This window comes from Carassius gibelio, chromosome B5 (genome assembly GCF_023724105.1).
Source record: "Carassius gibelio isolate Cgi1373 ecotype wild population from Czech Republic chromosome B5, carGib1.2-hapl.c, whole genome shotgun sequence".
In the NCBI taxonomy this organism is placed as follows: Eukaryota; Metazoa; Chordata; class Actinopteri; order Cypriniformes; family Cyprinidae; genus Carassius; species Carassius gibelio.
The window spans coordinates 39210669-39324081 of NC_068400.1; the positions used below are offsets into that span (position 1 = coordinate 39210669).

At 37.7% G+C, this 113413-nt stretch overlaps 9 protein-coding genes and 1 long non-coding RNA gene across 16 annotated transcripts; 6 read left to right on the forward strand and 4 right to left on the reverse strand.

Annotated features, from left to right (window-relative positions):
* The first annotated feature begins 7655 nt into the window (after positions 1 to 7655).
* On the forward strand, positions 7656 to 9774 carry LOC127957585 (uncharacterized). The gene is made up of 2 exons (XR_008153817.1): positions 7656 to 8022; positions 8350 to 9774. It is a non-coding gene; the product is annotated as an uncharacterized LOC127957585 (long non-coding RNA).
* Positions 9775 to 13469: 3695 nt separating this feature from the next.
* fdx1b (ferredoxin 1b) lies at positions 13470 to 20449 on the reverse strand. Its single transcript, XM_052556198.1, has 4 exons — positions 20282 to 20449; positions 17394 to 17521; positions 14734 to 14863; positions 13470 to 13748 (listed from the first exon to the last, which is right to left on the reverse strand). Exons 1-4 carry the CDS (start codon positions 20422 to 20424, stop codon positions 13634 to 13636), a joined length of 516 nt encoding a protein of 171 aa, XP_052412158.1. The 5' UTR covers positions 20425 to 20449; the 3' UTR covers positions 13470 to 13633.
* An 8757-nt stretch (positions 20450 to 29206) lies between these two features.
* LOC127957587 (moesin-like) lies at positions 29207 to 50261 on the reverse strand. 2 transcript variants are annotated; one of them, XM_052556199.1, is made up of 14 exons: positions 49936 to 50261; positions 39550 to 39633; positions 37181 to 37276; positions 36464 to 36586; positions 36058 to 36209; positions 35308 to 35391; positions 35069 to 35215; positions 34376 to 34472; positions 33814 to 33977; positions 33018 to 33148; positions 32771 to 32931; positions 32436 to 32528; positions 31594 to 31821; positions 29207 to 30624 (listed from the first exon to the last, which is right to left on the reverse strand). In XM_052556199.1, the coding sequence occupies exons 1-14, from the start codon at positions 49945 to 49947 to the stop codon at positions 30460 to 30462; spliced, it is 1737 nt and encodes a 578-aa protein (XP_052412159.1). In that variant the 5' UTR covers positions 49948 to 50261; the 3' UTR covers positions 29207 to 30459. The 2 variants fall into 2 exon arrangements, with proteins under 2 accessions (XP_052412159.1, XP_052412160.1); XM_052556200.1 differs by lacking the exons at positions 36058 to 36209; positions 36464 to 36586; positions 37181 to 37276; positions 49936 to 50261 and having other exon boundaries at positions 39550 to 39608.
* A 1080-nt stretch (positions 50262 to 51341) lies between these two features.
* Positions 51342 to 58059, forward strand: las1l (LAS1 like ribosome biogenesis factor). Its single transcript, XM_052556203.1, has 13 exons — positions 51342 to 51686; positions 52398 to 52523; positions 52614 to 52683; positions 52765 to 52846; positions 52941 to 53108; positions 54156 to 54202; positions 54922 to 55031; positions 55113 to 55198; positions 55286 to 55489; positions 56137 to 56272; positions 56347 to 56666; positions 57346 to 57496; positions 57580 to 58059. Exons 1-13 carry the CDS (start codon positions 51541 to 51543, stop codon positions 57671 to 57673), a joined length of 1740 nt encoding a protein of 579 aa, XP_052412163.1. The 5' UTR covers positions 51342 to 51540; the 3' UTR covers positions 57674 to 58059.
* Positions 58060 to 58580: 521 nt separating this feature from the next.
* zc3h12b (zinc finger CCCH-type containing 12B) lies at positions 58581 to 75524 on the reverse strand. 2 transcript variants are annotated; one of them, XM_052556202.1, is made up of 6 exons: positions 74655 to 75524; positions 68050 to 68909; positions 66994 to 67133; positions 66093 to 66327; positions 65332 to 65438; positions 58581 to 64349 (listed from the first exon to the last, which is right to left on the reverse strand). In XM_052556202.1, exons 1-6 carry the CDS (start codon positions 74844 to 74846, stop codon positions 62872 to 62874), a joined length of 3012 nt encoding a protein of 1003 aa, XP_052412162.1. In that variant the 5' UTR covers positions 74847 to 75524; the 3' UTR covers positions 58581 to 62871. The 2 variants fall into 2 exon arrangements, with proteins under 2 accessions (XP_052412162.1, XP_052412161.1); XM_052556201.1 differs by having other exon boundaries at positions 65317 to 65438; positions 74655 to 75268.
* An 826-nt stretch (positions 75525 to 76350) lies between these two features.
* On the forward strand, positions 76351 to 80466 carry zc4h2 (zinc finger, C4H2 domain containing). Its single transcript, XM_052556204.1, has 5 exons — positions 76351 to 76510; positions 77083 to 77254; positions 77934 to 78106; positions 78315 to 78477; positions 79413 to 80466. The coding sequence occupies exons 1-5, from the start codon at positions 76392 to 76394 to the stop codon at positions 79524 to 79526; spliced, it is 741 nt and encodes a 246-aa protein (XP_052412164.1). The 5' UTR covers positions 76351 to 76391; the 3' UTR covers positions 79527 to 80466.
* Positions 80467 to 81835: 1369 nt separating this feature from the next.
* Positions 81836 to 85099, reverse strand: shisa2a (shisa family member 2a). The gene is made up of 2 exons (XM_052556205.1): positions 84689 to 85099; positions 81836 to 83428 (listed from the first exon to the last, which is right to left on the reverse strand). The coding sequence occupies exons 1-2, from the start codon at positions 84975 to 84977 to the stop codon at positions 82929 to 82931; spliced, it is 789 nt and encodes a 262-aa protein (XP_052412165.1). The 5' UTR covers positions 84978 to 85099; the 3' UTR covers positions 81836 to 82928.
* A 4129-nt stretch (positions 85100 to 89228) lies between these two features.
* mtmr8 (myotubularin related protein 8) lies at positions 89229 to 99556 on the forward strand. Of its 3 annotated transcripts, XM_052556208.1 has the most exons (15): positions 89239 to 89395; positions 90070 to 90459; positions 90966 to 91088; positions 91385 to 91547; positions 94142 to 94299; positions 94877 to 95005; positions 95389 to 95523; positions 95951 to 96083; positions 96234 to 96343; positions 96435 to 96560; positions 97092 to 97141; positions 97482 to 97682; positions 97859 to 97987; positions 98166 to 98292; positions 98373 to 99556. In XM_052556208.1, the coding sequence occupies exons 4-15, from the start codon at positions 91403 to 91405 to the stop codon at positions 98574 to 98576; spliced, it is 1647 nt and encodes a 548-aa protein (XP_052412168.1). In that variant the 5' UTR covers positions 89239 to 89395; positions 90070 to 90459; positions 90966 to 91088; positions 91385 to 91402; the 3' UTR covers positions 98577 to 99556. The 3 variants fall into 3 exon arrangements, with proteins under 3 accessions (XP_052412166.1, XP_052412167.1, XP_052412168.1); XM_052556206.1 differs by lacking the exon at positions 90070 to 90459 and having other exon boundaries at positions 89229 to 89395; XM_052556207.1 differs by lacking the exon at positions 90070 to 90459 and having other exon boundaries at positions 89229 to 89395; positions 98376 to 99556.
* Positions 99557 to 99825: 269 nt separating this feature from the next.
* Positions 99826 to 103754, forward strand: asb12a (ankyrin repeat and SOCS box-containing 12a). The gene is made up of 4 exons (XM_052556209.1): positions 99826 to 99927; positions 100560 to 100758; positions 101388 to 101960; positions 102793 to 103754. The coding sequence occupies exons 2-4, from the start codon at positions 100569 to 100571 to the stop codon at positions 102945 to 102947; spliced, it is 918 nt and encodes a 305-aa protein (XP_052412169.1). The 5' UTR covers positions 99826 to 99927; positions 100560 to 100568; the 3' UTR covers positions 102948 to 103754.
* A 3435-nt stretch (positions 103755 to 107189) lies between these two features.
* amer1 (APC membrane recruitment protein 1) lies at positions 107190 to 112600 on the forward strand. 3 transcript variants are annotated; one of them, XM_052556211.1, is made up of 2 exons: positions 107190 to 107390; positions 108319 to 112600. In XM_052556211.1, exon 2 carries the CDS (start codon positions 108424 to 108426, stop codon positions 111235 to 111237), a length of 2814 nt encoding a protein of 937 aa, XP_052412171.1. In that variant the 5' UTR covers positions 107190 to 107390; positions 108319 to 108423; the 3' UTR covers positions 111238 to 112600. The 3 variants fall into 3 exon arrangements, with proteins under 3 accessions (XP_052412171.1, XP_052412170.1, XP_052412172.1); XM_052556210.1 differs by having other exon boundaries at positions 107353 to 107495; XM_052556212.1 differs by lacking the exon at positions 107190 to 107390 and adding an exon at positions 107455 to 107559.
* The last annotated feature ends 813 nt before the right edge of the window (positions 112601 to 113413 follow it).

The window sequence follows — 113413 nt, forward strand, 5'->3', positions numbered from 1 at the left end:
GTCAATAAATGAAATAAAAATAAACATCAAACATCAAAACCAGACTTTGAACAGAGTTTACATACAGCACAAAAGTTAGAGTATAGGGGAAACCCCACATTCCAATTAAGAGTTTAAAGAACACTGTGTAAGACTCCTTTTCTCTGTTTTGTTCTCAGTGTGTGTTTGTGTTGGTTTCAAGGAATGAAGTCTTTGTAAGAGTACAAGGGCCTGGTACACAGCTGGAAGTATTCCCAGAGCTAAAGGTGGCGCATCAAGAGATTAGAAATCACCAGAACTCATGCAGGGTCGAACTTATTCATTCACGTATTCTTCCATATAAAAAGTGCAGCTTGACACTAAGAAAGTCTTGCAGGAGAGGTTGATGAAAACACTTGCTTAAGACTCGTCATGAAGTAACAAACCCAACTTCTCCTTTAAAACAAACTGAATATTAGAACTTCCCCTTTAAGACATAGGCCACAACATTAGCTGGTGGAGTGTTGAAATGATGATTGCACACACATCTGATTACTAACAAAGATATGGAAAGCTCACTCACACCTCACACATGGCCACACACACACTCATACACAAAAATGCACAACACACAACCATACAATGATAAAAGAGAACCTTGTAATTGTGTTAATTGTATACTTACAATTGGAGATTAACAAGCAAGAAGAACGTCTACTCTAGTGAAAAGTGTTTAAATATCATTTAAATACATACCCAACCATACACACACACACACTTAAAGACATTAAGCATTCATGCAGAAATATAACCAGACACTGTAATAAGCAAACAGATTATTATTATGAGACATTAAAATAAACTAACCAAAAATGATTTTTATTTTACATTTGATGCTTTGATAAAAGCAGATAAAAGCATCTATGTATTCGTGTGAGAGTGTGATACGAGTGAATGTGAGTCATCATGACTAGTGTGGTTGTATGCTTTGCTGATCTATATCTCCATTTAGTCACACTGAAAAGCTGCAGTCAAGATCTAATCCAAACCAGAAAAAAAACCAGCACAAGCAAGACCCAGATCTCTCTGAACCAAGCTTCTGTTTAAATAAAGCTATACCTTAAAACAACTCCCTTTCTCTCTCTCTCTGTTTTTTTTTTTTTTTTTTTCTTTTGTTTGTGTGCTATTTTGGCTACTGGAGATAAGTGCATGACAAGCACAAAAAAACAGAGAAGAGGTGTCTCTTCGAAGGAAGTGTCTTTTTCTTTAGAAGGTGTAACTGAAATTTCTCTCTTTCGCTCTCTCTCTCACTCTCTTTCTTTCAAACCCACTCTGTGAGAATCAGGCCTGAAACACGGCAGTTGTGACACGCTCTCAGCCGCAGTGTGGAGGGTGGAGGTTGCTGCCGAACGGTCGTAGTTGTGAATCATGATCACTGAAAGCTTTACTGAGTGAATTCAGAAAAAAGTAAACCATATCCAATTTCATACAGATTCTGATCCGGTTTCATAGATTTAAAATTGGAGGGTATGATTCATGCCAGATACAAGTCTGTACAGTCGTTTCTCCATCTGCTGTGTTTTAGCATCTGTTTTTTTGTGCTGTAAATCTTACAATATGAATGTAACTGCACATTAACATTACTGTCAATCTTATTAGCATGCATGCTTTCAATAACATGCACTACACCCCCTGCATCCCTTTCCAGAACTGCATTATCATAATTACTATCCTTTGCACTCTCATTATGCTCTTCTTCTCTTTCCTTGTCTTCGAATTAAAATTTTATGAACAACGTAAAAAAAAATAAAAGTAATAATAATCAGTGAACGGCAGAGGAACCAGTAAGATCTTCATGTCCACAGCAGCCAGAGCGATCATTTAATAATTTCATGAAACCTGGAAAGGAAGTCTGATGAGTTGGCTCTTCCGCACAGGACCTTACAGGAACCTCCTCATCAACACAGACTTATCTTTTACAGCAGTGGTCGCCAACATTTTTAAACCCATGATTCCTGACCTCAACCTTTATGAAAAACAAGATCTACATATTGAAAAATGTATATCAAAATACATCCCAGTTTGTACTTCCAATTTGAGGCCTTTATTTAGTATTTTAATTAGTGATGCATCGATCATGACTGATTCAGAATCAGATTTTTCTTCATTTTTATGTATGTTTTTTTTATTAAGAAATTCATTGATTCTGATAATGGTTGCTATTTTCGTTTTGTCTTGTTTTTTGTGAGTGTGTGGTGTTTTTTGTTTGTTTGTTTTTTAAGCAAACTTATTTATTGGTTATTTGCTTTATAACAACCAAACTGGCCTTCAACAAAAATATCTGTAGCCATTTGTAATTAGAGGCTACCACTGCATCTTAATCACGATCCAAACAAAGATGCTACACACGTTACCTGAGCAGATGTTTTGAATTTGAATTAAAGGATTTCAGGATTTAAAGCAAAAACAGACTTGTCAGACTTCAGCCTTTTTTTTCTTCTGGCTGCATAAAACATGAAACAAAAACAGCAGGTCTGAATGAGATGCAAATTCCCTCTGACAGCATGGTGGCACTTATGAACCAGCTGCAATATCGCTCTTGCTCTCAGCAAAGCTGTGATTTATATGGAGATAAGAGAAGAAAATACCGTTATTGCCATCAAAACTTTTCTCAAGTCTATTCCTACCAGTGAAACATTATTAAAAGCTAACCCCACATTTTCTTCCTATATTTTGAACATTGTGAACAGTGAGCTTGTTCTCTGCCTGTTCTCCTCTTTGCGCTCATCTTCAGTGTCTCTTAACTTGCGGTGCGATTTATTTTTCTTTATCATTGTCCTAATATCCAGGCCCGTAGCCAGCCATGAGGTGACCAAGGTCCGGGCCTTGGTAAATTGTTCATGTTCAAAAATAAAATTTGTTCTCTGAATGATTAATTTGCTGTTAAAGGGATAGTTCACCCAAAAATCTAAATTCTGTCATTAATAACCCTCATGTCGTTCCAAACCAGTGAGACCTCTGTTTATCTTCGGAACACAGTTTAAGATATTTTAGATTTAGTCTGAGAGCTCTCAGTCCCTCCATTGAAGCTGTGTGTACGGTATACTGTCCATGTCCAGAAAGGTAAGAAAAACTTCATCAAAGTAGTCCATGTGACATCAGATGATCAGTTAGAATTTTTTGAAGCATCAAAAATATATTTTGGTCCAAAAATAGCAAAAACTACAACTTTATACAGCATTGTCTTCTCTTCCGTGTCTGTTGTGAGAAAGTTCAAAGCAAAGTTTGTGCCAGTTCACCAAATCGAACTGAATCGTTTTAAACGGTTCGCATCTCTAATACGCATTAATCCACAAATGACTTAAGATGTTAACTTTTTTATGGTGGCTGACACTCCCTCTGAGTTAAAACAAACCAATATCCAATAGGGGTCAGTGATATCTTTATCTTATATAATTAGCTAAATAGTTGAAATAATTTCCATTTATTTGTTTTATTTAAAGGTCTTTGTTTATTTTTATAGCAATATCTGGCAACATGGCTTGCCGGCACTTAAACCGGCAGTAATCAAAAAAGTTCAAGGATAGGTTATTGTTGACAAGATATGACATTCTTTAAGGGAAACACAAAAAAACGTTATCAATGCTGTCAGAAACAGTAGCATTAAACTCTAGCGCAGAGATCTGTAGAACTAGTAACAGAACGAAATGAAATACGGCATGGTTGCGTGGTTGCGTGAATAATAGGGTATGATTTAAAAATGATCATCCGTCCAAAACAGAGAAAACATCTTTCAATACAAACATCTACATTTCAGTCTATTTTAAAGTGTTAATAGCGTAATAGTGTATTTAATTCCTTGTATTTATAGGGGTTATTATAGCACAATTCTTTTATAAGGGGGTTATTCTAGAAACCCCCTGGACCTCAAAATATTTAAAAGCCTGGCTACGGCTTTGAATAATGCAATTTTGTACTTTATTTTATTGTTATTTTTTAAATCTACTGGAACAGTGATAAAGATTATTAAAAGGCGACCACTACTCTCCAGCAACAGCATGAAGAAATTGAGGAAAGTTTCAGCATGTCTCTATGTCGTTATCTTTATTTGTCACATATAACAAATATAATTGGAATTATGCAAATGTAAACTTAAAGAGTTTCGTCAACCCCTGAGACCCATGAAATCTGTAAAATGAAATTAATGGCTTCACTGTTCCCTGAACTGCTTTTGTCATTTAAGGCAGCATGAGTCTGGCAATGGAAATATGAGCGCTTTTGTTACAAAGCCTGTATAGTCTCGTGAGACAGACTCACAAGCTGGACGATGGACCACTGATGCTGCATGCTGTGCCATGACTCATGTAACATGAGGAAAACATTGAGGAATACAAAATATTTGTTTAATCATAGACAAAATGTGCATAATTTTTTGTCCATAATTCATGTGAATCTGCAAACCCACTTCATTGAGAGTTGGATACTTTAGATTGGTCTTTGGCTCTGTCTCTCACCTGGTCATATTGCCCTGCAACATTGCTCAAAAAGTTTCCCCATGTATTGTCACCTTGACAGGACATAACCATAATGCTGCAATTGACTAGTAAGTTGACAGAGTTTTTTTGCTGCATTCGGCAAGTTGGTGGGTGTTAATTTCAGTTCTTAGACACAACACTTGGCTCACAGGGGTAGACATTATGACTTCTTTTTACTTTTTATGAGACAAAAAGCTATTTAGCACTATCTTGAACTTTGTTTAGATTTTTAACCAACCAAAGTAATGGGAATGTGCAAGTCTGTGCTTCTCTTCAATGCATGTACACTGAACAATTACATTTTCATAAAAGCACATTGCAGTGTGCTAAAATGACAGTAAGTAGCAGAAAGGCACAGTGGGTGTAAATGCTCAGGACAGCCAAACACTTAAGCTTGATTAGACTGAACTAGCACACAGCCGGCGACCTGTTCGCATTAACTTGACTATCCCTTCACCTCTCTAATGATTCAATCATTCTTAATGGGGCAAAAGACTCATCAAAACCCTACTAAATTAGCTGTTTCTTATCCTTGCATGTATCACAAACAAGCCAGCGCTATTAACAATAGAGTGTATTATAAAAATAGAGTATTTATTTCCCTCAGCACTTAGACAGGCTTGTATAACCACACTACTCAAGAAACCCACTCTTAATCCATCTCTTTTAGAGAACTACAGTCTGGTTTCCCTTCTTCCTTTCATTGTAAACATTTCATTGCAAAAACGCTTGAACGACCTTGGTTCAACCTAGTCTCTGCCTTTCTCACACACAACCTTCTAGACAGCAACCAGTCTGGTTTCATAAGGGGACATTCAACTAAGACTGCCTTGCTCTCAGTTGTTGAAGTCCTAATACTGGCAAGAGTGTATTCCAAATCTTCAATACCGCTGCTTTTGACAAGGTTAACCACCAGAATCCTCCTGTCAACCCTATTTGCAAAGAGCATCTCAGGAACCGCACTTCAGTGGTTTGAGTCTTACCTCTCAGATAGGTCATTCAAAGTATCTTGGAGAGGTGAGGTTCCCAAGTCGCAACATATAACTACTGGGGTGCCTCAAGGCTCACTTTTTGGACCACTTCTCTGGACTCAACTCTACCTCTCATTCCATCCTGATGATCCGACAGTAGCTACTCGCATCTCAGCTTGTCTAACAGACATTTATTGCTGGAAGATGGACCGTCACCTTCAACTCACCCTCACCAAGACAGAATTGCTTGTGGTTCCAGCAAACCCATTGCTTCATAATGATCTCCCAATCTGATCAGGCTCATCAACCATAACTCCTTAAAAAACAGCCTGAAACATCGGAGCTATGATTGATGATCAGCTGAATTACTCAGACCACATTGCTAAAACTGCCCAGTCTTGCAGATACAGTCTGGCAGGTCGTCCAGACAGTTTTATCAAACCTTTACAACTAATCCAGAACACAGCAGCAAGATTACTTTTGAGTGAGCCAAAAAGAGTGCATGTCACACCTCTGTTAATCAATTTGCACTGGATACCAATAGCTGTTCGTATAAAATTCAAGGAATTAATGTTTGCCTACAAAACTACCACTGGCTCTGCACCCATTTAAAGTGAAAGTGAAGTGACATTCAGCCAAGTATGGTGACCCATACTCAGAATTTGTGCTCTGCATTTAACCCATCCGAAATGCACACACACAGAGCAGTGAACACACACACACACTGTGAGCACACACCCGGAGCAGTGGGCAGCCATTTATGCTGCGGCGCCCGGGGAGCAGTTGGGGGTTCGATGCCTTGCTCAAGGGCACTTAAGTCGTGGTATTGAAGGTGGAGAGAGAGCTGTTTATGCAATTCCGTCCGGCCCGAGACTAGAACTCACAACCCTTTGATTGGGAGTCCAACCCTCTAACCATTAGGCCACAACTTCAGAGCTGTGTGCCTTCTAGAAGCTTGCGTTCTGCAAGTGAATATCACTTTATTTTGCCATCCTAGAGAGGCACAAAATCACTTTCACAGATTTTTAAATTAAATGTTCCCTCCTGGTGGAATGACCTGCCTAACTCAATCCAACTCAATCTTCAAGAATCGACTAAAAACACATCTCTTCCATCTTTTTTTGACCCTCTAACTCTAGCACTCTCTATTCAAATTATAGTATGAAAAAAACATGCCCCTTTTAGACTTGCACTCTATTAATTTACTGCTTGTTTTCTTTTTTTCTTTTTTTAAAAACAATAGCTTTTTAAAAACAAAAATTATTCTATTGGTTTTCTTTTTATTATACAATTAACAAAAGCAAAAAAGACCTCTAACACCAGCCTGCTCGATTTTTTTTCTGTTCTACCTGTTTTAATATATCTATAATATAAAATATATTACTACGTATACTGCATTAAGCTAACTGAAACTTGTTAAAGCATTTGCATATCATTTCTATTTTGTGGATTCTAATTGCTTCCATTGTCCTCATTTGTAAGTTACTTAAAAGCATCTGCCAAATGACTAAATGTAAAAGTAAATGTACATTTATTTACTATTAAATAATAGTACTTCTGGTGTAATCTAAAAATTATTTTATAGGCAACTGAATCATTTAATTGTGTGAACTGATCAGGGCTGGATTTCTTCCGAAGCATCATAAGCATAAGTCGAATGCAGAACCAATAAATGCCAATGGTTTCAACACAGCCCAATGTTGGTTAAAAAAAATAATTTTGAATTATTTAGTGACTTATCTAAAATTCAGCTTATAAAGTACAAAGGCAGTCAGAGTACAACCCAACTTGAAGATCCAGTGATACCGATCAGCTTGATGCCTGACCAGGCCATCTGCCCAATGGAAAGGTCTATGGTTGAAACTGTGCTCAGTTGTCAGCAGTGTTGAGGCCTGAAGAGAAAAAGTGTGAAAACTCTCACAACACCAGACCTCAGAGTATCCAACATCACCAGAAATTCACACAATACCACATGACAGCTGAGCACAAAAACACCAATCAACTTCAAGAGCAGTCCTTGAAGAATTTGCCCATTGAAACTAGACTCTAAAAACACTACGCAGTGTCCTCAAATTAAACTTTTCACTGGGCTCTCAAATCTATCTATCTATCTATCTATCTATCTATCTATCTATCTATCTATCTATCTATCTATCTATCTATCTATCTATCTATCTTTTATTAATTTTTTTAAAGGAAGGCCAACCCAGTACAGCACACAGTGCTTCAGTTTGTGGATTAATTTGGCGGGAAAGTTTGTGGCTGTTATTGCAAACTCAGATCTTTTTTTTCTTTAACATTTCACAACTACTTTAACACATATAGTGTTGTCTCTTAACCTCCAGATATTTCCTGCTCTAAAGCCTGCGTGTTATCTTCCCCCTTTTACTTCCTCCTTATGCTGGCAGCTTATTAGTGATCACACACATGCTGTCCGCTTCACACAAACACTCTTCAGTGCCTGATCATACATGCCCCGAAGAGCACACGTCCCCGTGGACGGGCCACCCCGAGCAGCCCTGTGGATCGCACCAATTGTGTTGCAAGGAACGCAAAAGGTATGAACATCTTCTCAGCTAGTCTACAAAAAACCATACAAGAAACTATTGTTCAAATAGGAAGAGAAGTGAAGAGAAACAGAGTTGCATGGTGGGTGAACCGAAAGCTCCATGAAATAATCTAAAATTATAATTTGTATGAGATCTTTTTTTCATATTTTACTCAATAATGAACTGATATTCTTTAGTCTGAAAGATGAAGAATTAATTATCATTCAGCTTGTTTGAGTACATCTGACGAACAGGAGGAAGAGGGAGGAGTGAGAGGGACCGATCTTCCTGAACTAAATGTGTTTTAATATCGTTTTTCCCCCCTCATCTCTCTAGGTCTATCCATGCATCTACTGGTCTCTCTCTGATCTAGACTCTTCTCTTAGAGTATTTGACAGACTGTGGTTGACACTCAATTTAAGGGGGTGTCAGTTTGTCAAATACCCCAAGAGAGGGGGCACGAGTCTCCAAAGTTCTCCATCACCTGGTTTGATACAAGCAAACCCCGTTATACCTCATGTTCAACCGCATGCAGCAGCGCATGTGTAAGTTTAGCTACTTTTGCTCAGTGCTGTGTAGATTGCTTACAAATTGTAGTCTTTTACATGATGAAAATTGTAGTCAGAAATGTAATCCATTTTAAGTAATTCTTTCAGACTACTTTTTGGTTACTTTAAAATTACTTTTGACCTAACTTTATAGATTTTTGTTTATAGATTTAAATGGGATTCTTGTTAGAAAAAGCAAAGATAAATAAAGTATATTCCATTCTGTTATCTACATCATGAAACACATTAAATGTTACATTACTCCAGGGTTTCACAAACTATAGGGTAAATGAAAAAAGTGCAGATGATTTCTAAGTTTATTTAAAAAATATTTTTTTAAATAAATCATTTAAATAAAATGTTTATGTTTACCTGCATGTCAGTGTGACATTAGATAACTGTGAACATGAGAATGTGTTGTTAAATTATTATATATAAAAGTTAACATGGTATAATTGTCTGAGAGTTGCTTTCATCATCAGAAGCACGGATTGCATATTAATTTACATTTATGTGGCCATTCTATATTGTGCATTTTCAAAGATAAATGATATGTCACTAGAATTTTTAGCAAATAACTGTAATATGATTATGAGCAATATAAAATGTAACTTACCAGTAACCTATATAAAATAAGAAGAAGCATATGGTGTTTTCCATGTAATCTTTTCATTTATAGTGTGTGTGTGTTTGTATTTATTTGCTATGTTGCTGCAATCTTATTGGATGGAAAAACAGGTAGTTTGGATAAATAAATAAAAAAAGAAACTAATGCACTATTAAAGTACTATTAATGCAGTGCTATCTGTATCACAGATCATTACGTTATAATACAGTTGTCTTACACTCTCAACATGATTTAGACAACCAGTGTTTAGCATGCTGACAGCTGCTGATGAAAGTTTGCATGAACAAGTTCCTCGCTACAGACAACTGGAGTTTTACAATTTAGAGTGTGTGTGTGAGTTGACCTCACACACACACTCTGGGAGTGTGCTATCTTTTATCTGTTAATTAAATCTATTTTTTTTGTTTATATTTAGCATGTAAATTCTGTTAAAAATGGCTGTTTATTAGAACATTAAACAATAATTACAAATTGAAATTTCTCTTTCAGAAATGAATTAAAAAAGAAAGGTTCATTTGCATTGTTAAAAAAAGAAATGCTAGTGCTTGCAAGTCTGCAAAATAAAGGTTTGAGTTGTTGTCATAACATCCAGCAGTCGTCTTGTTTTCTGTCAAGTGTGCATTACACCTATCAGAACTGAACTGAGAACTGAACTTTCACTTCAATTTCTGAATTTAAATTTAATTAGAATTTAGGCAGCAAACTAATTTGAATTTAAGGATGTTTCACAAAACACAAGTTTAAAGAGTAACTAAACCCTAAACCAAATTTTTTTAGTTAATGATCTGTAAGAATGGGGCTTTATTAATGCTGTTCATTGATTTGAGTAACTTTTTTGACATGTGAGTGTTTGAATTCTACAATATGGTGTAAAAACGTCTGAGTGCTGCCCTCTTCAGGTTGAACGGTGGCTACTGCAGTTGATTTTTCCTATTGGATATTTGAGGTGGCAGGCCACACCCCTTGGTACGAGCTACCACGCCCTTGGCAGTATAAAACCATCTTGTTCCGTCAAAATTACTGTCAGGAAGAGCTGGAATTGCGAGTATTGAAAATGACCAGGATAGACTTTTATAGCATCTATTTAGCATAGTATTTATACAGTTATTTAGATTAGGGCTGTGCAAAAAAAATCGAACGCGATTTTCATGCACATCTCATCAGTAAAGACGCTCCTGTAATTAGAAGTATATATCTCCAGCACGTGTGTTCAGATTATGGTTTCCAGGTTTTCACAACAAATCCTGCCCAGTTGCTTCTCGAAACTAGTCCAAAATCGAGTTTCCAGGAGGTTCCCCGATAAAAATTGCTTTCCGGGGTTAAAATGTACGTTTTATGGCATGGTTGCCTTGGTAAAATTCGCATTTTAGGGTCTAAATATCACGTTATTGGTATTGTCGCTTGGACCTGCGGACATGAAAAACAACCACAGACTTGGCAACATTGGTTGGCATTTACTACACAGAGCCGTAGTTCACTGACAATCTACACAAAATCGATTTTAAAATCGGTGGCGATTCTTTGTCGATTTTGAAAGCGATTTTGTAGTTGTCAGTAGACTGTGACTCTTGTGTAGTAACTGCCGCTCCACCTGAACCATTGCTGCCAAGTCTGCGGTAGTTGTTCATGTCCGCGGTTCGAAGCAACCCCAATACCAATAACGTGATATTTAGCCCCTAAAATGCGATTTTTTTACAAGACAACCATGCCGTACATGCCGTATATTTTATGGGAACCTCCTGGAATCGCGATTAGTTTTGGACTAGATTTGAGAAGCAATATGGCAGGATTTATTGTGAAAACCTGGCAACCCTGATCTGAACACACGTTCTGGAGATAATACTTCTAATTACAGGAGCGTCTTTACTGATGAGATGTGCATGAAAATCAAGTTCGATTTTTTGCACAGCCCTAATTTAGATTATTTTGTGTAGCCTATGTAGTTAATTAGCATAGTTGTTAATGTAAAGTTAGTATTGTTAGAAGCATAGTTAGTTAGTAACATACTGTAGTTTTGCATCAGTTAGGATAGCTTCAAGTAGTACAGTGGTCAGGATGGTACGTAAGTGTAGTGTTGCTAATTGCAACAGCACTGTTGGACTGCATAGTTTTCCAGCAGACTTTAAAATTAGGCAACAGTGGTTGCATGCATTTGGCCTGGAAGACCGCGAGTTCCCGCCTAGAGCTAGAGTGTGCAAACTGCATTTTTCCCGGGATTGCTTCTCCAATGCAATGGAGGTAGAAATGGGCTAATCCACACAGCTCACGCTGAAAAGCAAGTTAAGACCGTAGTTTGAGCCAGCGGCTCTAATTGATATGGCTCAGGCCACAGACACCTCGACATCCTCCACTTCAGGTGAAGGTGGGGGAGAAAAGTCCTCTACTTCAGATGAACACTCTGTTGCAAAGCTACTTGCGTCACTACCAGGGGGGCAGGGTTTCATATCTTTTTGAAGAACCCCTGAGCGCCGTCATTGGCTAGTGGACCCCCACCTGCTGTTAGCATTCTATTGACTCCCATTCATTTTGGCGTCACTTTGACAACGAATAACTTTACATCTGAGGGGTTTAAAGACTCAATTTGTACATTCATTATTTCTAAAGAAACACGAAAATGAATAAAAGGCCCCATTACCTTGTATCTTACGCTGTGGCCCGTTAGAAGCAGTTTTTGTAAAAATAGGCCAACGATTGCATCTTAACCTGCGACCCTCTGTCGCACAGTAGAGAAATTACCATATGGACAGGAGGAGAAGCTCGCAGGAAATCTTTTACTGTCTATGAGGCTATCGGGGGGACGTTGAGGCATGAAGTCAAGGGAGAAGCCCATAGAGTGTCCATAAAATCAATGGGACAAAATTATTCAACAACGTCTGCAAGATTCGGTGGGTGATTCAGATTTCTCTTGGCACAGCGGTTAGAAGATTTACAGGTTACTCACGTGACATCTACGTCATCAAGCTCAGTTTGAGTCTGCGCAGTACGCTCGACCCCCAGGAAGTGCATGCTTCTAATTGACTTTACTCGTCTCCGTTGAATCCAATGGGGTCGTTGTGTCCATTTCTTTTACTGTCTATGGTCACTACAGTCACCATTTTAGCGACTCTGACAGCAGCTGTCAATTAATCCGTCAATGCAGGTTTCAGGTTCCCAGCCCACCCGCTCAGCCCTGCCCTCGGTTCGTCCCCTCTATCTCTGCTGTGCTCTGCCCACTTTTCAGCATTCTTCAAATATTGCCAGTGGGTGGAGTACAGGGGTTTAGTTACCCTTTAATGTACTGTTATACATTGTATGAAGTGTGGCCAATTGGGGGGGGGGGGGGGGGTAAATATATATATATTTTTTTTTAGTTGGTCAGAACAAAACTGGCAGACATGTTACTTAATCAGATGACATACTTCCAAGACGTAGTATCTGTAATTCCAAAGTACAGTGAATGTCCACACACACACACCTCAAAACATTCGATTCATCTGTGCTGAGGAGCTGTGTGGATGCATAAACCACTTAAAGAAGATAATTCTGCAAATAACTGCAGTTGCAGGTTTCAAACAGAGACGGCGACAAAGAGACAACACTTCTGTAATGGAGATTTAAAGGGGTCATGACATCAATTATTTATAATATTAACATGTTCCTTAAGGTTTACTTATAATTTTAATAAAGTTTTCAAATAAATAAATATGTGTAACAAAAAAAAAAAAGATTATTTTCAACCCTCATTCTGACCCTCTGTATAAAATGACCTGTTTTAAGGGGCGTGTCCTTTAAGACTTGTCAGAAATCAGCCACTGTTATGATTGGCTAATGTTATTGCATATGAAACAGTATCGACACCAAATACAAATCCTGCCACACCACAGAGTGCCACACACATAGTTTCCCATAAAATCACGTTATATTTGTCCCAAATTGTTGTAAATGTATATGACTTCATCCTAGGGTTAAAGATTGTGTGCTGTGCATTTTTAAGCACAACATTTTTCTTTCTGACAGTATGCTTCATGTAGAGAGCCAATAATAGCCATAGATCGCGCTTTTTTTCTTTTTGTTTGCTCTGTTTTGTCAAACACCATACTTAGACTAATTTATATTATATTATACTTATATAAATATTTGATATGTTCCCTTTTTTTTGCCTGTCAAAAGCCTAACTGTGGAAAAAGATCAAGGAAAATTTGAATTCTCATGTCATGACCCCTTTAAGGAAATAAATATTCACCCTATTCTGTGGCTGTGTTAAAATTAAAAAATGTTGGATGATATATACAGAGGCATACTAGTGGATCACATTCATTTTTATTGTTTTGTGTAATTTCAAAGTACCATGTTCATATGCTTCAAAGCAGAACAAAACAAAAACAGCTGTGGTAAAGAAAAACGTCTCTTACTGTGTATTAAGTGTTAAATTAACATGGAAATTGTACATGTGACTGCTTGTGTATCATTTGTTGCTCACTGCCTCTTGCTTTCCTCGCTGATCTTTGATTCCTTGCGGGACGTGAACTGTCATTCCATCCATCCAGCGCTCCACAGTCACCTGACACCCCAAACGAGATCTGAGCCAATGACAGAACAGCAGCAAAATTAACAAAAAATAATAATAGTATAGTTTAACTAAAGCACTGTTTAGTTTGTATGTTATTATTTTCTATTTTACAAACCATTAATGATACTATATAACTTCTAGCACATTATGTCAAAAGTATATACGTTCTGAATGGCATCTAACTTCCTTGAAGTCCTCCTGTGTATTTGCTTCAATGTCTGTTCAAACAAAAGTTGCTTTTTTATGTTTTATGTTGAGGATTTAGAGAGGATGTAGCTGATAGGAATCATGTATGATGCATTTGATTGAGATAATTAACCTGCCAGCAATGCACTTCAGTTTACTTGTGCTCAGCTCAGTTCTATTTCATTTGCACATTGTTGATGTCTTAAAGTACTCTTTTTTCCTGTCATAATTAACCAACAATTTAAAATCATTTCTTTATTGTCTAAGATGCACTCATGTGATTACAGACATCCCTCCAAGCAAAAACACATTTTACCCCACACCCCAACCTTTGAATAATACATGATTAAAACTCTTCAATTAAAGTAACATTAGTACCAAGATCACGGCTGTCCCTTATCCTTTTCTTTTGCTTTCACGCTCAAACTTAATCAGCATACTCAGGGTGATTCATTCAACAGCATTTGTGCACATTGTGATGCAGAATGTGATGCTTATTGGATACACCTTCAAGATGTATGTCTACAAGGTGGAAATTGTAACAGCATGCTCGCTAACAATATTTGTTAATAGAACACTGAAATTGCATATTAATACCCTGGAAACAGGGCTTCTATCTCTCTCTCTCTCGATTTCCAGCAGTCTAGGAGTTTCCAATTTGCAAGAGTCATAAGCTGTTATCAATATGCAGAAGACTCACAGACCTTCTGGGAGAGGTGGGATGTCTGTGATTAGCACTGGATGAATCCTTCTATAGCACGTAAAGCTCTACTGACTTTACAATTATATTTTAGATCCAGGTGTCTTACGTCTTGGTGAGTCCGTAAGCCAAATCCAGCATGTCAACCTCTTCATCCACCACTGGCTCCAGTTTGTCATACACACTCTCCTCAAATATCAGGTGACAGGTGGAACAGGCCAGAGTGCCCTCACATGCTCCTAAGACACAAACACACACATGTTGGGTTTCCATATTTTATGAGGACATTCCATAGACGTATATGTGATGGTTTTTATATCGTATGAACTGTATTTTATCCCCTTACTCTAACCCTACTCCTAAACCTTCCAGGATTAGAACAGAACCACATTTTTATTCTTTATTTTTTGTCAAGAATGGCAAAAACATTTGTAATAATTTTCATTCAAGAATGCAAAGCATCTAAATAAATAGGTAAATACAATTGATGTACATAGTACCTTTCATATACAGGTACATCTCGGTAAATTAGAATGTCTGGAAAAATTCATTTATTTCAGTAATTCAAAACTTGTGTATTAAATAAATTCAGTGCACACAGACTGAAGTCTTTGGTTCTTTTAATTGCTATGATTTTGGCTCACATTTAACAAAAACCCACCAATCTCAACAAATTAGAATATGGTGACAAACTAGAATATGGTGAGATGCCAATCAGCTAATCAACTCAAAACACCTGCAAAGGTGATCTGATAGTCCAAAAGATAATCATTGACACGGAGGGTAAGCCACAATCATTCATTGCCAAAGAAGCTGGCTGTTCACAGAGTGCTGTATCCAAGCATGTTAACAGAAAGTTGAGTGATAGGAAAAACTGGAAGAAAAAGATGAACAACCAACCGAGAGAACCGCAGCCTTATGAGGATTGTCAAGCAGAATCATTGAATTTGAGTGAACTTCACAAGGAATAGATTGAAGCTGGGGTCAAGGCATCAAGAGCCACCACACACAGACGTGTCAAGGAATTTGCTGACCCAGTGGTCCAAAGTCCTCTTTTCAGATGAGAGCAAGTTTTGTATTTCATTTAGAAACCAAGGTACTAGAGTCTGGAGGAAAGGTGGAGAAGCTCATAGCCCAAGTTGTTTAAGTCCAGTGTTAAATTTCCACAGTCTGTGATGATAAATAAATAAATAAATTTATGCATTTAGCAGACACTTTTATCCAAGGCGACTTACATTGCTTTCAGGCTGTCAATTTTTACCTATCATGCGTTCCCGGGGAATCGAACCCCCAACATTGGGGGGTTTGGGGAACCCCCAACGCTTGATAGAGCAATGCTCTACCGATTGAGCTCTGGGGTGCAGTGTCATCTGCTGGTGTTGGTCTATTGTGTTTTTTTGAAAACCAAAGTCACTGCACCTGTTTACCAAGATATTTTGGAGCACTTCATGCTTCCTTCTAGTGACCAGCTTTTTGGAGATGCTGATTTCATTTTTCAGCAGGATTTGGCATCTGCCCACACTGCCAAAAGCACCAAAAGTTGGTTAAATGACCACGGTGTTGGTGTGCTTGACTGGCCAGCAAACTCACCAGACCTGAAGAGGTATTGTCAGGAAGAAAATGAGAAACAAGAGATTAAAAAATGAAGATGAGCTGAAGGCCACTGTTAAAGACACCTGGGCTTTCATCAGCAGTGCTACAAACTGATTACCTCCATGCCACGCTGAACTGAGACAGTAATTAAAGCAAAAGGAGCCCCTACCAAGTATTGAGTACATTTACAGTAAATGAACATACTTTGCAGAAGGCCAACAATTTACTAAAGATTTTTTTTATTATTGGTCTTATGAAGTACTCTAATTTGTTGAGATTTTGAATTTGTGTTTTTTTTAAATGTGAGTCAAAATCATCACATTTAAAAGAACCAAATACCTAAACTATTTCAGTCTGTGTGCACTTTATTTAATACACAAGTTTCACAATTTGAGTCGAATTACTGAAATAAAAACTTTTGCACGACATTCTAATTTATTGTATTAATTATTATATTTATTATATATATATATATTTATTATATATAATTATTTTATATATATATATATATATATAAAATTTTTGCACTGACAGAATCAATTATTTGTGGGATGACAGTAAAATATAAAAGAAAAATGCAAAAAAAAAAGAGAAAATGATTAAACCATTTGTAGGAGCAGTTGGGTATTCTCAATGTTTTTTTCAGTTGAATGTGTCAGCAAGGGAGAGCACCTTCCTTTTGACAGCTTTGACAAATGCTACAAAGTCTGAATCACCATATGTGTGTGGGAGCTGGAAAAAAAAGATTATGACACAAGAGCAAGATATAATCTTACAGAACTATTTATAAGTTAATATAAATATATCTATCTATCTATCTATCTATCTATCTATTTTTTTATGTAAGTGAAGTATAACAACAATAGCACGAAATATAACTTGTTTTTACTAGGGGATCAGAACGTCAAATTGATCCTGGCTTGAGAAGATGTTTTAGTGAGATATACATCACATCAGAGAAAAAAGATGAGCATTTCTGTTTCATGCTGACTTCAGGTCATGTTGACACATCTAAGCCATAACAAAATGGTTAAGAACAGATTACATGGAAAACATGCAGAAGGAACATGATTATGGATAATATAATGCCACACACACACACACACACACACACACACATTTAAAAAAAGATGCGATTAAATGAAGCCTAAATTACACAAAAAATGGTCTCATTACCAAAGCCACTGATGTCAAGATTCTTCTTGATAACCACGTCCAGAAGCGTCTCTCCCTCTGTGACAAACACACTGCTCTTTACCCCCGACTGATTTACAAAGTGCACCAGCACTTTAGAGCCAGAGGAACTGAGAACACACACAGATAAACACACTGAACTCATTTCATTGCACTGATGTTCTTGGTAAAGAGAATTATAAACAATGGATTGACTTAATGTGTCAAATAGTGTTAAAGTGAAATGCAATTTCAGAGCAGGAACAAGGGTTATTTTATTATTTTGTTTAGTATGCATTTTAAAGAGGTAGAATCTGCTGTGTTCCACACTAATTTACCTCTTGATTATACAAGGATGTTAATTAGTTTTGATCATTCATTGTGTTTGCAATCTCTTAATCATTCATATGGAAGGCAGGACCCTAATGATTGCTCAGTTGGGCATTAATTAATTGACTGACAATAACACACTCAACGGACACCTTTGGATTTTGTGATTCCAGACCAAATGAAAAAACTCAAAACTTTAATTAGACATTTGTCAAAGAACATCGTGACATTAAACATGATCTTCTGGCCTTTCTTAGTCTTTAAACAGTGCAGTTAAATAGCAAAGCCCAGAAAAAGGCTACAATTTGAATGTTTGTGGACTTGCTATGAAGTAGAAAATGAAAAGTAAATTACCGTCCTCTCAACACAAGAAAAATGACCCTGACTAGGGCATTTGTCCTTCTCATTGCATTCATGTGAACAGTCATAATTGAGCCATGGGTTTCATTATTTGTCTGCCCAAGTATACATGTCACTATGCGTAACTGAATAGTCATTAAATACACATCATCTCATGCTCACAGCGGCAAGGCCAACTGTAGCTCCATTTATGTGTATACATGCTGGACCATGTTGAGCTACAAGTCTGTTAGTCCAGCTTTGCAAAAATCTGACTGGCACAAATTAAGAGTTTATTCTAAAAATATAATTGACTTTATAAGTGACTATTATTTACAAACTTGCTTTGGGAAAATTAGCATTTTAAATGTAAGTGAATAAGGTGGTTCTGTGAAGCAGATGACAAATACCATGTCAGATTTACTTTCCCCATTCTAGATTTTTTTTTTCCGTGATGACTCATGCACTATGCACAGGACAGACTGAACACATTTCACTGTCACCCATCCATGAAGAGCACATTGTTACATCCCTGCACGGTTTGACAGCTGTGTACCTTTTTAGCTTTGGGTTATACTCCCTCAATCACACTCTTCTGAGTTTTGGATTTACCAATACATTAATTTATGTGGGTTGGACTAATTAATGGAGGTTGTTCCAAGTTACTGAGGCCTTATATTTGAACTATTTCTTTCATGTAGAAAGAGAACTTGTAATTACAATTTCTATGACTCTACTTGTAAAGCACAGAAACTGAACTGACAAATGTATTTTACTGCTGTACACTCTTAAAAGCCTATTTCACAAAAGGTAGTTTGTGGTGAAAAGTTCTTCAGATTATAAAAGGGTAATGGTTCTATAAAGAACCTTTGACTGAATGTTTCTTTGTGGAACCAGAAATGCCTATTTTTAAGATTTACAGTATGAGCAAAAGACACTTGTTGACAGATGGACTTGTTGAGCTTGAGTCAAAAGCAATCAGTAGCCATTCAGTCTGATATGTCAAGGAATGCACATATCTTTTCTCAGATTACAAATGCCAAGGCAGATGGGGAATGAGTTTATTTTATCTGCGCAGCATTGATAGAAACACCATCTGATTACAGGCTGTTCAGAACAATCTGGTGTGGTCGGATGGAGAAGAAAAGCACCTCTGATTCCTGTAGAAACTCAGTGGGTTGACAAGAGTGGGCTTTTTCACCTTTTCTTACCGCCTTATAAAATAAAAATACTAGTAGATATTCACCACACAATGCTGAAGAAAGCAAATGTTTCTCCTGTATGTTGAGTGCATTAAAGCTAGGAATACAAAGGTCAGAGGTCATGTGATGTATTAAATAATAAGTGCATTGAGAGTTCTAGAGATCTTTCAAAGGCTAAACATTCCCAAAGCCAAACATATGATGAGCTGATTTAAAATTCCTTACACACTTGTTATTTTCAGGTTTTAGGAAATGCAGTACATAAAAACCAAAAAAAAAACAACAACAAAAAACATTTTCTCACCCTCATGCCATTCCAAACCAATTTTTGTTTTTTTTGTTTTTGATATTATGTTGACTGCAAAATATGTTTTTGTTTGGTTGTATAATTGTATGAACAAAAATGTTTCTTCATGAAAAACGTTTCTATTGTGGATGAGAAAAATGTCACCTGCTACCTAAACCTACTAGTTACTAAGAGCAATTAGTCATTCCTGGCATACATCATCTATCTTTCAACAGAGAATGGCTGAATCAAACAAGACGGTTATTATCAGAGTGTGATATGAAGTATAATGTGTGAATGATCCCAAAAAAGCAACCCAAAGTGTTTCATTTTCACTCAAGTGAAACAGACATATAACTGTAATTTATTCTCCACATACTGTAGGATCGTAGATTATTTATTGTTAAAAATACTCTTTATATTCAGTATTCTGTACCTAAAGGTTAATAAACCTGGGTCTGTGTGCAGTTAGACTAGCGACATGCGCATATTGTGTTTTTCCAACCCCACTTTAGAAAGGTGTGACTTCCACAGTTATTTTTATTTGTCCATTAAATTAAATGAGCAGATAAAAATAGTCAAACCACATTTGCTACACTGCTCATGAAGATGGCTTTTAATATGGTGATGAGATAGTACTTGGATGGTATGACTTGTTGTAAGATATCTAGAAGTTACATATTCCATGTACAGACAACAAGTGAAACGACAAGAAAAGTACATTTGATCCTTACCCATCTGTCTGGGATTGACTGCAGAGTCTGGGAACTGTGTGAAGAAATCTCGGACGCGTCCTCGTGGATCCTGGGGCCAAGCTTGAACGGAGCAGGACCTGTACACACTTACGAAAGGCCATGCTGTCCTGCTGTGCAAGCATGTGTGCATCTGGGTCTATGAATGAGGAGGCTCTGCATCTAAGTTTGGGGTGTTCTTGTTTCAAGGACCAAACCTGAGGTGGACAAGGTTAAACACACAAAGAACAGGAGAGACAGAGTGAAGCCTTGGTCTTAAAGGGATAGCTCACCCAAAATTGCAAATTCAGTCTTGAATTACTCACCCTCAATCCTTTCCAAACCTTCCTGTAAAACCTTCATCCATCTTCAGAACTCAAACTAAGATATTTTTGATGAATGCTTTTTGTGCACAAAAAAAAAAAAAAAAAAAAAGATTTTATTTAACAATTCTTCTCTTTCTGGGCCTTGAACATGATATCTGCTTTGCTGTCTATGCAGGGACAGAAAGTTTTCCGAAGATGAATGAAGGTCTCATGAGTTTGGAACGACATGAAGGTGAGTAATTCACTCATTTTTATTTTTGGGTGAACTATCCCTTTAAAGATCATGAATAGCTTACAGAAGAGAAACCAGCACAAATCAACACACACATTGTCATCTGAAGGTATCCTGTAATACTGGGTCAAGGTGCACTCAGATGTTGATCTCGGGATGAAATCAGATCATGAGATTCTGATCAGGTCAAATAACGGACCACGGGAGTCAAATCAAAGTCAAACTAAAGGACCTCTCTCCCTGATACAATATCAGAAAGATTTCTTTTCATTCTTCATATTTGAACTTGACAGACTTTGTAAAGAAATGAATCTGAGAGAATTCACGCATTAAAGAAAATATGTAATCATCATCATGGAGCAGCACCAGTTAAATGTATTTGTGCACCATTAGAAGAAAACGTGTTATTTTAGCTTGAAATTACATCACACCTGCTTCTGTTCTCTCTGTTCTCTCTCTCTCTCTCTCTCTCTCTCTCTATATATATATATATATATATATATATATAGACATACTCTGAAACAAAATTGCTAAAAGAGTTTCGGATACTTAATTAAAAGTAGTAATTTCAATAATAATGACTAAAATAATAAAAAGTTATTATTAGCTGAAAATAATTTAAACTATTGTTTATTTTACAGTACATGGGCTGTGATCCACATCCTTTGTGTGTGTGTGTGTGTTGTTTACTGCTGATATACTGTTGATCACTACTGTGAATAGTGCATGATAGCACCAAGGTTTCCTGGGAAACTTCATTCATTCAGCCCTATAAGGAATACATTAAAAACACTGAACTTTGACTAAATATAAATGTCATATCACTAAATATAAAAAAAAAAAAAAAAAACGATAAAGTGATTAAGTATATAATATAATATGATAATATAATTCAGTATAATAATAGTTTAGTTTAACCTGTTAACTGTCACTCACGTTTTTGAAGATAGACTTGAATGTGCATGATACAAACCTACATTTTTATAATTCATGACTGAAAACATTTTGTAACATGATTTTGATGTACCATTTACATGGTAATGCAATGTCTGATTTTAAAAAGGGTTTTAAAGGATGAATTTTGAGATTTTATGTTTTCAAGTGATATATAACTTCTGATGATTTCTAAAATGTGATAGGAAGTCTTTTTTTTAAACAAAGGTCAAAGCTACTTTTATAACGTAGATTTCTGAGGGTGCACTCTTGTCATAAATTCATCTATTACTTTTCCTAAATAATTTTTAACAAAAAATATTGGTAAAATATATATTTGGGAGTCTTAGACCTTTCCAACGATATATAGTTTGTCAAGATTAGATTAGATTTTATTGTAATATAGTATAGTCAAAGTAGGCGTCCTGTATACGGGACGGGGTGACATTTAACAGGTTAATAGTTTATTTATTTTACTTTATTAATATTATTTATTTCTAATAAATGATGAGCAGCATTGGAGAAAGTGTAATATATAAGTCAGTTCTTAGTCATGGGTCATTTAGTCACTCTGACCAGCTAAAATGTGTACAAAACTCTTTTAAAACTCTTTTAAAAAAACAGACCAGCTAATCAACTTAGGCCATTTGAAGTTTTAATGAAGCTTTTCTTTTGTTTTCTTTTCTCAGCAGGGATAAAATAGCATTTAACAGCATTCAGACAGAGTCCAATGATTTTATGTTACAAAACATTCACAGCCCTGCCAACAAATATTGGCTTTATGATGAGATGCAAGGAAGCAGCTTTGATCTTAAGGTCATAAATAATTTTTAGAGGACAAATCAGTCTTGCAAGAAATACACACACATCTAATGTTCATCATCTTGATTCTCAATGTGAGATTGATCCATTCTGAGAAAACTGTTCTATTCATGTAACTTTAAAAGATATTTCTAAGGATATTGATTGTTTTCCAGAACCTCTTATAGTGTACATATCTGAGCAATACAGTTTGAGCCTCAGGCAGGGTTATCATAGTTAACTAAAACTAAACCATAAAAAGAAAGAAAGAAAGAAAGAAAGAAAGAAACTTTACTGGAAAAAAATGTTAACTAAAAAAAAATTACTTTTTATTTTATTTTAATTTAATTTATGTATTAAAATAATTAAATTGAAAAAGAAACATAAAAAAAACGATATAGATAGATGGATGGACAGACGATGGATAGACAAATGAATATAAAAAAACTACAACTAATAAAAATTACAAAAATAAAATTTAAACTAAAAAACTGAAAATGTAAAAATAAATATGGATTCAAAATATTAAAAATTAAAAATATGATAGTATCTAATAGTACATGCTATTAGTATAATAGTACAAAAGCTTCTATAATAAGACTCAGCATCACAAACTCACACTCATGTTCTGTATCATATCTGCACATTTACAATACTGCAATTTACTTATTTTTAGTATTCCTGATAAAATGTATTCATTAATTTCTTTACAAATTAAAATGTATCTATTATTATTATTATTATTATTATTACTTATATTTGTTATTTATAAATAGTAACAATCTCTCAAAAATATTAAAATCTATTATGTCATAGGGACATAATAGCCAGGCACTGAAAATTAGTGAAGTCCACTAATCCACTAATTATACTATACTATACTATACTATACTATACTATACTTATATTCTCTGTTTTGGAGCGATGATCGTACTTAAATCATACCCTATTTGTTGCATAACTATTTGTTAATACTTTACTATATATATTGGGTGTATAATTTTATCAGTTATACAACCATATTTGCTGTTATAGTTTTTATTTAAAAGCATTATGTAGCTGATAACTTTATCTGGTGCTCTTATGAATGTTTATATAGTGTTGATAATGTTTCTGACTGATAATATCATGATTTTTATTTTTATTTTTATTATTTTTGTCAGCAATAGTCTGTCCATGGACTTTTTTGATTACTGCCGGTTTAAGTGCTGTCGATAAAATAAACAAAAACATTGAAATAAATAAAGTAATTTATTAAGAAATTATTTCAAATCTTTTGCAGATTAGATAAGATAAAGATATCGCTGAACCTAAACAGCAACTTCCTGCTTTATTCTCTTTCTAAAGTGTCTAAGTGAAAATGATAAGTCCAAAAACGCTTACAGTAGCTGGATCTGTATATAGCTGGATCACAAGCCTCGTTCACTCCTCCAGCATCTCGCAGTGATCATTTTCATACCACTGGATGGTAAACATTCAGAATTAAACTGAATATTTCATATGCAGACATTCATATGTGTTTAGCATCAAATTTGTCATTCAGAGAACACATTTCATTTTTTTTTGCACTGACCTCGTTGACCTCATAGCTGGGTATGGGCCTGATTAAGGAATATTCAGGAGCTGAGAGATGCCATTTTAATGTTTCCCAGATCGCTGAGCTCTGTCTAGAATCTGATGTGAAATGTGTTTGCTATTTATGTGCTTCTGATTGGTCTACTGATTGCTTTCACTCACTGAAAGGTTGTAAAGATGCCTCAGGGTTCAAAGCCAGCTGGTTTTCTATCAATAAAACACATATTACATGCTCTTGTGAAATACTTATATAATCAATTATATAAATACTAAATAATATAGTTTCACAGAACTGCTTACTCTTCTATTGCATGCTTGTCAAAAGCAAAAACCTTGACACTGAGCGAAAGAGAGATAAGTGGGCTATAGGAAGTACCACTGGATCTCCAAGATAAATCTTTCTATGAATGTACTGCACAGGCGGCTTACACTTTTGAATGTGAAGGATAATTTACCGTCAGACTTCATGGGAGACATACTTAGCAAAACACTTTATGTTTTGTATCTGTCAGCTCCAGAGGCTTTCTGAAGGCCAACATGAAGAATTTTAACCTTCAACTGATAAGAGTGTCCATTAACGTGTGCTTGATTGCCTTGAGAAACTTGAGGGTTGTTGTGTAACCAAACATCTGAAAATCACTGGATGCAAGTAACCGCTCCGAACACAAAACACTCCATACCCACAGGCCATGGAAACTATTGTGAAAAATGAAGGTTTGATTATTTTTTTTACACAGTAAAAATGTGCACTATAAATAAAGCAAAGAGGCATCATAAACAGCTGACAGAAAACAAGTCATAAATGTTTACAGTATCTCTGATACCTTTTGCCTTTAGGCTCTTGTCTGAATTGCTTCCCTTGTAATGTACACTGTTCATTCCAATGAAGGCTTATTAATATTAATATTAAATACAACACCTGATTTCCAGTTCCAGGGACACTTCACTCATGATGCTTGCCATCTTATCTGTAGAGAAAAATAATCACAGAAGAGCATTAATCTGGGCTGAAGCAAACCATTCTTTTTTAACAGTCAACATCATTCATATACTGCTGTAGAGTATATTGTTTTATTCCTGATTGATCTGCCTATTTTGCTAAAGCATTGAAGATGAAAATGTGTTAATTTATAAATATTTTTATAAACACATCCAACAGAGCAGAATTCATCTGAGCAGGAGCAGGATTCATCCAGCATAATAAAAGGAACACAAATATTTTTTTATTTAGTTGAATGCAGAAAAGCCATTCTGATGCGATTATTTTTTTTTTTATAAGAAATAGTCAAAATAACTGAAAGAACATGGAACAAAAAATTAGAAATAATTTTCATATTTCTTGTGAAAATGTGCAGCTACATTTGTCACCATGACACATTTTCAGATAATGTGGTGTGACAAATGTGTTTACCTCTCTTCGTTGGAAATAGCAGGTTCCCCGAGCTTGATCATAATCTGGTAAGAGAGATGTTTTTCAAAAGATTAGGTTCTTCATGTTATTAGCATGTTCTTTTTGTTTAGTTTTTGCCTGTACCAGTTAGAATTACAGATCAAAGAACATCAAAATTTTAATTTTCTTCATTTGTCATTTTCTTATAGGACCCTTATAAATCATTTGCAATAAGGACGCCACTAACACTGAAAGAGAGAAGGCATACAGATAAATAGTAATGAGGATGTAGTAATGTATGTTCTTTGCTAGTTCCAGTCATTAATATTGTCCTTGAGGTTTTGAGTTCATGTTATTTAATGTATGCGACACATTTCTATAATCAAAAGCAAGGTCATAAATGATTTTGAAAAATTTTTTTTTTAAGTTGTATTTATATTCAATGATGTAGGCCTACGTTAGGTAATAGCTGCCCAACTATATACATACAATAATGGCATCCTACATTAAGTTAATGAATTGTATATTTTTGTGAATTATATGATATAGTGTCTGTTTTCTGGGGTTACAGAGGAGTTATGCTAAACATCTTAGCATTTCAGAAAGGGTCAGTGTCTCAAGGGCTGCATAGTGTCTGTCACAGTGGTTCTCAATCTGCGGCCTGTCACAGATTCAAATGCGGCCCAAAAAATGTAAAAGTTAAAAAATAGCTTTTAGTTCTAGAATTGATTTTAGTTTTTACATTAATAAAAAATATATATATATATATATTATTTTCAGACATGAGCAGACCTGTACTCAGGTAATTAACATTCCTTTTCAGTTGGTCACTATGAGCAATGTCGGTGACCGACGAATTGGAATCTCGCTTAGAGAGACCACTCCATTTCAACTAAACCAGCCAATGCACATCAGCATGTGGTGACTGCATCCAGCTGCTGCTGATCACAACATGAATAAAATTAAGCACCAGGTGCAACGCATAATAATATATGAAAAAATATTTCATATATTATTTTCAGACATGAGCAGACCTATAATCTGGTAATTAACATTCCCTTTCAGTTGGTCACTATGAGCAATGTCGGTGACCGACGAATTGGAATCTCGCTTAGAGAGACCACTCCATTTCAACTAAACGAGCCAATGCACATCAGCATGTGGTGATTGCATCCAGTTGATCACAACACAAATAAAATTAAGCACCAGGTGCAATGCATACTCTTTTAACATTTTCAAGTTCAGCACGGTCAGCACTTCAGCAGCAGTGGTTTTACTGTGTTGAGTGGATTACCACTACGATATTTCACTGTGTTGAGTGGATTACCGCTACGATATTTCACTGTGTTGAGTGGATTACCACTACCAAATTTGTGTTGCAAGCAGCCATCTCCCCAGTGAACTACAGCACATTAAAAGAGCAACTTCTAAAAGAGCATTCAAAGGTGGACATATTTTTAAAGACAATGTTGCGTCTGTACCATTTGATGCTGCGTCTTTTTAAAGAAGACGTTGGGTCTGGGTATAGGTGCCTTTCCACCCTTGCAATTCTGGATGCAATCATTACCTGGTGCTGGGTGATGGTCATGCCCAGACACATGAGGTAGCGTTTGTGGATAAGTCATGCTCTCAATATGGGAGGATGACCGTTGTGGATTTGTGGACAAGGCTCTGTTTCCTGCAAAGGAATGGGATGTCGGATGTCGATTGCTGCATCGGAGGATGAGTCAAACTCTGCTGGAGATGATTATCCTGCAGATGATTATCCTTTGTGTGGCCAGCAATGGCATTCAAACCCGGAGATGATGGCTATGCTAGCCTAGGCTGCCAATATGGTTGGGCTCAAGTGAAAGCCTCCACCGCATCCTGAACCCTCGAGGCTGAACGATTGGTTTCTTGGGGTAGCATGCGCTGGTTCCTTTCTTTCTGGAGGTGTGTGATGAGTTCACTGGATCGTGGATGGCACCTTTCACTGCCAGAAACCGTTCTGGCGGCTCATCCTCCCTCGCCACTCTTGATGGTGGGGCAGTGCAGGGGTATATAGGTAAGTCACTCCGGTAGTAGAGATTCAATCCTCTTTTCCTGGACCACTGCGGGTACATCAGAAGTTACGTTGGTGCCACTTTTGCAGTATCTGGGGGTCTGGCTAGTGCTCCCCAGTTCATCTTGTTGGCTCCTGCAGTCCATCAGACTTGGCCAAGTGATTCAGTTCACCCAGAAAGTGAGTTCTGGAACTGATGCTCTACAGTCATTGAGAAACTCTGCCTTTGTTTATAACCACTCCTCTAGCCCCAACTGGCATGCTTTGGCCCAAGGTTTTTGTCAGGCCAAAAAACATGGGCCTTTTGCCCCAAGGAAGCACTGATGAGGCACGGTCAAGCCCCGGAAGTGACAGTGGAAACGGGACTGGCTCTGGCAAGAACTAGCATGCCTGCTTTTGGCCCGGCAGTGGAAACACGGGCTACATGCCCAAGTTTCCAACTACCCCTTCAGGGATCAGGTAGTGAACCTGCAAGTGCTGCCCCCGTAGGAGGCAGACCCAACCTAGCTTTGCTTTGTCTCATCTGACCCTTGTAGATGGTATGTAGACCAGACACAAATCTTCAGTACCACAGATCAGCTCTTTGTCTATTACGGAGGCTGGCACAAGGGGAATGCTGTCTCTAAGCAGAGGATAACCCACTGGATAGTGGATGCCATAACCCTGGCTTATCAGGCACAGGGTGTGCTGTACTTGCTCAGATTGCAAGATTACTCTACTTGAAGTGTTGCATCCTCCTGGATGCTTTCTCGTGGTGCCTCACTGACAGAAAAAAACAAGTAATGCACTCAACCACCGTGGCCTGCTTGCACGCTCACCACTCAAGGCTCTATTGCTGAAGAAAAAGCACGTTGAAGCTTGTTTAAAGTTTGCTGCACAACATTTGGACAAGCCTACAAAATACTGGGAGAATATACTCTGGTCAGATGAGACAAAAATTTTACTCCATTTGGATGCCATAATACACGTTTGGAGGTCAAATGGCACTCACTGCACATCACCCCAAAACATCAAGGTGTAGCACTGACACAATTCATATAATTGAAGGAAGGATGAATAGAAAACTGTACTGAGATATTATTGATAGAAATCTGCTGCTATCTACCAGGATGATATAGATGAAATGAGGGTGGCATTTCAACAAGACAATGATCCCAAACACACAGCCAAGGAAACTCTCAGTCTATTTTAAAGAAAGTTAAAGTGCTAGAACTGCCCAGCCAATCACCTGACTTAAATCCAATAGAAATCTATGAAAATAACTTAAGATTATAGTTCATACATAAAAGTAGGTCAAGTAATTGTATTGTTTTCTTTGTATGTATGTATTACATGGGTTGTTTCCAAAATCTGGTGGAAAGTTCATGTCATCAGCACCTTCAGAAATTTATTTACAGAGAAAAATGGTGATGTGTTCAATACTAATTTTACCCGCCGTGTGTGTGTGTGTATATATATATATACACATACACACACACACACACACACACATATATGCACATTTTTAATAATAGCTTTATATTGGCAAATATTCAGAAACTATTGTGACAGTGATAATGACCATATCTGCGTACAATAATGCACACAAGCTATCACTAAACAACTAAAAAAAGAGTAGCAACAACACTGGTGTTTTTTATATTTTATTGACAGTTGCAATGAAAATGTTTTAAGCAGCAGTCTTTTCTGTAATAGATTGACAATTTATTAAAAAAAAAAAAAAAAAAAACAACATAACGCTGTATGAGATAAGAACAAGCTTCATATTTTAATCAGGAAATCAATGTTCTTATATATCAAAACAGTTTAGGAAGTATCTAAGAGTTAGATCCAAATGAAGAATTCTTCCAATGGAGCTGAGGACATATTGCTTCAGTTCAGCATATTGCCATATTAATAAAAATAAAATTAATAAAGATCACAAAACAACTAAGGCACTGCCTACATGTATGTGGCTATGCGAAACTGTGTTCACTCTGGGTAAATACTGTTCAGAAATAAAGGGAGAAATTCAATCCCGGAAGATGCTTTTTAAGAATCATTCTATTAAAGGATTCTTTAAAATAATACTGCAAAAAATTCAAATGTCTGAAAAACCAAAGTCTCTTTAAAAAAAAAAAAAAAAAAAAAGCTTAAAATAAGAATAGGAATAAAAACTAAACTAAAAATACAGTTTGATATTTTTGCTTCAGTGAAAAAGCGCAAACAGGGAGCAGCCACAAACCTGCAGCAATGAAAGACTAGAACTAAAAGGAATTATCAACAGGGATCTCACACACATGCGCGCACACACACACACACACACACACACCGTTGCTCTTGTGGGTTGCCTGTAATGGCAGAGTGGTTGATGGGAGCAGATAACCATGAGTTTTAGTCTATACTGTAGTTGTTTTATTAGAAAGGCACATAGATACAATGTTATAGCAATAGCTAGGCTATTACACCATCACAATGAAACTGTGCAATCTGAATTATTGACTATACTGATTGGAATTGGCACACTGACATGTCTATCTGGAGTGCTTTCGAAATCTATCCTAGCACTGGAATGTTTTTTTATACTTTAATTCCAACTCTAATCCCAGTTTCACTGAAATTAAAACCCTTTAGTTCAGTTAATCGGCAAACAGTTAATTGTTTTCCAATAAAAAAAAAGCTACATCTAGGTCCAAATACAACGCAAAAAAATAAATCTCCCTTATCGTAATGCAGTAACCCACACAAAACTCCTGAATAAAAGGGATTTTTGAACTGTGCAGCATTAATCTATATTTGGCTTTATTTTCTGTTGGAGTGGTGCATTGTGGGTACTGTAGTTCCTCTGCAGAAATTATGCAAAAGGCAGGCTGTAGCTCCCCCTGTTGGCTGACTGCGGTACATTTACATGCACTCGAACTCATCGATTCGCTGTTTGGTGTTTCCAGAGCGGATCTGACGAAGCGTCTTGTATTTATCTCGTCCTGCTCGTACATTCTCAGCGTGGATGAGGTCATTCTGGGTCTTCTTGGTCTCATCACGAGCATTAGCAAGCTCAGATGTAAGAGCCTGTGGAAAAAGAAGATTTTCCGTTTTGTTTTTTTTCTGTTCAAAGTTAATTTCCACTGATAAAGCCTTTTTTATAGACTAATCATGGTTGTCTACTTTCTCCATTGACAAAGTGCAGCTTGGATATTCTGAAAAAAACATCCTTTTGTGCACCACGCACAGCAAATGTCAGATTTATTTGGAATATAATGGTTAAAGGGAAATTCATTCGGTTTTTAATTACTCATCTTAATTTGTGTTCCGGAGATTACGGTTTTGGAAGGACATAAAAGGTATTTCTGATTAAATCTAAGAGCTTTCTGACACATTCTTTCTGACTGTTCATAGATGGAACTACCTCATTCAAAGTCCAGAAAGTTAGTAAGGACTTTGATAAAATAGTCCATGTGACTTCAGTGGTTCAACCTAAATTTTATGAAGCTACAAGAAGACTTTTTTTGTGCAAAAAGTCTTCTTTAACGGTTTCTTCTCTTCCGGGTCATTCTCTGCTGTGCATCATGACGGAACCATGAGACTCATAGATGTACATTCCTCTGCTTGTAAACAAAGCGCAGCACATGTGTCGTGATGCTCTCGTGAATGGCACTGACCCGAAAGAGAAAAGAGAAGAATTGTTGAATAAAGTCTTTATTTTCTATTTCTTTGCGCACAAAATGTATTCTCATAGCTTCATAAGATTACAGTTAAACCCTGATGTCACATGGACTATTTTAACAATGTCCTTATTACATTTCTGGGCCTTGCACGTGGTGGTTCCCTCTATGCAGGGGCAGAGCGCACTCCGATTTAAACAAAAATATCTTAATTTGTGTTCTGAAGATGAATGAAGGTCTTAAGGGTTTGGTGGAGTAATTCTTGACAGAATTTAAATTTTTTGGTGAACTACCCCATAAAAATTTTGACTAAAAGAAGTTTTATTTTTCAATGAATTATTCTTTTGAAAATCCTAATGTGAAGTAGTTCTCTCACCAGCAGATGTTGCTGGACTCGCTCGTTCTTCTCAGCCTCGGTCATGCGCTCCTCCTCGCTCCTGTCTTTATAGGCCGCTTCAGAAGTGAATTCTGCGGACGCCTCTGCACTGCTCTCATCATCGTCGTTGTCGTTTTCACTATGCACGGGCTCTGGAACATGGGCTGACATGACTTTGTTCTTCAGCTCCTCTTTAGTCTTTTCCAGGTCCTCCTGCACCTGAGTAGCCTGGAAGAGACACAGCACTGCATTAACAATCACCACACAAAATTCACATTAACAGTTAATAAATTTTGTGATCATATTTAATGTGCATTTTTAATGTGCTTTTTTTAATTTGATCAATAAAGAATGTGGCATTACCACAAGCATGTAAGAACGACATTCTTTAAACTTCAAAAGCAGAAAATGCAGGCAGATTTAGGAAGTTAACACTTAACAATATCCTGAAAAGGCATATGGTGATAAAAGCATAAAATAATAAAATCACATCTCAACCACATTCATTTTTGTCTTCACATAAGTAACTGTAACAATGTCACACCTCAAGTCATTTTCTCAGATGTGTGGTTTAGATTTCTGCACAACAGTGTGGGGATAGATGGAGAGACGGAGCATTTACTAACTAGCTGAGTTACAGTATTATATATATATATATATATATATATATATATATATATATATATATATATATATATATATATATATATATATATATATATATATATATATATATATATATATATATATATATATATATATAATTGACAAAGTAACATTTAATCTAATCTAATTAACAATAAACTGCTGCATTGCACCTACTAAAAAGTAACCATATTTACCTTCAGTTGCCACTCTGATGCTTCCTCCTCTTTCTTCTTTTTGGCATCTTCAAGCAGGGAGATCTTAGAAGTCAACTCAGCCAGTTCAGTAGCCTGTATACACACACACACACACACACACACTCAGAATCTCAGGGGAACGCGTGTAATTGTGGGTGTCCTGTGCTCTGTGGTTGGAGGATGTTTGGTTCTCATGGAAACTTCATAATTGTAGTTTTGTTACCATAGTTACAACTGTATCCTACTTAAAGTGTTATTGTGAAGCTGTCATGGTGACTAGAATGGTGCTGCCATGGTGACTGGCAGTGTGTATCTTGGTGGTTCTGTTAACTGACCAGATGCTCCTGGTTCTTCATCTGGCTCTCAGACTGCTGCAGCAGAGCCGCTTTGGCTTCCTCTGCCTGACGGCGGTCCCGTTCCAGGCGTTCCGCCTCCTCTTGAGCACGTTTACGCTCCTGATCCAACTCCAGTGCCCTGCGGGTCTGCTCCTCCAGCTCTGCCCACGCAAAATAACCAGTGATTAATGATCATTAACGAAGAGAAGAAAATTAATAATAAAGTGTGAACTTCACTCCATGTCACCTTGCTGAGCTTTTTTCGTCTGTTCCTCTATCACTCGGAGTCTCTCCATCAGCTCCTCTTTTTCTTTTACAATCTTCTCTTTCTCCTTCTCAGCCTGCTCTCTCTTCTTACGCTCATCCTCCAGCATGGCCCTGAAACAAACAGACAGATGTATTAAAACAACATGTCTTTCCTGGCTTTGTGAAGTGCCCAGTTCTGAACAATGAACTAATCATACAACCAATCATCAACACTCAAATAAAACACTTATTATTGTCTTAAAGTGTAGGCGTGTTCCTATTGTGCCTGATAAATGCTTCAAACTACCAACATCTTTTAAAAGCGAACAAATCTTTATTTTTCTCTTTCAATGCTGCTGGACATATGGAGCAAATACAAGTCTGAACAAGACCTAAAGGAGTACTGAGCGTTAAACAACAAACTACAAAAAAAAATAATAATTAATAAAATAAAAAAAAATAAAAAAATAAAAAAGTGTCACTCTTGTTCTACAAGAGGATAAATGGGAAAGAATGATCTGAATTTATAAATGTGTGAACAAGACTTTGTTCAAGAGTTCAAGAGTTTGTGAATGAATCCGTTTAATCAATGAATGAGTCAGACACATTATGTGGTTGCCATCTAATGGTGTAAGGATGTAACATACAGAAGTCATCACATAATGAATCGCATCTGAATGAATCCTTTTGGTGATTAGAATCAACATTTTAAAAATCACTGGAATTAATCCAAATGAACACCAATAAATCACAATCCTACCTAAAATCAGCCTCTGTGTGATGTTACTCTAGCTCACCTTTCCATCTTCTTGTGGTTCTTCTCCTCCTTGGCTTGTGCCTTCATCTGCTGGACCTCGATGGTGTCAGGTTTACGGCGTCTCATATAAAGCTCATGGTTCCCCATGCACAGGGCCAGAATTCTCTTATTAATGCGTAAACGCTGGGCGTAAAACACAAAGTCCTGTTGGGAAAAAAAAAAATAGAGAACATTATATACATATTTCATATGATGCCTTAAAATGTACATGTAAATTACTAAATGTAAAATGCTGCCTACATCACAGCTCCCTATGTTTGGAACAGAGCCAAAGAAAGAAGGATAAAAGAAAGGAATACTGAAGAATGGGGGAAAAAAAGACAGACATCTACATCCAGACTCTTAACGTCTGTGCTAAAGTGTAAGAAAGAGAAACGTGGAGCTTGAATGGAAAGTCTTCACTGTGATTTCACCATCCTCAAATATCAAAACATGAAACATTACACCACTGCACTGCTTTGCACTGCTTTCGTCTACACCCTGTTTGCATAGAAACCGAACAGAAACTGTGATAAGTCAGACACAAATCTTGTTTGACATACCGGGGCTTTTTTATCAATGGGTTTGATGACGAATTTCTTATCATTGAAAGAAATGTTTCTGATCTCACTCCAGGGGAAGCCAATTTTAGGTGTCATCCTGGAAAGAGAGGAGAGATGAGTCAGGGTTTATCGACACACAAATAAATGTCACTTTTCATGATTTAGCCTACAAGATGACTGAAACGTTTAATCGGTTTATTTTTTTTTTATTTAAAATGTTGGGAAATATCTAATATGGTTTAAAACTGATTTGTGTGACTTTCAAAAGCACAAAAAAAAAATACAGAAAATTATTATTTTTAATTATTATTATTATTATTATTATTATTATTAACTAAAATAAAAAAACTGTGTGCCTGTAATCCTGTGATGTTGAATGTTTAGCAGCCAATACACTTTCAGATATCAGTCTAATATACTGAATTGCTAAAGAAATATTTAGTATTATAATAATGTTGAAATTGGTATAACCGCTGAAAACCATGATACATTTTTTAGGATTCTTTGGAGAATATATATTTACATTTAATTATTTTGCAGACGTGACCAAAGTGACTTACTTTATATCTTAACTGTCACTTTTGATCAATTCAATGCATCCTAGCTGAATAAATGTAATAATTTTTGGAAGAAAAAAAATGTTTTTTGTTACGTTTCATCAAATTGGTTTCTAAATGTTAACGTAGCAAGTACTTGTCATTCTGCTCGTAGATGTTGAGTCCCAGGGCATCCACACCCAGCCACAGCTCTGATCCTTTCTTATTCTTGATACTGAAGTAATTCACACCATACATCTCCAGATCCTGAGCTATCTTCAGATACTCCATCATCGAGTCCTCTCTGAAACACACACATTCTCATTCTGTCTGGTGTGTGTGTGTGTGACAGACAGGGTCACTGCGGTCAGAGATAAAACATTTCACTGGCTGTACCTCAACATGCCCTTGTGCTCCTCATGCCAGACCTGAATTCTTTCCTCCCATTGCTCCTTATTCAGCTTGTGCTGTTCCAAAACTCTGCAGAGAAGAGATTACACACACATGCTCGCATTCAGAATATCAAACACATTCCGAACATGTTCTCGGGCTCATACCTTTTAACAGAACATTATGTTCTATGCTTTAAGCCCACAGACACTGTGGCCTCTGCCATTTCTTTAATGCATTTTATTTCACTGAAATATGGATTTTCTCAGTGTAAAATTAAGATTATGTATAAAAATAATAAACAATGAATTAATAAAAATAAACAATTATTGTCAGCTATCTTCATTATTGATTTTAGCTATTACAGCCCTAGCCCAAATAATTTATTATATAGGCTACCACTCTAGGTGTAATTCAATAAGATACGATACCACACAGCACTGATATTCAAACCATATTATTTAATACTGACTTGGTCTGAAACTTAAAAAGCAACTAATACACAGTTTTTGAAGAGTAAAGAATTTAATTTATCTTTAAAATATTTTTATTACATATAATGCCTATTTTAAGCAACAATGTTGTCTCGTCTTCTGCCAATTGTAAATATTGTGTAGTTACAATACTGTCATTATAACAGACTTCTGAGCTTTATTCGTTTCTTTCATTAAGTAGTTTAGCAATGTTTAGATGCTGATTTTAGAGCACTGCATACACAGCATTAGAAAAGCCCCACTGGTATCTGTGTATGCACACCTCTGTGGGAGCAGTTTCTCACTGGACAGGTATCCAGGAGAGTGAACATCCTTGTTGTAGTCAGTATATTTGGCCTGCACTGCATAAGACGCCAGCAGCACTGCAGTCTCCGGGGGGCAGTAGATGTCATCATTCAGGATCCCCTCTTTCACCTGAAGTAAACCAACAAGGGAACTGTTTTAAACCAAGAAATGCTTTGTTGTTGGCTTGTAAGCGAAGACGGTGGTACAGTTCCTTCACTGACCACCAGATTGTGCAATATGACAATCACATGATCACTTTCAAAGACCCTGAGCTCATTTCAATTGACTCCAGTTGACATGGTTTCTATATGAACATATCTAAGGCCACATCGTGCATTTAACTTGACCTTAGACGTACAGTGACACTGTAAACACACTCAGACCTGAAGGAAGAAGAGTCTTTGAGTCGCCTCTTGAATCAGCTCCTCCGAAACATCTTCAGGGTAAAACTTTGCTCTGAATTTAAATAGCAAAGGACTCTCCTTGCGGACGTCTTGAGCTGTAACCTAGGCAACAAAGAATTAAACAGAATCACTTTTTCAGTCATTAATTCCACCGACCTGTCAGCACCAACATGTCTTTGAGTACAAATTAAATGACCTCTCATTGACTTTCCCACTGGGCACAATTATTGGGAAAGAAGAAAATTGGAAGACAAGGCTGGAAAAGGTTGACAACTGCAGGTTTCACTAGAAAGTGATGCTAATCAGAGAAATCTTTTCAGTGGCATACTGATTAAAGTGTTCGTTGACAGGTTTTTCTTTATTTCATCATTTATAATGAAGAAAAGATTCAAAGGTGGCATGATGAGAACTATACTATTGAATTAAAATAAGCTGTTGTCTGTAAAAATGTTTTACACAAAATGCAATCCGTAGTAGACTCTAAAACACTGAAAATTAACAACCGTTTCAAACACGTCATCTTCTGCACAATTATAATCATGATTTACTGTTTACTGCACAGTACTGCACGGTACTTTGCACAATTAAAATCATAGTAAAATGAACTTGATGACATGAAATACTGACAAAATATATGTATGAAAAAAAGATCTTGTACTAATGAGATATTAAAATGCAATATGCATTCACACACACCTTCTTGTTGAGTTTAAGCCAGGTGGTAAAGCCTTTAGTATCCTGGTACTGCAGTCCAAAAAACCACACCTCCCTTAACCCAATGGTTTTCACCACCTATAAAACAGATACATGTTAAATAAACAGGCATGTTAAATAAAATAGCATTGCCGCACATCCATAACACACACACACATGTGCTTTTTGTAATAGAGGGATCTGAAAGGCAGACTGAAGCTCAAATTCCTCTTCATGGACATGGAAAAAGTGGAATTACAACTGGGACTGCACCCATATATTTAATATTCACAATGTAGTTGTGCTCATTTAATAATTAGTTTAAAATCAATAAATACGAATTATTTTAATTATCTTATGACAGAGATGTTTTAATGGAGCGACTGAATTAAACTTCAGTAAAAACCAGCAGCGCCTCCACGAGGTCAAAGGTTCAGTTATTTAATGACTGCCGTATGCATTTCGTTTTAAAGCAGGGGTGGAACGCTCCAGAGAATCTATGACTGTGACCACATACACACAAGAAGACACTCGCTATTCTAGGTCAAGAGTGTGTGTGAGACAGACAGCAATGGAAAATGTGAGGTACTGTCAAATGCTGGCTCACAACTGCACCAGGCAGACCATACGTGTCTGAAAATGATCTAAGCTAAAAAGAGACAGAGAACGAAATGTGGAGAAAGAGAAAATAATGCGTTTATGTATGATCTGAAACAGAAAGAGGTGACGCTTCTATCAGTCTCTTCTGAATATAACATCATGCTGTCTGCACTGGAGGATTAGGATAGGGGTTATTTTAGGACAATTAACAGGAAGTTGGATACACACAACCTGGACACACACATTTATTTATATTCAAAATCACTCACTAGTACAAGTACAATACAGTTTTTTTTTCAGTAATACAGTAATGACTGATAGTACATTAAAAGTCTTTCTGCTGTATCGGTTTATTACCAAATACAAACTCATTTTTATACACCGTCTTATAGGTTGCTGCATTCAAACACTCAAATTCACTTTTTGGGTAAATACATTTTGGGTCATATACATTTAGAAAACACTAAATGTTAAAAATTTGGGGTCAGTAAGATTTTTTTAAGTTCACCAAGACTGCATTTATTTAATCAAAGCACAGTAAAAACAGTAATATCCTAAAATATTAATAGAATGTAAAATATCTATTTTAAAATGTAATTATTCATGTGATGGCAAAGCTGAATCGTCAGCAATCTTCAGTGTCAAATGATGCTTCAGAAATCATTCTATTCTATTCTATCATTCATTATTTTAATATTATCAATTTCGAAAACAGTTACTTATGTTGCTTTATGATTTTGTTCAAAATAAATAAAAATAAAATAAAAAATCTTTAAAAATGTTTTTTTAATTAATAGAAAACTCAAAAGAACAGCATTTATACAAAAACTTGAATTTAATTTATTTGAAGTACAAATATTTTATAATATTGTAAATGTATTTCACTTTTGATCAATGCAATGCAATAAACTGCAGAATAAAATAAACTCTGTTACTGACTGTGGATCTGTCTTGATGAAGTACTTGAATGGACATGAAAATCTCGAAAACTAAAAATATTATTGAGACTTACTAAAAGACCATCATTGTAATTTCATCTGATAATATTACTATTTTAAATTTACATATAACTTTTTTATTATTATTTTTATTATTATTATATTTAAATTGTAATATTCAGTAGCATATACTTTTTTTGCTGTTGTATGAAAGATGATAAAGTATAATTTCAGTAGTACTAGTATTGACTTCTAAAGCTTTGGTATCATGTCAACAGGAGACCTTCTAAACTCAAACCGACGACTAAATCCTGCTGGAAAAAATAACAGAACTCCACAACCTACACAAAACTGGCTGAAGAATGAACGCTCTGTGTGTGAGAGAGAGAGAGAGAGACAGAGTCTGTGAGTGTATGGGAAATTAAAGGTTGCTCAGGAACAAAGCTGCCTATTATCAAGTGTACGAAAGATTGACTTCATAGACGTGATGTACAGAGGGACTGAGAGTGAGGTGGAGGGGACTGTACAGAATTACAGCCTGAGGAAGAAGCAGAGTTAGAAAGAGGAAGGGTGGAGGGAGGGAGAAATCCCACACAAGAAGGATTTCCAGTTCTTAATCTAAACAGAGCTAGACACAGCTTCTGTCACGGTCTTAAGTTTCCAATGCAAGTCAATGTAGCTGCTGTATTCACAGCCACTCAGAAGACATTTAATGCAGGTTTATGAGGAGCAGGATGTTGAATTTATAAGATCTCAATGTGGACAGTGCTTTTAAATTATTGAAGGAAAAAAATTAAATAAATAATAAAAATAAATAAAATCACACACACACACCTGGTCAAATAACTGTTTCCCCGTGGTGCTGGGCTGGATGGCAAACTCCAGCTCAGCATCCATCGTAGTCACACGAACACTGATCTGGAAAGAGGGGGGAAAAAATCAAATGAATTAATTATTTTTTTTAAAGAATACAATACATTAAGCCAGCAATTAAAATTGATCAAAAATTACGCTAAATAAATACATTTATGTTGAAACTTTTTTAGAACAAACATTACAACAAGAAAACACATTTTTATAATAATATATAATTTTTGCTTTTACCAAAAGATATAACACAACCACTAATATTTTTTTTTTATAAATAGTAATACTAATACTAAAAATAAATTAATAATAAATAAAGAATTAGTAATGAAATACAATATTTATAACAGGAGTTACGAATGGAGCAGGAAACACACTTATAGTCTTATAAAAGATTTCTGTTTTCAGTACTGTTCTTTTTAACTTTCTTTCCATCAAATATTACAATGATTTCTGAAGGATCATCACAGGAGGAATAACTGCATTTAAAAACTGTATAATGGAAAATATTTAGATTGCAGTTATTTTATATTGTAATTTTGACTAAATGAATATTCTTGGTTTTTTGCTATCACCATATAAATGAGGCCTTGGCGAGCATAAGAGACGTCCTTCAAAAATATCAAGAAATTTACTACTAACCCGAACACATTTTTATTCAGCAGCAGTGAATGTATAATACAAAAAAGGGCACTCAATACATTCAGACAAAAAGCAAGTTAATTTACAATAAAATCTGAATCATTCATTCCCTGATTAACATGAAAGCATGATCAATGAAAATAATGATGTTTCATGGTCAGCTTAAACATCTTTAATAGCTTATACTATCTAGAAAGAGTCTGAACCCTTATGAAAGAGCACTATAAAAGAGGCTTGATGTGTGCGTGTTTTGATCTGCAACAAAGCGTGGCCTGCTGTTTTAACATGATGGATTGCACCCTGGATAAGATAAAAACAATGAAAGGAAACAGTGAGAGGAACGAATGAAAAAAGATATCCCCCTCTCTTCTTTCTCTGTCTTTCTCACCCCATCCCCACCTCCACCCCACACGATGCTGATGACCACACCTCCAATAACCATGGAGACACATTATGCAAAGAGCCTCACTTCCTCTCACTATACAATAACAACCAATCACAGCACACCTCCTGATAATAACAGATCATTCCGAGGATTCGGTTTAATTCACAACTATGCAAATAAAATCAGCCCACTTTTATTCATTTTATTTCATTAATTAAAAAACTAACCAGTGTTTTATAAAAATGTCTCTGAAATATGGATGTTCTAATTGATGTGGTCCATTTAAAGTTTTGTTGTTAATCAGCTTTGTGTACACAAGACATAAATAGTTCTATTTAGGCACACGCACACACACACCTTCAGCTTAGCTGTACCCATAATGCCCTGCTTCATCTAGCAGCTGCCTGTGAGGCAGAGCAGTGTCCATGTGCTCAGACTCTTAAGAGCTCATCATACCATTTGCACATCAATGAACCCAAAAGGCATTGTTTCTTGAAAGTCTTCTAAACAATCGTCACAAAGAGAAGCACAAATGAGATTTGACAGTTGATATTCAAGACTCATGGGCCAAAGTATGGGGCCAGATTTTAAGGGAATAAATAAACAAAAAGAAGAAATATTTAAAAATATGCAGACATTCAGCCTTAATAGTATGCTCAATAACCCGAAAAAGCTGTTAGCGTTTTATCACATTCAGTTATGATTTACATCACATAAATGACCGTCTATATTTAAAATTTGAAGCCAAGAAATTTGTCAGAAAGAAAAGAAAGTTTACTTCACTGTATATTTCTAACATCATTTAAGATAGTGTGGTAAAACATTTAAGATTGTGATGTATTTTAAAGGGGTCATAAACGGAGGAATCTCTATTCCCTTGACCTTCTGACATATAATGGGTCACTGTGCTAGAAAAACATTCTGTATGTTTCAGAACTCAAAACTTTCTTGTTAGTGTAAAAACTACCACTCTATGACGTAACAGTGTGGCTAAACATCGCCTCCACAGAAGAAGAGCAATGCCTGCTTCTACGTCACTGCCTGTTTAGCCCCGCCCACCGAGTCTACATCACTGCCTGTTTAGCCCCGCCCACCGAGTCTACATCACTGCCTGTTTAGCCCCGCCCACCTAGTCTACATCACTGCCTGTTTAGCCCCGCCCACCGAGTCTACATCACTGTCTGTTTAGCCCCGCCCACCGAGTCTACATCACTGCCTGTTTAGCCCCGCCCACCGAGTCTACATCACTGTCTGTTTAGCCCCGCCCACCGATACATGTACATAGTAAGCAATGTGAGAGTCAAAAGCTTGTCTACACAAAATCAGACGAGAAACTATCTAATGTACATTATTTTTAATGAAATTCCAGAATGCGTTAAGTAAGAAGTTGGTCTTTTGATCACTTAATTCTCACAGATTTGTCTATAAACAAGGCACAGGATTTTCAGAAAGATTGAAACTAAAAGACGATGCTGTGCCGACTATATTGGATCTGACAGTAATGTCGCAACATTACGTATTCATTATAGATTTGTCTTTTATTACAGATCGTTTGATATGCACCAAGTATTTATCACAGCAGCTTCCATCCCTGAAGGATGTACACTGTGAAACATACACAACTGTTATCCAATCAGTGTGTGTTTACAATCCTCCACACCCATCTAAACACAGCGTTCTGATGAGGGTCAAAAGAGGACAGAGAATAGCCTATTACTTCTAAATTATGATGTTTTTGTATGTACAAATCTTGATACCATCATACATGGACGTCACAGAACAGTACAAAATAAAAAACAAAGGCAGTTCTAGACCCCTTATATCTTATCTCACAGTCTTTCACTGATAAAACAGAAGCGTCACTGGGATTCATTTTCAGCTTCTATGGATAATCAAGCCACTTTCTTAGATTTGATGACCCAACTTTACATCAACACATTCCCTTACTAATTCATATCCACAAAGTTTCTCATTCCATTTGTGTAGATCAACACACCCTGCTTCCTCATATCTACACACTAGCTTAATCACACACCGCCTTGAAGACATTTTTCTACAAATATCCTGATTTTCTCATATCCACACACTAAACTCTCATCTGCATTACATGTCAGATGTCTTGTGCTTCTGAATGTTATATAAGACTAGATATTCAGCACAGAATGTGATATTCAGATCATGAAACATTAGCAGGTTGTGAGATGGCTGGACTGTGAAACTGTATTTGAAACCCAGGTGTGTGTTATGCGTGTGCACAAAGTATGACACAAAGTGTGTTATCAAGCACTCTAGCATTGACATCAGTATGAGGTGATTCATTTGGGTTTAGCCTTTCTGTGTGTGTGTGTGTGTGTGTGTGCGCGCGAGTGAGAGTGAGAGAAAGCGAAAGAGCGAGAGAATCCTAGCTCTGCTGTTTCACAGGCTTACATCAGCCAGTTGGAACAGAAAGAGAACAAGCAGAACTTTCCCCAGGACTGTACGATTTTTCTGCTTCTTTCCACTTCCACTTCTCTCGGGGTCTGGGAGAGAGTTCTTTTCACAAGCTCCAAAATAACCTCTCTCTCTCTCTCTCTCCCCCTCGATCTCACTCTTTCTCTCTGTCAGTAATGACAGATTTGTGTGTGTGTGTGTGTGTGTGTGTGTGTGTGTTTGTTTGAGGGTGGCAGTACATATGGAACATCATACTGGTCAGGTAATGGACCCTCTCATTCCAGAGGTGGACTCACAGCTCACAGGGTAAATATAGCTCAGGTCTTGATGAAACAGGAACTAAATATGCGAAGCTCAGCCTGGACAGGGTGTGTGTGATGTGTGTGTGATGGGTGTGTGTGATGAGTGGACCCGCCAGAGGTTCTCTGCCCCTATTCTTAGAACAATCACCCGGCCTTTACTCAGACGCACTCACAGACACACACACACACAGTGAACAATGATACTCACACAGTTACACACAGAACTGGCAAAGAATAGGCTAAACATAGTATTTGCACTTTTAAGAAAAGTGATTTCAATCATATGAATGCATTAGCCTGTGACATATGTAGCTCTGTGACAAAAGATAACCCACAATGGTTGAAGATCTGACAGAAATAAAGATTCCACAGGGGAATTGATTCTGAGAGTGATAACTTTTAAACCCAGACCTCATGTGAGTGCAATGTTGTTAAACAATGGTACATGCTTTTGTCGTAGCCATCATCCGTTTTTTAATAATCATGTTTAAAATCAGAATTTCTGGTGAGAACTACATAGCAAATGAAGTAAAAAACACACCATGATTAGTAGTATGCATAATTTGCAATACGCATAGAATATATTATTTAATTACATAATCAACATCTTTAAATCAATAGATTTATATTTATCCATCATTTCTATTTTGGCTGCACAATTCAATGTTATTGTAGTTCTTTCCCGTCATCCAAGTTGTTCTGTACAACTTCTATTCTTCAAATCAAAGTTTATAATGTTGTGTTGCATCTCGTATACAGCTGGCTGGTTTGGTTGCTGGCTTATAGACGTTTCAGAAACACTTGTTTCTTTTTCTTTAATCTCCATGGAAAAAAATACTTCCAGAACAAAAGACTGCTAAATACGTCGGCGGGAACTGTTGTACCTTTTTGAGCAGGGCAATTTCTTTGACATGCGGAGTTGTATTACTAATGTGAAGTCTTTCAAAATGTCAGGCTTCCATTCAGTCGGAATGCTGTTTTAGAAGGGAGCTAGCTGTATGTGCATTAGACAGCAGGGCTGTGCTCACTAGGGTCTGGGTCAGTTCATGTGTGAAGTGACTTGGGCAATGGGCATGCAGTAAAAATGCTAATTCTGACTTATGACAGAGCCCAGATTTGGCAAACAACCCTTTGTATTTGTAGAGCATACACCAGAATCACTTAAACACACACGCACACTAAAAAAAAATCCAAAATGTGTAAAGAACACATTCACCACACACACACACACACACACACACACACACACGAGCTGTAGGCCTGGAAAATGCATTCAAACAGGGACAAAATGGCTGTAGCTTCTATCGGGCAGACGAGTTGAGATCAAATCCTAACAAGCTCTGTATATTTGTGTTTATTCTATCATTACCTTCGGCTAACTGACACCACACCTAACTGTGGTGGTGAAAGTCAACCTCTGTTCTTCTCACTCCCTCGCCCTCTTCTGGTTGTCTGATTCAGGATAATGACAATACTTCCTCCAACAATCATAGAGCCAGCTAAATCTGAGTGCATCTGTGGCCAAACCTCATCTGCACTTTTGCTTTTAATGCACATTAGCCCACACATTTGTCTGTGTCTAAAATGGAAAAGTGATCAATGAAAATGTCAATAACATGCTGCCGATAATTAGGCTAGTTTAGCTTTCTTGTGTGTGTGTGTGTGTGTGTGTTTTCCACTGTAGTATGCAACAGAGGAAAACTAGCAGTGCCATGTCACGGCACCGTTAGAGCTTAATCAAAGTCAAATTATTGTCATTTCTAGTAGTTTGGAAACTATTATGAGAAAGTTTAAAACAGCAAACAGGTAATACAAGACCTTCACCACAAAACAAACCTGCATGAAACAACATTTAAAGCTGGTAGAAATGTAGAAACAATCTTAAAAACAGGAACTGTCCAGAACTTCCATATTGCAGGGAAATATTTACATGAATAACTTGACCAGCATCTTGTTACTGCAGGATCAAATCTCTCTTGAAACCCACTTTACAGACAAACTACTATACATTTACCCAAACATATCAGTACTAACGTCCAATGCTGAAACAGGATAAAAAAAAAAACATAAATATGAATTTGAAATGTGGCTCTATTTTAACAATGAGCAATTTATTTAAATAAAAGGTTCACATTCCACTCGTGTCGATTAAATAATCGAGGTCCTTATAGCTTCACCAAAGGCATGAATACAGCTCATTTTCTCTTGAGTGGAAGTTCTTTAAAAATAAAACTGACACCAGCATTATGAATTTACATAATAGTCTTGTACAAAATATCTTGCTCAAAGCTATAGAGCTTTTCATGTGACTGTCTAAAACCACTTGCAAATGTATCCAACTATTTTAGCTCATAATCATAATCTGTATTGCTTTAAAGTAAACCGTTCAACAAACTCCTCAAACCCCCCTGGAGCTTTACCTTATTAAAGATCATCAATCTGACCATATGTGTGTGTGTGTGTGTGTGTGTGCGTGTGTTTGCAGTTAATCCATCCACTTTGCACACACCAGAGACCTCCAACCCCCTTCTAACTTCATGGTCATGGTAACCAGGTCAGGAATAATACCGAAGCAGTATATTTATAATATTAAATGTAATGACATACATTATTGCCTGAAATTTCAGAACACTTTGGATCATCCGGATGGTTTTAAATCAGTTACAGGACTTTCAGTGTGTGTACTGAACCAAATATGTGTACATTTGTCGACAGAATTAAACCTGAACTTTAAATATGGGGTTTCAAAGAGAGGTATGTTCTAGAAAATCCAAAACAAAAATGTATACACTATCATTCAACGGTTTGGGGTGGGTACAATTTTTTTGTCTTGAAGGAAACTAAGACATATTCAGCAAGGATGCATTAAATTGATCAAAAGCGACAGTGACATTTACAGTTTTACAAACGTTTTCATATAAATGCTGTTTTTTAAGCTTCCTATCCATTAAAGAACCCTAAAAATCAAAAATGCGTCAGAGTCCATCAACATATTTAAGTTTTCAACTTGATTCTCAAGCACCAAATCAGCATATTACAATCATTTCTGAAGGACTGTGTGACGCTGAAGCATAGAGTAACAGCTGCTGAAAATTAAGCTTTACGTTATATTTTAAAATTATGAAATGTACTGAAATAGAAATTTAGAATAGAAAATTATTTTAAGTTGTAATGATATTTCAGAATATTACTGTATTTTTGATTAAATAAATTCAGCCCTACACCGCATCTTTCAAAAACACTGAAAATTGTACCAACCCCAAATTTAACGAGAGCAGTGTGTATATACAGACTTCTGTGATAGAAACATATATACTTTATAAACTTTTTATGCAATTTTGCACAAGGGTCGCATAAGTGTTAAGTTAACCTTTATCAGTATCTCACTTCTCGCCTGCACACTCCCTCTGACCTGAACCTACAGAGGTCACAAAACTCCCACTCCGTACACTCAGAAACTGATGACTGGAGATAAATGCATATGTGTGATTGCCTGCACTTGAAGGAAGAGAAAGAGAGGAGTGTGTCTGTTATAAGAGAAGCCATTTCAGTACATTAGCTTTGATCCACAGCTGCATTTTGGGCACCAGACATGTCCAGAGGAAAAGGGGCCCATACCCAATACACAAAGCGGAGTGTGTGAGAGCGTATGTGTGCAGCTCGGCAGTTCTGCGAAACTCCAAATAAGGCACTGCATCAGCGTCAAGCCTGGCTGGCCCCGAACAGGAAATGCTCAAACAGGAAGTGATGTAAGCACTGAAACCTTGAGTCATTTTCGGAAAGAGACTCTTAGACTTGCAGGAGTCTACAATCACGGCTACTGTCACAAGGTTCTGCCAATTTTATTCCTTAAGCAGATCCAAACCTCTGTAAATGCATCCAATGTAGCCAGTGATGAGAAACCCATCTACTTCTACCAGACTAACTTCTATTATCACAAAAAAAAAACATCTATTCTCTGGTGAGAAAAAAAAAAAAAACACGTACTATCTAGTGTGTAGCAGTCAGCCACACAACCTCACCGAAACTCCTCATTTTAGTTTCATGTTTCATCTGTTTTCTCAGCCCAAACACCTCTGATATTACATCCGGTTAACATTTACACTCACACTCACACTGTTCTTGTTCTAAGCTTCAGAACATGAGAGAAAACTAACTCTAACCTTCATGTAAGCTATTGTGCAAGGACATGATGCTATTTTAAGAAACAAAATAACTTGAAATTAGAGTCTAACCCCAATATCATTATATCAATACTCAAATGTCTAATACAGCCATTTAACAGGGTAATAACTCACAATATATTAATAAAAGCATTACAGTATTTAAAGTACTTAGTGCTTCACAGATTAAGAGTTTGTCAAATCTTTAATTCACATTTTCATGTAGGTCTACATCATTACTAGGGCACTATGAAATTTGTTTAATTTTTTTCCAAATTCCATTTTTTCGTTTTTTTATTTTTCTCAACTCCTTTTTAATTGTTAGATTTAATTGCATTAATCAAATACATGTCTAATTAATTCAAATCATAACATACATTTTACAAAAATGTATTAAAAGTTTAACAAAAATGACATGTTTAGGGCCCTATGAAATGTTTTATTGTTACCTAACTCTGTGTTTTAGCATGTCTAATTATTTAAATGCATAAAAACAACTTAATTTAAATATATAAAATAAAATAGCCTTATGAAAAAAAAAAATCCTCTCAGAAATTCTGTTGTGTATTTACATGTTTCTGGTTATCAAATGAAGTCATAAAACATTAATTTTATTTTTCTTTAATTATAGAAAATAAGCACTTTATTTTTTTGGTAAACAAAGGGGATTTAACAAAGGAACTATTCAAAATAAAACACGGAAGAAATGTTGTGTTAATCTTCCTTAAAAAAATTATGTTTCATTTTAGTAGTAGTAGTAGTAGTAGTAGGCTGTACATTCTGCTGAACAATAGTAATACATTTCTGGCAAATACTTGTCTTTAAATTAAATTAAAAATATTTTGTTTATGCTATGTGCAATGCTAAAGAAAGGCTTAATTATCATGTCTTAAAGGCTAGTCATTTGGGTATTTACATGGTACTTTTCAAAGAACATTATGCTACAAGCCCCGAGATCACGGCACATGCCCATGGTACTTTTTTTTCTGGTGGTTCTTTTTAATACTTGTAATATATGACTCATGCAATACTAACTTCTGACACTCTAACAATGAAAGTCATTTCATGGAGGAAGTACAAAAACAATGATTAAACGAAAAACTTTGTAGAAAGTGATGTGTCCTTCCATCCTACTTTTGTTCCATGGTATTAAATTTAATCTTAACCTAAATAATGATTCATTAATTGTGAGGCATAACCAACAAAAACGAAATTATAAAAGTCATGAACTCTAGCCACAAAAAAAAAAAAAAATTCTGCTTTCTACTGTATTTGGGTGAGCACCCCGCCTTGGCCAAGATTGCACCATGAGCTCGCCTGGCCCTCCCTAGTGACATACGAACTCCAAAACCCTAGAACAGCCGCTTCCGACACGCCTCATATTTCTAATCCGGAACCACTTATCAAATGCAGATAAAAAAACATGCAATTATGCTGCTTGGCAGAGGCTTAAATGAACTGAACACATGAATCATTTTGAATGAATGTTCAAATAAGTGAATGATTTTGTGCCATGCCTGTTTTCATTCTTTTTTTTATTTTTTATTTTAAATGACAAACTGGAATGAAAAATAACAGACTTGATTACCCATCATGGGGGGAGGTGGCTTTAAACATTATTTCCTGACATTTTTAGTAAATGTGCAGATGTGTATAATTTAATTAAATATAATACAACTAGTGTTTCTATAAAATTGGTTAAGATTTAATAACTAACTCAATAACACAAAAAGACGTTCTTGTTGCCACCTACTGGTGTAATGATATCAGTGAACGAGTCTTTTGTGAACGCATTCAAAGGATTCGACTCACTTGGAATCAAATACCCCAGACTAGACTGTTCACGGCAACGATGATGGAAAGCCAATCAGATTTGGGGAGGGAGGAGGTGGGGGGTTACATGTTGTCACCGAGTAACGGTTCAGTCTCGATACAACACAAAACCCCACAGCCAGAGAGAAATAAATGACTAGAAATGGTTTGGAGGGGGAAAAATAATAATTCTAAATTCATGTTAATGTCTAGACAATTACTTATAGGATACAACATACAGCGAAGGTATGAGGACAGAAAAGCAAAGAAATTAATAAAGTACAGAAGTCGGCCTTTTAATTTCCAAAGCAACAAGTTATTCTTCAGTGCATTCGGGTGGAATAACCGACCGTCACTGTCCAGATAATTAACTCTCGCTATAAATAGTGCACTGCTCATGGCCTACTGTTCACCCGCGGGAATTAGCAGACAGAAATGCCAACTAGAGAAAGAGAAAGACCATCCTCGCCCCTTTCGAGCGCCTACGAGTCGCTCCTGTTTCACCAAAAATATGCGCAGCTTTCAAAAGCACGGTGAAATATCTTCCCGTCTTTGTTTGATAGCTACAGCTGAAAACTCACACCAACCGTTTCCATTTCTCAAGGGTAACGTTACTCACCGTTTTCGGCATTTTGTCCCTTCTCTCGCGGACGTGTCACAAACTGAGCTGATACAATGAAGTCAACAGAAAGCCAAACTTTTTCCCATCGGCCGACGTCCACGCGCAAGAGTGAGCAACAGCCTCCGCCAAAGCTTCTCCTCAAATCTCTTTCAGATCCCGAAGACAAAGTTTCACTTTTCGCTGCTTCTTTTGTCACTCAGAGAACTATTGGTGGCCCTTGAGTCGTCTCGTTTCCTGCTAACGGAACTGACTTTTTTGAAAACCACACCCAGCCCAGCCGATGCATGCACACCAAAAGCGCGATTGACTAAACTCCGCCCGCTTTCTCACAGGCCCCGTTATTCGCTGCTGCTTTGTGTGCGCGCGCTCTGGGAAAAGCGAGGTGGGGGTATCCCTCACAATTCCAAAAGTGACGTAATTTTCCACAGAAATTCCTCTGTTGATTGGCAGATTTTGGTTCGGGAAATGCGTTTCACTCGAGGAACACAGCGATACTTTATATGGACTTGAAACTTAATCGTGTTATGTAACTTGTCTCAAAGTTGATCGAATTAAATTTTAAAGAAATAAGAGATCAAAGGAAAGACCTACTGATAAACACTGTCAGTATCTTTTAGAGCATGTAATATGTGATCCTGTATCGCAAAACCAGTATTAATGGTCAGTTTTTTTATTTTTTTTTATACATCATCAGCTGAATAAATAAGCTGTCCATTGATGGTTTGTAAGGATAGGGCAATATTTGGCAGATAAATATTTTAAAATGAAAGTCGTGACATTTGACATGTATGGTAACCCAAACTCTGCATTTAACAGAGCACCAATGGTGCACCAATGGTATCTTAATATGGCAAATTATGAATATTATCTCACTGAAGATCGTACAATCTACCGGTTTCCCATACAAAAAGTACTGTGTTGGTACAGTCACGGATTAATATGTAATACCATGGTACTTTGATATAATATACAAAGGTACTTCATGCTTGTCATATTTAAGTAGCATAGGGTACTAGATCAAAATGCAGAAGCATGCTACTTTATGGTAGTGCTGAATGTTAATGGGATGAGTTCAAATTAATCTCTTAATTTCACTGTGTGATATCAAAACAGGACGGGTTTTATCACGATAGCTGGAGGTTTGGAGTGTCACTGCTTTGACTGAAACTTGCCCATGAAAAAAAAATGGCTGATCGTGCTCATGAGCTTTGTACAAGCACCATGCTGAATCCTTTAAACATAGCAGTAGTTTGATGAAACTGTTATATATTGCCATAGACTACACTTAGAACAATCATTTAAAAGCAGTTAACGTTATTATCGCAAGCTCTATTTTAAACCTTCACTTCTATTGCTAAAAGTGTACTGGAGGAGGTACCCAGTACGTGCGGAACCATTGATCATCACTTGTGCACGGGAAGGGGAGCGTTTAACCTGTCGTACTGCTGGCGGGGCGTAAGACCGTCGCAGCGTGATGTGTTCGGAAATGATATTTACGTGAATTGTATGCTTTGTTTTGTTTTTCGAATCTGACTGCATAGACTTGTTTTCCTGCTGCGACTCCAGACACGACATCGTTAGCAAGCATAAAGTGATCTGAAGATGAAGAAGAAAACGGTGGGGAAGACGCGTCACGTCGTGGCCTGGATGAACAAAGCGGAGTACGAGCATGTGCAGGAGTATCTGTTCTCCAAGGAGCCCGCGCTGCAGAAGCACGCGCTGCAGAGGATCTCTGCGTGGAAGGCCAGGTATGGTGATCTGCTGTGACAATGACAGTGATCTACACACAGCGTAAGAGATGTTGTGATCACCGTTTGGTGGGTCACGTGACAACTGATGTTTCGTCTCGTGTATTGTTTTCTTTTCTATCTTATCCATTTTTCTTTTTTGTGATTGAATTATTAACTGTCTGGAAACCCCCATGACACATTTCACGTGCACACACACTTTTTTTTATCATGTAACTCTGAATCAGTAAGGAACTACAATTTGCAAGTAATATTCACCGCCAGGGTCCTAACAGTAGATTACATTTGCCTTATGCAAAATTTAATATTTTGCTATTATTTTGGTTTAGGGATGAGTTTGGGGCATTATTTTGACAGGTTTTGTAAGATTGAAGCTTAAATTTCATCTACACTGACATGGACCAGGTTAAACTAACTAGTTCATGGGTTATCAATGTTTTATATGCCACGGACCCCAGATATGACCATATTGATGTGAGGCGCCCGCTCATAAAATGTAAAAGGAAACAATTTAAAGATTTGATAAACACTTTGAACAATTAGCATATGCAAACATTTGTATTTATTTTATTCAAATTATGTATTTAGTCATTTCCATTTTTTTTTTCTTCTCCATTTTAAACAGTTTTTCTTCACAGTCCATAGCTCTGTCTTGTGGCCCACTGGAGATCATGCACCCCAATTTGATATACTGTCTGTCTGTCGCCACAGGTTTGGACAAAGCACTCCAGTGGCTGTGGACAGCACAGCAGACCTGGTCCGTTGTCAGGTGCTGGACAGCGCAGGTCAGCTGGAGACCAATGATCTAGTGATGCTGTATGGCATGGCGCTGGTTCGGTATGTTTATCATCCATCAAGTGCACCCGAACCATACAAATCAGATCCGAATGTGACTTTACTGGAGTAACAGGTATGATTTTGTTTCAGATTTGTTAATCTCATCACAGAGCGGCAACAGAAAAGTGTTGCCAGACCCTTACGACGGTTAGCTGGGAAAGTAAGTCACACATCAACTCAGGTGAATGTCTTTCATCATCTGCTGTATCTGCAGTCTGACTACAGTTCGTCTCTCTGACAGATAAATATTCCAGAGTGGGTGGTGAATCTCAGGCATGATCTGACACACCGCAGACTCCCATCTCTAAAGTGGTGCAGAAAAGGTGAGAGCCGGCTCTGCCCTTACAGTCACACATGCATATGTTATTGTAGTGCTTAAATCTGTGCATTGTGTCTGTGTTCATTTGTGTTCTTCAGGTTGTGGATTTGTGCTGGACTGGTTGCATCAACAGTACTGGTCTCGCCAGATGGGCAGTCAGCTGACAGAGGACTGGAACTCTTCATCAGAAGAGGAGGATGAAGAAGAGTTTGCTAAAAGACATGAGGAAGAGCTACTGCGCAGACAGAAGGAGATTGAGGCACACAGTGAGTAGCCTAGACTTTTACATGCTGTACTTGCAGCTCAGAATAAAAAAATAAAAGTATGACTATTATATTACAATAAAGGATAAATTGCATAATATTAAATTCCTTTATAGTGTACTGAGGATACTTAGTGGATACTTGAGGATACTTAAATGCAAAGAAGTAAAGGTGTAAAATACTTTTATTAATCAAGGACACGTTAAATTCAAAAGTGACAGTAAAGGGATTTCTAATGTAATAAAAGATGCACGTTTCAAATAAAGGATGTTCTTTTGAACCTTCTAGTAATCAAAGAATCCTGAAGTAAAGGGCATTATGGTTTCCAAAAAAATAAATAAGCAACACCAAATCAGCATACTGGAATGATTTCTGAAGGATCGTGGGACACTGAGGACTGGAGTAATGATGCTGAAAATTCAGCCTTGCTATTACAATATTAAATTACATTTGAAATATGTTAAAATAGAAAACCGTTATTTTAATTTGTACAAATATTTCTCAGTATTACTGTTTTTACTGTGTTTTTGATCAAATAAATGCTATCTTGATAAGCTAAAGAGACTTCTTTCAAAAGTAAAAACACCAACCCCAATCCTTAAAGGGATAATCCACCCCAAAATGAAAACTTTGACATTAATCCTCCATGTTTTAATCCAAACATTTTAAATTGTGTTCTGAAGACACATGAAGCTTTTACACGGGGTTTAGAACAACAAGGGGCGTAAGTGATTATTAACATAATTTTTATTTTGGGATGGCGTATCCCTTTAAAACTATAGCATCTATTTTTCAAGGCAGAAGTAAGCTGTTTTCTGTGAATCTGTGAGACTTCCAGTTCTTCAGCCACTGTAGGGAAATAGCAAGAAGAATAACAAAGTGCAGTAAACTGTAAAACTGTTTTCTCTACAAACCAGTGTGTTCATAATCAAGATAATACATGAAAATAATATGGACACCAGTTTACAATATCAATCTCTTACTGGAAAAATAAGGTGGATCTTTTTGAGCAATTAAATGTTAATTCTCTGTTTGTTCTCTATTTTTCAGAAAAAGTCAGAGAACTGCTGATCTCTTATGAACGAGAACAGTTTCAAGTAAGTCTGGGACCAATCTCACATCGTGTGTAGTATCCCAGCACTGAATGTCTTGGAAATGCACAAATCTTAATGTAGTGTTTTCATGGTTTGAAAAGTGCTTGGATTTTGGTTAAAGTGCTTGAAAATGCAGTTGCAATGGTTTTATAATAATTAGCTTTTTTGATGAATAGTTATTTTTTTTAGATAAAATGAGCAGAACAGCTCCACTTGACCGCTTACATTTTAATGAACTTAATTAAATTTTTATTCTTGAAAATGCTTGAATTTTACTTTGGAAAAGGTGTAAGAATCCCTGATCCCAGCAGAGGGCAGTATGAGCTTGCGTTGGAATTCTCAATTAAACACAAAGAACCTGTGGCTGAATATGTCTGTTCCACTACTATATAGTATCCAAAAAGTATTTCAAATGAGTAGCATGTCTGATTACACCATGCTCTGAAAACAGCAGGTGAAACTTGAATGTTTTTGGTATGCGTATAACACTGTATTGTAGGTCCTGGGTCTCAGTGGTAGAGCATTGCGTTAGCAGCGCAAAAGGTTGTGGGTTCGATTCCCAGGGAACACACATACTGGTAAAAAAAAAAAAATTGTATAGCCTGTAAGTCAAGAGTCTGCTAAATGCATAAAGATAAATGTCTGTGTTATATACACAAGCTAAGGAAGTTTTAAGTAAGTTGTTAATAATGTTGTGCACATTGCTTTTGTGTGTTTGGCAGACGTACGAAGAGTTGGCAAAGCAGGGCGGGCAGCGTGACGTGTGGCCGGATGCCAGCGCCGATCTCAGCTGGATCCTGACGCAGATCACACTCTTCACCACAGAGGCCAGGTGTGTGCAAGTGAACAGTCTTTATTTCTGAAACATTTACGAGCATGTGTCTCATTGCCATCTGTTCTGTCTGTGTTGCAGAGACATCCTCGTTGATGTTTTAATGCAGGATGGATTCCTTATTCCTACTGCAGAACAACTGGAGTCTTTGGATATTGACCCCTCAGGTACAAATGCAGCAGATTTGTTTATTAAGCATGAAGGACTTGGCTCATGTAAATGAAACTGACCTCTCTCCCTCTTTCTCTCTGTAGAGGACTCTGTGGACATGTTCGCCCCTTGTCTTCCTCGAGTGTTTTTGCACTTCTGGTTGCCATGTTTGAAGGCCCTGAATACACCCATCTTCATAAACCTGATCCTTGATAAACTGTTCGCCGAGCTCTCGAATGAGCCGTCCAGGCACAGAACCTACTACATCACCTCCTGGATCTCCGAAATTTTACTCTGCAACAGCAAAAGTACGAATCTGAGACATCTTCTGGGTCTCTGTGGTAATATACACTGGTCTTTAAAAAGTATTTGGACACTTAAAAGGATCATTAACCCATACAATTGATCATGTACTCACCCTCAAGTTGCTCCAAACCTTATGAATTTCATTCTTATGCTAAACACAAAAGAAGATATACTGAAGAATGTGCTTTTAAAAAAAAGCATCTAATTTTAGTCTTTGAAAATATTTGTAATTTTATAAAATTATGGGTACTCAAATGGTTCCAGTCTTAGCTATCTAACAGAAGTTTTTCTGTTAGATTAGGTACTCCTCTATCTTCTGCGACTCAACTCAATTGTGGGGTACCCCAGGGATCGATTCTGGCACCCCTATCATTTTCACTGTACATGCTTCTTTGGGATTAAATACCAGTAGATTTGGTGTGTCGTACCATTTTTATGCGGACGATACACAAGTTTACATACCTATAAAACATAACAATAACACTACTTATAATTATGAATTTTTGTATGAATGGTATTAACTTGTGAAAACATTTGTATGTAGATTTCACACATGAATGAATGCTAAGTAAATGAGAACCAACGTTTTTTTTTTTATGTTTTCATAAATATTGTGTTGAAATTTCTTGTTTCTCTGTTTGTGTGGCAGGTGAATTGAAGGCTCACAAGCGATTAAAATTATCCAAGGAAAGGATCTTCATGAACAGAATACAGTTTCCGTGGCAGAATCTGATTTCGACATGTGTGAATGCACCATGCCCAGCTACACCTTTCCTTCTGCGACAGTGAGTAAACACACACATATTCACACAAAACGTATGGGTGTAAGTAACTAATCTAATTTAACTTAACTTTTAAGGATTTTGAGTGACATGGATAAGCCCCTCCCACATGACGCCCAGCAGAACCTGCTCCGGCTCTGCAGCATTTACACCCAGGGTTACCATGAATACAGCTCCCCCGGACCCTCAGACCCCGCTCAGCCTGTGTACACCTTGCAGAACCTTCAGGACAGACTCAAGAGTAACACCTCCCAGAACCGAGACAGTCACTCATCTAACCACGCCCCCAGACCCATGCAGGATCCGCCCACAGAGGACCTCCAGGAAAAGCTAAGCGCAGAAACTATACAGGAGAGAAACTTTGCATTACGAGGATCAGCATGGAGCGTGTGCACAGGTAGCACTCACACCCTCACCTGCTGCCTTTTGTAGAGTATTTTATGTTTTTAAAAATTACATTTAGTAATTTATTCATTACTGTTGAGGAAGAGGTCATAAAAGTACTTTTCACATATTTGACCATTTAGTCTGGGACCCTTGTCATACAAACTGTTCCTTCCAATTTACTTCTGTAGGCAACATTTTAAAACAACATTTAGTTTAAGTACTAGAATTAATAAAACTGAAACGAATTGCAGTTATTTTAAAGTATACAAAAACAATTCAAATTGAAGCTAAAAAAATAAAAGCCAACAAAATATTTCTAAAAACCTACATAGTATATAGATAACTCTGCAGTTAGTTTATGGATTGCCTTCTGTTTATGGAACATTACGTTTGTGACAAATAAATGAAACACCTGTTACTTGAATAATACAATCATTCATAAGTTTAGACCATCTGCACACTTCCAGTCATTACACATGAGCCCAAATACTAGGGCCAGTTTGCACAAGTAATGTCAAGTGCTCACAGAAGAGTGACGACTCAAAGCCCCGCCCATCTTAACATCTGGCCAATCCCTCTTGAGGACTGAGGGCACCTCAAGTAGCTGTAATTGGTAAATTAGTAGTAAATCCTAAAATAGTTTTGAAATGAATTCTTCTCTTAAATCTTGTGTCCTTGTGTCCACTCAGATAAAGTCCCCTGGAAACAGTACCCGCTAGGAAAGGTTCCTGGACAGCCAGAGGACCCCTCCTGTTTGATGGTGGAGTGCTATTCTACATTTACTGTATTTGACCAGCAGGTGGAGCTAGATCAGCTCCCCCAGCACCATGGCAACAGGAGGTGAGAGGAGTTCAAAACTTTTACCATTAGGAACATGTTGTTGTTGTAATATGAATTTCATTAAAATGCATCTTTATCCACAGTGTTCCCCTTCAGAGCAGAGCCAGTGGAGCAGATGGGCCGCTTTGGACTCACAGTGATTTGAGCAAACTCAAAGCTGGTCTCCAGCTGTTCTAACACACACACACACACACACACTCAGATACTCCGCCGACCCTGAACTATGACCCCTATGATGTTGAGGCTCTTGTAGACACACGCTCACTTCCAACCTCTCATGCATGGGAATTGGAAATACTACGCTGTTTTTCTGTTATAATTCATGTCCATCTTCATTAGAAGTAATAATGGTTGTCTGTTTCACTCTATAATGTTATTTCAGTCCAGGCTGCAGTTTGATCAGCTCTTGGTGTCCGTTCAAACCATCCAGAAGTGAAACTCCTATGAGCAGTGTCTCATGCGTTTCTAATGAAGAAGTTGGTGCTGTTTGAGAAATGTTGTAAATTACATGACATTATTTTTGAACACAAAGTTGCCAAATAAACTTCATTTTGTATTGTGCACTCATCTGTTTCTCTGGGCTTATTTATGTGATTTGTCTATAACATTGAACATGCTGATTCTGCTAATATTAATAATTGCGGTAACCGGAATAATTTACATTTTAAAATGTACTAAAATAGAAAAGCATTGTTTTAAATTATAATTTCTCATAAATAACTATTTTTATGAGATGCAGTTTCGAAACAATTGACTTTTATATTAAAGAAATATAGTACAACACGTAGTAAAATAATGAATAGTGTTTATGGTTATTAAAATTTGTGCAACGTTTATTTTTACCTGTGTGGACTGTACATGAGACAAATTGATGATAAAATAATCTGAAAATCTGGCTTTGTGTCTAATGCCATTCAAATCAGATATTTTAAGTGTGACTTGGGCCCTCTGTTCTAATTGAATAACAGCATTTTACTTTGGTGTTTTGAAATATCTTACAACTTTACCTCCTCTGTATTACTTCATTCCATTTGACTATGTACAAACAAACAACAAACCAATAGGAACACAGACATGATAACAGTTAACCAAATAGAGTCTGGCTTTATTGAGAGGAACAAACACCTTTTGTCATTGAGACTTACATTTTGTTTGAGTCCACAGACCCAAAGCGTTAAAAAGTTTTTCCACCCTTTCACTTTCTTTTTTGTTTCTTTTTTTTTGGTTTGTGTTTTTGTCACATTGAAAACGAGTTCAAAAGCAACATGTTTCATTCACTAGAGAGTAAAACATACCATTGTATGTTGTTATAATCACAGCACGAGACTCAAAAGTGTTAAGATCATTCAGTCAACCTGCAAAGGTGCAAAAAAAAACTAAAAAACATAATACAAGGGTGAAATGTTAAATGAATGGCAAAACTCGAATTTAAGAACACATTTTCAAGATCATCCATCCACACTACTTCACAAATCGCTGCAGTTTTATTATAAGAGCAAACATCAAAGATAATGTCTTTCATAAAAGAGCTGAAATAATAATACATCTGTTAGTTCCTGAGAATCAATCTGTTTGTGTGAGTGAGTTATAGCTGGTGTATTCATTATTGAAAACATACATGTAAATATACAGATTACATCAGCTCTGCAGCCGGCCATGGGAGAAACATCTCTTCTGACAGTCTGAAATGCCCGTTTGCGTGTTTTTCTTGACTTTTTCCCCCTCCTTTGGGCATGTCCTGTTGTCCTGTAGATTTCTCTTGGATTTTCTAGTCGAACATTATCAGAAAAACCGGCAGTTCGTGCAGTTAAACCAGGTTGTCCATTTAGACACCAATAGAGATAAAGAGCTGGAACTGACAAACTTCATCTTCTCATTAGCACTTCCACATGTGAGAAAAGAAAAATCCCCAAGCAAGAAGTAATGTTAGTTAAACTGTAAGGCAGGTTACGACGTGCGTAATCATGTTTTTGTGTGGACATCTTTCAGTACGACACTCAGATAAAGCTCACATTTCACTCATGAGAGAGTCAACTTCAGCTGCTCAAACTCACCTAGTTGCTAAAAAAATACCTTTGTGCAAATTCCAATAAATTAAAGTCTCATCTTCAACCTGGAATGTGCCTCCTTGTCTTTACTGCAAAAAGGTAAACTATGTTACAGGTGAAACAGCTGTGAATTGATCATAAATTCACTCAAGCGCACACAATATTCAACATTTTTTATTAGTCTTATCAGTACTAATGATAGCATGTGATCAGCTGACTGAGTCTTAAGTGTGTGTATGAGAGAGATCCTTCTCGGATAAGCTGGTAGAGGGTCTTTATGTACGTGAAATGCACTAATACTGTGCAAATACAAATACAATATTTACATAGAAGAAATATATTAGGAGCACACAGATTGTGTCAGAATGTGTCTCTCTAGACTGAATGATGATATATAAAGCCACGTCTTACGAATCCTTCAGTCAAACAGTAATTAAGTTCAGCTCTGCTGAGGTAAACTTTCACTTTCCAAAATAATCAGCAAAGAACAAATTTCGAGGCATGGTGAAGTGAAAGAGGTATGAGAGGACAGAGAAAGAAATAAAAGAGAGAGAGAGAGAGAGAGAGAGAGAGAGAGAGATCCCTGTCTGTAGTGGTCTGCCCGGCAGGAAATAAGCCATCTCTATGGGCTACTCGAGTGACACACGGTATCACTGACATTATGGCATTATATTTCTTTATCTTTTTTTTTTTTTAAACAAAACTACGCTTTTTTTAAATATATATAGATATATATATACTCATATAAGTGATACTGTACAGCTCAGAAATATATATATTTTTTTACAATCAAGAAATAGATACAATTTGTATCAACAAGCAAAAGGTCGTTTCTGGACATTTGTCGTGTGGTAGCTTGCTGCTAGACTGCACAGGGGTCTGAACCTCGGAGCATAAGCAGCGGACAGCAATGTCGTAATTTACAAGAAATTAGTTTCGAGATTGCTCTAGAAACACCTCCTTCAGGATGGTTTGCTCCTAGGTTCAGAGGAGAAGGGGGAAAGGAGAAACCCAGCCGTAAAAACACATCCATCACAAACAAAACTACACATTTAGGCCTGAAACATATACTGTGTGAGTACATCAATGATGCTAAAAGTGTGGTCACTTTAGTGAAAGTTTGTGGGCAAAACTGTCCACTGTCAATGTGTGTGACCAACTTCTTGAACTCACTGCAACATTTGTATGGGGAAGTTTATTGCCTTGCATAAATTCCCAATCCTTTGGATTCCTATTAAAATGACTGCATTTCACCCACAAAAAATTAGCCAAACAGCATTAAATGTGACCACATCTTGACACTTCTAGCAGAATTTCATATCACTGCATTGCAAAATGAGCCACAATTCATAACATAACAGAACTGTTATTCTGCCACAACCGGTATTATAGCAGGAAGTACTAAATGCACAATTATTAGTGCATAAAATAAAAAATAAAAAGAAAGTTAAAAAAATATATAGTTTTTATAGTAGATTCTTGACAGTTCCAGATAAAAGTGTGAAATGTATTATTTTATCATCACTGAGGATGAAACTAAAGAAGGATTTAAGAAGGTGAACATTCCTGTGGTGCTATTAGCCAAAAACAAATTAAAAATAATTGTTTACGTAAGCCAAAATTTGTCTAGATTTTACCGATCAAGCATTAGTGACTACAGTTATTTACTTGCATTAAGATGTTTTTGGCCTAAAATGTGTTAATTATTATAAAAAAATAATAAAAACTCGAACACGATTGTAAAAAGAAAACAATTATTCATAGCCTCCTGGAAGAACCCTGTTGATAAACAAAACTAATGGGAAAGGAGAACCATCTGTGTTCATAATAGAGAGCTGAAAGGTTGGGTTTTGTGTCCATGTCGAAGTAAGGTCGGGGGCGGTAGAGAGGCAGCAAGCAAACCATCAGCCAAATGTCAGAAACAACCCAACAACAGCCTGGTGTTCCGTGTGTGTGTCGCACAGAAAGAGACAGGTAGGCAGTGTGTCACTCCTTCCCACGAGCAGTAATGGGGCCCCACAGGGCCACATCTATGCTCATGAAAAAAAAAATGAAGGAGCAATTTAACTCTTTTTGAAAACACCCAGAGTATCTCTGGACCAATAACATTCACACTCTCCTGAAGATATGTTAATTTACAGGGCGGAGCAGATGGAGCGGGGCGGTCTCTCGGCATCAATCAGGAAACAGATGCTGCACAGGAGCATTTTGCCGAAGAGACGCATTCTCCTCCCCAGTTTGTGAATACTTGAACGTAGCGATTGACTAACTAGCCAAATGTGAGCGACGCTCTCTGTTGAGCATAGTGCTAACATGCTGTCTGGGAGAGATTCACTGAAGCCTGTGCTTACTCAAACATCTCTCTTGAAATCTACAATGCAACAACAACATTTAGGAAATACTTAAGAATAACTTCTCCAACTAGACATACCTAGTGCTTTCAGATCAGAAAAACGTACACCGATTATCTTTTTGGCTCAATCTTTGAAAATGGCTTCGTAAATATGCATCTGAATGTGCGCGTGAACAGACGTCGCAGGGCAGGAATGAAGTTACAGCCCAGCCAGTTAAAAAGTCTGAACCGCAGCACGGCATAATCTTAACCTTTCTGTCCCAGTGCTCGCTTTTATAAAATAAATGCAAAACAGTAGCCTCATCAGCTATTAAATACTATTCACATTAAGGTGTGGTGAGGTCACTCCAATGTAAGGCCATAAAAGTTCAAAGGTCATGCTTTGAGGTACGCAAGCGTTCATTCCTCTTTCTGAAATCACACATCAAGTCATCACGCACACCAAAAAAACCACACCACGGTGTCACGTCATATTTACACACAATTGCAAGTGAATACACATATACATACACAATACTATTCATATTGTGCAGGATCATTTCTGATCAGTTTTACCAAAGAGATTTCTCTCATGTAACTCTTTTTCAAAGGATAAATGTTATCATCACCAACGAAAGAAGACATTCTCAAGATATGCCATCAAACTGGCAGGCAGTTGTTCGCTCAATGTGGATACACTTTTGAGTCGGGTTTATGAACAACCTTTTGGCCCATCTCAAGAGCTAAACGGTGGACTTTTTTACGAGGGATCTCGGGTTTCTATGCTAAACTTATCAGGTACAAGATCCAGGCTTCCATATGACTTAACAGATTACATAACAACCAATGCAGCATCAATGCTATCATGCTAGCTAACCGCTTAATGGATCCAATCATAATTACACACAAAGGCTCGCTGTTATCAAAAATATGCAATTCTCAAGGTCCCCGTTTTCTCATTCACTAGGTGTTGTTATTAGCCTTTCGTGATGTACTTAGTGGCAAGTGCGCAGTTTAGTGACGATGACGGCAGCCAGCTGCTGGGGATCGGTCATGTGAGGGTTCTCCTCCATGACCAAATGGACCACATATGCCGGGAAGATGTTACAGAGGTTTCGGTAGGTTTGATACTGGTGTTCTGGAATAGGGTGCCGCTCTTGGGGTTCCTCCGCTGGCCCACGAGCACTGAACGGTGGAGGCGGCACACTATCCCACGGGGACCTCCAAATCTGCTCCATCTTCTCGGGCATGCTGCGGACCATCACCCTTTCATAGCAAGGCATGAGGCCTCCCGTTAATCCGTAGCTTCCGTAACTGTAGGGCTCGTTACCACACGGCAAAGGGTCCCAGCTGGCATGCTGCTCTCGACAAAGAGGAGGTCTCCGCTGGCGCAGCGGATTGCTCTCGTAGAGCCGTGAGTCAGATATGCTGTCCATTCGAGTCATGCCTAAGGACCGACCCTGCTGGGAAGGGCTGGCGGAAGGCAACATGTTCTGGGACACAGGAGGGTAGTCTCCTGGGCAGCTGGATCGGGCACCAATGACCGAGTGTTGGGAGTGTGGTGCAAGGTGGGCGGAGGGCTGCTTTCGAGGTCCCGGTTTGGGTTCATCTGTTCCGTAGCTCTGCACACGAGTCAAGGCCTCATGGTGGAAACCGTGTGCAAAGGCTTGAAGGCGTGTTTGCGCCGAAGGTTGAGTCTGGGTCTGAGACGGTGGCCCTTTCATGCTGTCATCCAGGCTGCCCTCCAATGAGTTGAGGTACATCTCTCCACTGTAGGACGAATAGGAGTCTGACGAATGACTTCGGCCGGGCTCAGGGCACATGCTGGCTCTACCAGGATATCCTCCACCCACCCCTACAGGCTCTGGCTGTTCAAGACTGCAGAAACTGTCTTGGAGGCTGATGGTGGAGAAGTCACTGAGCATGGAATAGTAGCCATGGTCGCTTACCACAGAGTCGTACTTGGGGAACGGCTCACCATAAGCCACGGAGGCGCCCTGACTATTGGTGACTAGGATGGGGGGATATTGAATGCTGCCCGCATGCTCGAGCGAGCTGTGGGTAAAGTGCAGAGACCCTGGAACAGGGCTGCTCGCCGAGCGTGTGTTCAGGGCGCCTGCCGCATGACTTTTCGTCAGTGGCATAGTTGGAACGCTAAGTGCCGAAACTAACGATGGTACAGAATTGGCCTCTGCCTTCCGCGCTGGACAGAGTCTCTCTTCTTGCTCACATGCAACCGACCGGATACTAGGGTCAGACTGGCGCTTGGGTGCCACTCGCTTTGCCTCGGAGCTACTGTCCCCCTTGTTAGCAGAACCAGAGATCCCACATTTGGCAAGTGCCCCCTCACTCATTGTTTTTACAGCGGAGAGTTTGGCAAAGGCTCTGAGCTCGTCAGCAACAGCCCGCAGTGGTTGGTTGGCTCTTTCTGGGTGGTAGTACTTGCATTTATGGCCGTACGTGCACTTCTTACCTGTGATAAAACCAATAGTGGTTTGAGACAAAAATGTTACTTCTGTGTTTCTAAAACTGGCAGCACTGATTCAGAAATAGCAGTATACTGAAAAAATATAGGAACTGGACAATCAATAGTTTGACAGTGCATGAATAACATTAACAAATATATTTCTGTCATGACAACTCTCTGAAGATTTCAGCATGGTAATGGATAAGGACAATGTTTTTTGGTTTTGGCGGAATAGGTCTGCTACACTGCTGAATTGCGGTTGTTGGTTATTGCTGTTGTTAAATATTATCGCTGCTGCAAAGAAAAACAAGTTCAAGAAATTACTACTAATGTACATACACCGATATGGTGCTTTGAGTATTTAAGATTAAGTATTAAATGCTCCCATGTGTTTCTGTGTGAGCGCTCAGTGAAGAGTGTAAAGAGATGATCATTGTAGCCAATCACAGTCACATCTGTTGAACGCGTGAACACAAATGGCCAATCGGCAATGTTTGAGAATCCGCTCAACAGTGCTCAAATGTTAACTGAAAATGGACATTTTTAAAATTTCAGTACCGACTGATTGAATTTCAGTATCACATCAGTACTTTTTGACAACACTTGCTGCTGCACAAATAGCATATATAATAACCTGTATCAGATCTACACAGGTTGAGCTGGGGAGGCGGAGGGTTTCAGAGTAAATTTCAAAGCGTGCTGCAAAATGCTCTAGTGAATGCTGATCAGCCATTTAAATGTAAAGAAGCAAGCTCACTGGCTTCATATGCAACATAAACCTAATCAGCTTATGCCAAGTATTTTAACGCTGTGAATATCATCAGTTTGAATTAACGAACCATCAGCCTGCACCATCTAGAGTTTCATGACAGAACTTGACATTTATCTTATTTTACATTACAGTGTTGATGCAGTAAATATATTTTTAATATGCTGTGATGTTCTGGAATAAAGACATAAATTAATTTCCTACTTTTGCTGTACTGACCATAAGGACACGGCTGCTTCTTGTGCTCTGGAACCACTGGTCGTTTGCGGAGAAAATTTTCAAGACTAGGTCCATGTCTGCCTAAAGGATCATCAGGAGGCATAAACCTACAAATCAGTCCAACAGACACAAATAAGCACAACTCTATGGAAAGAAGAATGCTTTAAATCTAAAACATTTAATGAAACAATATCTAAATGTTATCATTATTTATATTATAAATATGAGATTTCATATATTATACAGAAGTATGGTAAAATACTACTGTTCTAAATTCTTTATTACTTGCAGCCATAATGCAAATATTAAAATAAAGTGAAACCAGGGCACTCTGCATTCATAATGTATGTCAAGGCAACATAAATAGTTTGTATGAGTGCGACGTGAACCACCACAAATGGTGAACATTATGTGCATGACGAGAGCGTTTCTTCTGCACAACTGCATCGGAATATGAGACAAAAATGTCAAATTATTGCATTTCTATATATCACTTAAAATGACTTTATTTGGATAGCAATGTGTGGCTTAGATAATATGTAATTATGTAATCACAACAGGCCTAACTGTGGGAGCTTAATTAATTAAAGCTTATTTACAAAGAACAAGAGAGACTTGAAACAAGTGACCAAGCAATAAAAAGTGAAAGAAGAAAAACAGAGAGAAAGAGGAACGCCATACGGGTGCGAGGGTGGAAAGCAGAAGACACAGATGAGTGAGAGAGAAAACCCCGTCACCATGGTAACCGTGTGCGAGCATACTTGTCGTTGACGAAGCTGTACATGAGGAGTCGTTCCTCAATAAATTTCTTCCACTCTGGTTTCTCATTCTGCAAGTCTCGGTAGTTGTCGTTGGACACGATGATCCCGTCTGAGTCGCAGGCCAGCTTGACGATAAAACGGTCGTCGTAGCAAACCACTCGTCGTCCTTGGACTCTGCGAGACGGCGTGAAGACGAGGATCTTTTCCTTCTCTAATTTCCGTAGGATCTCCTGATCTGAGGAAGAAGGTGACATCACACATCATCACTTCCTGTGACCTCATGCACAGACATACGCAAACTTGTATAAACATCACAGCACAGATGGACGATCTCACTGGACACATGGCGACTCCACTGAGAAGTTCATACAGGAAAATAAAAACAGCTCAGCAACATACAGTATGGTCAAAATGTAAGAATTTGGGGATTTTTAAATAAAGAAACATTATGATGATTAAGAAAATATCTATGTCAATAACCAAAGACATAAACCTGTGACACAGATCATGTGAACTTTGTAAAAACAGAAAAATAAATGTTTTTATTTCTCTCAATTGAAGCACATGATGCTGTTTGGATCATTCTCAAAATCACACCTGAGAACATGATTAATCAGGATTTACACAAACTTGTGGTGTTCATGCAGCTTGAGAGATTGTTTTATTAAAGCAAAAGAAGAATAAACAATACAAATAAATTCATTTTTAATTCAACTTTTTACTCACACTGTTATATTTAAAAATACATACATTAAATTAGAAAACAAATTAGACATAGAAGCATTTTAACTGGTGGTCTCAGATTTTTTAACTAACTGGAAATACTCAAGACACACACTGGCACTTCACTGGAAGTGTTACCTCATCATGGAAAAATCTTTTTCTGAAGGTTTTGTGGTACCTTTGATTGGCGCATCAGGTCTTGACTGCTCTTTCCTCCATGCTGGGACGAAAACTGTGATGTCTTTGTGGCCTTTCTCCAGGAACCAATCAACAGCCAGCTGAATGCCCAGGCATGAGAACACATCTTTGTTTCCATGGCTACAAAAAAAATATTACCAACATCAAATTACACACATGCACACACACACACAGTTCTCTCACTGATTGGACATTTCTCAATATTAAAAACATTTCAAAACAGGAACATAAAGATCATTTTACCAAAAGACTTCCTGCAACAGCGTACATTCCAGAAGTAAACAACAACAGTGAGAATCTGATGACTCTCTAGTTCACAGTTCCCCAGGTTCTGACTAGTTCTCTCATCAGCATGTTATCAGCCCAGAGCCTTTAAGTCACCATGAAATCAAAACTGATTAGGGAAGGGATGCACAGTATAACAGCCGATGTGATTTTGGTATCAGTGTTCATTGTTTGTTATCTAATTGTGTTAATAATAAAACAGCTAAGAATTTAACAACACTCTTAAATCTGATCTTTACCAAATATGCAGTTTTCACTCTTGGGCATTATAATGATGTGATGCCTCAATGCACTTTTAGCATTTAAAATGACTGATTTTAGCTTCTAGTGTTTTATTTTGTAATCATGTAGAATGTTCAGAATTGTAATTATTTAGCCAGAGCATCCCTTGAATTGACCCTTTTACTTTCTAAACGAACCTTCATGTTCACTTTTCAGCAGATAACGTTTCTCATATTATTTGTAACATACTGTACATATTGTATACATTTCTCTGGCTCTAAAACAACTCGCTCTAGCTCTAACAACTTTTCACCATCCAAACATCCCATGATAGATCATGAAGTTCAGCCTGACATTTTTAGCGAGAAATATATTGGATTATAGTGTAAAATGGGTTGCAAACAGCGTCTCAGGTTAACTTTGACTGCTAGGCTCAAAACATGCGTATGTAGACCTTGTCAGGAGTTACAGAAATTTTATGTTTTTAAACAATATATGTGGAAAGAGTTTGGTTCTCATTAGCATTTACCTCATGGCAACATTGGATCCATCAATCACAATTGGTCTGAGGTTGTCATACGTGTCTGATGCGTCTTCCTCCAGCGATGTTTCATGGCTGACGGTTTCTTTGGCACCCATCGCCCGTGGTGTTAAACCTGCAGTGCCCGCTGCTGTCTGGCTCTCTGGATCTCCTTTATTCCCTAAGCGTACCAGCTCGGCCAATACATCATTGATTAGTGCACTGGACCCCAGTTTACTCAGCACAGACTCCACCTGCTCTCCGGAGTAGCCCAGTTTTAGAGCAAAGTCCATTTTGGTTTGGTAATCTCGATCGCTGGTTTGACGCAAGGGCATTTGGGCTCTCTGGGTGTCATCTGCGCGCAACTCCTGTAAGATGCTGCTCTGGCTGAAGCTGGGACGGTCCAAACAGGATGAGCGACACAGCTGCCGGTGAGGTTTGGTTGCTGTGAGTTGGTCCTGCCTCTTTCCGGTCAATCCTTCTTCTGACCCCGCCGTGCTGACAACGCCTCCAGAACTCCTGCTCCGTGACCGTGCCTCACCATCACTCTCAGAACTGCTCCCATCTTCCCTGGCTTCTTCATCATCCTCCTCATCCTCTTCTTCTGGAGAGTCATGGCCGGTGGCAGCGGGCAAGGCCTGGGGTTCTCGGCAGCCGCGGTGCTCCATCTTCAGGCGCTGCAGCATGGCGCATGCAGCTGTTACCTGTGCATGACCTCCCTGAAGCTCCAGTGCATGGTCCCTCACCTGCACCACGGCACAGCTCTCGTACTCAATAGCTGCACGCAGGGCATGCAGTCGCCGCTGCAGCCAAAGAGTCAAACGCTCACGGTGCTTATGCACTGGACTGATCAGTGACACAATGTACTCCTGAGGGAAAGACAAAAGATCGTTTACATGCATAATAATTTTTTTATAATTTACGTTCAAATACTTTTTTGTGGGGTGAGACTCCAAAAAAATTTTTATGCTGTACACATCCAAACCAACCTAGTAATTTTTCTAAATTACTGTTTTATACATAACTAAATCAAAGCATTGCATAAATGGTGGCATTGTTCATTTTTTTTTTTTTTTTTTTGGTAGTTAGTAGTTTAATTAGTAGTGGTCAAAACTGTCTGTTTGAAATGTTTTTGTTGTTTTTGTATTCATGTGTTTAATGGCTTTAATGCTCAAATGCTGCAAAAAAAAATTCAAACAGATTTCAAACAGAGAACAGATGAGTTTGGCCACTACAGCTGTAATCTACCGTTTTTATTATTAGTTACTTTCATCAGTCATAATCAAAAAATAAATGAATTAATTAAGGGTTAAAACACACTGTACAGTAATTATGACTCAAAGGATGCTGGAGCACCTTGCTCTTCTCACATGTAATTGACCGAACAGGACAGTCTGAACTTGATATCTAATTGGTAGCAGCAACAAAGCGAGCAATATTACACTACAAGTCTGAAAATGCTCCTGATTTTCCTGTAACAGTTTTTCCAATAAACTGTAGCACTACTGTAGTGCTGCACTTGTTGTGACCACTCAGCTCACCAAACAATCACTACAGCTTGAAATGACACAGTAAGTTCTGAACTACAGCATTAGAGATAGACTGGATATTACAGGAGCACAATATACATTCCTACATAGCAGACATAAGCTTTTGTTGAAACTATAATACATTCCACTGTTCGATCTTAATGTGGATATTATGAGATTTTCAATTATATATTATAAGTGTTTATGGCCACTGTGATAATATTAATATTTAACAAATGCACTACAGGTAAAATAGTCAGGGTTAGTATTTCATTTTTATTTTATTTACTTTATTATTATTTTTTTTAATAAAATAATATTTTTAATTCAGCAAGGATGCAATTGAAAAAAAAAATGGCTGCTGAAGATTCCGCTTTGAATTTATATATATATATATATAGTTTGACAGTATTATTATTTCTATATTTTGGATCAGATGTCCACAGCTGTGGTGAACTGAGAGACTTCATTCATACCAGTTTTTTAAATTAAGACCCCAAACCTATGAACAGTAATATTAATAATGTTATTAATAAATAATAACACATAATACAAATACAAATACTTTTTTTTTTAATTATGTTTCTTAATATAATAAATTGCTGGGTCTCCAAGGGATAAAATAAGCTTTTCATAACTGTTTTTAATGTTTTTTTTTTTTCTTATTTCATCTAACACATGCACGTTTGCTCTGAGCTCGTCCTGTTTGTATACAGCTAACTCATTGTACTGTCTTTAAGTCGGTTTACAGAGGTGAGCATATTCTTAGAAGACAATCGGCATGACGCATGTGCCCATATGTCACAAACTGTCCCAAATTATGTGTTGTGCGTCATGGCAGATACTTCTATCTATTATACATATACTGTACATACATATATATATATATATATATATATATATATATATATATATATATATATATATATATATATATATATATATATATAAAAAATACAGAAATCTTTCTCTACATCAATGTGCTGCTGGGAAAACATATCAGTGCATTCTTGAATTCTCATGGCAGAACATTTCAGTATTGTAAACTTTTCAATATGACAAAACGAGAAGCTACTTTGGGTGGGGCTAAGGTTGAACTTCCTTGAGGAGAAACGATACTGAACTTCTTTCAAAGCAAACAACCTCTGAGAAGCTCGCGTTTTCTTAAAACCAAACCTCAGTTCATTCACTTCCCCTTCAGCAGATTCCTGCACACCTGCCGTAATTTTCCCTGCTATTCCCCAAAAACTTCTGCAACTCAAGCTTATATTGGAATTAAACACTGGTAGTTCTATCAAGGTTGATATGCAATGTCTGATGCAAGTGTGCATGAGTGAGAATACTTGTGCATGTGTGTGCATCTCTGTTTGTTTTTGTGTGGGGTGAGAGGGATGTGTGTATGTGTAGGCTGGGAGTGTGTGCGAGTGCATGTGTGTGTAGAGAAAACCGATAGCACCATCCAGCTACGAGATGCTCCTCTGTGCTCATGACACCGGTTGCCTAGCAACGCAGCCCTGTCATCAGCTAACTGCTTTTTAGCAGTCACGACTAACACAACGCAGTGTTCTCTGGGAAAGCCTGGAACACACACACGCAAACACACGACACACATATTACATCGACACCACTCAAATCCATACAGCAGTTCATGTGCAATTCCGAAACACACGCATAAACAGCACACATGCATGCTTCACTAATAAACACCTACGCGCAGAACCAGCTCTCCGGGAGAGAGAGAGAGAGTGTGTGTGTGTGTGTGTGTGTTTGAGAAGAATAATATCACTTTAAACTGACAGTGAATACAATCTTCCCCCTCTCTCGCTCTCTCTCTCTCTGCAGATGTGGCGTATTGAAGAATTTCCTCCCCAGCGTGACAGCTGCTGTTCGGAGTCGTGATGCTGACTCCAGCAGCATGTTCCCCTGGGCACTGAACCGCATCATCTGCACTCACAAGCCATGGGCCCGAGCTGGAGATCACAGCTTCAGCAGCAGGTCTCAGATCAGCTGCGTCAGGCAGTCAGCGACGGCTGCTCCACCACAGCGGACTGAGGAGCTGTTCTGAGATCAGTCAAACAGCCTGCAGTAAACCTAAGAGATGATGGCTTTAATAATCACTAGCTTGAAAAGAGAGGTGCATATTACAGCAGGACACTGCAGGAACACAATTTCCCTTTCTATAGTAGACACAAGTTTTCTGTTAATATCATTGAGATTCAAAAGTGGATTGTATGAGGAAAACATCCTCTTTGATACCACAGGCTTGTGGTAAACGTGATATTTTTAATATTTAACAATAATAATAATAATATAATTATTATGATAAAAAACAAACTCTTTATCATAAAATATTGTTGATATTATTATTACTATTGTTTTTATTAACGATTATCTTTAGAGATGTTAAAAAGCATTTATAAGATAAAAATAAAATAAATTACTAATATTTTTAATATAAATATATACACTATTAATAACAACAATATTATTGTTGTTGTTGCTATTTTATAAGATGAAATTAATTATATTACTAAATTAATTAAATATAAATATATTATTATAATTTAATAATAACATGATTATAATTTTAATTAAGATTCTAAAAATATATATCACATTGAAAGAATGATATTTAACATCTTTATGATGATATATAATGATATTAGCAACTTTAATATATTATTATTATTATTATTATCATCATCATCATCATTAATCATAATAATATTATTATCATAAAATATAAAGTGTAAAATATATTTCTAATACATTTAAATGTAAATATAATTACTATTTATAATACCATTATAATAATTACTATTAACAACAATAATTATAGGTTTTATTATATGATTTTTTTTTACATTTATGACAATGATAATACTAATATAACATATTAATAACTTAATAATAAATATAATTAATATAATAAAATGTTCAAATATATTACTAAAATATTTAAATATAAACCATATATTATAATGTAATAACATAATAATAATAATAATAATAATAATAATAATAATAATAATTAAAATACACTTTATTATATGAACATCTTTAAAATGTTTTGTATGCATCAAATTATGCAAATCAGCTGCATCACGCTGTCAGTGCCAGCAGTCCACCGCAGCAGACTGAGAAACTGTTCTAAGATCAGTAAACCGGCCGACAGAAACCCTGAATAATTAGATATAAGAGGCCAAAATCAGTAACAACTGAGGACAAGGTAACTGAAATAATGATGTAAACCAATCAAGACTCGTGGCAGGTTTTAAATAAATAAAGGTCAGCTGCTCGTTCACACGCCTCTGTTCATTAGGACGTGTTTGACGTCAATTTATGCTTTCTCTCTTAATTACCCGGCCAGCTTTGGAACTGATTGGGAAACTGCTGCTGAGTGGGTGGGAGAGATCTGTGTGCATGGAGCACATGAAAACACAAGGAAGAAAAGAGGGGAACGTTGAAATATTCCTCCTTGGGTGAAAAGGTGTGAGCCCATTCCTCTGTTAGAAAACAAAGAGCAAAAATTGGACAAAATCGGTTTTTGCGAAGGCAAGACGTCATATTAAACATAAAAGATCCAGGTGAACAAATACAGGAGAGCTCCATACTCTGTCACACCAAACATTTGACTCTGGGAAACTGCAGCACGGTGAGCCAGAATGGCTAACTTCTGGACAAACAAGCACCCAGTCAGCTTTCAGAGAGACAAGCGGCCCACCGAATTTCAGGCTTTTGTAAACACACAGGTCATATCTCTCGTCCTAAAAATCACACAATACTCGGTGACTCAAACAGCCGGCAGCAAAACAGCACGTGTATTCAACAGACGCACCACAAACAAGCCCAACAACAGAATGCATCCTCCTCTTAAAAGTCTCCCGCCTTCTTCTTTTCTTCCCCTTTCTTTTCTGCCTTGTTTTGCTTCTCTTTTTCCTTTCTCTTCTCCTCACCTCCTCCACAACACAGGCTTACAATCAGCAAGGCCACCATCCACTCGAGCACACACACAGCTTCATGCTGGTTCGTCTCATAGCAACAAGTGGAGTCTCTTTGCTGGAGCTCATGGCTATATGAAGCCCAGTTAAGGCCCACGGTGCATCTCTGAGCTCAGGCGCTCGGACTAAAGACACGGTGGGTGGCAGCATCTTATAGTGCAGTTATGCCAAAAAAATAGTCAGCAGGAGGTGAAAGCATGGACTCACATAAAGATGCACAGACAGAAGGCCACTTCTTACCTGAAGTTGCACACTTGAAGATGCTTTCAATGATTTGGGTGCATGCCAAACTCAAACACAGACAAATGCAGCCGCAGCAACAGGCTGGTGCGATAAAACTGTTATACATGCAGGATGCAAAACAGGAGTGTGTGTGTGTGTGTGTGTGTGAGGACCTTCCAACTGCCTTGACTTTGTTTGGCCCAAGCAAGGACATTTCATTTCTCATGACCAGCATCCTGCAAGTGCAATACATCATGCTTTCAGTGCATAAAGAGTAGAAAAAAAGTTTAATATTGAAGATAACCTGCATAAAAATAGGGAAATGTGCCATTTTAAAAGATTAATGTGCATGTCCAAACACTTGTGAATGTCAAATGTTTGAAAGTACCCTATAATGACAAGTGTCAAAGACCTGCTTGTTGGCATTTAAAGCATCTTGAACGGATCATAAATTATGTTTTGCTTCAGCTCTTATAAAGTCAACAGGTTTATGCGAGGGTCAGGTTTAAAGTAATGTATTGTATTATCTTAAAATAAAAATAAAATAAATACTGTTTATGAAAAGTCCTAGCATCTTTAAAAGTCAACGAGCGTCTGTCAAACTGCTCTCGGTGAATCTCTGTGAAACGTGAGTCGTGAGCATCAGTTCTGCGCGTGATTTAAAGAGCATTTAGCCTCGCCTGAAACACTTACATGGGATGTATTTTACAGAATCACAGAGGCAAAAACCATAGTTCCTCATTTGGCCAGTGAAAGTCAAAATAGACCCAAAAATGTAATAAAATGAAGAGCTTGAATAGCGAATGTCGGTCGTGCTCACACGGCTCTCCTGCGACACGCGCTCTCTCGCGCACATACTCACTTTAGCTTTAGTGCAGTCTTCTTCCTTGCCGTCCTCGATGTTTACGATGATACAGGAGCCGGCGTTGGGGCTCTCGCAGCTGGACTCGGCGGTGCTGCAGCTCACTCTGACCCGGAAAACCCGCTGGATGTGCGGGATGCAGCGCTGGAGCGCAGGGCCTGCACTGGCGGGCGCGACGAGCTCCAAAACCATTTATCAGACGGATAAACAAGCGATCACGACGCGCTCCGGAACACTGGCACGCATTCGCCCTGCGTCCCGCTTCATGGGTGGAGCGGCATGGGAAGGAAAGTCACGGGAGGATGCAAGTTTGTCTGCGGCCGAGCATAACGGCGAACGCGCTTCACAAGCATCTATCATCCATCTCCATCCCTCCTTCTCCTCTCGCCCTCCCTTTCCTCTCTTCCCTCCCTCCCTACAGCGGCCCCGACTGCACCCACCGCCTGCGCCTCGGCAACGCGTCGGACGCCCCCTGTCGCTGCGCTCGGAGCCGCAGAAAGTGCGTTTTTGCTGCCTCCGTCTCCGCGTTTTGAAGCACGTGGGTGGACGGGACTCCGGTAATGCAGAAACAGAGGGTTAAAAATACATCGGACGCGCGCGAGAGCGCTGTGCGATATGACATCCACACTCAGAAGGTTGATACAGTTATTCAGCAGTTGTTGTTATTATCCTGGCATCCTTTGCAACGAACTATCAACCTTTGAACAATGCCTCGACTGATTAAACTGTTAGTTTAACTATACTTTTGGTAGCTATCTGATAACGTTGAGGGTCATGTCGCTTTCCAGTAGCAAAGGTCTGTTTAGAAATGCATTTCCCTGACAGTAACAGTTTTCAAGCCTCGTGCCTTTTGTTTTCTGTTGTTTGTCTGTTTTGAAAAAAAAGGCGGCGATTCCTGATTCGCGAATGAATCATTCATTTGAGTCGATTCTTTTCGATGAATCTCTCAAAAGCGCATCGCGTTCCAGTCTAAATCGTTCGAAAGGTTCAGTTGCGAAATGAATCATTTGCTTTCTCAAAATCAGTTAACTTACTGGATAATGGAAGGCTAAATAACAGAGGGGAAGTGAGCGTTTAACTACAGGCAGTCGAAACCAAAGCTCCAGATGCACACTATGCGACCTTATTCCTGGTTCTTTATTAAGCTCAATAATGTCTTGAAGTGCAGCTTGAGACATTTCTGATCAGCATAGCACTTATGTATGAATAAATAACTACTGTTTTGGACATATTCTATTCTACTGTACTATGGAGTATCGTGTAAATACCACAGTACATGAATATGCAATTTATTGTATTATTATATGTATATTTAAATACTTGGACAAGTCTGCTGCATGTGAATAAATCCATATAACAACTGGCAATGAAGTTGTTTCCTGTTTTAGTGGAATGTTTTTCTTTGTTTTATAATAAAGCCGTAATAAACCACATTACTGACTGTTTCTATTTCATACTTTCAAAAATATGAATATGCTTAAATGTAGCATGTTATTTTTTTCAAGTACATTTGCCTCTACCAGATGACACTAAAATGTAGGTGGAATTTTAGATTGCTAAATATTTCAATAGTTTCCCAAATATTTCCTATAAGAAATATCATAAACGACCGACAAACTCGTGTGTACTTTTAATTGAACACTCTCCCTTTAAGCCTCGCCGAGGATTGTGGGAAATGTAGTCAAAGCGTCGTGTTGCTGTTGTCCACAGCTGGTTAGCATTTCTATTGTCTTTCTTATGAGAGGTATATCCGCTACAACCTTTAACTCCTTTCTTATTCCAACAGAACTTTCACAGTCCACCATGGCGGACGAACAAGAGATAATGTGCAAGCTAGAAAACATCAAAGAAATAAGGTAAGAAAAGCTGAGATTGAGCCCAAAGCAGACACGCTAGCCTGTCTTCAACATCTGGCCAGTTCCACCTATATTGCAAAAACCCGGCGTATTTCCCCTTAATCCTTTCAATTCATAAGCAATGCATGAATTGCATGTAAAGTCAACCTGAAAACATTATGTAAGATACTTCTCTTTTGACAGGCTTTTTTTATCGGTCGTGATACTAAAGCAGCCGGTTTAAACTATACAGATAAACAGCTATGCACTAAATCTGAAAACATATCACACTAATTCTGCATTAACCGTTATTTTTGACGAAGATGAGTGTGAAAAACATCCTGTTGTGGTTAGACACCAAACTGCAGAGCAAACGGTTCATTTCCTGCAGAACGGTTTTTAATCATTTATACACACCTCAGATTGTATATAGCTTTGCACACACACGGCGTCTAGTGCGTTTTGTGATCGAACCATAACAGATGTCCTATTAGCTTAAAACCACATGCACCAGATCAGAAGTCTTTGCATTGCATTGTCACATGCTGGCATGCATTGGCTGGATGTTTACAGTGTTGTGTGTGGTTCTGCAGGAATAAGACAATTCAGATGGAGAAGATCAAATCTCGACTGAGGAGTGAGTTTGAAGCTCTGGAGTCAGAGGAAAAGCACCTGAGAGAGTACAAACAGGAAATGGATCTTCTGCTGCAGGAGAAAATGGCTCATGTAGAGGAGCTGCGTCTTATACATGCTGATATTAATGTGGTAAAGAAGCAAAAAACATAACACATTGCACTGAACTATTTATCACTTTTATAAAGTAAACATATATTCTTCACATTCACACAGACTGTGACTTAATGCACATATTCAAAGGTAATAAGCTACCATTCAAAATTTAGGTTAAGTAAAAATAACTTTAGCAAGGGTGCATTAAAATGATCAGACGTTCTAAAAAATATCCATCAAATAATCCTGAAATAAAATGCATCATGGTTTCTAGAAAAATATTAGCAGCTCAACTGTACTTGTACAATAATAAGAAATGTTTCTTAAGCACCAAATCAGAATATTAATGATTTCTGAAAGATCATGTGACGCTGAAAACTAGAGTAAAATTCATTCATCTTTGCCTTCACATGAATAAATTGCAGTTTAAAATATACTAAAATAGAAAACAATTATTTTAAATTGTAATAATATTTCACAATTATACTGTTTTTACCATATTTCTAGTAATAAAATATTACTATATGCTCAAAAAGTTTCTTTCATAAATGGAAAATGGTAATATGGTAGTATGTTCTAGGTTTTATGAGCTCTACCAGCACTTTTGTTTTGTGATGTCAAGGATCTGATCCAGTAACATCTGTGTTAGGTCAGATGTCTAACCATTAGGTTGACACCATTGTGATTTATGGAGTGGCTGTATTTCTTCTCCCAGATGGAAAACACTATCAAACAGTCTGAAAGTGACTTGAACAAGCTGCTGGAGTCCACCAGACGTCTCCACGATGAATACAAGCCACTGAAAGATCACGTGGATGCCCTGAGGATGACCCTCGGCTTACAGAGACTCCCCGACCTCAGCCAGGAAGAGGAGAAGCTCTCACTGGAGTTAGTAATGCTGTTCCTGTGTGTGTGTGTGTGTGTGTTTGACTGGGGGAACTCCTCAAAATGAGTCACCGCAGTGTAGGAGTGTGTGTTTGCAAGAAAGTAATTCTTAAAGCTGAGTCAGAGAATTTGCGAGACAGAGAGCGTGTAATTGTGTATGGGAAGGCTAAATTGCTTACTGTTTGTTTATGTGCTCTTCATCCTCTTTCAGCTACTTTGAAAAGCAAAAGGCTGAGTGGCAGACAGAACCTCAGGAGCCTCCTATCCCAGAATCCTTAGCGGCGGCAGCGGCTGCAGCCCAGCAACTGCAAGCTGCACGGAAACAGGATGCCAGACAGACAGCGACGTTCCGCCAGCAGCCACCACCTATGAAGGTGAATAGACTTTTAGTTCACTGCAGCTGTATGGGTGTACACACACAATATATAACGCTTATTTGACAGTTTTTATATATTGCAGACAAGATAAAAATGTTTTATCTTAGATGTGAGCTTGCCTTCTGATGGACCTGGTCCCACAAAATGTCAACTTTCCGTCACATTGTCTTTGTTGTTCCACTGTGGTCTGATTCACCAATGCATGACCCAGGTCTTTTGAAACTGGTTCTTTTTAATTTATGTAAAAGACAAGTCGTAAGTCCAAAAAATCCCATGTTATCAGTTTCATTCAGGCTAAAGATTCCTTCACTGTAATCCACCGGAACTGAATTAACATCTGAGTCACTTTTTAAACTATACTCATGAACTGCTACCATGATATTTTGTTTCTAATTCAAACTGGTTTACATGTACCTTACTATTCTAAAGTTTGTGGTCAGTACAATTTTTTTTAAATGCTTCCGGAAGAAGTCTCTTCTGCTCACCAAGGCTGCATTTTGTACTGGTGTGTCACATGATCCTTCAGAAGTCTTTCTAATATGCTTTGGTGTTCAAAAAACATTTACATTCTTGTCAGGATTTTTTGACAAATAGAGAAGGACAGACTACATTTGCAATATGAATCTTTGGTAACATTCTAAATGTATTTAATGTCACTTTTAATCAATTGAATGCATCTTTAATAAAATATACAAATGTTATTGACCTCTAACTTTGGACCTGCTCATTGTGGAAAGAAACTAGACAGCAAAATTTCTAAACAGTATGTATACATCATACCTAGATATGTATACAGACATACACATGATTGTCTGGTTGTAAATATAGATTTGCACACACAGGGTTTAATGCATTTTGTGTTCAGATCTCTTTAACAGTATGTATAAAGTTAAAGAGGTGGTATATTGATTTCAATTGTTATCTGTTTCCAGGCCTGTCTGTCCTGCCACCAGCAAATCCATCGGAACGCTCCGATTTGTCCTCTCTGCAAAGCCAAAAGTCGCTCACGCAACCCTAAAAAACCCAAGAGAAAACCCGACGAGTAGCATGCACAGCTACTAACAACCTCAGAGAAAGCTTGACTAACACCCATAACCCCAAAAGAAAACAGTTTACTTACATAAATGCATGCAAGCACATTTCCACACATACACTCACTGACAGTCGCCACACGCTTATTGCTCATCTATAAACCCAGACCAGTCCCGAGGTCTCAGTTTTTCATTCATTTTTATATTGATATTTTGTTTGTATTGTGTCTGTATTTAGTCTGTAGAGGAAATGAATGCTGGTTTAGGAATACTGAAGTGTACTTTTCTGTGTGGGGTTTAATTCTAGTGCATTAGATCCTAATTTCTCCAGAACTGTTTGTATGGTATTCAGTTAACGCTTAAACTGATCTTTAATAATTTTAATTAATTAATAATGGTATGATTTTGCCTATTTCTTTTAATGTTTTTCCATCATGAAAACACGATTTTTTCTTGTATTATGTAACGTCAGTGTTTTGAATGTCTTGAGGGCCGTTCACACAAGATGTAGATGGAGTGCATTGTAATGGATGAGAACTTGAAGCATCTTTAAAAACGTGGTGCTAATGGCAGGAGACGCTGAAAAGATAGCCATCGAAACAAATACTCTAGATACCGAAGCCAACAATCAATGCAGACTAAATGCAAAAGCATGTGTGAACAGCCCTTTAGTAGTAGAGTAATTATGAAACACAGGTTGAATGAGAATTCTAAACCTTGAGTTCTTCTAGAAATATCATTCAATTTGTGCGAATGAGCTGGTATTTGTGTTTTGGAATTTGACCCAAGGGGCATTAAGAGCTTGTTAGAATCTTCAGTATTGAATCATTGTGTTTATGTCTCATCTTTTATGAGAGTTCGTTTTTTAATAATTGAAACCTGTGAACTAATAAGGTAGATACCTGTAAACTTGTGTAACTTTTGTCCAAATTAAATTGTAGAATAATACAATTCACTTCTGTTGGTTGCGTCTTCTGATTGATTTGCTTTCTGTCTGTGATTGGCTTGATATGTATCAGGAATTTGACCTTTCACCCATGACCCCTAACAATACAATAATCAATCTTTTTTTTTTTTTTTTTTTTTGCTAATCTCTTTTCCAGCAAAATGTTCTGCATTCTTTTTGCACTGCACTCTTGATCCTGAGGGGGCGATATTTACACTCCAGGAAAGTGACGATACAAATTGTGCTGCATGGACAGCATTCCTGGCATGTTTTTCTGCAACAGTCAATTTGAAATTTAACGAACACAAACAAAGACACTTTCTACTTTATATCATAACATTGGTTCTTAACCAATAGGCCTCAGGAAACTTAAGAGGCTGACTGGCTGACTTAAATGGTAGTTTTATTTAAATAATTATAATGAAAACTAAAAAAGTAAATTAACGATTACTTTTTATTGAAAATCATACAGAATCAGATTCTTGACTCTTATTAAAAAAATGACTGAAATTTATTTTGTATTGAAATTTATTAAATGAATCAATTTCACTCAAGCATTGTAAAATTTTTTCAAAAACTGATTATATTAGTAGAGCTCAAATAGATTGGCTAAGAGCTGATTTCTAGTTCCCAGCATGCTTTGCTGCAGTATCTGTATGTAGAGTAGATGTTGAAATAAAATGTTATTTGATGTGTTTTGACATACGAATATGGAGGGATCTGTTAGTGTTTAGTGTTCTTTTGTCATATGATTTAAAAGTGACTTTTGGTGGGGTTTACCATTGAGGCGAAATCGACTATTTACACTTGTTGAGGCCACCATTGTTGTTGATTGCTGATGCATTTTTTTTTATTTTTTTTTTTTACGAACATTAACATAGGCCTCTGTAAGTTAGAACTAGCTGACTTGACATATTACCATGTGCCCTAAAACTATAAGGTTTGAGTTAATGCATCAGAATATGAGGGGCCTAATGAATGCACCCAATTTTTGAATTGTGCATATTTGATTGTATTTTAGGAAATCGTTTTTGTAAAGTGAATGAGTTTTACAGTATTTCATGTGTGACCCTGGACCACAAAACCAGTCATAAGAGTAGTTTTTCAAAATTGATATTTATACATTAAATGAAAGCTGAATAAATAAGCTTTCCTATAATAGTAAAGGACAGGGCAATATTTGGCTGAGAAACTATTTGAATATCTGAAATAGGATGCAAAAACATCTAAATACTGAGAAAAATTGCCTTTAAAGCTGTCTAAGCAAGGTCTTTAGCAATACATATTACTAATCAATGCAAAACTAAAACAGTATACATATCATGTGTCTTACTTTTCTTGTTTTAGCATTTTGAGTAAAAAAAAAAAAAACAAGAGTTTGTGTGTGAGTGGAGAAAAGCAGAATGTTTTATTTACAGTTGTACCTGAGCAGATGTATTTAGCTGCATGACTGTATTTATTTATGTGTCTTTAGCTTCACATTACATGTTTTACATCATAACAGGATTTGAGTCGAATCTCAGCAGGCTCGTCTGCAGCTCGTTAATGAACTAATAACTTCTGCTTAAACTCCAGCTGGGCCATCCAGAGCCTAATCTCACTCACACACCCCTCTTTACCTGCACTAATAGCACTCTCAGGGGCGTGAGGAGATCTGCATCTTTTGTCCTCTGCCCTCCTGCCGTTTCCACACACAAACACACAAAACCAGCTCAGCCACACACATAAGCAGCTGTATCGGCTGGAGAGCTTTACAATCACAAAGTCCTGTAAAGGAAATCCCAAAGCTCTTTGCAGGACAAAGAGACACTTATTGTTCAGATGGCTTGAAGATCTCTTGAACTTCAGTTACAGTAAAAATATAGGCACTTAATTTCAGTAAATTAAACTAGTTCCAGCTAATTAAACACATGCTGCTTGAGTTTTTCACGAGTCCTACTTTCTTAAAAAATAAATGTATTTTATTGGCATTGATGGTTTCATTCACATCCAATGCATATTCTTTGCAGCCGAGAAACGTTCTTTAGATTGTTAAAATATTTTTTGCAGTAAGAAAAAGTGATTCTTTAAAGAATCCAAAGTCTATGGCATTGTCGTGAAAACCCCCTTTTGGATGCTTTATTTTGAATAGTGTAGTGTAGTTTCACAAACGTGTCTTAAACATGACTGAAATATTCATATATATATTTTTTATAAGAATGAGGAGAGTCAAACAAATTGCCTATGAAAATACATTTATTCTCTAATCTGTTAATAAATAACAATACAATCAGTGATTGCTGAGCAACAGCAACAGCAAAAGTGTTCATGCAAACACACTCCTATGAGAAGTATTAATACATCATGACCAACATCATATCAGTCATAATTGTGTTTGTGGATAAAGCAAAAAGAAAGTATCCCTGAGACATTCCTACTCCTTGTGTAGTCTCACACAGTTTTATAGTCCATTCATAGTTTTTTAAGCATTATCAGATAGCGACAGGGGGATAAAGGGGCTCTGTGCACATGGGGGCCTGAGGAAAAGGCTGCCCGTGCACCTTCCCAAACGCAGAACGGGCATCCAGGAACGCAGGGGCCATCAGCATGCTGCGCTCTGGGGGGAGAGCATAATTCATGTAGGGCTGGTAGAACTGTGGCGCCCCCTGTGGAAGTGGAGGAACATACTGCTGGGACTGAGAGGGAGGGAATGCGTTTCCCATCGGGCCGTAGAGGTTCACGCTGAGCTCGGATGGTGGAGGGCGAGCGTTTGTCATGGATGATCCTGAAGTGGAGGTACGGGATGGGGTAGAGCTGTCCACAGAGGGCCCTCCAGACTCCAACAGGCTGGTTTGAGCAGCGGATGGCCCTGCTGGCCGCTCGCTCGCTTTGGGTTTCACACACTGGCAGCAGCAGATAGAGACAACCGTGCCAACTAGAACGAACGACAGGAACGCGCTCACCACGATCACAAAGGGCAAATAGGTTGGAACTGGGGAGGGAGAGAGAAGAGACAGAATTAAACATGAGGGTTATACAAATATGCATATCTGGGGTAGATGAAAAATTCCTCTGAAAGTTACAAAAATGCCCCCACACACAAAGAAATTTATTTATAATTCAAAATGATCTAGTCCTAAGTATTTCAATATTACCCATAGTAATCAGGAGGTTATCTAACATTAGAAATAATTGCAAGCAGTTTTATCAGGATCTTTTATCTTAGATTTCTTATTATTTATTTTAGAGATTAATTGTGGTTTGGTTGTAGATAATAATGTTATTGAATCTTGAATATGCTCAGAATTTTTTAAAATAAATAACAAGGTAAAAATGGCCCAGACATTAAGTCTAGGGAAAATATATTTTGTTATTACTAATATGTAGCCTAATTTATTAATGTTTCTATTGATACCATGTCATTCAAATAATTAGCTGTAAAGGCAAATTTGAAGGGCACACATGCCAGCAGTGGCCAGTGAATTTGTTCCATGCAATTATTCAAATTTAACATAAATAAATTACAATTTCTTTAAATGACTCATGCACTACACTGTAAAAAATATTATTTAAATATTTTTTTTTTCAAAGTTGAGAATAAAACAAATATTGTACTATGTATTACAAGAAAATGCTATTTGAGTCTTTCTCATTTGAAATTTCCTGTTTCATTCAATGTGTTTCTTGCCACTTCTTTGAAACTTATTTGTGACACTGGACCACAAAGCCAGTCATAGCCAAAGTAACACAGGTATATTTGTAGCAATAGGAAAAATGGATCAAAATCATTGATTTGTTTATGCCAAAATTCATAAGAATATTAGGCCATGTTCCAAGATTGTAAACTTCCTACCGTAAGTATCTCAAACCATATTTTTTTTCATATTTGTATTATGCATTGCTAAGAACTTCATTTGTACAACTTTAAAAGCTATTTTGTCAATAATTTGATGTTTTGCACCCCCAGAATGCAGATTTTCAAATAGCTGCATATTAGCCAAATATTGTCCTATCGAAACAAAATCCCATACATTAACAGAAAGCTCATTTATTAAACTTTCAGATGATGTATACATTTCAGTTTCAACATATTGACTCATATGACTGCTTTTGTGGTCCACTTTTTAAATGAAGCCATTTCTGAGTGAGGACTGTTTCAAAGTAAATCTAAACACTTTTTTTAAGTGTACAAAACGAAAAAATACAAACACAAAAAGGCAAGACGATTACAGGCGTTTTTATAAAGACTCACCACTCTCTGTTATCTTTCTCACGTCACCCGTGTTCTCAGGCTCGGAGCCGGTATCGCAGGTGCTCTGATCGAGGCGCGCCTCCGCGTAAGTACAGCAGTACCTGAGCGCGCACGTACCGCAGCAGTAGCGCGCGTCCTCGCCGTCAAAGCGCTCCGGACATTGGAATCCCCGGTGCCAAGAATTAAATGTGTCCGTCAAACCGTGACAATATTCCCCCGATAGCGCAAAGGACACCGGGAGAACGACTGATACTAATATAAAGAGCGCACATGATACTGATGAAGTCATTGTTGTGTATGTTTAAATCCTTTGCGCAGCAGAACTCAGTTTGAATGTGAAGTTACTTCGAAGATCCAGGAAGCCAATTGAATCTGATCCTGTGTCTGCAGGCGTCATTTATGTGTTTGCTGGACCCCCATCCCCCTCCAAACACACACAGATAGACACACACACCTCCTCCCATCAGGCCCTTGTTATCGCTCATCTGCAACTAAAGTAAGGCGAGGTTTCTTGATTGGGCAGGGTTGTTTATTTGTATGTTTGTGCTGCTAATTACTGTATACAAGATATGACGAGTTGATGATCTCACTCTAAATGACATAAGCTCACTGGGCCACAAATCAAAACTTTAACCATACATCTTGTCATTTTTTAAAAGTGACAAAAAAACATTGTATTTTTTTTTAGCAGTGTTGCTTTGGCACTTTTACCACTGAGAATTGGCTACAAATTTTTATGTGGATACTTTATATCGGTTGTGGGCCCTGTTCCTCACCTGGTTGCCCAAAGACAACAACATTGCTCAAAAAGTTGCCCCGTGTATCATCAACCTAACTGAGGACTTTACAACTAAATATTTGAATTACATTTTTAAGTAATAATAAAAAAGAGCTATAGACAAACCTAAATATTTATGATGATATCAGATACATAACTCAGATATACAAATAGCATGCCTATTCACGTCTGGAGATGGATGGAGCCTTTTGTGTGTGAGTGTATGTGGGGTTAAAGGTTACAGACTGTGCTTGTCTGTCTCTGTTTACTTTATCTGAGACAGGGAGGTCAATTCACTATCAATGCACATCTAAACACACACACTTATTTAACTCATTCTGCTGTGGTTCTATAGTCTTGCATCAGAAGCCATATTCAGAGACACCAATAAGTGATGAAACAGCACCAGAACTGCTTACTGTTTATAACTTATTATATAACTGCAAGAAAATCAAACATTGATGTGTATTCTTTTTAACTGCAACATTATGCATTAACGTTACCATGACATAGACAGAATAAAAAAAAAAAATAAAGTAAATAAATTAATCTTTCTAGAATTTTTATGATTTTATGGTTTTGACAGCCATAAAACAAAATGTGTTTATTCTTACTGTAAGTGAACTTTAATTAAATGTAGTCTTGGTCATATTTATTCATTTTGCTTCTCTTATTCATTGCATTTTATTTCCATTATTTCAATGTTTTAATCTGCTTGTGTTTAACCACTCATGTGAAACATCTAACTCTAGATCCCCCAAAAGACTATATTTCCACTATAGAGGAACATATTAAATATTTTTGGTGCTGTAATTTAAATGTTAAAGAAATAACATAATTAATTTGTTCACTAATCACAGGTTATTCAAATACATACATGTAGCATCCGTCATATGCCCTACTGCGTTCATTGCAACTACCTATCTTTGACTGTATCCCAAAAAACAACACACATCGTCATTCAGATAAATCTCTGTTGCAGCTGGGCTGACCTGATTGTGTCAAGCTATTAACAGAGATTAGTCCTCACACAAGAGACAGTAAATTGCCATTGTCTGAGAACTAAGACATTAGCATCAGGTCAACAAAGCCTGTCTCCTGAGGGTGTGATAGGCTTGGCTTATTGAATATGACAATATGAGTCATTAACTTTAACTAGGTGCTAAAGAATTGCATACATCTCAGAGACTGAGACCAGGAGTAACGCTTGTGTGTGTGTGTGTGTGTGTGTGCATACGAGCATGTAGGGCCTACATGTGTGTAAGCTCCAGATGGCAAATGTATTTCTGAAAAACAAAATGACTGCTAATGTGACACCATTTGGTGGTTTACAGAAACTGGATACAATAAGAAACAAGAGAAGATTAGACAGTTGGAAAGAGAGAAAGTGAGAGGAACCCGAAAGAGAGACTGAGAGTGCAATAAACAGAAAACTGGAACTTCAGGTTGTATTAAATATATTTCCTTCAAGTAAAACTTGGTGCTTAAGAAACATTTCTGAAAACAGCTTCGTATTTTGTAGGAATTCAAGTAATGGCTGTTGAAAATTCAGCTTCACCATCAAAGAAATCATATTTCATATTTGATCAAATTAATGTACCTTAATGAGCATAAGATTCCAAATAACTTTTATAGCTTCTAAACATATTTATGTTATTTTTCATGAATACTATTACAATACTAGTTCAGGTACTTTTGAACTGGCTAATCAAAATCAGACAAACATATCTGTCCTTTGTAGCTGAACCTGTTGACATGCCCAAACCTGGTAATGCTCACATTTGCAGGAATGAGATACATGAAATGATACGGCTCAGATGGAGTGGAGTTAAGTCTAAGAAAGCATTCAGATCTGTGGGTAAAGATCCATCTGCAGATTTGATCCTTTTCCCAAAGGCCATGTCGTTTATCTGGGCCTGTATTCACAAAACATCTTAAGGCTAAAAGTAGCTCATAACTCGCCGATTTAGGAAAAAAACCGTAAAAACAATGGGCATGTCTGTCCTGAATTTAGGATTCCTAAATTTTTGCTCTAAGAGTTTCACAAAGCGTTTTAACACTAAACTAGCTCCTAAATCTGTGAAACATTAGTAGTGAAGAAGACTCCTAAGTAACTAAGACCAACTCAGAATATAAACATTTTAGAAACATCTGACGATAATGAACTTTTAAAAAGGTATCACCTTTGGTTTTAGATGTTATCTCAATTCAAAATTTCCTTTTTATTACATCCTTGTTCAATCAGTTGGACAAGAAGTAACAACTGTTCTTGTGTCTAGTTTTTTTTTTATGTTTACATGCCCATACATGATTATTCTACTCTGTTAATTAAAAGTTTATATGCATATCAAGTGTGTATGACGAGCACACATGTAAGAGGCTGACAATGAACTGAACATATACTAATCAGTGACACTTAGCCTGCATTCATTTTAAAATCTTTATTTGAATGTGCATCTTTTTATTTTATTTTGAAATCTTTATCTGAATATGGCAACATATCGTGCTCTACAAAATTTCTATGAATCACTGTGTGCATAGTTAGTGAGCATTCTGACATCATCCATAGCAACGAGGTCAACCCTGCCCTTTCTCTTAGCTTAAGTCTTCTATCTATTCCTTAGTAAAAGTTTGTTTCGGCAGCTTTGTAAAGAGGTTTTAAGAGAAAATTTATCCTCCTAATTTTTGCTTTATTATAAACAAATTAGATTCTACAGCATCTGAAAGCTAAATGAACACCTGGGCTGCAGGGCTCACTTTTTTGTATGCATATTCAGATGCAGTAAATGTATGTTTCTGAGTAAACTCTGCCTTGATTCCAATAAAACTCACCTTTGCGCTTAAATGCAGTCAATGATTGTTGTCTTACATTCTACACTAAGTGTATTTTGTGCTTTTGTGTTTACAGGACACTGGCAGGTATTCGAGAGGGAATTTGACTTAATCCGAGTGAGCTGTATGTTAATGTTCTTCATTAGTGTGCTGTTATCAGATAACTGAGCCTAAGGGTCGGGAGGTCGTTATGGAGACAATGGGTCAAGCGATGGGGGTCCTCCCCAGCAATTAGGAAAATCTGGTTGGGCCACCCTGCAGGAGCAACCCCCCTGTGCTGCATGTGTCTGGGTGTAGGTAAGGCCTAATGAGGTTTCCAGATATGTTAGGCTTGTCTAGATCAGGGATTTTCAATCTTTTAGATGCCACAGACCCCCAAATACGATTATCCTTATGCGATGCACCCCATCCTTGAATTGAATGTATTATTTTAATCAAAACTAATATAAAAAATGTGTGTAAAATATTATTTTGAAAATATTTAGTTCCTATTATGTTACATCATTGTGTTTTTTTTTCTACTCATTTACTGTACTTTCACAAATTTGTTAATAATTGTATTTATTTATTTAAAGGTACTTATTTCAATCAAAGTTATTATTGTTATTTTTTTATTTTAACCGAACTTATTTTAATCAAATTGCATTTATTTATTTTAATATTTTATTGCTTTAATTTGTGCCTTTATGCACAGGCTAGTTATATATTAAATCTAGGGGAGATGAGGTATAGGTTTAGACTGATTTTTACCCTTAACATTACTAAACAATTATTATTTATTTTTATTTTATTAATATCTTTTGTTGAAAGACGGACTGCAGTGGTTTAAATTATTACAACAGCGTCCTTCAGGAATAAACTGCTTTAAACTCATACCAGAGCCCATACATCAAGTAGGCGACTGAAAACACGTCGAGCTTCGAGTTATCGCGATATTTGCTCCCGTCAGCTGACATGATTGTAGTCCTCAGGTCAGGGAGGAACGCAACAACATGATATGAGTTCCTGGAACAAACATGATAACTGACATCGAAAGTTTAACTTGGACATTTGGATGATAAACCACTGAAAACATGGAACACATTATAACGCCAAAGGTAAGTCTGAATCAACAGGTGTGCTCGGGTAAATTTGGCAGATCTCGTGATTAATGTCAGATTCAGTACGTTATTTAATTATACTCTAAAATGTCGATAGATTTAAAAACATACAGAAGGAAGCGTTTAAATGGGGTTTGTTAAGTTGTTAGGTTTTACTTAATCTGCTGTTAAATCCAAATTCGTTTTAATGTTGTTTACTAAACGTAACACGTGATTGGAATGAACTTGAAGGAGTTTTCAGTTCTCACTTCATTAACGTTACTGTAAAAGAGTAACGTTACCTTAACGTTATTTCATCCAAAAATCAGATGTAACTTTGCTCAAGTGAACATGGAGGCAAAAAAGAGGGAAATTATGTACAAGTCTTTATCTTTTTAGATGCCACATACACCTATGATCATTCTCATGTAAGAGACCCCATCCTACTGAAGATATTTATATAGTTCTTGTATAAAGACCCCATTTATACAGTGACAAACATAATATTTTAAATATATCTAAAATAGAATTAGGAAAATATGTATTTTCTATAAAGTTAAATCATCATATTGCTCTTTACTCATTTTAGTACTGTACTGTTACAGTACTGTATTTATTTATTTCATTGGCTTTAATTTACTTTCTTTCCTCCAACATAATTTTAATTCATGTATTTTTTTATCTATTTATAGAATTCTTCTCTAAAGTTTTCCAAATACCCAAATTTGAAGTGTTCCTTGGATGCAAATTTGAAAAACCCTGGTCAAAAATATAGTCTCCCATCGTTGCCCATCATCTTATTTAACACACTTGATTAACATCATCTCATTAGAAGAGCCTCCCAAGACCTTAACTACACAGAGGGACCTTCAAAACGCACAGTTCTGCATGGGCACTTTCATCACATAATATTATATGGTCATATGATCATCATAAAAAGTATAAAATAATGAATGCTGCAGCGTTTGGCCTTTTTGGATGTTTCTGGCGGGACATGGAGGGCTCTGCTCAAGGGATGTCACATGTTGAATCAGCAATACTACAGGAAGCTGACACCTCTGCCTGTTAATAAAGAATTATAGGTTTGAATCTTGATCTTGGCTTACCTTGAGTTTCTTGTCTTGGTTAAATACATTAACATGTTCATTAAATAAAGACATTAGAGAATGCTAACTTGCATTTGCTGTCCTGAAGCCCTGAAGGGATCATTCTAATCATTTACTGAAAAGATGAATTTTCATGTTGTTTATCAAGTATAAACGAGCAGAATACATTAGACTTCGACTCGAGGGGAAATTTTACTTCGGGCTGAAGTGGCATCTAGTTGTTTCATTGCTTGTTACTAAGTAACCAAAATGACAAAAGCTGGAGGAACAGGATGTGCTGACCATAGTCTGAAGAGGTTCTGTAGGATTTCCTCTCCATTGTGCTAAACACGGACTTGATGATGGGTTCTGCTCCCTGAGGGGCGCATCCAAACGCTCGGACTTGATTGTGTCACTAACCCTTGTGGTTGCTGGCTAGTGCTTTATTATTTGCAGATTGTTGAGTCAATAATTCTGCACTAATGTAATTTTTTTTTTTGCAGGTGGAGCACGTGAAACTACTGAACAAGTATCCTGAAAAGAAGTCAGCTCTGGGCACTCTCTACTTGACCGCTACTCACCTTATCTATGTGGAACAAACTAACAATGCACGCGCAGAAACATGGGTAATGTAGACCACTGGGAACAAAATTCATAATGGTCTTCCACTTATCTGTTGTAGGATCAGTTAAACTTTATATTAAAGTGTCTTCATTACAATTTTAATAATTATACAATTAAGTATTAAGTAATATTAATGAACTACTTACTAAATGGTTAGGGTTAGGCTTAGGGATACTTGCATGTAATTATGAATAAGTAGATTTATCATGTGTAACAAAGTGTTACAGTAGGATCTTTTAGAAACACAGATGTCTAGATGTCTGATAACAGTGGATGTACCAATCGCATGTGTTTGAAGGTGCTGCATCATCACATCATGTCGGTAGAGAAGCTTCCATTGACTGCACCCGGTTGTACGCTCCTGATCCGCTGTAAAACCTTCCAGCTGCTTCATCTGCTGTTCCAAAAAGAGAGAGATTGTCAGGATGTCTATCAGTCACTTCTGCACCTCTCTCAACCAGGTGCACTCCACACACACACACGTTTGTTTTTGTGAAAAGTGGGGACATCCCATAGGCGTAATGGTTGTTATAATGTAGAAACTGTATATTCTATCGCCCTTCACCAACCCTAACCCTCACAGGAAACTTTGTGCATTTTTACTTTCTCTAAAAAACCTCATTCTGTATGATTTATAAGCTTTTGAAAAATGGGGACATGGGTTATGTCTTCATACGTCACCCTCTCCTTGTAATACCTGTGTCAAACCCATGTCATTATACAAAGTTGTGTCCTGATATGTCACAAAAACATGCCCACACACACACACACACACACACACGTTTGCTTCACTAACTTATCTTAGTGAGGACATTGCAGATAGACTTCCTTTGATTCTATATTAGGTTAATGATTTTTTTCTATCACCTAACCCAAATACCCTTAGATTAGATCTTTTGTTGATTTATTAGCCTTTTACCTAGTTAGGACCAGTCAAATACTAGTTAAACCCTCACTTGTGGATTTTCGTAGTATTTCACAATATAAGTGATGGCATTTGGACACCATAAGTATAGTTAAAGCAATATTTTAATTTAAAGGGGTCATATGACATTACTAAAAAGATCATTATTTGGTGTAATGCAATGTGTATATGTGGTTTAAGGTTCAAAAAACATTATATTCCACATACTGTACATTATTTTTTCTTCTCTATGCCCCGCCTTTCTGAAACGTGTAGATTTTTACAAAGCTCATCGTTCTAAAAAAGTGAGGTGTCCGCTGATTGGCCAGCTGTCCAGTGTGTTGAGATTGCTCAAGCATGTGACTGAAATGTTTCACCTCTTACCATGCTGTGTTTCCGTGTGTCCCAGAACAAAACTAATAAAACCCATAACAAATGAGGCAATTGATTATTTAAAATGATTTTATAATGATAAAAAAAAAAAAAGGTACTTACAGGCTGGGTTTCAGAAGCGCCAGACCTTGCAAAGTTGGAACTGCTCCACTTTATTTGAGCACAGTCTCATTCTAGGCTTTTCTGCAGGTTCAGGAAACAGTACTCCATAAAATGTGCTGCACACATCTGAATATTTGGGTAGAACTGTTCTGAAACAGTGTTGTAAATTCAACTTAACCACTGATATCTAGTTGTGTCTTCTTTTGGATGGCCAAACAAAGTAGTTTCACAATGAAACACACAGCGTCTCCACGACAGGGTGCCGGCGGCAGGAACAACAATACTACAGCGAGAATAAAAGTGCCCTCTTTCTTTGAGTGAACATTTGGGCTGTGTTATGCAAATCTTCCCACATTGAGGTAGACATGTAGACATTCTCTCTGATGCTCATCCGTGTTAGCTTGCTTTAGATCCTGTGACTGCGGTTCTTGGCTGGTCAGCTTCCTTGCTGTGTCTTAGCCATGCTTTCCGAGTGCCTATACAGTATGGTATGATGATTGCCAAAAAATCTGTTCTTTGCATGTGGAAGAAAAAGTCAAAACCGCTATATTCAAAACTTGGTTGTCAGAACTCTCCTCCACCCTACATGTGGAAAGACTTAGAACATTTCTGGAAATATAGATCAGTTTGATGCTTCTTGGAGGCCTCTTTTCAATCACCTGTTAAAAACCTCTAATAATGGTGATACTATGTGAAATGTAGTTTTTCTTTCTTGTAATTTCTATCTTCAGCTTCCGTGTCAATTTTAATATGCTCAGGATTTTTTTTTTTTTTAAGTCATTTTAACATTTGACTTTGTTATCCTCAATTATTTGTCAAAACTAGCGACAGTGTTGACACTGTTACAGATATATACGCTCTGTTATTTTGGTCATTTTCATTAAGAAATGCCCTTGTGGGATAAATAGGCCTAGGTTGTTATCTTTTCTATTATTACTATTTTATAATTGTTATTATTACAATATTATTTCACCTTGTCTATGATGTCATATTGTTCAAAAACTTGCCTTGAACCCCTTTGTCTTTATTTGGTGATGTGGTTATCTGCTAAACTGTAGCTGTGTTATGTCCTGTCTTCTGATTGTACTGTTTATGTGTCTGAAAGTGCAAAAATACCACAATAAATACAATCTAATAAAAAAAAAAAACTTTTTATAAGGAATAACTCTTCAGATTTGAGACTTTAGTCTTTGCAACTCTTTGCAAGAGCTTGTAACACTCCAAAGAGAAAGGAAAAAGTGAAATCGCATCAGATTTTATATTTAATTTTAGTATTTGTGCTCTTCGATTTTAACATTTATTTCTGTTAGTTGCCAAGGGCATATTTATAATTTTTATTTACGTTTTTAAGTTTACCCTTTTGCGTAATATTTGTATTTCATTTATTTTAAACTTTATTCCAGTTAAGTAAAATTATTTGTTATAGTTTTAGTAAACATTAACAACACTGGTATAAGTATTGAACATGGTGACTGGCCCAATTAGACAAACAACACCTTTTTTTTTTTTTTAAGTATTCTTATTTAGTGCCCAGTCCAGTAATCTTTAATCCAGTAAAGTTTATTTAATTCTGAAAAATGCAGTAATATTGTGGAGACTGACCCAACTGCACACGTTTGCTCTCAGACTCTTAACTCTGCTTTTGTGTCATTTCAGTCAAAGAAGATGAGCTGTATGCCTTTCTCTATACTCCACACCAAAACCAGGAGGACAGAAGACAGGGTTGGGAATTCATCAGTGTGGCGAACGACTTCAGCAGGATGGGTCTCTCCAATGAATATTGGGAAATCAGCCCCCTCAACAAGAACTATGAGGTAACGTCTTCCTATATATCCTAATATGCTTCCTGTTTAGGACCATTTCACAATAAGCAGCCTAACTCTTATTGTCTACTGATCACAATGATTCATATGTTCTAGATACAAACACCCATATACTACCCTTCAGAAGTTTGGGGTAAAAGTTGTTTTTCTTTTAAGAAATTCATACTTTTTTTTTCAGCAAGACAATGAAGACATTTATAATATTAAAAAACTTTTTTGTTGTACTGTATTTTAAATAAATGCTTGATAATTGATAATGATAAAAAAAAATTGGAGTGCAAAATTAGCTTATTAGATTAAAATAGAAAACTTTAGTTATTTTAAATTGTAACAATACATCACAAACACAGTAAAACTGTAATACTTTGATCGGAAAAATGCAGAAGACAACTTCTTTCAAAAAATGAATCTTATCACCTCCAAACGTTTGAACAGTAGTATATGCACTCAGAATTTGATTAGAATATTCTTTTTTTTTAATTGTGTATATTGTGTATAAATTAAGTTATAATTCTAACTCATATTTTGTTTGGTCTCTTGGATCTTTCAATGTCTCTCTTTCATATAGATCTGTAGCACTTATCCATCTATCCTAGGACTCCCTAAAAATGCCAGTGTTGCGGTAGTAACAGGCAGTGCCAAGTTTAGGAGCCGAGGGCGATTGCCTGTTCTGTCTTACTATCACAAAGACACTAAGGTATACAAGCACATGCACATCATGAATACACATAATGGCTCTGTTACACAACCAAGTCAGCACCCACAAAATCCAGACAGGCTGGCTTTTCCAAACAGTAGACATCCTAATTAAACTTCCTTCTAAAACGTGTGACCAAATTCTAATGTACCCTTCACCGATAACACAGTCCCAAAATCACTGCAACAAAAGAAAAGCTGATTATTACTACAATATATACTTATTTTATTCAATACTGCAAAGCAACAAATAAGAATAGTTTAAATCAGATTTACCTAGAGACTCTTAACTGCATTTTTACAGTTGGTTTAAACAGGAATGGTAAGAAGTTGTGCCACTAACAACATTATTTTTTCTTTGCATCTTGTGTTATTGTCTTACAGGCTGCGATCTGTCGCTGCAGTCAGCCTTTGTCGGGTTTGACGTCTCGCTGTGTGGAAGACGAACAGATGCTTCAAGCCATCAGCCAAGCGAACCCCAACTGCCCTTTTATATATGTAGTGGACACACGGCCTAAGGTGTGACCTTTAACCTTAACCTTTCTATAAACATAAGAGGACACGTCCGGAATGATACTTTTACAATGTTTATCTTTAAACTTTTAACCCTAACTCCTGTGGCATGAATGCGGGAGACACATAATGTTTAATCTTTCGCCCTCTGACCCCGACTACTCTTCTATTTATGTAGTGACTAGTTAACCATTCCATTCTTGTCATAGTAAGGTCTTTCTGTACCACCAGAATGAGGTTATAGAATGAATTTTATTTTTGTATGTGTTGCAAATATTAATGTGCTCTTCAGTTTATCATTGCCCACCTCATGTTTCATCAGTGTAACTGGAGAAACAACATTTCATTCCTTTCCCTATTATCTAGGAGATCGTAAACCTTGACCTGACCCTCTGGAGCTATGTATGCATACATTTGTGTTTGTCTTTGTCAGTTGAACGCAATGGCCAACCGCGCAGCTGGTAAAGGCTATGAGAATGAGGACAACTACTCCAATATCAGGTTCCAGTTCCAAGGAATCGAAAACATCCACGTCATGAGAAACAGCCTACAAAAATTGCTGGAGGGTGAGAGAACACTTTATTTAGTTTGTTTAGTAGTACTGGTAGATGCAGTATCTGATTAGGTTTATTTCTGTTAGTGGCTCAGTTGAGTGTTGGCTGTACCTTTTAAATCAGTAGATAAAATGATGGTTGGTTGTACCATTGCTCTTCCAGTGTGCTCTATGAAGTCTCCTTCCATGAGTGACTATCTGACAGGTCTGGAGAACTCTGGCTGGATGAGGCACATCAAATCTGTAATGGATGCAGGTGTGTTCCTCGCCAAGGTACTGATCTCCATACTATAATTGCATAGAGAGACACACCATCAGGAGTATATCAGCAATGATGAGCTCAGTCATGTTGTTTGTTCTCTAGGCTGTCAGTGAAGAGAGGGCGAGTGTGTTAGTGCATTGTTCTGATGGTTGGGACAGAACGGCTCAGGTGTGCTCCTTGGCTTGTATACTGCTGGACCCATACTACAGAACTATTAAGGGCCTCATGGTAATGACCCAGTAACCTATAACCTCTACCCTCAACACCGTGAACTTAGTTCACACTCACATTTCTGTCACACTGTTGAGCAGGTCATGGCTTTTCAAGTCAAGTCATTAACTGTTCCTGTGTAACTTTATTATATATTATATGGGTTTGTGGTTGGTAAAATTGAACACTTTAATATTTCATTTTTAAAATTTAAAAATGTTATTTCTGTTATGGCAAAGCTGAATCTTCAGCAGTCATTACAGTCTTGAGAAATCCTTCTAACATGCTGATTTTGGTGCTTAAGAACATGAATGGAAAGTTTAAACAAACAGGATTTATTTGATAAAGTTTATGCAACGATAAAAAAATCATCATCACTGTGTTAAATACCTGAAAGTGTTACACTTTTTTTTTTTCTTACCGACCCTAAACACCCAGATTGAAATATGGCAAAATAATAGAATTTAAGGTTTTGACTGTGTTGAATTTTTCGTGTACAAGAAATCAGGCTGTTGGTTAAAATCATTATTTGAATTTTTTTTAATGCAGGTTTTAATAGAAAAGGAGTGGATCTCTTTTGGTCATAAATTCAGTCACAGGTAAAAACTTTCACTGTTGTTGCATCTAATAAAAAATACCCCCCCAAACATTATCAGAGCTTTCCATTACTCCAAATATGGAAATAAGATATATTTATAATAACAATAAAAGCATTTTAAGTTAATTAATGTTAAATATTTTAATAGTTAACAATATTTTTTTATAATAATAAACCGTAATAACATTAATTCTTAAGAATATTGCAAATATTAAAATGGTAAAACATTACAGTTACCTGTTATATACTATAAAAAGGCTCACTTTATAATAGCCATTACGATCAACACCAAGTCAATTTTTGTGACATGTTCATTTGTACTGTATGTATGTGTGCTGTAGGTGTGGCCATCTGGACTCCGACCCCAAAGAAGTGTCTCCGGTCTTCACCCAGTTCCTGGAGTGTGTGTGGCAGCTCTCTGAACAATTCCCCTGTGTGTTTGAGTTCAACGAACGTTACCTAATAGAAATACACAATCAAGTCTACGCCTGCCAGTATGGAAACTTCATCGGCAACTGTCAGAAAGAGAGGCTGGACATGAGGTGAGGAAAGACACAAACGTACATGTATGTACAATAAAAATGATGCAGTCGGCACTGAACATGTATGCTTCAAAATGAAAAGCAAATGTTCTTTATTATTAAAGATGAAATCAAACATGCAGTGATTTGAACGATTTGAAAATGCTTTGCTTCAGTGTTCTTTTGTGGGATTTTAGGTTGCATGAAAAGACGTTTTCCTTGTGGCCACATCTTCTGAAGAACCAGCATCTGTATCGAAACCCCTTGTACCGCCGTTCATTAGAGAGCACTGTTCTGAGACCCAGCACTTTACCACTGCACTTCAAGTACGCATACACTCTTAAACATATAAATAAACCAGCTCTGCCACTGCAAACTAACATTTAAAGATGACACTTAAAAAAAAAGAATTAAACTAGTAAAACCAAAGTAATTAGATTTTTATTTTGTATGTCTTCCTGAATAGTTTTGCACCAAATGTGTATGTCTGTATGTGTTTCCCAGGTTCTGGTGTGGGATGTATAACCACTATGACAGAGGCATGCACCCAAAACAGTCTGTTCTAGACCAGCTGCTCTCCCTCACACAGAAGCAGGTGGAAGGAGAGAGAACCATGACTGAATTACAGCGAGTAAGTGGTTTGTGGTAGTTTTGTTAGTGTAGAGAAGTATTCGTTTGACATGACGCTGTCTCTCTCTTCTCTGTTTACAGCAGCTGGCTGTTGCAGATGGAGTTCTCCCCGATCCATCCGGACCAATCAGCACACCTACGAAACAGGACAGTCCTTGTGAGAAGACTCCCACCGCTCCTGTCGTCCAATCAAATGGAAGCTGCGCTTCTTTAATTAATGGAGACGCAGAAGAGGCGGTCCCAGGAGCTGAGAAGTGCAATGAGGAAGAAGGGGCGGAGTCATGAGCCACCGAACACGATCTGACCTCCTTTGAGGACAAACCTGTTTCTGTGGAAACAGAACATTCCAAAGAGGAGGTACAAGAATCCTCTCGAGTCTCCATAGTAACAGAACAGGACATTCTGACTGAGACCCCAAAGAACAAATGTCTGGATTATTGAAAAGATGCATAAAGTACTGTTTCCACAGCTGAAGCTGCAGCACACTCGTTTGTGATTGTTTATATTGCTGATTATTAGATTTCTATTCTTGTGCCCTGTTATACCTGTTCTGAACATTTCTGCAATGCTCTTTGTTTTTTGTGGACTTCAGTGTGTTTGATGGCCTTCAGACCATGAGGATTGAAGCTACATGCTTTGAGCGTAGACACAGAATCATCTTCATTTTGTTTAAATGCCGTTCTGATCAAATGTTGCCTTATGTCTTTCTCTTTCTCTACATTTTAAAGCCATATTTTGATAATGGTTCATTGAGAAACACAAGCAGCTGATGTGAAATTCATGTTGATAAAGGGAAGATATTGTTAAAACATGGATCAAATTGATTATCAGTTTTTTGCACAAAGGGCTTAGTATTATATTTGTATTGTTCCTTAATGCAAACGCTGTTAATTTCTCATGAAAATGAACACAGCTGATTGATTGCAATAGGATGCCACATTGTTTGAGCCAAGCTCTAATGCTAAACAAAAAATTTGATGTGCATAAAAATATTCTAGGAATATTACATATTTCCTTTTAAACGAGCCTTTTAAATTGCATGTAGTTTTGCAAAGCAATACTATTTTTAATGATGTCTACCAGATGTGGCAGCTATGGAACTCCAGACAAGTTTTTCTTATTATGTGAAATGCAAAACCAATGTTTAAAAATGCTTCCTTTATTGAGAAGCATTTGTTTACATTATTATTTTTTGTTTAAATTAGAAATAAAATCTATTGATAAAATGTACAGCAATAGTAAAAAGGGCATTTTGAAATAAGAAATGAGAGGGATACCACTTGAAAATGACCGTGGTTACATTACATCTGTTGTTTTTAAAACAGAGGAGTTTTGCTCTGTGTATTGTGTCAGCTAATTTTATACACGCTTGTTTTGATCATTGCACTGATTTGTACCTCTTTTGTACATCATTACATTTTCTTTAAATAAAAAAACATTTAAGTGAACAAATGTGAGTTATGTTATGTGATTATATTGCATTATGTTTGTAGACAACACTAAACTCGCTCATTACATAAAACAGAGACTGGATCCCATTGGCGCTGTGTGTGGACGCGCACAGCGCCCCCTCTGGTCGCCCACAGTGACACAAGTTCAGCTTCCGCTGTTTGCTGATCGTCGGTGTTTGGGCTTGGTGAGTGTCCTTGAGGCGAAAACACATTTAAAATATCTACTATATGCTCGGGTTGTATATTTATTGTAGCCTATACCTTAAAAATGCGCGTTTGGTTGACATCAGGTCAGAAGGAGCGAGTCAAACGCTGCTGTATTTATGTTACAGATAGCGTTACTGGAGTTAAATACACCGACCGAGCTCCGATAGCCTGGGAATAAATATCCGATGTTTGAATGCGACTTGAAAGCTTTAAAGTCTAGTTTTGCTTGTTTTTTGGTGTTTATCTCGTTTGCTATCATACTAACTGACCGTGTATGTTTACTAGTTCTCGTTAAAGCTAATGCAGATAAACTCTTATCATGACAAAGCATTGCATGAATGTAAACGATGTCAAATATATTACATTAATATATCATAGTTTACTCATTGATAACAATCATATCCCGATATAAGGTTGATTTGTTATTATGCAAAACTGTACTGAAAGTTCAACACAACAGTTCATGTCATGAAGTGAGTGCAATTCATCCTGAATACAGCCTAGTGAGCTGAAAACCTGGACAGCATTTTTGTTGTAGTCTAGACAGGCAGCTCACTAATGTCATGCAGAGGCCCTCATCTGTGCATCAACTGTTTGTTTTTCTCTGCAGTTCTCATCTATGCTCCAGCTGAGGCCAGTGGAGGAGGATGAAGCAGCCGCTGAGAGTCTGGTGCTGAACCGAGCTGTGGCTAAAAATGACCATTTCCTGCTGGCCGAGCTACTGTCACAAGAACGCTACAGGAAGTGCATTAATCAGCAGAGCGGCTGGGGGATCCCAGGTACACCGTTACGCATGGCTGCGTCTAAAGGTACGTTCCATGGTGTCACATCTGAGTTTGTTGTCCACCACGACCACAAGATTCAAGATTTTATTTGTCACATACTCCGTTATATATATATGTGCATGGGTATATTTGTAGCAATAACCAACAATACATTGTATGGGCCAAAATTATTTCTCTTTTATGCCAAAAATCATTAGGATATTAAATAAAAATGTTAAATTAAGATATTTTGTACATTTCCTATATGCATAGCTAAGGACTATGTTTTGAATGTTTTGATTAATTTGCACCCTCGGATTCCACATTTTCAAATAGTTGTAACTCGGCCAAAAATTGTCCTGTCATATCCTAACAAACCATGCATCATGGAAAGCTTATATATATATTAAATGTAAAATTTAATTGAATTAAATTTATGCATTTAGCAGACGCTTTAATCCAAAACAACTTACAGTGCATTCAATTTATTACCCATCATGTGTTCCCGGAGATATATATATCCCAAAGTCTCTCAGTTTTGGCCTTTCCAGATGGGAACAAGGTGAACAGAGAGTTACCAGGGCTATTGAAGTCTTTGATGATGCGATTGAGACACACTGCTCTCTGGAGGGCTTCGCAGTAATTTTTAACACAGCAGTTTTTTTCCGCTGTAGGTCACCTGAGGTGTCTGCAGTTGCTCTTGTCCCATGGGGCGGATGTAGACCGCCTTGATGTTAAAGCCCAAACCCCTCTTTTCACCGCTGTGTTCGGGCGTTACTTGAGCTGTGTGATTGCGCTTCTCCGTGCCGGAGCTAATCCGAATGGAAGCCACCTGAACAACAGCTCGCCTGTGCTCACCGCTGCCCGAGAGGGCGACCCCAAGATCCTCTGCCAGCTGCTTCAGCACGGGGCAGAGGTCAATGCCAGGTCAAAGGTGACACTGTGGGCCTCAGGGTTTGCTGTGTGCAGCGGCCCACTTTACCTGTCAGCCATATATGGACACCTGGATTGCTTCAAAATGTTGTTGTTATATGGGGCAGATCCGAACTATAACAGCCCAGAAGATAATGTGAACGGCAGAGCCACGCAGCAGAAGACGGTCCTGGAGTTGTGTTTGAGACACGGCTGTGCAGTCGAATACATTCAGCTGCTCATTGACTTTGGGGCAAACGTCTACTTGCCGACCCTCATTATAGAGAAGAGCACCAAACAGAACGAAGCTGTTGAGCTGTTGCTGAAAGAGCGAGGTGAGAGAAGCTTTAGTGGCATTATAGCATTGTTTTTTTTTTATTGTCATTGGTGTTGTATGGAAATCTGTTTCTACCATGGAATAAAAAATAAAAAAAAGTGTTTTTTCCGCCTGCAATTCTGAGACAGAAAGGTCCAAATTTCAAGGTATAATTCCAGAATTGCAAGGTATATTTATATAGAATTTTTCTTCACAAATTCTTAGTTTAAATCTTGCCATTCAGATTTTTTCCCCCCTCTCAACTCTGAATAGTTTTTCTCAGAATTGTGAGTTTTTTCTTTGGAATTTAGAGATTATATCTTACAATTCAGAATTGAAAGAAAAAATTCTAATTGTTAGATGTACACTCAGTATTGCAAGGGGAAAAAAATCAGAAATGTGAGATTTAAAAAAACTTGCAATTACCTTTTTTATTGATATTTATAACATTAGGGAAACAAGCTTCCAAGGTGTTGGTATTTAAACTATTAAATATATTTTATAAAATGTAAATAAATCGGAAAATAAAATATAAATATACAATGAAAGTTGTATATTTTTAAATGTTACAGTTAAATGTAAAATTAGAAGTTTTGCCTTGGCAACTAACTGAAATAAATGCATTTTAAACTGAAGAACTAAAATTTAAATGGAAAATAAATTAAAGCTAAATAGATTTTTTTTTAAATCAAACTAAAGAAAAAGACAAAATCACATAATACTCAAATAAAAAATAAAAAAAATAAAAATTAAAGCTAATTCCAAATTAATTTAAAATGAATGAATACTATTAGTGAAATAACACTGATTTGTCATTGTTAAATAACTTTTTTAATCTCTCTTTTTCACAGGGTGCCCGAAGACTCTGGCATCTCAGTGTAGACTGGCCATTCGTAAACACCTGATTCAGGTGAACAAGATTCAGTCTTTGGACTCTCTGGAGATTCCACCCAGGCTCATCGATTATCTCAAACACAATCCACACAAGAGTGCACTGGTTTACTGACAAAACCGATCACACTCCACTGTGTCTTTACTTAAGGACAGACTCATTCACTCACATATTGACTGTACAGGTAGACAATACACACATCTAGAGAGAAGGAAACAGACAGAAGATCTGAACTAATGACCTGGAATCACTCGTATGCAAACTCATAGATGGACCGATATACTGTTACTAACAACCCTGGTTTACATATATGAAGTGTATTAAACTTGAACATCCATGTAAATTAATTAGCTTTAATATCTTTCAAATTTGACTGTCTAATATTCCCAGAAGTGTTGCTGCAAATGCTCTAGAACTATGCATTGTCATACAGCCTGTTCTGCCTTTGCAAGATCATCTGGAGGTTTCTCATTCTAAATTGAGCAATTTGTTTTTTTATTGATTTTTTTTGTTTGTTTATCAGAAACAGCTTGTTGAAGGATGTATACATGTTGGTAAATGACTTATTGATCTTAATATGATGTGTAAAATCCAGTGTGATTTACTTGTGTCTATGAATCCCTCGTTTAGAGCAGATGGACTCTTCCAAAAGATGTTGTGTAACCTCCATTGTGCAGATAACATGTATTGGATATCATTATGTTCCTGTGAGGTTAAAGACATCATCAGTTGCAGAGCAATTCTTCGATAGGAATTATAGCAGAGGTATTGATGTATCTTGCCTGAGGATTACGAAGTAATCAGTCTATGCTTGACTGGATACACAGAATATGTGCAGGTGTATATTGAAAACACAATTCTGCTATAAATAACATCTGGCTTGTAGTTTTGTTCATAAAATTGAACCGCTGAAGACCATAATGTTTCTCCGTGTTGTCTTCTCTTTATTGAAATTTATGGGGTATAGTTTTAGGTGCCAGTTTCCATACAGAGATTTATTTCCATTTCATAAAATAGGATTATTGCACTGATGTGAAAAACTCAGAGAACTAGCAATTAGCTGAAAGAGCAGATATAGACAAGACGTTTCCAAATACAGACTAGGCCAGTGTCATTTTAGCATTATATGATGTTATAGTATTTATGAAAATTTAGCTTATCTAAATATTAGTTGCAAAATTAAATAATTGGCTTTTTGTCATTGTAGGACTGCAGTCCATAACTTTTTTTTTTTTTTGGTTAAAAATAATCCGAAATCAATATTTGAGCAAGTACATAACCAGACAGTGTTCAAAATGATTGCCCTATAAGGGCTGTGGGCAAATAGGTTTTAGCGGGAAATTAGAGCATACTGCCACGTCATTGTCATGTCTGTAAAGAAGTTGTCCCATCTCCAAGGCTATTGCATGTGTCATTTAGAAATTATACTGTACAGAAATTGAAATCTACACACTTTAGACTCGTGGTTTCCAACCCTGGTCCTGGAGGCCTCCCAACACTGGACATTTTTCATATCTCCTTTCTCTGACACACCAATTTCAGATCTTGGAGACTGATGACCTGAATCAGTTGTGTTTGATTAAGGATACATGCAAAACGTGAAGTGTTGGGATGCCTCCAGGACCAGGGTTGGGGCAATGCTGATGTTGTTAACATCAATAATTTGAGACTAAAATATATCAATAATAATAATAATTTGCATGGTGTGATGTGCTATGAGCAAACCTATCTTTAGAAAAAATCACCATTGCTAACGCGATTTATTGTTATGTTTTTTTTACATCAGTTGGTCAGAACAAACGTGGCAGACTTACATTACTAGTTCAGATGACAATATATGGTGAAAATTCTTATTTGGGTAATATATTGCAAGACATAGGCTAGAATTTGTCAAGTCAAGTCACCTTTATCTATATAGCGCTTTATACAAAATACATTACGTCAAAGCAACTGAACAACATTCATTAGGAAAACAGTGTGTCAATAATGCAAAATGATAGTTAAAGGCAGTTCATCATTTAATTCAGTGATGTCATCTCTGTTCAGTTTAAATAGTGTCTGTGCATTTATCTGCAATCAAGTCAACAATATCGCTGTAAATTACATGACCCCAACTAAGCAAGCCAGAGGCGACAGCGGCAAGGAACTGAAACTCCATCGATGACAGAATGGAGAAAAAAACCTTGGGAGAAACCAGGCTGAGTTTGGTGGCCAGTTCTCCTTTGACCAGATGAAAACAACAGTTCAGTTCCAGGCTGCAGAAAAGTCAGATTGTGCAGAAGAATCATCTGTTTCATGTGGTCTTGTCCTGGTGGTTCTCTGAGACAAGGTCTGTATCTGGGGCTCTAGTTTACAGGGGATCTGTATCTGGGGCTCTAGTTGTCCTGGTCCCCGCTGTCTTTCAGGGCTGTAGAGGTCCTTTCTAGGTGCTGATCCACCATCTGGTCTGGATACGTACTGGATCCGGGCAGGGGCGGATCTACTGGGGTGGCATAGGGTGGCAAATGCCACCCTAAAAGAAAGCCTTGCCACCCCTGCTGCCACCGAGTTGGCAGCAACGAATTAAAGGTTATGGCCAATTTGAAAATTTACGAGCGCGATTCTTTCGTGATCCCGCTCCGAACTCCCAAACTGACTCAAATGATTCGCGAACCCGCTTTGAACTCCCGAACTGACTCAAATGATTCGCGAACCCGCTACGAACCAGGCGGCAAGGAACTCGACCGGAAGTTGAAGTCGGGTGGGGGCTGCCATCTTTTAGCAGAACTTCACTTGCGTTAGCATTCCCATTGACTCCCATTCATTTTGGCGTCACTTTGACAGCGAATAACTTTACATCTGAGGCGTTTAAAGACTCCGTTTGTCCATGATTTATCTCTAAAGATACACGACAATGTATAAAGGGCTCCATTACCTTCTATGTTGCATTATGGCTCCGTATAAACAGTTTTTGTAAAAAATAGGCTAACGATTGCGTCATAACCACTCGACTCTCTGTCGCATTACCGTACAGACAGGAGGAGAAGCTCGCAGGCAATTAACTTAATATGGCGTACTGGCGTTACATTCTAAAATACTATACAAAATAATTAATCGGAATACTTACTCCTGCTCACTCATGCCAAAGAACTCCCCGCTCAAGCTCGCCGTCTCTGCAAGATTAACGATGGCAGTTTTCACGCACAGCTAGAAGATTTACATCTGTCAGACAGGTTGCTGACGTCATCAAGCTTAGTTTGAGTCTGCGCGTCAGAAACGGAAGTGCCAAAAAACGCTAAAAATGGGCTTCACTTGTCTCAATTGAGTTCCAATGGGGTCGCTGTGTCCATTTCTTTTACTGTCTATGGTACGAACTCCCGAACTGATTCAAATGATTCGTGATCCCGCTCCGAACTCCCGAAATGATTCAAATGATTCGCGAACCCACTTTGAACTCCCGAACTGACGATTCGCAAACCCGCTACAACCCTATGCTACAAACTCCCGAACTGATTCAAATGATCCGCGAAGCCGCTCCGAACTCCCGAACTGATTCAAATGATTTGCGATCCCCAAACTGACTTAAATGATTCGCTATCCCGCTCCGAACTCCCAAACCGACTCATTCGCGATCCCCATAACTGACTCAAATGATGTGGAGGTTTATAAAGGAGCTCATTCAAATACTGAGGTGCTAAACCATTCAGGACTTTATAAGTAATATTTTAAAATCTATGTGATGTTTCATAGGGAACCAGTGCAATGTTGACAGGACCGGGCTAATATGGTCATACTTTCTGGTTCTAGTAAGAACTCTTGCTTGTGTCCCACAATTTGTGAGTGATAAGTAAAGATTTTTATTTTAATATATTAATATTTCTACTGCATTAACTACACTTTTTTAATTCGCGGGAGTTGTCGAAACATTAAGTTAAGTCAGCAATCCCTAGTGTTAATTGTGTATATTATATTATTTTATTTCAGGGTTATGTAGCCTAACCTATTGCTATTATTACTTTAATTACCGTTACCTCTTTTTTTCATGTCACTGCTTTTTATAGTGCATGCAAAGATTGTACGTTGAAGTAGACACCATGGTAACTACACTTCCCAAAATGCACATTGCACGGAAAAGCCTCCAGCCGCTCCAGCCAGCGCTCAATGAACAAAGTGAATCACAGCCGCGAGCTCCTGCAGCGCTGCGCGAGGACAGAGCACATCACTGCACGCGCGTTCGGAAAAGATGGAAAAAAAGGCGAGTATCGTTAATGTTTCTATATGTGTGCATTTTCGCTATTTGACTGTTAACGTACGTGAGTGTATAAGCATAAACAGATGTTTGCTTGTGCAATTTATGTGTATATCAGTGAAGCGGACGCGAGCTGGTTAGCGTCTGGGCTAGCGCGCGCCAGCTCATTCGCAGTGATGGTGTCCAGCTGGGGACACTGCGTGTAGTCTTTTAATAGAAGTTCTATTTGATGCCAGTAACATTTTCTGTGCAGTAATAGGTGTAATTGATCCATGGGGTGTAGTTCTTTGGACCGTATGTGTTTCTCCTTTGTTTATGATGCACATACAGTGAGTGTTCAGGCCCGTTGGCTTCAGTCAGCTTTTGTTTTGATTGTAGGTTTAATCTAGCGGAACTTCACTCACGTTATGTGTTGCATTGAAGGACTCCTTCAGGTTGTAACACTGTACTCTCATCGATTTTGTTTATGTAATGTTGTAGGTCAGCCTTTCTGCCTCTGTTAGTATTATTCACACCTTTATGAGCAAATGTAATTTACTCTTTACTTCATAGCCCAGTGATAATAATGTGCATGATAAAACATTTTCTTCTTGGTGATAGCTGTAAACAGTGGGAAGACAACAATGCAAATGCTCATTAAAATATGATAAAGTAACAGATAAGTATTATATATTGTATTTTTTTTTACAAATATAATTGTGGGTAAACCATGCATTTATTATTGATTACTGAAAGACCAAATTTCAGTCAATACCTGAATAAGGTCAGGACAAACTGAGATTCAGCCTAGTTGGTGCCAGGATTATATTTTGTGTTATACTTTTTATAAGCCCTAAAAAGTAATTCATTCCTTAAAAGGATAGTTTACCCTTATGTTGAACACAAAAAAGATATTTAGAAGAACCAAACAGTTGTTGGTCCTCATTGGCTTTCATAGTAGGTAAAGAAATACTATAGAAGTCAATGGAGATCATTAACTGTTTGATTTTTCAAAATATCTTCTTTTGTGTTTGGAATGACATGAGAACGAGTTAATCATGACATTTTCATTTTTTGGGTGAACTATGCCTTGAAAGTTTATATTATCATATTTGGGATGTATGGAAATTGACATTTTGAACATAAATATACAGCTACATCTTTCAGTGTTTGAATAAATTGTCATTGTAAATGTTTATTAATAACTATGTGCTAGATTAGTTTTTACTTATTTTGACTGTTCCTAACGATGCATCTCAATTTCTGTTTCTTTCACAGGTATAAGATGTTTGATAAGCACAGTCCCCATACTTTCCAGCCCGCCTGTCAGGGTGGAGTATTTACTACAGACATGCTCCATTAGCCACAGTCAGCTGTGTCAATATGGACACCACCACAGGAAGTGAGGTTGTAGGTGCAGAAGGGGGTCCACAGTCAGACTCTGTTTCCCATGACAGCCCTCAACCTCAGTCACCCCCTTCTGTGAAAATACGGAAGGTGGCTTTTAGGTTTTTTGGTGGTCGGAAGAGCATATGCGTTCTGCCCAGCTTTTTCAGTGGCCGTGGCAGAAGTCAAAGAAAGGGATCATCAAAAACAGGTGTTACGAAAAGCCAGACATACGATGGGGTGAGCAGAGCATGCTGGGAAGATTTGGGTAGAGGAAGCAGTGAAGCTGCCTCAGGGGACTTTGAGTTTTGTGCCTCCAGTGACCCTCAGAAATCACATGAGGATCACGGGAAGTCTCAGTCTCTACCACGACAGCGTAGAGGCCTCCGGGGGCTTTTCAGCAGCATTCGGAGGCACAGGAAAAACAAAAATGTTGAACTAGAAAAGCATGAGACACATGAAATGTCTTCAAGCTTCCATGCCGAAACAGTGCCTGGTGCTCTGTCGAGTGTCAGTGACCGTAGCGAAGAGTTGGTGCCAGATGTGCCTAATCAATCCACAGGCAGTGAATGCAAACTGCCATTGGCTGCCACTGAATGTACGAAAGATGTAACGCTAGTGCCTGAGAAAAGGAGGAGCAGAGTGGAGGTGGATAAGAGGAAGAGAGCAAAAGAAGAGGAGAAAAAGGGGAAGGAGATACAAAATGCGAAACGGGAAGAACTGACGACATATCATCAACCGCTGTGTGCCGAGTCAGAACTGGACCGTTTGGCTGAGCAGAATGTGGACGTTCCTGATGGTGAACCTCCAGCTGTATCCTGCTCCTCTGAAAACCTAATCTATGGTGACGTTTCGTCATTGAAAAGCTTTGATTCGTTGACCGGATGCGGGGACATCATTGCAGACCAGGATGATGTCAGTGTCGCCGAGAGCTCTGTGTCTGCCGAGAGAGGCAGCCGAAACGCAGGAAAACGGAGCTCATGTTTTGTCACATATCAAGGGGGAGGGGAAGAGATGGCAACTCCCGATGAGATAGACGCGGATTACTTGCAGAGCTTATGGGAATCTGAAACTAGTAATGAAGTCTGCTATGTCCCCTCAGACATGGGCTCGGATAGCACTTCGCTTACTCCAGATCAGCAAATCAGCTCGATCCATGCCTACTCCAGCAGCAGCCCACTGGGAATCACAGAAACAGCCCTCACTCCTGTTGACCTCTTGAGCCCTCAGAGTGATCGGCAGGAATCGGTTCCCAACAGCGATGAGGGATACTATGACTCCACCACGCCAGGTATGGAGGAGGAGAATAGAGAGCGTCCACAACAGGAAAGGCTTCCACGGGACAGCTACAGTGGTGATGCCCTTTATGAACTTTTTGAACCTGACGATCATCTACTCAGCCCTGCTCTTCCTCCCAAGGATGCCCATTCATTTGTTGGTGCGGATAAGAGTAAAACAAACCCTCTGTACGTCCTGGCATCCTCTGCCCTAGAGACCGGAACAATGGAGACGGAGGAGGAGCGTCTGAGCAAGATCCAGCATGCCCTTCTGTGCTGCGAGCTCCAGAAACTCAGAAGCCCATCCAAAGATCAGCTTCTGTTCCACACAGACTGCTTCTACGATGATTCAAGCCTTTCCACAGGCAAGGGGAAGATGGTTTTGAAAGAAGCCATGAATCAGTGCTATCCCCAATCACCAACGAGATCCCAAGCTGTAAAAGAGCCATTACCTCTCAGCAGGGGTCAGATCCAGGAAACTCCATTGTTTGCCGAATCAGGGTTTAGTCCACATGTCGCTGAGACAACCAGACGACAGCCTCAATCTGAGGATCAGAGCCCAGTACTACCCACCAGAGGCTGCAGTCAGTCTCAAGAAGAGCTGATGGTCTGCTTCTCCCAAGCACTCGTAGATTTCACAAAGAACACCCGGCTTTACCGCAACTCAACTGAGAGTCTTGATGGCTCAGAGTCGAGTTCTCCTTTCGGACCGAGTCTGAGTGCCCTGCCCGCCATTGTCACATTCGACGTGGTCGACATGGAGAATGAAGGTGAATGTGAGCAGCAGACCGAGCTTGTTGAGGAGGAGGAGGAAGAGTTGGCATCTCCTTACGAACCCTTCGAGGATGATGGCTGTTACCTTCAGCAAGATGCCTTTGCTGAGTGTGACCAGCGTACTTTTGATGCCTACGAACAGAGTCTCTTGCTAAGTAACGCTTGGGGCATTGCTAGCCTTCCTCGCCATCTCAGTTTGGGTCGACCTTGTCCTCCCGTCCCCGCCCCATTAGCACTAAACCGTCGCAGTCGCTCCCTTGACACGGACAGTCTGGAGTTTCAGACAAGTGAACTTTACACCAACTGTGACTCTGTGTTTTCACAGCGTAGGACTGCTGATTGTAGTGATAAGGCATTACCGCAACAACCCTGTGGGATCACTGTTGATAGTTGGAGGCGGGGCTATGGGCGGAGTTTTGAGTCCTCCAACTCTTCTCAGCAAGAAGCGAAGTTGCCACACGTGAGCCAGTCAACTACAAGACCTTCACATCTCCCTCTAAAGAACAACTGCCGTAATCGTAACCTCCCTGGATCCGCTAGGGCCGATGGCGATGGGGAGATTTTGTTAGGGGGAGGTGATGCGCTTTACCCCTGCAGTTACCCCCCTACAGGTATGCAATGGAAGAATCGACCTGTGGGTGTCACTCAAGGTGTGCCCCACCTTCGCTCTGAGCAATCGGCAGACCATCGAGAAATTCCCATAAAGAACCGGAGGGGGGAACTTCAGGGTGGCTTCACCCCTGCACCACCCAAATTATAAACAATCTCTCCCATTCCAAGTAAAACAATAATACAAATAGACATGTCTCGTCACCAAAGACGATGCTGGATGTTTACTGACAGTCTTGAATTGTATCCCACTCACACACTGTAGTTGCTGTTACTGCCAGATAAGCTATAGTATTCTTTTGTGATGTACTGTGTAGTTTCTGAGCTATGTTTTAGTTTCTGTGAGTTTAAGAGGACGTGTATTTGTACCTGTATTTGTTACAGCATTACTCCGCAGGTGCTGTTTGTATATAGATGCCATATTGCTTTGCATTTATGTAGCCAGGTATTGGTTTAGATATGTTTTTGGTATATTTGCCAAAACACGACAAGCTATAAATGACTTATTTTAGCATAAGAATGAAAACCTTCATTAGAACATTGAAACCAATATCATCTTAGTATTTGTTCATCTATCAAATTCCGTAAGAGCAAATACTTTTTTTAATACAACACTTTTTTGGGAAATCGAAAATATGCTGTATGTTTCAAGGTTTTAATGTTTAGATCTTGGAACTTTTTCTTGTTTAGCTAGTTACACATTTCTTTTAATATGGTATTTTCTGTTTTTGGAATAGCACATGCTACTTTCATAGGAAAAATGCCTGTTAACATCTTTGATTAACTTCTTTATTTACTGAAGGCTTAACGATCGGAGTATAGAATCTAGTTTATTTCTTTATAGTGCTGCTAAACCTTATGTGATTATTTGGGATTACATAATGTACTGTATTAACTGTATGGATATCTGCATATTATTACTGAGTATTCTCTGTGTACATTTGAGACCGATCTGGCCTAAAGTCTTCAGTAAATATGATTTATGTAGTTGGTAGTCAAAGGGTACTATCTTGAGTCATTTGAGACAGAATGTCAGTAAAGCCTTTAACGATGTTATCTGATTGTTCTGTGCTGTTATTCCACAGTCACGGTCATCTATCCTTATCAGAATGCCAAAGTCAGATTAATGCACTTACCATTTTTACCGGTGTGTATATTCAGCTCTTAAGAATGAATCAAACCTTTTTGTTTCCTTGCAGATAAATCCAGTGCTGTTCTATAATTAATGTTTTGTTCTATTTGGGACATTTGTGTGATTAATGGTCCATACCCCATTTTTTTGTGGTATCAGAAAACCAAAAGCATTTTTTTCCCATATTTTTGTGTTTTAATACACAAGCATGTACATACAAAGACAAAGAATGTTAGAACATCTCAGAAAAACTTGACCTTCATAGCCTCAAAGTTGTCATTTTCAAAAGGTTTAAACGTGTCAATCACAACACACTCAAAACAATCTCTTTCCACACATAAATCAACACTGATTGGAAATAAACCCTTAATAGGCATCACTACTGCACGTTTGTGAGTGTTTTTTTTTTTAGTAACATCTAAAGTGCTGTCGTTTCCAATGTTAGATGATTTGTTAATAGTGCAGCTTTAGGTCATTATTAGGCCTGTTGTATGGAGTGTCAGTAAACCCTAAAATATATATATATATTTTTTTGGAGTGTGCTTAAAAAGCTTGAAGAGCTTCTGGTATTTGGGACCACCATGACTTTGGATGTTATTATTATTTTCTTGTGCTCTTGTACTGTGAGTATTCTTAGGATTAGCAGAAAACAGAAATGATCTTAATATGTTAGCGAGAAAATGGAACTCTTTTGGACATATTAAGACTGTACTATCTATTTTGACAAAAGAGAAATGGAATATTATGACTTAAAGCAAACTGTGTGTAAGCTTATCATGCCCCGACATGTGCACTGTAATTCTGTTTTTTTATTGTTTAGTGAAAACCTAAATGGACAAATGGATTTTAGATGTGGCACTTATAGGTGAAATAGCATTAGGGCCTTATTATTATTATTTTGAGCTATTAGGCATTGCCTTGTTAGTAGAGCTGATGCTGTATTTGATTGACAGGTGGTCTCCGTTCTTAAGTCAAGGAGGCTGCAGTTGTCATGGAAACTGGTTGAAGCTGTCATGCACGTCTTACTGTTATGAGCTGGGAAGAGCAAAATAAATGTAGGCAATTCGGGACTGACAGCAATTGATGTGTCATATTGTGTTTTCCAACCTCCCCTCTCGCTTTTCTTTTTTGTCAGTATGTAAATGATATACATCAGTAAACGTATAAGAAAACGGATCAGCGATCACTTGAGCGG

Coding starts and splice junctions, on each gene's coding strand:
- zc4h2 (XM_052556204.1), top strand. CDS start 76,392: ATGAGAGGTATATCCGCTACAACCTTTAACTCCTTTCTTATTCCAACA. Junction 77,255..77,933: donor TACATGCTGATATTAATGTG/GTAAAGAAGCAA, acceptor TTCTTCTCCCAG/ATGGAAAACACTATCAAACA. Junction 78,478..79,412: donor AGCAGCCACCACCTATGAAG/GTGAATAGACTT, acceptor ATCTGTTTCCAG/GCCTGTCTGTCCTGCCACCA.
- LOC127957587 (XM_052556199.1), bottom strand. Junction 34,473..35,068: donor ATCTACGAGCAGAATGACAA/GTACTTGCTACG, acceptor CTCTCTTTCCAG/GATGACACCTAAAATTGGCT. Junction 32,529..32,770: donor TGAAGAACCAGGAGCATCTG/GTCAGTTAACAG, acceptor GTGTGTATACAG/GCTACTGAACTGGCTGAGTT.
- mtmr8 (XM_052556206.1), top strand. CDS start 89,372: ATGGAACACATTATAACGCCAAAG. Junction 91,089..91,384: donor ATGCACGCGCAGAAACATGG/GTAATGTAGACC, acceptor ATGTGTTTGAAG/GTGCTGCATCATCACATCAT. Junction 95,006..95,388: donor ACTATCACAAAGACACTAAG/GTATACAAGCAC, acceptor ATTGTCTTACAG/GCTGCGATCTGTCGCTGCAG.
- shisa2a (XM_052556205.1), bottom strand. CDS start 84,977: ATGACTTCATCAGTATCATGTGCGCTCTTTATATTAGTATCAGTCGTT. Junction 83,429..84,688: donor GAGAAAGATAACAGAGAGTG/GTGAGTCTTTAT, acceptor CTCCCTCCCCAG/TTCCAACCTATTTGCCCTTT.
- asb12a (XM_052556209.1), top strand. CDS start 100,569: ATGCTCCAGCTGAGGCCAGTGGAGGAGGATGAAGCAGCCGCTGAGAGT. Junction 100,759..101,387: donor ACGCATGGCTGCGTCTAAAG/GTACGTTCCATG, acceptor TTTCCGCTGTAG/GTCACCTGAGGTGTCTGCAG. Junction 101,961..102,792: donor GCTGTTGCTGAAAGAGCGAG/GTGAGAGAAGCT, acceptor TCTTTTTCACAG/GGTGCCCGAAGACTCTGGCA.
- amer1 (XM_052556211.1), top strand. CDS start 108,424: ATGGACACCACCACAGGAAGTGAGGTTGTAGGTGCAGAAGGGGGTCCA.
- fdx1b (XM_052556198.1), bottom strand. CDS start 20,424: ATGCTTGCACAGCAGGACAGCATGGCCTTTCGTAAGTGTGTACAGGTC. Junction 17,522..20,281: donor AGTCAATCCCAGACAGATGG/GTAAGGATCAAA, acceptor GTGTGTTCTCAG/TTCCTCTGGCTCTAAAGTGC. Junction 13,749..14,733: donor GCTTACGGACTCACCAAGAC/GTAAGACACCTG, acceptor TCATTGGCTCAG/ATCTCGTTTGGGGTGTCAGG.
- zc3h12b (XM_052556201.1), bottom strand. CDS start 74,846: ATGGTTTTGGAGCTCGTCGCGCCCGCCAGTGCAGGCCCTGCGCTCCAG. Junction 66,328..66,993: donor ACCTGATGCGCCAATCAAAG/GTACCACAAAAC, acceptor CTTCTTCCTCAG/ATCAGGAGATCCTACGGAAA. Junction 64,350..65,316: donor TTATGGTCAGTACAGCAAAA/GTAGGAAATTAA, acceptor GTTTTATCACAG/GTAAGAAGTGCACGTACGGC.
- las1l (XM_052556203.1), top strand. CDS start 51,541: ATGAAGAAGAAAACGGTGGGGAAGACGCGTCACGTCGTGGCCTGGATG. Junction 52,847..52,940: donor TCTAAAGTGGTGCAGAAAAG/GTGAGAGCCGGC, acceptor TGTGTTCTTCAG/GTTGTGGATTTGTGCTGGAC. Junction 55,199..55,285: donor TTTGGATATTGACCCCTCAG/GTACAAATGCAG, acceptor TTCTCTCTGTAG/AGGACTCTGTGGACATGTTC.